This window comes from Balaenoptera acutorostrata, chromosome 9, assembly GCF_949987535.1.
Source record: "Balaenoptera acutorostrata chromosome 9, mBalAcu1.1, whole genome shotgun sequence".
Lineage (NCBI taxonomy): Eukaryota > Metazoa > Chordata > Mammalia > Artiodactyla > Balaenopteridae > Balaenoptera > Balaenoptera acutorostrata.
In genome coordinates, this window is record NC_080072.1 from 46,269,526 (window position 1) to 46,379,663 (window position 110,138).

At 43.9% G+C, this 110,138-nt stretch overlaps 1 long non-coding RNA gene across 1 annotated transcript; it reads left to right on the forward strand.

The window, feature by feature from the left end:
- Positions 1-22,819: 22,819 nt before the first annotated feature.
- Positions 22,820-89,684, forward strand: LOC130708824 (uncharacterized). Its single transcript, XR_009009217.1, has 4 exons — positions 22,820-22,954; positions 31,222-31,381; positions 50,615-50,667; positions 89,450-89,684. It is a non-coding gene; the product is annotated as an uncharacterized LOC130708824 (long non-coding RNA).
- Positions 89,685-110,138: the final 20,454 nt, after the last annotated feature.

Consider the following 110,138-nt stretch of genomic DNA (forward strand, 5'->3'; position numbering starts at 1 on the left):
CTGACTGGTGTGAGATGATACCTCATTGTAGTGTTGATTTGCATTTCTCTAGTGATTAATGATGTTGAGCATTCTTTCATGTGTTTGTTGGCAATCTGTACATCTTCTTTGGAGAAATGACCATTTAGGTCTTCTGCCCATTTTTGGATTGGGTAGTTCGTTTTTTTGATATTGAGCTGCATGAGCTGCTTATAAATTTTGGAGATTAATCCTTTGTCAGTTGCTTCATTTGCAAATATTTTCTCCCATTCTGAGGGTTGTCTTTTCATCTTGTTTATGGTTTCCTTTGCTGTGCAAAAGCTTTTAAGTTTCATTAGGTCCCATCTGTTTATTTTTGTCTTTATTTCCATTTCTCTAGGAGGTGGGTCAAAAAGGATCTTGCTGTGATTTATGTCATAGAGTGTTCTGCCTATGTTTTCCTCTAAGAGTTTGATAGCGTCTGGCCTTACATTTAGGTCTTTAATCCATTTTGAGTTTATTTTTGTGTATGGTGTTAGGGAGTGTTCTAACTTCTTACTTTTACATGTACCTGTCCAGTTTTCCCAGCACCACTTATTGAAGAGGCTGTCTTTTCTCCACTGTATATGCTTGCCTCCTTTATCAAAGATAAGGTGACCATAGAGATTCTGTTGTTTTTGGATGGAATGTCTTATAAATATCAATTAAGTCCATCTTGTTTAATATGTCATTTAAAGCTTGTGTTTCCTTACTTATTTTCATTTTGGATGAGCTGTCCATTGGTGAAAGTGGAGTGTTAAAGTCCCCTACTATGATTGTGTTGCTGTCAATTTCCCCTTTTATGGCTGTTAGCATTTGCCTTATGTACTGAGGTGCTCCTATGTTGGGTGCATAAATATTTACCATTGTTATATCTTCTTCCTGGATCAATCCCTTGATCATTATGTAGTGCCCTTCCTTGTCTCTTTTAATAGTCTTTATTTTAAAGTCTATTTTGTCTGATATGAGAATTGCTACTCCAGCTTTCTTCTGATTTCCATTTGCATGGAATATCTTTTTCCATCCCCTCACTTTCAGTCTGTATGTGTCCCTAGGGCTGAAGTGGGTCTCTTGTAGACAGCACATATACGGGTCTTGTTTTTGTATCCATTCAGCCAGTCTATGTCTCTTGCTTGGAGCATTTAATCCATTTACATTTAAGGTAATTATCGATATGTGTGTTCCTATGACTATTTTCTTAATTGTTTTGGGTTTGTTATTGTAGGCCTTTTCCTTCTCTTGTGTTTCCTGCCTGGAGAAGTTCCTATAGCATTTGTTGTAGAGCTGGTTTGGTGGTGCTGAATTCTGTTAGCTTTTGCTTGTCTGTAAAGGTTTTAATTTCTCCATCACATCTGAATGAGATCCTTGCTGGGTAGAGTAATCTTGGTTGTAGGTTTTTCTCCTTCATCACTTTAAATATGTCCTGCCACTCCTTTCTGGCTTGCAGAGTTTCTGCTGAAAGATCAGCTGTTAACCTTATGGGGATTCCCTAGTGTGTTATTTGTTGTTTTTCCCTTGCTGCTTTTAATATTTTTTCTTTGTATTTAATTTTTGATAGTTTGATTAATATGTGTCTTGGCGTGTTTCTCCTTGGATTTACCCTGTATGGGACTCTCTGTGCTTCCTGGACTTGAGTAACTATTTCCTTTCTCATATTAGGGAAGTTTTCAACTATAATCTTTTCAAATATTTTCTCAGTCCCTTTCTTTTTCTCTTATTCTTCTGGGACCCCTATAATTCGAATGTTGGTGTGTTTAATGTTGTCCCAGAGGTCTCTGAGACTGTCCTCATTTCTTTTCATTCTTTTTTCTTTATTCTGCTCTGCAGTAGTTATTTCCACTATTTTATCTTCCAGGTCACTTATCCGTTCTTCTGCCTCAGTTATTCTGCTATTGATTCCTTCTAGAGAATTTTTAATTTCATTTATTGTGTTGTTCATCACTGTTTGTTTGCTCTTTAGTTCTTCTAGATCCTTGTTAAACGTTTCTTGTATTTTCTCTATTCTATTTCCAAGATTTTGGATCATCCTTACTATCATTATTCGGAATTCTTTTTCAGGTAGACTATTTCCTCTTCATTTGTTAGGTCTGGTGTGTTTTTACCTTGCTTCTTCATCTGCTGTGTGTTTTTCTGTCTTCTCATTTTGCTTATCTTTTGTGTTTGGGGTCTCCTTTTTGCAGGCTGCAGGTTTGTAGTTCCCGTTGTTTTTGGTGTCTGTTCCCAGTGGCTAAGGTTGGTTTAGTGGGTTGTGTAGGCTTCCCGGTGGAGGGGACTAGTGCCTGTGTTCTGGTGGATGAGGCTGGATCTTGTCTTTCTGGTGGGCAGGTCCACGTCTGCTGGTGTGTTTTGGGGTGTCTGTGAACTTATTATGATTTTAGGCAGCCTCTCTGCTAATGGATGGGGCTGTGTTCCTGTCTTGCTAGTTGTTTGGCATAGGGTGTCCAGCACTGTAGCTTGCTGGTCGTTGAGTGAAGCTGGGTCTTGGCGTTGGGATGGAGATCTCTGGGAGATTTTCGCCGTTTGATATTACGTGGAGCTGGGAGGTCTCTTGTGGACCGGTGTCCTGAAGTTGGGTCTCCCACCTCAGAGGCACAGTGCTGATGCCTGGCTGGAGCACCAAGAGCCTTTAATCCACACAGCTCAGGATAAAAGGGAGAAAAAAAATAGAAAGAAAGAAAGAAGATAAAATAAAATAAAATAAAGTTAAATAAAATAAAATAAAGCTGTTAAAATAAAAAATAATTATTAAGAAAAAAATTTTTTTAATTAAAAAAAAAATGGACAGACAGAACCCTAGGACAAATGGTAAAAGCAAAGCTGTACAGACAAAATCACACACAGAAGCATACACATACACACTCACAAAAAGAGAAAAAGGGGAAAATATATATATATCTTTGCTCCCAAAGTCCACCTCCTCAATTTGGGATGATTCGTTGTCTATTCAGGTATTCCACAGATGCAGGGTACATCAAGTTGATTGTGGAGCTTTAATCCACTGCTTCTGAGGCTGCTGGGAGAAATTTCCCTTTCTCTTCTTTGTTTGCACAGCTCCCGGGGTTAAGCTTTGGATTTGGACCCGCCTCTGCATGTAGGTCGCTTGAGGGCATCTGTTCTTCGCTCACACAGGACGGGGTTAAAGGAGCAGCTGATTCGGGGGCTCTGGCTCACTCAGGCCAGCGGGAGGGAGGGGTACGGATGCAGGGCGAGCCTGCGGCGGCAGAGGCCGGCGTGACATTGCACCAGCCCGAGGCGCGCTGTGCATTCTCCCGGGGAAGTTGTCCCTGGATGACGGGACCCTGGCAGTGGCGGGCTGCACAGGCTCCCGGGAGGGGCGGTGTGGAGAGTGACCTGTGCTCGCACACAGGCTTCCTGGTGGCGGCAGCAGGAGCCTTAGCGTCTCCTGCCCGTCTCTGGGGTCCGCGCTGATAGCCTGCGGCTCGCGCCCGTGTCTGGAGCTCGTTTAGGCGGCGCTCTTAATCCCCTCTCCTCGCGCACCAGGAAACAAAGAGGCAAGAAAAAGTCTCTTGCCTCTTCGGCAGCTGCAGACTTTTTCCCGGACTCCCTCCCGGCTAGCTGTGGTGCGCTAACCCCTTCAGACTGTGTTCACACAGCCAACCCCGGTCCTCTCCCTGGGATCCGACCGAAGCCCGAGCCTCAGCTCCCAGCCCCGCCCGCCCAGGCGGGGGAGCAGACAAGCCTCTCGGGCTGGTGAGTGCTGCTCGGCGCCGAGCCTCTGTGCGGGAATCTCTCCGCTTTGCCCTCCTCACCCCTGTGGCTGCGCTCTCCTCTGTGGCTCTGAAGCTTCCCCCCTCTGCCACCCACAGTCTCCGCCCGCGAAGGGGCTTCCTAGTGTGTGGAAACCTTTCCTCCTTCACAGCTCCCTCCCACTGGTGCAGGTCCTGTCCCTATTCTTTGTCTCTGTTTTTTCTTTTGCCCTACCCAGGTAGGTGGGGAGTTTCTTGCCTTTTGGGAGGTCTGAGGTCTTCTGCCAGCGTTCAGTAGGTGTTCTGTAGGAGCAGTTCCACATGTAGATGTATTTCTGGTGTATTTGTGGGGCGGAAGGCGATCTCCGCATCTTACTCTTCCGCCCTCTTGAAGCTCCTCCTATTTACATAGTTTTAAAGTATCTTTCCACAAATTACTTAATTACAAACAGGAAAATGAGAACTTACAGTGGAGAAGCCTGGAAGACACCACCTCAATCAAGGGATGAATGTTACCAGCACCGATAATGGGAAAAAGCAACATCATGTCCCTTCCAATACAACGTTCGGAAAAGGACACAGCATCACTTCTGTGATATTCAAGCTAAAAATGCGTGATCTGAATCCTGTCCTGAGGAAACACTATCCAAACCCAAATTGACGGATAATTTACAAAATAACTGACCTGTACTCTTCAAAAATGTCAGGGCCATGAAAGACAAAAGCTGCGGAAATATTCCACATTAAAGAAGACTGGAGAGACATGACAACTAAATGCAATGTGTGAACCTGGATCAGATCCTGGACCAGGAAAAAAATAGCTATAAAGACAATTGGCAGAATTTGAATTTGGACTGTGGATTGGATGATAGCATTTGGTCCATGTTAAATTTCCCAATTTTGATAATTTTACTGTAGTACAAATGACAAATTACAAAATGCCCTCATTTTAAAAAAATACACACTGACATATTTAGGGGTAAAGGGATTATAATTAATGCCTACTTACCCTCAAATAGTTCAGATATGTTTGTATTTTGAAAAAGAGAGCAGTGATCATGTAAATGGGGCAAAAAGCTAACTCTCGGTGAATCTAGATGAAGGATATATGGGAGTCCTTTGTACTACTGCAATTTTCTGAACATTTAAAACTATATCAAAATTAAGAGTGTCAAAAAAAATTTTTTTCACCAGTGGAATATTTTCTTAAATGAAATCCAATCTGGAAAATCAATATGTTCAACATACAAACTCAAAGTTATTCTGAATGAAACAGGGATGTTGGATCCAGAGATCTGCACTCAGACCCCCTCCCACCCTCCACAGATTTTCCACCTGAAGTCAAGACCACAGAAGCTTGGCTGTTCACTGCCAGTCCCTCTGCACCAAAGCACTGGATGTGCCGAAGGTGGCACCTCTGGCCTCATCCCTGTGTGGATCCTCTTCCCTGAGCACCTCTGCTCTCCAACTACCTCTGACCTACGCTCTCTATACTTATCTGGCCTTTTCCTAATATTTATGCAAATATGTCAATTGCCGAGAATTCTCAGTCTCTGTGTCTACAGTTGCCTACTGTCCATGATGCTCAGAAATGTTCTTTCCCCACTGCACAGATCTTCACAGCTGCTGTTTCCACGTCTGCTTCCAGCTGCAGCAGACCATGCCTATAACAAGGAGGAACTTCCTGAGGAAGGGAATGCCCTATGCTGACCCCCTCCAGCTCTCCTTGCCCCTGGAAAATACTTCTGACTGCTGCAGTGGAACTCTTTGGCATCAGGCAAGGAAAAGATACTTGCATTCTTTTCCTATGGCTGCTGTAACAAATTACCACAAAGGTGGTGGCTTAGAACAACACAAACTTATTATTTTACAGTTCTGGTAGTCAGAAGTCTGAAATCAGTTTCACTAAAGTCAAGATACTAGCAGTGCTGGTTCCTTCTGTGAGAGGAGAATCCATTTCCTTGTCTTTTCAGCTGCGAGTGCCTGCCTGAATTCCTTGGCTTGTGGCTCCTTCATCCATTTTCAAAGGGCATCACTTCAGTCTCTGTTTCCATCACCACCTTGCCTTCTCTTCTTTCTAATCTCACTCTGCCTCTCTCCTATAAAGCCACTTGTGGCTACATTTAGGGCCCATCCAAAGAATCCAGGATACTCTCCCCTTCACAAGAGCCTTCACTTAATCACATCTCTAAGGTCACTTTTGCCCCGTAAAGTAACACTCACAGGTTCTGAGGATTGGGATGTGGATATCTTCAAGGACCAGCCTACCACAGATACCTAGATTGATTACTACTGTCCAACAGCCTTTCCCTGTTACTCAAACACCCCCAGTCTTTTTTCTTTCTGTTTTATTGAGATATAATTGACACACAGCCCTGCTCAAGTTGTACAACATGATGATTTGACTTACATTATGAGATGAGGACCACAATAAGTGTAGTGAACAGCCGTTATCTCATATAGATACATTAAAGAGTTCGAAAAATATGTATTTTTTCTTTGTGATGCGAACGCTTAGGATTTACTCTCTTAACAACTTTCCAATATAATGTACAGCAGTGTCAATTATATCTATCATGTGTGCATTATACCCCTAGGACCTATTTATCTTATAGGAAGTTTGTACCCTTTGACTATCTTCATCCAATTCCGCCTTCTCCCACTCCCCCAAATATCCCCAGCCTTTAGGATTATTTGCTGTCTATCACTTAATTGTTTCCCCCTAGTCCGCTGATTCAAGTTCGAAACTGCCGGTTTGCAAGAGTCTGCCTTACTTTTACTGCTCTGTTATGCCCCCTACCTGTAGATGAAGTTACAGAGCTTGTGTCTGCCCAGCTCTTCCTACCCCACCCTTTATCAACTGAATTGATAAATTGCCTTGGTCTTGTATAGCACTAGCCAGGGATGGAAGCCCCTGAAAGCAAGAGAGAAGGGGTTGAGCAAGAAGATCCTCTGCTAATTTTCCAAGGCTATGGCTGGGGTGGGCTGAGGTCTCCCCAGGAGCTCTCATCAGCAACAATCACACACATAAATCAAAAAGGAACTGAGCCACTGTGCTCCTTGAGAATGAAAGAGAAAAAAGAACATTGGTTCATGTTTGGGCTGATTCTAAATTATATGGGAATGAAAGCCTTTGGGGTGATGAATTTCCCTTTAATGCTGTCACATCTGTAGTCCTGGAGGTTTAACCTCTGATTTTTGGCTGTAAAACCAACATTATTTCTGCAAACTTGATACCATATGCTGCCAGGGAGATGTAGCTGAAGTGATAAAAATCTATTTAACAGATTTAGTGAAGCAAATACAGACTAATTAACGATTTTGGAATTGGGATTAAACACTAATTCTTTTAAACCATAAAAACTGAGATGAACAAAAGGGAAAATGTTCTACCTCTGAATAACTCAAAGGAGCCATCTGTTTGCCATTGAGAAAATGGCCCACCTGATAGATTTTGAACAAATTCTGACATATTTTTATCTGGATTGGAATGCATACAAACAGCCATCCCAGAAAGAAGACACATTACTTCCTGGCTAACATGTCAATCTGAGCTTCCCTGAAGCTCCAGAAAACAAGTTATTTGTGTACCGACTCACAAATGAGGAGACAAAGAATAAAGTGATATCTTCATAAATTCTGCCTGAGACATATGCTTCCAGCCATTAGGAAGGAAAGATGGCCTGAGGTTCCTTCTGACTTCATGGTGCGGCAGCCACTGGTGGGATGAAGCTCTCTGGCTGTGCCTTCAGTGTCATCTTTCAACAAGGGCGGAAGGGCCTCATCCGCTACTGTTCTGAGACTTTCCAAATTAAGTGAGGTCGGAGCTATGAGACTGTAGAAACTGAACTTGCTGTCCTCCCAACTCCCCACCTGGACACTCTCGGCATCAAAGAGCAGTCTAATTCTAGAACGTAAGCTCTCTGCTAATCCCACCCCCATCGGGGTTGGGTGATAGGGGAGAATTCTGTTTGCTCTGGCCCCAAAATCAGTGGATTGGGCATCAAATTAGTCCAACCGTTAACCCCACTCTGAGTGGCTCCTGAGAAGACCTCAGATCTGTTATGAGCTACCTGAGGATGGAGGATGGCAAGCACTCACTGCAGGAGAGGTCTGGCAGCAGACAGTCAGACAGAATGAGAGTCGAGGATCAGAACTCGTACGAGTAGTTAGGCTGCCTCTGGTTCCCCAGTAAATCTGAGAGCAGACCAGCTTTGAGGAGATATAGATTAAAGCAGATAGAAACTAATCTGGGCACCCTCTGACAGTTTAAGAAGTCCTTCGTTCTCCCCTCCATTTCCCACACCAGGGAGACATTCATGCCATTGGGCTTTTCACACTCGTGTTTCTCAAACTATTGGGACATTTTCTCTGGGTTCATGAGTTTTTGACATTTTATTTGAATTTTATGTTTTCATTTTGATGAAAATCTAAAAATAATCAATACAAGTATCTTGTGGATCAACTGGCTGACAAGCTCAACCACAGAATTTCCGTATCAGCGTGTAGGTTTGTGTTTATGACAGCATAGAGGACAAAGAGAACTGTTTGCTAACTCAGGCTAATGGAAGTTGAACAGGACGACTTCCACACAAATGATGTGGTCATTGTCAAGTGAAAAACAAATGCCCTCACTACATGCTGTAGAAAAAAGATATCATGATATTTATAATGGAGGCTATTTAGAATAGAGGAATATTGTTAGATTTGTGGATTTGTTTATACTTTATAAATTTGTAAAGGTTTATCTGAATGATAACATTTACACAATGTTGTTTTATTTAAATGTATACATTTGGTTTTTAAGGAGATTATACCTAGGTTAATGTCTACACATATTTAAGTTACTTATGATAATAAAATAACTAGTCAGCATTTTTTCCTTTAAAAGGGGTCCATACATCATTTAAGTTTGGAGCACTGTTATTTCCTGAACATTACATCATCAGTTTCTCTGATACAGTGGAGTTTCCCCTCTATTGGCCAGTGGGTATGGTAAATATTTTTGAGGGGTCAGACTGACTTCTTTACTCTTTTATGGCCTCCTTGTTCACAGTCCTTTCCCCTGAAGAATGCTGAATGGGCCAGCAGCTTGAATGGAGAAACAGTTCATCTGAGCACTTTAACTGTTCTAAATAGGAACAGAAAGTTCTGGAAGGTCCTCAAGGGCTAGCATTTGGTCAGAGGGACAAAGCAGAAGCCTCACAGCAGATCAGGTAAGAATTAGATCCAGATAGGCAGCAGGGCAGCCTTCACCCCCATCCCCACAGTATCTTTCCTCCCACCTGCCCCACTGAAGACAGGACCAGCTCCAGAGCCTGGAGGAAGGAGGCTGGGAGGACAGAGCCTGAAGCTGAGACTCCATTTACCCTGACTGTGGAGGGGGTGAGGGCTGGGAGGCAGGAGCCTGACTAGTAGACTCACAGATCATTGGCTGGCTGCAAAGAAAACAAATTATTTTAGACACAGTTGACTGTAGACAGTGAAACACCAAGGCCATCCCAATAAAACATCACATTGCTTTTGACTTAAGTTGAACTAAAGAAGGGAAGCAAGGATCCATTAGAAGAAATTGTTGAAATGTAAAGGCTTTGCCCCTAAGTCCCATCCATGGCCCTTTCAATGTGGGCAGCCTGCTCGTGGACAGTGCAGGGACCTGGGAAGGAGGTGCCACCAGGGAGGGGGGACAGTCAAGGCCAACAATGTCTGCTCTAGGACACTGCTCAGGGCTGCTCCTGCGTATCCTGAAGCAAATACCCAGAAAGCCCAAGAAAATACTGTGAGTGAAGGAGATGGCCAAGCTTTAAGACACAGATAAACTTGGTTTATACATAAAACACATATGAATGTTTTTTAATCCCACAAAGAGGGCTTCCCTGGTGGCGCAGGGGTTGAGAGTCTGCCTGCTAGTGCAGGGGACACGGGTTCGAGGCCTGGTCCGGGAAGATCCCACATGCCGCGGAGCAACTAGGCCCGTGAGCCACAATTACTGAGCCTGCGCGTCTGGAGCCTGTGCTCCGCAACAAGAAGAGGCCGCAATAGTGAGAGGCCTGCGCACCGCGATGAAGAGTGGCCCCCGCTTGCCGCAACTAGAGAAAGCCCTCGCACAGAAACGAAGACCCAACACAGCCATAAATAAATAAATTTTTTAAAAAAGAAAAAAATCCCACAAAGAAATATTCTTTCCACTGTGTTGCATAAAATACGCAACCCCTTTTTGGTCAATTTTTTCAATAGTGTTACTAAAGATGTGGGTGTAAGGAAATACTTCTCTGTCATAAGGAGAGCAATAGTGTAAAGGTGATGCAAAAGATAATGGATGCACAGTTTAAAGTCCAGAGACGATTGAGCATGGTGGGGACTGTGCTGAGCTGAAGAGCACTCGTTCTGTCTGAAGATAGCAGGCCCTGCTCACGTCTGCTGAGACTCCTGCTTGCTTTGCTAAGGCAAAAAGTTCTGCTCAGCATTAATTCCAGGATTCTGAAAAGGGATGGAGGATGATGACTAAAGGGCCATCCATCCTTCAAATGTGGGCCAAGCACTGGCCGATTTAACCAGTTTGGTGCTGAGCCTTTTTTCCATAATACATTTATCAGTTAACAACCTGTAACAGGTAATAGAGGTAGATTCCAGATGCAGAACATTATTATGTGTCCAGCCACATGTAATGAGGCCATTCCCACATCTTGACCAATGGCCCATAATAACACAGCTCTGCTGATGTGAGGATAACGAATTCTATTAAATGAAGAACTCAACATAATAGCAGCTATTAATACCTTCTAATATTAATAGGTGGCATTCATCTTATGTAACAGAATCTGTCCAACTTAGCAGGCACTTCATTTCGCAGCTCTTCCCCAGCTTCTTTAAGTGTCTTCTCACCAAACTAAACACTGTCTGCTGGACACACTCCAATTTGTCATCACTACTAAGGTGGGGACAGGAGGGCAGCACAGAAAAAGTAGCCCAATTTAGGACTCTAGGGCTCTCCTCTTCTCACCTAGAACCTCATCCTTCAGATGTCAGTTTAGGTGCCGCTTCCATCAGGAAGCCTGCCCTGCTTGTCTCCTGCACCTCAACGACAACAAGAACTGAATTAAGTGCCCTCCATTAAGGTTCCCAGAACTGTTGGTTTGCCCATATCTGCCATCACCCTCTGTAGGCTCCTTCCAAGCAGGGTCCTGGCATCCCCGGACCAAAGCATAGAAAGCATTCAAACAAATGAAAAAATAATTGAATGGATTATTGGGTGGATGAATGGATAGATGTGTGGGAAAGTGGATGGATGGGTGCTGTCTGCCTTTTTAGAGGTTCTACATAGAGGAAGTGATTCTCCAATACGATGTTTTAATAGAGATCTCTCCACAAGATGGCGCTCACAATTTTCTTATTGTTTTTTTATAGAAAATTTTCAAATCTCAAATTTTAAGCTGTCTTAGAATCACTAGGTTTCACAGTCAATTTAACTTGTTTGCCATACTGTCCATGTTTCTTGTTGCATCACATTTCACACAATTACAAACATGTTCTTTCCCCTGGACGTCAAGACACAACCTTGCATTTTGTTTTGACATTGGTTGGGCTGCTTTGTGGCTTGCCTGATGGCCGCAGGGTGTAAGGAACAATGTCAGTCACCAGATAGTACAGGAAATGAAGGCATAGGTTTTCCATGACTCCATCCCCAACAACAAAGAGTCAGCAGAAAAATGAAACCTTGGCTTGAAATAGCCACTAACCTTTGGATCCATGAATTTTGCCTCAATAAAATAATAACCTCTTACATTGTACAGTGCTATATGCTGTACAAAGCAATTTCACATCACAGTCATAGTTTCTGAGCTCCTAAAAACTATGCCAGGTACTTTAGATGTATTATCCCCTTTCAACCCTCATACCATGAGTTAGGACTTAATACCTCCCATTTTACAGATAATAAAATGAAGGTTCAGAGAAGGGATGTAATTTGCCAGAATGATACAGGTGGTAAGTGGCAGAGCTATAATTGGGACCCTGGTTTGTCTTTACTCCACATTAATTTGCCTCCCATTAAGGAAGGTATTAGACAATAAGGGGGAAAGGGAATTGCCATGTATACCTCCCTGTGAGGCACCTGTTATCCTCCTGTATTCACGTGTGTGCACACACACCTCGGAGCAGCCCTATAGGAGAGTAATAATTACTATTTTCATGTACCCACAACAGGCCAGGCACAATGCCAAGTGCTTTCCCATACATCATTTCATTTCATCTCTATCTGCCTCTGTGAGGAAGATATTATTATCCCATTTTAAAGAGGAGGAAATTATAGCTCAGAGAATGGTTTTCTCCTATATCACAGAGGACCCAAGTGCAAGGTCTGACTCAAACTCAGTTCCATCTGACTTCAAAGCTCCGTGGCACCATATGAGGTTGCCAAAGGCCACCTGTGTGGGGGTAACTTGGGAATTCTGGGCAGGATTCCTGGAGCTGCCTCTTTATCTGCTCTTGTCAGACTGCCCAGTTTCCCCAAACATTTCTCTGGACCTTTGCACATTCTCTTCCTCTGCCAAAAATGCCCTTCCCTACAGAGTCTGCCTGGAAAACTCCTACTCGCCTTTTGAGATCCAGCTCAAATGTCCTTTTTCCCATGGTGCCTCCTCCCGCTGGCCCCTTCGCTAAATATATACACATATCCTCATGCTGTGACCATTGTCCTTCCTCTGGGTCCCATCGTCCACCACACACTCCCACACACGCATGTGTGCGCGCACACACATCCTGTGGTTCCTTACAGAACAACACACATCCCCCTGCGTGGTGTCAAGAACTGTGAAGGATCTGAGCTTTCCCCTGCCTACAAGCTAACAAGCTGGCCTCCGCTTGCTCAGATGCTGGCAGAAGACCCAGATTCTGTCTTCACTCTCTCTCCAGGTCCTCTAACAGCGACCTGCTCATAGCAGGCGCTCCAGCAGTGATTGCCGAATGACTGAAAGAATGAGTTCAAAGGAAGGTTCAAGGTTCATATCTTTGATGGTACGTAGCTATGAGACACAGATTATTGGCGTATCCATGTGGAGGTGAAGAAGGAAAGGGCAGAAGGGCAGTGAAGAGAAAGACATACACAGCAACAGCAGATGGAGTCTGCGGAGACAGGAAAGTTCCCATCCATGGACCAGTTAGAGCATACGTGTCTATTTGTAAGCACTAAAATCCCCAGCTAGAAAATTCAGGAATCCCTGTGTATTCTTTTTTTTTTTTTTTTTTTTTTTAACCCACCTAGGACTTACTCTATGCCAAGCACCGGCTTGGAAAGCTTCAAGTACATTAACTGTGTTCATTTTCATAGTCTTTGTGACTGCCACAGGGAACTGAGTTGAATGTGGCAAGGCGTGACCCTCTGTGGCTTCAGAAGCCATGTGAGAAAAGGTCATGCACCTTTGCCAGTTTCTCTTGGGAAGCTTTGAAGCCTTTCACCAGTAAGAATTTCAGCTACCCTGAGGCCACCAGGCAAAGAGCACAGGGAAAGGGAGAGAGACGCCTGAAGAGCCCCTCTTGTTTTCAGGTCCAGCTGCTTGAATGTTTTCAGCCCCTACCTCAGACTGAGAAGAACTTTCCATGTGACCCCAGCCCTTACCACCACTGTGAGAGATGGAGAAAGGACTGCCTCACGGAACCCTGTCTAATCCCAGACTCCGCAGCAAAATAAATGACTGTTACTGTTTTTTTTTTTTAATTAATTAATTATTTATTTATTTATTTATTTATTTATTTATGGCTGTGTTGGGTCTTCGTTTCTGCGCGAGGGCTTTCTCCAGCTGCGGCAAGCGGGGACCACTCTTCATCGCGGTGCGCGGGCCTCTCACTATGGCGGCCTCTCTCGTTGCAGAGCACAGGTTCCAGACGCGCAGGCTCAGTAGTTGTGGCTCACGGGCCCAGTTGCTCCGCGGCATGTGGGATCCTCCTGGACCAGGGCTCGAACCCGTGTCGCCTGCATTGGCAGGCAGATTCTCAACCACTGCGCCACCAGGGAAGCCCACTGTTTATTTTGTTTGTTTGTTTGTTTTTTTAACTATTATCATTGACATAACAAAAAGCTGTAAATATTTAATGTATACAAGTTGATGAGTTTGGAAATAAGTATATATCCGTGAAACCATCACCACAATCGATGCATAAATATATCTGTCACTTCCAAAAGTACAGTGCTGTTGACTACAGGCTCATGCTACTCAGTAGCTCTCTAGGATTTATCCAACTTGCATAACTGAAACTTTGTGTCCTTTGACACAAATGTCCCTGTTTCCCTCAGCCTCCAGCCCCTGGCAACCATCATTCTACTCCCTGCTTCCATGAGTTTGACTATTTTAAATACCTCATATAGGTGGTATCATGAAGCCTTTGTCCTTCTGTGTCTTGCCTTATTTCATTTAGCATAATGTCCTCCAGGTTTATCCGTGTTGTCCCAAATCGCAAATCCACTCAATATTATCTTTTTGAGATTTACAGAATTGATACGTGTATCTCTAGTTCATCTATTTTAATTGCGGTATGACATTTCATCTTATGAATAAACCACAGTTTATACAACACAGTTATGTAACAACTTAATGGGGGACAATTTGGTTGTTTCCACTTTTCTCTAGTATTCTTTTTTTCATTTATTTTGTTTTGTTTTGTTTTGGCTGCATTAGGTCTTTGTTGAGGTGTGCGGAATCTTTTGTTGTGGCACACGGGCTTCTCTCTAGTCATGGTGCACGGGGTTCTAGGGCACTTGGGCTACGCAGTTTGCGGCACGCGGGCTCTCTAGGTGAGATGCGTGAATTCAGTAGTCGTGGTGCGCGGGCTTAGTTGCCCTGTGGCATGTGGGATCTTAGCTCCCTGACCAGGGATCAAACCCATGTCCCCTGCATTGGAAGGCGGATTCTTTACCACTGGACCACCAGGGAAGTCCCTCTAGTATTCTTCTTAACAGTGCTGTAACAGACAACTTGGCATACACCTCCTGTGCACAAGTGTATGAACTTGTCTCAGGTATGTTCCTAGGAGTGGAATAGCTGGTCAAAGGGCAGAAGTGTGATTAACGATCTTTTGTTCACCCTTCCAGATACTACCCTCCACCCTTTTCATTCCTTCTCTAGAGCCCAGGAAGCTGAATTATGTGGACTAATCACCAGGCTCCTTGCCTTCTGCCTCATGTTGTGTTTGGCCAATGGAGAGGACCAATGGGAGATTGGAGGGGGGAGGAAAGTGAGTCATGATTTTTATTTCCCTAGAGCCCTCCCTATGGGATTGCAGCTGGCTGGCTAGGTCCCTCCATTAGAGGTCGCAGGTTGACTTCTCCTCAAGGCCATCTCTGTCTCCAGATTCCAATAACAGCTCCCTCATCTTTCCCTTTCAGGCCTGGGTGTGGTAAGTTCCCACTAACACTAGTTCCTGGGGAGTGCACTATTCCTTGTGCTTTTCCAGCATCTTGTCCCTGACTTTCTAAATAGCCCCGTTATTAAACTCTCCTCAAATTATACACTGGAGTGTGCCACCTGTTTCCAGCCAGAACACTGGCTGATACAACATGCATCTTCAATTTTACAGTCTGTAAATTGCTCCCCAAAGGAGCTACATTCATCCGCACCCTCACAGATCTGTGTATGAGATCCCACTTCCCCACATTCTCTCTAAAACTTGATGTGATTTGCTTCAAAACTTTTGCCAGTGAGGATGAGCAGGAGCATCTTTCTTTTTTTTTTTAATTTTAATTTTTATTTATTTATTTATTTATTGGCTGTGTTGGGTCTTCGTTTCTGTGCGAGGGCTTTCTCCAGTTGCGGCAAGCGGGGGCCACTCTTCATCGCGGTGCGCGGGCCTCTCACTATCGCGGCCTCTCTTGTTGCGGAGCACAGGCTCCAGACGCGCAGGCTCAGTAATTGTGGCTCACGGGCTCAGTCAGGAACATCTTTCTACATGTTTATTGGTCTATAAGTTTCTTCATCTATAAGTTGCCTGCTCATATTCTTTTCCTGATTTTCTGGCTTTTTCTTTTTCTTACTGATTTAAACGAGTCTTTTTGGTATACTGAATGTTAATTCAACTTGGACTGAAGAAAATCTTCTCCCAGTCTAGGTCTTGTCATTTCATTTGATTTATGGTTCAGCTTTCAGTTTTAAGGTGGTCAACATCGTCGATCTTTTTCTGGTTTTGCTTTCTATAATTTACTTAAGATAGTCCTTCCTAACCAGAAAGCCTTAAAGATATTCTCTTTTATTTTCTTCCAAAAGTTTTACAGGTTTGCTTTTCAATTTATATCTTTAACCTATCTGGAATATATTTTTGCATTTGGTAAAAGGTATGGATATAATTTTATTTTTCCATATAAATAACTAATTTGTTTATTGATAGTCTCTCCTTCTTCACCAATTTATAATGCCACATCTGCCATGCTTCAAGACTCCATGTTTACATGGGTTGTTTCTGGGCTCTCCTATTGTCTATTTCTCTATTGCTCTCCCAATAACACACAGTTTTTATCAAAAGTCTGGATATTTGGTAGAGAATCATCCTACCACCTCCTGCCCAAACCTGCTTCTTCTCCAAAATTATCTTAGGCCTGCTTTTGCATGTGCATTTTGGGTTTTTGATACACTACGTCAGATCATGACAATTTTCTTCTAACTTTCTAATAATTTTAATAATAAATGACAACAATATATTAGTAATATATATTATAAATGATATGTACTCTATTATATATAATAATAAATTATATATAAACTTATACATAATGATTTTCTGTATTAAGAAAATCATATGAATTTTCTTTTAATTTGTTAATGAGGTATATTACATCAACTTATTCTCTCATATTGAACATTTGAATTCCAGAGATAAATCCTACTTGGCTGTATTATTTTTCTTACTACAACTGGTTTACCTAAAATTTTTGCATTTATGTTAATAAGATAGATTACTCCATAATTTGTTTCTTATTTTATCCATGTCTGTTTTTTGTTAAATAGCTCACAAATGGTAGCTTTCTTGCTTTTTGAATTATGTGAATTAGTTTAAGAGGGATTATCTGATTTTTGAAGGTTTCCTACAACTCTCCTGTAAAAACATCTAAACCTGGTAGCTTTTGAATTAGATTATTAAGTATTATTTCTAGTTCATTTCATAGTTATAGGTCTAGTCAAGTTTCCTGATTCTTGCTGAGTCACTTTTAGTATGACTAAGTATCTATTAGTATCTATTTCTAAGTATCTATTTCAGGAAAGTTTTCAAAAGCATTTTGTAAAGGAGCAGCTCTGCCATGGCAGCACAATGACCTTGAACATTTCCACATGGGCCACACAGCCAAGGCTTCTCCACGGTCTGACCTATATCTTTGCAGAACACCCTGGCATCCTCCCAAGAACATCGCCAAGATAGGCAGTCTTGTGAGGAACCGTCCTTCCGCTACCTTGCAGATTGTTCCCTACTTTGTGGGAGGTTGCCATGAGACAACAAAGTTTTGCTAAACAAATGAAACTCAGACCTTCCATCTCCAAATCCATTAGGCTCCCCTCTGTCCCATGCTACCTCCCAGTCATCACAGGAAGGACCAAGCCCACCTGGAGTAGCCTCACACCCAAGTGCTTCTGAATCCCTATTCCTCCTCTAAGGGTCTAGCTGGGGCTTTTGCCTTGGTGGGGGGGGGGGCAGGGACTAAAGCCGTATGTATGGCTGTGTCCCTCTCTAGGCTGGGCACGGTATCTGGCACAGGGTCAATGACATCCCAGAGGCTCAGAAAGCCTGGGTGATTGAGATGGATTGGCTTTTTGATTTGAGGAGCCTCAGGCACAGAATAGTGCTGACTCGAGGAACTATACTCCTGCAGTGACTCATACAGCAGGACCCTTTAATGGGGAATTATGGAAAGGTACTGCCTGGAGCTGTCTTAATTAAGAACAACCGGATCTTGGGCTTCCCTGGTGGCGCAGTGGTTGAGAATCTGCCTGCCAATGCAGGGGACACGGGTTCGAGCCCTGGTCTGGGAAGATCCCACATGCCGCGGAGCAACTAGGCCCGTGAGCCACAATTACTGAGCCTGCGCGTCTGGAGCCTGTGCTCCGCAACAAGAGAGCCCGCGACAGTGAGAGGCCCGCGCACCGTGATGAAGAGTGGCCCCCGGCCCCCGCTCGCCGCAACTAGAGAAAGCCCTCGCACAGAAATGAAGACCCAACACACCCAAAAATAAATTAATTAATTAAAAAAAAAAAAAAGAAATTGATAATAAAAAAAAAAAAAAAAAAAAAGAACAACCGGATCTTGATTGCAGCCTCTGAGAGGACTCTCCTCCTCATCCTCCTGTCTCCTTTTCTCCTTGACATCTAGAGGCAGAATCTGGCTTCTTTTGACAAGGCTTTCCTTCTCCCAATAACACTGCTGACAGGCTCAGTTTGGAAACAGTTGAGCTAGTTGGGGATGGCAGCCCTTCAGCCAGGCTCTCTAATGGGCAACCTAAATCAGTGGTTAAGAGAGATCTCACTGCACCTGTGTTGCCCTGGCTCTCAGGAAAGGCTGGGGCTGAGGTTAGAAATAGGCTGAAGATAAACAGGTTGGCTGCTCTTCCCAGCAGCCACTCTCCCTACCCCTGTCCAAAGCTAATTTATCCTGGAGACGATATTCTAACCAGAGAATAAAGATGGACTCCCTCTACCCCCACCACCTCTCATCTCCAGTCCCCAACATGAGGGCAGGCTGGGCCTGAGCCCCCAAAGGAGGGAAGGGTACCACCATTCTCTCTCCGTGTCCAAGGACATCTTATTAGGATGTTCGGGGGCCACAACAGAGGACTGGGCTCCAGGAAGTTCTGGCTTCCCAAGCCAAGTTCCAAACCCTAGCCCAGAACCAGATACCACCTGACAGCTTCCTGTCAGCCCAGATTCCCTCACTCAGCCTCTCCCAGGAGTCTCCATCACTGGGCTCCATCCACTCCATCTTTATTCAGTGCACATTTACTAATGTGTGTGAGGTCCTGACACATTGTGGTTCCATGTCCTTCCTTCCCTTACACCTTCTCCAAACACACACACACACACACACACACACACACACACACACACATTATACTTTTAAAGTCAAGTATTTATTGAACTAATAAGAGTTTCCAAAGAAGCTTTATCACCAGGTACGACTCATCTTTTAGTTGGTGGCTTTAGGTGTCTCTGGTGCCCAGCTTCTCCAGAGAGTAATTAATAAAGTGTAAACAAATATTTAAATCATTTGGGAGATCACTAAGTAAAAGCCCTAGGGGTGAGCTTCTTGTAATGATATGGCCACTCCTTAAATCATCTGTGGGCAAAAACTTCTTAAACAGGGAGCCCCTTGAATAGAAGTCCTACTTGAATGAACAGAGCCATTAAACTTCACCTGACAGGACAAGATGGGGAATACTGTATATCCACTGTCCTTGATATATTCAGCTGCCCTAACTGGTTCTCAAGGGATACCAGAACCCTAATCTCAGAAAACAGATCCCTCTTACCTGGAGCCCTGGCTCTGCTTCTGCTACCTAACCCTGTCCAGTGGCTTCCTATTACCCAAATCAGTAATTCCTGGAGTGTGGTTCCTGGACCAGCAGCATTAGCATCACTTGAAATATATAAGAAATGCATATTCACAGGCTTCACCCCAGACCTACTAAATCAGAAACCCTAAGGGTGGGGCCTCACTATCTCTGTCTTAACAAGCCCTCCAGGTGATTCCAACGAGCAAAGTTTGAAAACCACTGCCCCCAATAGAGGTGCACTCTTAGCAAGATCTGCAAGGCCCTCCACAGAGACACTGCTGGCCCATAGGAGCTTTTTTGTAAATTAGAAGTAGAGCCTCATCTGGGAGGATGTAGCTATAAGCACGTGCTTACCAGGTGGAGCCAGAGCTGTATTTCAGCCCCTCCGCGCCTTGGCAGGTGTCCTCATAAAGCGAACGGCCTGCAGTCACACACTGCGGCCCTGCCCCCAGGACCAGACCTTCCAGCCCTACATCCCACCACTTGCCTCCTCATCCCTATGTTCCAGCCACTCCAAACGTTTTACAATTCCCTGAACACATCCTGGTACTTCATGCTTCCTTCACAACTTTGCCCAAGCTATTCTCTGTACCTAGAATGCTTTTCCCCCATTTTTCCACCTAGAAAACTACCACAACCTTTAAGACTCGGCTTGGTCATCTCCTCGTCCAGGAAATATTTGCTGACTGCAGGAGAGTCAGATTCTACTCCTCTAGGCTCCCTTATCGCATTGTGTTCACCTCTCACATTGCCCTTGCCTGGCTGTATTTTAATTGCTGGTTTCCTTGTCTCCGTCCTCTATAAAGCAGGATCTATGTCGGATTCATCTTTGTATCCCAGTGTGAAATTAACAAACAGAAACCTCAACTAAATAGAGTCAAGAGACCAGAAGACCAGAAGGGGGAGCTCTCATGCCCTGCCATGACAGCCGAACCCAACAGGAAGAAGAAAGACTCTTCTATCCTAGCAACAATTCAGCCAATGAAAAGCCATGGACTCTCTGTTTACTCTAGCCCTCCCAACTTCCTTTTCCCCTCTATAAAAGCATTCTCCTTCCCTTGTTGTGTGGGGACTTGCAGGTGGCTCTCCATGGTTGCAGACCTCGAAGTACAATTCTCTGCTGATCTCAAACAAACCCATCTTTCCTGGAGATATATCTGGTAGTCTGTTTACTTGGAGTCAAGAACAGTATCAATGAGTATCTGGAATGTTCATACAATGACAAAATACTGAATATCAATCCTGTGCAAGGCTCTCAGTGCTAGAGATACAGTGAAGATCATGTCAGACAGCTCAACCTCATGGAGCTAATTCATAATTAAGGGCCTGGTACAAAGAGAAGAACAGAGGGAAGGAAGAAGCAAGGCCCTTGCAAAATGGTGGGAGGCAATTGCTTTTCTGAATGATTTAGAATGATTCAGAAGCTGCTTCAAAAGCAGGGTGACTTTCTACTGGTGTGGGAGGATGAAATCCTGTCCTTTCCAGATTCACCTGTGAAGTTGAAAAAGCCAAGACCAGTCCCATGCAGAAAAACATCTTTAATGGGGAGACCTGTCCTCCCACAGGGCTTGGTTCAGCCCCAGCCACTGAAGAGCCATCTTATAGTCCAGAATGTTCCCTGCCTTCCCCATGGCAGCTGCAGCCAGGAGTGTGAACAGGGATAAGACTAGATTAGGAAACATGATGCCTCTTCTCCTTGTAATTAAGGCTCTAATCACTGCATCAAGACTCAAATCAGGTTGGGCTGCCCCTCCTCAATTAGCAGCTTATCTAATTAAAAGACATGAATTGCAAGTTTCAGCTCACTGCAGTAATGCAATAGTGGGGTTCCTTGTGGAAGCCATTTGACTTCTGGACTCATTTCTACACCCAGTGAGGAATGGAGGAATAAAATAGGAGTTCAATTTATATGCAGAAAACATGAATTTTCTCAAGTAGAATGATTTGAAGGTAGAAGGGAGGAGACGCTGAAGAGGCTGTTGCCATGGTCATGAGCAGAAATGCACGAGGGCAAGGCAGTGGGGATGGGGAGATTATTGTAGACAGAGAGCTGTTTGAGATACAGAACTGGATGTGGGAGAGAGGGTGAGAGGAATCAGGAGGGAGAAGAAGGGGTCTAGTCTGGAATCTGAAGGCATTGCAGGAATAGTTAGGACAGATGTTCTGTTAGACTTTATTAGCATGGTCCCCAGCCTGAGCCCAGGTCTGTGTGCACGCATGACACACACACTCACATGCACATGCACAGAGCTCCACTCCTTTATTGACATGACTGTGCTATAAAACCTCCCCTTTGGAAAGCTCACCAAGCTCAATCAAAGACCCTCTCTGGGGACTTCCCTGGTGGTGCAGTGGTTAAGAATCTGTCTGCCAATGCAGGGCACATAGGTTTGATCTCTGGTCCAGGAAGATCCCATATGCCGTGGAGCAACTAAACCCATGGCTCAACGCCACAGCTACTGAGCCTGCCCTCTAGAGCCTGCGTGCACAACTACTGAAGCCCGCGTGCCTAGAGCCGGTGCTCCGCAACAAGAGAAGCCACTGCAGTGAGAAGCCCCCACTCACCGCAACTAGAGAAAGCCTGCACACAGCAACAAAGACCCAACGCAGCCAAAAAAAAAATAAATAAAATTAAAAAAATTTAAAAAGACCCTCTCTGTATTCTATTCCCAGCTTCTTCAGTTTCTCTCTGTAATGACAAATCGTAACCCTTTGCTCCCTGGTGCCAAAGAGCCGCTCCTGGGGCAAGAAAGCAGATCGTGTGGCTGTCAGAAAGGAGAGAAAAGAAGCTCAATTATGGTGCTTATCCATGTGCTGAGAAAGGCCAATTCTCACATCCTCACTAAAATTTGGAGTGGACTCAGACATGAACAGAGATTCATAAATACACACATATACACAGTATGTGTACACACATACATAGAGACAATCCAACATGCAACCCGCACACACACAGATTCACAAATACATGCATATACACTGTATATGTATACACACATATACAGAGACTCTCCAACATGCAAACACACACACACACGCACACACAGAGGCTTCCTCACTCAGATTCATACAAACACAGAGAAAACATAAAATTGCATACGCGAACCCATCACACAACAAACAGGCACTCTCTGACAAATGCACATAAATACATTCACTCACTTAAAACAAGAGTTTGGAAATAATTATTCAGAAAATTAAAACAAAAAATAATTGTGTCAATTACCTGGTTTTTTAAAAATAAAAACTGAATTGTTTCCTTGAAATGTCCTGCCCACGATTCTGAACCCTCTCCAGCAACACCTTATATTTGCATGGTACATTTTACTTGTCAAAGGAAATTCACAGATGTATTCTCCTTCATATCTCACGGGGCTCTTTGAGTTGTATGTTTTTTGTAATTTCCAAATGTATTTTGTGCTGGTTGCTGACTGTTAGCACTCAGCACCATCCCTGCCCCCTGAACTCTTCCTGTATCCACAGAAGCAGGAAACCTAAAGACTACATTTCCCAGATTCTCTTGCGGCAGGGTTCTAGTTTTGATTCCACGAATGAGAGCCATTCCCGCGAGATTTGAAAGGTGGAGGAGAAACGGAAGCCATGATCCTTACCCAGACACAGGCCAGCGAGCCAGCTTCTGCAGGTGCTGGAAGGAGGTTCTGCCGCGGCTTCCATTCGTCCCCCTATGAATCGCCTACATCAGGGCTCCAGGCAGCTGAGATCACAGGTGACGGGACTTTTGGTAATTTTAATAACGGATTTAAAGCTCTGATTTTATAGAGTTTTAAGCAAAAAATAAGGACACATTCCTGGAGTAGCTCACAGAATTAAAAAGATAAGTAAGCAGTTGCAGGAGCCGCAGGGGCTGGGTTCCCCAGGAAGCGGATCTTAGATGGATATTAGCATGGAGGAAGTTTGCTCAGGAGAGCTGTGGAGGGAAGGAGGCAGGACTGGGCGGAGGAAGAACCTGAGGTGTGAACCTGTCATACTTGACGGAAGCCCCAGGCCACCTGGGGAGCGTTCTGAAGCTGGGATGACCCTTCACTGCTGAGGAGAGGATGTCAAACCTTTATCCCTGCGTGTTTATCAGTGGTCCTGAGTTAAGGAAGCAAGACTTTGATGACCAGCAAGGCAGCTTTCTTTTTTTTTTTTTTTTTTCACACACACACACTGTATTTTATTTTTACAAGAGATAGACTGACACCAAGCATTGTACATGGATGACCACAACAAAAGCAACAATGATTGCAATTACCAAACATGAAACACACTCATACTATGTCATAATATTGACATTCAGTCCAGTAATCCTCCACTGTAACAGCTCCTTTACTTTGCAGTGAAAATTGATTTGTATATTCTTTAAGGCAGCTTTCTTTAGCTGAGGCAATCCCTGTAGTAGACGGGCAGCTCCCAGGCAGATGGAGGTAAGCAGTCCTTCATTCCCATTACAAACTGGAAGTGTGTGTCTCCCCCACTCCCCAAATTCAAACTTTGAAGCCCTAATGCCCAATGCGACTGTATTTGGAGATAGGGCCTGTGAGGATGTAATTAAGGTTAAATGAGGTCATAAGAGTGGAGCCCTAATCTAATAGGGCTGGTGCCCTAATATGAAGACGAGACACCAGAGCTCTCTCTCTGCCCTGTGAGGACACTGAGTAGGTGGCCAACTGCAAGCTGAAGAGAGAGCCCTCGCCAGCACCTGACCATGTTGGCACCTTGATCTTGGACTTTTCCTGTCTCCAGAACTGTGAGAGTATTAATTTCTGTTGTTTAAGCCACCCAGTCTATGGTACTGCGTCATGACAGATCAAGCGGATTAATACAATTCCTGAAGGAGAATATGGGCAGCACATAACAGGGTCCAGCACAGGAACTGAACCAGGGACCCAGTTACCGTCAGCTTTCTCTCTCTCTCTCTCCACTCTCCCCACCTCTGCCTTTTCCCCCGCCAAGTTGTGAGAGAGATCATGACTACCTCCAGCCCCGCCCCCTTCTGAAACCATAATCCAAGAAAGAAGAGAGCTCTCTCTCAGGCTCCAGTTTGTAAAATCAGAGGGAAGGGCTCTGTTTCACCCAGTCCACACCACATGCACCCTCCTGGACCAATCCTGGGCCCGTGACATGGGGTACTATGACTGACTTTGCCTTTGGCCAGATATGCCAGATTTGTTATCAAAAGGCAAAGGACAAGTAAAGATGTTGAGCAGGAAAATAAACTAGAAAGGACACCCTTTATTTTACCAATGATTTGCTCAGTCAGATTTCAGTAATGCACCGACCCTGTGACATCCAGCAAGTGACTTCGCCTCTGTGAGCTTTGCTGTCCTCATCCATCCGGGGAGATGGCAGCGGTTGTAGTAAGGAGGAAGGAGGGAACGCGTGTGACAGGCCTGCCTCGCGCAAGGCTGGCACACAGTAAATGTCCAGTAAAAGGTCACTTCCATGGTGGTCTAAACACTGCTGTAAGAAAGAAAATATCATTTTGCCTCTCCAACCTCTGAACCAGTTTTCAAAACATAGAGGAAAAGCAAAATTCTATCGAGGGCAATTATATTGCCCCAGGTCCAAAAACTCTTAAAGTTACCTGGAATATGCATTTCTCAGATAAGAAAACTGAAGCGGGCTTCCCTGGTGGCGCAGTGGTTGAGAATCTGCCTGCTAATGCAGGGGACACGGGTTCGAGCCCTGGTCTGGGAAGATCCCACATGCCACGGAGCAGCTGGGCCCGTGAGCCACAACTACTGAGCCTGCGCGTCTGGAGCCTGTGCCCCGCAACGGGAGGGGCCGCGATAGTGAAAGGCCCGCGCACCGCGATGAAGAGCGGTCCCTGCACCGCGATGAAGAGTGGCCCCCACTTGCCATAACTAGAGAAAGCCCTCGCACGAACCGAAGACCCAACACAGCCAAAAATAAATAAATAAATAAATAAATAAAGTAGCTATAAAATAAAAATGGTTTGAAAGTTAACCTTTAAAAAAAAAAAAAAGAAAAAAAGAAAACTGAAGCCACAAGAAGTTAATAACTAGCCCAAGATCTCACAAAGAGAAGAGATAGGGCCGGGTTCAAGAACCCTGAACTCTAGTAATATGCCCGGGTACCCCTCAACCAGCTGCCACTCCACCCTGCCATTGTCTCCACATACACCCTCAACCAGGCCCCTGATGCCTCCCAACCCGGGGCTGCAGCCTCTCTTTTCTTTCTCCCAGACACCCAGCCTGTACGTCAAGCCCAGGGCTGCTCAGCAAGCATCGCTGAGATGGAATTGAAACCCACGGAAGTATCTGGAAAGCAAGTGGGGTATCTGGAAGTAACAAACTTCCGACTGCTTGTTCATTGGGCACCCAGTGGGGGTGGCACAGATTTCTCTCATCGCTCTTTCTTAAGAATCAATAAAAAGTTAGTGATGCATTTAGCAGAGATCAAATAAATGACATTAGGTTTCTTTTTTAACCTTTTATGGGACTGATACTCTGATCTTACTCCTAAAAGTCACTCTAGGTCAGTCTGACTCATCTTTTGGTAATTGCATTGCAAATTTTAAAGACTGAGTCTCAGTGTGCTGAGAAGAAAAAGAAGTATTTGATTGGCCAGGGGAGGTGCAAGCAACAAGGAGAAAGTAGCATCTTTGGCTGAGGCTGAAGGATGGATGACTAAGTAGGTGGTGGGCATTGCAGGCAGGAAGAACCAGCAAAGATGTGAAAAGAAAGCAACATGGAATGTGTTTGGGACTGGCAGGACCAAGTGGGAGTTTGGGGATCCTTTTGGTGAGTGTCAGAGCGGACTGGGGTCGGAATAGGGCTGGTCACAGTGGCCAGCACTGCCCACAGGCTAAGGCAGAGGTAGTTGGGCTGCAGACAAGGGCATTTCAGAGTCAGAAACAATAGACTTGGAGGACAAACTTGTCTTCTCTGATCCTTAACAGGGGAGTCCTGGAGGAAGACAGACCTGAGTTCAAATTCCGCTGCTGCCATCAACTTGATGTGGGATTTTAAACACATGTTTTTTAGCCTCTCAAAGAACCTCTGTTTTCTCAGGGGCTGGAGGCAATAATAGTTCTCCCCTTAGAGTCTGCAATCTCAATGCCTACATATGCCAAGGCAGGAAAAATAAATGACTTTTCCTGGGTATAAAATAACAAGGGATTGCATTCAACTTCTAATGCTAGAAGTAGGCAAACACAAAATATTTTTTAAAACACTGTGCAAGCTAAACAAAACACACTTGGCCAACGTATAAACAGCATGTAAATTCTTGATTATCTCATAAGATTGTTGTGAGAATTAAGTGAGATAATGCATATAAAGTGCTTTGCAGAGTCGAGAAGCTAAACAAAAATAGGCATTCGTTTATACGAAGTTCAAGAACAGGCTAAACTAATCTATGGTGATAGGAATCAGAAGAGTGTTTATCTGGGAGGAGGAAGGGCATTGATTGGGTATGCAGGAACCTTTATGGTGTGTTGGAAGTTTTCTATTTCTAGTTCTAGGTTGAGTAAAGGTCTGTAAACATGTATAAAAATTCATTGAGCAGTACGCTTAAGCTTTGTGAACTTTGATGCTTAAAAGTCACACTTCAATCACAAAGGAAATTTTAAAAGAAGTCCTTCACAGAGTAGTAAGTAATTAATAAATGGTTGTGCTTTCTGGGCGGCGGGGAGGGAGGGCGGGCGGCCTGCTGGGTCCGCGCGGCCTCGGGGCCGGAGCCGGGGTCCCCGCCCGCCCCAGCGCCCCGCCGCCGGCCGAGCCCCGCCCCCCGTGTCTCCATCGTGGGTCGCGGTGGTCGGATGTGCGCCCGGGTTCGCGGGGCAGGCGGGCGCAGAGGTCCCTTGTGTTGGCGGGGGTGGGTGCGGCGAGGTTCCGGCGCCTCCGTGGAGCATCGTGGGTCTGGGGCTGTGGGCGCCGCGGATTGCTATCCTCTCCGCACTTTCCCGGCTCTGAAGCCTCGAGAACACGGCTAGGCAGCAGTATTTTAATGGGGAGTTTGCCTGCTGGGAACTAGGGGCCTGCTGGGGTCTCAGTTCTTGGCTGGCCCCGGAACACGAGGTTGCTAGGTGTGTGACGGCAGCAGGTAGGAGTGACCCGCTGGTGCAGTGATGAGCAGGAAAGGAAGGACAGCGGCTGTTGGCCTGTGAACCTAGGCAAGAATGACCAGCCGACACAGTCCAGAGCAAGGTCCGTGGGCCCAGCTCAGTCCTGTGCATCTGGTCAGTGGAATAGACCTGCAGGTGTGGCTCTTGTCACTCTAGGACTGGCTTCAGGACAGGTCCTGCTGATGCGCCCAGGGCACCGCCCTCAGTTCTGCAGGAGAGTGCGCCGGAGGGGAGCCGGGGGTGTGCCCGACTCAGCACGGTGGCCACGCACATCCAGTCTGCCGGCAAGGGCAGTGGGGAGCCGGGGAAGTCATGGCCTTGGGAATGTCCTCTGATGAAAAAGAACCTGCGGGCTTATGAAATAACTTGTGTGTGGAACGTTGGTGTGGATCAGCAGTGCTGAGGCTGCAGGCGGGATACAGAAGTGTGAGCAGAGACCGTCTGGAATCCCCACACTCCAGGGAAACTAGAGGTGACAGCCAGCCTAGTGAAGAGGACAGGAGCTGGGGGCTTTGGCAGCAGCCCAGCAGGCGCCCCTCGTCTCAGGGCCCTAATCCTGGCTCCAGCCGGCTGGTCAGGGGAGCTTCAAGGTCTTCTGGGCGAGCAGAGCCCACAGTCCTGTGCGGTTCTTCGCTGTGTTTGGGTCATCTCCCCCCATCCAAGGGGAGAAATCTAGATGAGGTTTAAGAATCAGTGCTTTAAGACTGTGTATCTCGGAGTTGAAACCTCGGAAGACATGTTTTCAGCACAGGGTGTTAAAGTGAATGGAAGGATTCAACCCCTTTTCAAGGAGGGTGTCTCCATGTGGGCAGAACTAGAGAATAAATGGGTCTTGAATAAAAAAAAAAAAAAAAAAAAAGGTTGTTATAGTTGTTATTATCATTACTACTTTTATTCTTAACATTATTATGATGATTATGCCACAAGGTCAGTAAACCAATTAAATGAGCAACAAACATTCGACAAAGACCCACTATGTGCTGGGTGCTTATGTCAGATCATATGTATGTAAGTATGTATCCCTCCCACATGCATTTGCTACAGTGTGGGAGGTAGGGTCTATGCCCCCTCGCACTGAATCTGCCAAGGGCTTGTGACTACTCTCATGCATAGAGTGCAGCGGACATGATGCTCTGTGACTTCCAAGACTGGGTCATAAAAAGCACACCGCTTCCGCCTGGCTCTCTGTTGGAACACGTGCCTTGGGAGCCCCTCTTGTAAAAAGCCCTTCGTGTAAAAAGTCTGGCTACCCTGAAGGCACCATGCTGGAGAAATCACATGGAGAAAGCACATAGAGAAAGACACGTGAGGAGTGCTGGCTGTTCAGCTCCTTGCTGTTCAAGTCTTCTTAGCCCAGGCCCCAGACACAGGCGTCAGGAAGCCTGTAAAATGACTGCAGACACCATCTGACGGCAACCTCCTGAGAGACCCTGAGACAGAACCACTCAGCCAAGCTGCTCCTGAATTCCTGACCCACAGAAACTAGGAGAGAGAATAAGTGACTATCACTGTTTTAGCCAATAAGTTTTGGGGCGTTTGACCTACATTAGCAGCAACAGGTAACTAATGTAGATTTTGGTACCTGGAAGGGGAATGATACTGTAATAAAAATACTAAAAACGGAACAGTGGCTTTGAGGGCAGAAGGTGGAAGTGTATTGAAGAAACTGTGGAATCTGATGGCCTTCAAGGATGCTACCCATGAGGACGTAAAGGAAAGTAAGGAAGATCACATTGGAAGATGGAGGAAAAGGGATCTTTGTTAGATAGTGTGTTGTTCTGCGTGGGCTGCCATAACAGAATACCACAGACTGAGTAGCTTAAACAACAGAAACTTATTTCTCACAATTCTGGAAGCTGGGAAGTCCAAGATCAAGGGGCCAGCCACTTCAGTTCCTGATAAGAGCTCTTCTGGCCTGCAGATGTCCACCTTCTCACCGTGTCCTCACATGGCAAAGAAAGAGCTCTCTGGTGTCTCTTCCTCCTCTTACAAGGGCATCAGCCCTAGAGATTAGGACCCCACCCTTACAACCTCATTTTACCTTTATCACCTCCACACAAGACTCATCTCCACACAAGGTCACATTGGGGGATAGGGCTTCAATATATAAATTTGGAGGGACATCAGCATTCACGCATAATACAGTCAGGGAAACTTTATTAACACTGTCTTCTGTGGTAGAAAGGAGAATACAAAATATACTAAATGAATTAGATAATCTAGCAATGGCGATTTCCAGGTGGAATATCAAAGGCGTCACCTGGCTTCTTCTGGCTGCTTATAATCAAATGTGAAAAGAGAGAAAACACGTTAAGGAAAGAACCATTGAGCACAAAGGAGTCAGGACTCGCTGGGTTTGAAAATTAAAATGTCTTCTAGAGACTGTCATACAGAGTGAAGTAAGTCAGAAAGAGAAAAACGAATACCGTATGCTAACACATATATATGGAATAAAAAAAAAAAAAGGTTCTGAAGAACCTAAGGGCAGGACAGAAATAAAGACACAGACATAGAGAATGGACTTGAGGGCACGGGGAGGGTGAAGGGTAAGCTGGGACAAAGTGAGAGAGTGGCATGGACTTATATATACTACCAAATGTAAAATAGATAGCTAGTGGGAAGCAGCCACATAGCACAGGGAGATCAGCTTGGTGCTTTGTGACCACCTAGAGGGGTAGGATAGGGAGGATGGGAGGGAGATGCAAGAGGGAGGAGATATGAGGATATATGTATATGTATAGCTGATTCACTTTGTTATACAGCAGAAACTAACACACCATTGTAAAGCAGTTATACTCCAATAAAGATGTTAAAAAAAAAAAAAGAAAGAAAATTAAAATGTCTTATTCTTGACTCTCCAGGCAGGAAATGATGCTAAAAATTTTAAATGACCTCTAGGCAAAGATCAAACCTAGGGTACTGTCAGGATGTTATGGTCTGAAGATGCCCCTGAGGAAATGAACATAAAACCCTTTATTAAGACCTTGGAAATATGTAAGGCAGTGATTCAAACAGAAAAAAAAAGTCCCTCATAGAGCCTCACCAATAAACAATAGGGCTTCTGATAATCTTTTTTTAAAATTTTATTGTAGTTGATTTACAATGTTGTGTTCATTTCTGCTGTACAGCAAAGTGATTCAGTTACATACATACATACATACATATATACTTTTTCATAATCTTTTCCATTATGGTTTATCACAGGATATTGAATATAGTTCCCAGTTCTATATGGTAGGACCTTGTTGTTTCTCCATCCTTTATATAATAGTTTGCATCTGCTAATCCCAAACTCCCAATCCTTACCTCCCTACCCCCACTGAGGGCTTCTGATAATCTTAAGTGCGGTGTCCCCTAGCAGCTTTACAGGGAACTCAAGGTAGAAAAGGGCTTATGTTATTGATATTTGTGGTTGTGAGTTTTATCTAATGGAGAGAACAGCAGTAAGATTCATAGAAAGCTCACAATGATTTTAAGGTGATTGCACTGTCTGAAACACTACCTGTTTGGACAAAAAGGTGCAGAGGCAGTACAGTACGAAAATTGGTCTTTGGCCCTGCAAACTATGATATAAAAGCAGGCTGAGAAAATGACTTAGCTGCAAACAATGACCATTTCTTATGGAAAAGAAAGGATGGCTCAGAGAACTTCCGCCCCTGAGCCCAGAGGGTGGAGCCAAGAGCCATGGAGAGCCATTCCCAAGCAGCAGGGCTGAGTTCTAATCCATAAACTACCCATGTGCCCAGCAGAATTTCAGAATTGTTAAGGATCCCTGTGTAACTCTCATTTTCCTTTTTCTGTTTTGTTTTGGTTTTGTTTTTTACAAGAGGACCTATAGTGGTCATCCTGTGCCTCTCCCACCGTTGTATATTAGGTGGAGTGAAGGCAACCTGTTTCTTTAGTTCACAGGCCTACAGATCAAGAGGAACTGTACAGGAGGAGCTGTATTTGAGAAAGTCATCCAAGGAGCCTCATCTGAGCCTGGACGTGATTAGATAACAAGACCCAGGACTTCAAGCTGAGGCTTCGATGGAATGAGACTTTGGGGGACCTTGGAAAGGGGTGAGTGTATTTTCATGTGCGACATGTCTGGATCACAGGAGCCGGAAGGTAGACTGAGGTAGCCAACCTCTAAGGGTCCCTGGCTCCTGGTATTCTTGCCCTTGTGTAATCCCCTCTCACACTGCATCAGGGCTGGCCCTGTGTGACTAATGCAATACAGAGAAGATGAGGCTAGGTCTTAAGGGCCTGGCAGCCTCTTCCTTGGGCTCAGATCTGCTCTGTGGGAAGCCTGCTGCCATGACGTGAGGACACTCACACTGCCCTGGCGAGAGGAACTGGGGCCCTGCCTATAGCAGCAGCAACTCGCCGGCCGTGCAAGTGAACTGGCTTGAGAGCAGATCCTCCAGGGCCAGTCAAACCATGGGATGAGGGCAGCCCCAACTGACATCTGCCCGTGGCCTCGGGAGAGGCCAAGCCAGAACCTTCCAGCCACACTGCTCCAGAATTTCTGTCCCAAAGAAAACATGAGAGAGAAAAAAAATGATGATTGTTGTTTTAAGCCACTAAGTTCTAGGGTGATTTGTTACACTCCCGTAGATGATGAACACAGCTCTGTAGGGTATGAAAAAGAGAATCCAGTGTAATCACTGGCGAGAGTAAAAAGAAAATGTGTAGGGCTTCCCTGGTGGCGCAGTGGTTGAGAGTCTGCCTGCTAATGCAGGGGACACAGGTTCGAGCCCTGGTCTGGGAAGATCCCACATGCCACGGAGCAGCTGGGCCCGTGAGCCACAACTACTGAGCCTGCGCGTCTGGAGCCTGTGCCCCGCGACGGGAGGGGCCGCGATAGAGAAAGGCCCGCGCACCGCGATGAAGAGCGGTCCCTGCACCGCGATGAAGAGTGGCCCCCACTTGCCGTAACTAGAGAAAGCCCTCGCACGAACCGAAGACCCAACACAGCCAAAAATAAATAAATAAATAAATAAAGTAGCTATAAAAAAAAAAAAAAAAAAAAGAAAATGTGTAGACACAGGAGAACACACAGTGTCGGGCAGCATGATAAATAGCAACTTCTCTCTCCTGGTGGGTGTTGGCATTGGGGATCAGGAGGTGAGGTGCTGGGGGAGGGTGAGACTTGGGGAGACAGTTTCAAGAGGGGAGCAGGCCTTTTAGATGGGAGCCTTTCCTTTCCTCACTAAACCCTCTCAGGTCCTGGCTTGTTGCTACGAAGGAGGCCTTTCCATTTACAGGGCTCTTTTACATCCATCTGTCACCGTCTGGCAGAAACAGGTCAGGGATTACCAGCCCCATGGCACAGAGGACAAAACTGAGGGTCCCACTGGGTAACTGACTTGTCCAGGCCCTGGGCACTTTCTGCTCCCGTAACACCTCTTAGCAGCTCAAAGCTGCCTTTGGCTGCCAAAGGAATCAAAAAATCCAAAGAGCCTCAAGGCTGAACCTGAAACACAGAGAATGCAGGCCATCTGCTCTGACGGGAACTCTCCATAAGTAATAACCAACTGTGGCTGCCTTAAAACAATCTTTCACACCTGCTAAAATCTGGGCCTCGGGATGCTGAAGCTGAACTAGTATCATTGCCCTGATTATGTCCTCTTCGCCATGTAGCCTCAGGCCTTTCTGGGTCTCTGAGGCTCTTCCCTGTTACGTTGGGTTCAACTGGCTGGTCTCAAGGCTCCGTGTGGCTCTGACATTGTAGGATTCATGAGCAATTGGTGGGACCTTCAACAGTGCTGTTGACATACTAATACCAGACTCCCACTTTGAGTCTCCAATCTACAAAATCAATGCCAAACAGGAAATTGCAGGCAGTAATTTATTCTGCATTTTCCCACCATGGGACTTGCTTTATATACATTGCTACATGGACTCTAATAAAATATTAGGTAGACAAAAAGGTTCTGCCAGCTTCCCCTGCCCCTGACATATCGCTCCCCTTTCTGTCAGACACTCCTGGAGAGGGGACCTCCCTGGGACTGCAGTTGTGATCAAGAATAACTGCAGAGACTTAGAGAGTGGACTTGAGGACACAGGGAGGGAGAAGGGTAAGCTGGGACAAAGTGAGAGAGTGACATGGATATATATACACTACCAAATGTAAAATAGATAGCCAGTGGGAAGCAGCTGCATAGCACAGGGAGATCAGCTTGGTGCTTTGTGACCATCTAGAGGGGTGGGATAGGGAGGGTGGGAGAGAGACGCAAGAGGGAGGAGCTATGGAGATATATGTGTATGTATAACTGATTCACTTTGTTATAAAGCAGAAACTAACACACCATTGTAAAGCAATTATACCCCAATAAAGATGTTAAAAAAAAGAATAACTGCAGAGAGCCAGGCAGGAGGTCGGTTGTGAAAACAACCAAGCTCATAAGGTAAAATGAAATGATATAGAATAAAACAATACAATAGAAAACAAAATAATAAGATGAACAACTTAGATGAATGTCAGAGGGCTGTCTGCCCAGCATCCACTCTTGGCGGGTCTGTGGGTCTTGGTGGTCTGTATATCTAAAAGGAGGGAGACAAGTTGGAGTACCTTCCTGTCCAGCCCTACCCAGTTGACTTGGCCTACCCAGGCCCTGGGGCAATGGGGTCACCTTAGCAAAACTGGAAGGTGAAGTGGGGTCTGCCTCGACCACAGTCCATGTTGGCACCTGGTCTGCTGGACTTGGCTCTGGGGACCCAAGCAAGCCCTGGGCTGACACCTTGCAGCAGCCAATATGCCTTCACATGGGAGAAGAGCAAACTTCCACTGCTTCCCTGTTACAGTAATCTTTGCAGTAGCACACAGGACCAGGAATAGCTAGAAACCCAGAAACACAGTCATGAAAACTCAGTCATTGGAAGGCTAAATTTTGATCCCCCGAAGCAGGAATGCCTGAGAACTCTGGGTGAGCGAGGCGTCTGCTCTGAAAGGAGAAATGACCAGGGTGGAGCCGTGCAGGTCGTGAACTGGCGTGGGAAGCAGAAATGGGCTGGCGGAATATGCAGAATCAGGACAAGGCAGGCGGCGGGGGAACCGGATGGTGCTTAAGTGGCCTGTGTCTAAAGAGGTCAATGTCACCTTGGGGAACCGGGGCTGGCAGTGAGCACGTGGCCCTCTCTGAAGTGGAGCCTCGTATTGTGTGTGGCTGACGTAAGTGTAGTCGTGACGAAGTTAACTGAGTCAGCGAAATGCAGGGGGCTCACTTCTTAGCTAAGCTGTTTGTGGTCTTTACAAATTCCTAAATAAAGGGTGCTTGTTTGTACCTTTGAGGGTGCAGGTGAGGTGTACAGTAGCCCCCCATGATGCTCAGCAGGGTCAGACTCAGGAAGCAGGTCCCCTGGCCCTCCCCCACAGAGGAAAGGGAACCAGCCTTTTCCTGCTCAAGTACACGAGCCTCTCCGTACCAACTTTAATTCCCCTTCTCACTCAGTGGGAGGCAGACCCAAGACGAGATCTCATGTCCAGTGCTCTTTCCGCTGGGCTGTGAAGAAGCAGATCTCAGAGCCTAGGCTCAGAAACTAACACCACATCTCTATCAAGTGAAAGTGGAACATTGAAACCAGTATCTCCATTTCCTGTCTCGGATCCACATGCCTCCCAATTCCTTCCCCTCTAGAGCATCACACACTTGGCGTGTGTACACACAAGCCTGCCCACTGCTAGGCGTCAGCACCCAGTGTGGATTGTGGGGTGAAGATGTGAGAACAGAGCTGTGGATTAGCCCAGTTCCCAGGAAACACAGAGGCGGGTTGCAGAGGATATGCAGCCTGGGACTTGGCCTGGCTGCAGGATGGCAGATTAAGTAGACACTTTGCCCCCTCCCAGAGATGCAGACAACACACCCATGCACACACCGTTCCCTGCCAGCCCAGAATCACTGTGTGGACATAACTGCCCTTACTTATCACTAACCTGCCTCCTCTCTGACCTCACCCCATTCACCATCCCCACCCCAATTCCAGCCCTGGAGATGTTGCTTTTGTACAAGGACCCTGACACCAGAACCTCACCTCTCCCATGTGAGCCATGACTTAGCTCATCCTGAAGACCTCAAGGCACCTAGTAGTCCCATCCAGCTGCACTCCTGAAGACATCAGCTCAAATCCCAGCCCCTTGGCCAGTGCCTCTGCAGTCCTAGCTGCCCCGGGCAATGTAAAGACAGACAACAGGACACTCCCTCTATTCCCTGCACCCAGGAGATTAGGAGGCTACAATCTAAATAGACATTTCTCCAAAGAAGACATACCTATGGCCAACAAGCACAATAAGATGCTCAACATCATTAGTCATTAGGGAGCCGCAAATCAGAATCACAAAGAGACACAACTTTATGCCCATTAGGATAGCTATTATCGACAAAACAGAAAATAACAAGCGTTGGGGAGGGTGTGGAGATGTTAGAACTGTCGTGCACGGCTGGTAGGAATGCAAAACAGCGCAGCCACTGTGGAGAACAGTTTGGCAGGTCCTCAGAAAGTTAGACGTAGAGTTACCTTATGATCTAGCAATTCCACTCCTAGGTGTATACCCTCCCCTGCCAAAAAAATTAGAGTAGGCTGCATTGAGGAGGTGTATTTGAGTGCTGAAGACTTGAAGGAGGTAAGATTTCCAGCCATAGAAATATCTAGATGAGGAACAATCAGGACAAAGGGAACAGAGCAAAGGCTCTGAGCAGAGGGTGCCCGCCACATTAGGGAAACAGCAAGAGGGCCAGCATGTGTGCATCAGAGTGAGAGGAAATCACAACGGGGGCGGGGAGTGGCCAGGCAGGTCACAAAGGGCCTGGTAAGCCACTGTAAGGTCTCTCCGTTCTATAAACTTGCTCCGAGGCCCCAAGGCTCCCAGCGCCTGGCAACCCCTCTTGACTTACTTGGGCCCCTGGTGGGAACGTCAGGGCAGGGATGCCTGCCCAGCCTGTTCTGCCAAATGGAGGCCATGGCGCTGTCTCAGGAATGGCTGCCATGTGTCTTGGCACTGAACTTGGCAGCCTAGACCCAGGCATGCAGTGTGGCCCTCACACAGGCTGTGTGCCCAGGGCCTCTCCTGCCCAGTCCCATCCCTCAGCAGGGATCACTCTCCCTCTAGCTCAGCCTATCTCCCCATTGCTGGGCACAAAGGAGGTAGGAAGGAAGGCACTGGCTGTGTCGTGGGTTGTTGATGCTTTTTTCCCAACCAATGCCATTACTGCTAATTGACCTTTATTGCACCCTCCATCACTTGGAAACCCATTATAGCCCCCATTGCTCTCCATGCATATGATTAGTAAAAAATCACTGGCTTCTAACTGAACAATAATTATCTTGGCATTGCGAGGCCAACCAGGTCCCTCACCCTCGCCCATTACCTCCCTCCTCTTTCCAACTTGGAAAAAAATATATGAATCAATGTAAGAAAGTCATTTATTCTCCACTTTCCAGGCTGCACACCAAATAGTTTGTCAAGGCCTTTTAAAAGCCACTCACCTCACGCACATTCTGCTCAGAAGGTTGCTTTTTCTTTTCCTCAGCCATTGATTTTTGCATCTTGTTAGGATTGTTCTGTGCTCCTAAATAATTAATAACAAATTAGCCAAAGTCTGTGAGCTGCAGCTTAGCCAGCTGGGCTCACCTGGACAGCCAGTCTGGGCTCTCTTCCTTTCTACTTGGCACCAGGAGAGCGGGGGTGTCCCCACGGATGGCACCTGGGCTGGAGTACAGCCTCGGGTGGCCTGATCTAACTCTGCATTGCCCAGGAGGAATGGGGGACTGCTCTAGGCTTGATCTTGTAGTCCTGAGGATGGAGTGTAGACCTCTGGAGATAATAGGGGAACCCACAGAATGGTGAAAGTATGTGGTTTTGGAGCCAGACAGATTTGAATCCAATTTAACTAGTTACTGGCTGTGTGGCCTGGGCAGTTGTCCTGGTGTTTCAGGGCTACAGGGGTCCCAAGGGTGTCATAACGATGGGCATCCAGCTGCCCCTCACACTGGGTCTCAGCAGTGGAAGGGCTAAGGAGGGTGATAAAGGATGCTAAGGAAGAGCGAGTCTGGAGTCGGGGGAGGAGGCTGACTACAGAGCAGAGCCCTGGATGGGAGTCCCAGGAATCCAGATCTCAGTGTCCAGACTGGGATCACTGAATAGTCAGGTCCAGTCCAGGCTGGCTTCAGCGTCCAAAAAGTTCTATGTGGGCCCTTGGGTTCAGAGAAGCACTCTAACTGGGACCTTATACTACGTACCAGAGAAGAAACAGCACAGCAGCTAAGAGCATGGACTGCGAGCCAGACTTCCTGGGTCCAAATCCTATGCTTAGGCAAGTCTCTTAACCCTTTGTGCCTCAGTTTCCTCATCTGTAAAATAGGTCTAATCATTGTACCCACCGTGGAGTTATTATTAAGATTAATGAGTTAATATATGTAAAGGGCTTAGAAAAGTGCCTGGGCCCTAGTAAGTGCAATAGAGAGTTAACTTAAAAAGAAGAGAAGGGACTTCCCTCGTGGCGCAGTGGTTAAGAATCCGCCTGCCAATGCAGGGGACACGGGTTCGAGCCCTGGTCTGGGAAGATCCCACATGCCGCGGAGCAACTAAGCCCGTGTGCCACAACTGCTGAGCCCGCGTGCCACAATTACTGAAGCCCACGTGCTTAGAGCCCGTGCTCCACAACAAGAGAAGCCACCGCAAAAAGAAGCCCGCGCACCGCAACGAAGAGTAGCCCCCGCTCGCCACAACTAGAGAAAGCACGCACGCAGCAATGAAGACCTAACGCAGACATAAATAAATAAATAAATTTATAAATTAAAAAAAAAAAAAGAAGAGAAAAAAAATAAGGGCTTGCCTATCACAAAAAATTTAATCCCAATTTCCCCTTCCTATCCACTTGTAGTGTGAGTAAAAATTATGGATGGCTTTACAAACCCAGGCTTCATCTCATGTGCCTCCTTCCCCACCACCAGCCCAACCAATCACCAGGTCTTTCTGCCCCTTCCACCACCGGCCCAGGCACACCACCCCCATCCCCCTCTGGACTATTGCACCACCTCCCGTCCTACTGCTCTCTGGTCTCCCTATCTCTGGTCTCACATTCCCCAATCCACTCATCACACTTCCTGCAAAGTGATCTTTAGAAATCACAAATCTGGTCCTATTGCCCACCTTAAGCCATTCTATGGTCTATAGGAGTCATTGTAACTCTTTGGAACATGAGGTCCTACATGGTCCTCAACAAAGTCCTGCAGCTTCATTTACTGCCCTCTGCCCCACTGTTTATAGTCCAGCAACACTGAATGGCCTGTTATTCACATCACACACACACACACACACACACACACACACACTCTCTCTCTCTCTCTCTCTCTCTCTCTCTCTCTCTCTCTCTCTCTCTCTCTCCATGCTCCATTTATTCTGATCTCTCTGCCTGAAGGATCCTCCCAGCTTCCCCCACCTCCCTCCACCCACCCCTCATCTCAACACGGCCACTGTCCCCACAAGTCAACCCAGCTAGCACCAAGGACCCGGGGTCACTTCTTCCTGGAATCCTTCCCTGAAGCCACCAGTTGGATTAGACATCTGTGTCCACTAGGATAATCCTAGATAACAAGTAAATTCCTAAATGTAAGTGACTTAACCCCTTCGAAGTTTATTTCTCATCCCAGTATAGTTGAATGTAGTGTCCCTGTTCAGCAAGAAGCTTTCCCTCACATGGAAATTTAGGGGTGAATCTTCTGGCTCCATAACCCTGGGATCTCAGAGTCTTCTGCATCCAGCAGATGGGAGGGGTGAGAGGAGATGGAAGGGGCATATCTGCTTCTTAAAATCCTGGCCAGAAATGGTACACCTCACTCCACTCATCCCATCGTGAGAACTAGCCACAAGGTCACTCCTGTATGGAATATGTTCCTGTGCCACCCGGTGGGCAGCTAGCCCTTGCCACCTCAGACTCTCCCCTGGCACCCTGTCCCTACATCCACCTCAGAGTTGTCAAAATGTATGGCTGTGATCTGTGTCCAGGCCCATCTTCCCCAGCGGACTGTGAGCTCCTGAGGGCAAGGGCCCCGTTCCTTTCACCTCTGTGTCACCAGCACCTGGCACTGGTGCTTGGTACTGTGTTGGATGAACGGATGAGCTGAATCAGAGCCAGCTCCACAACCGGGTGGGTCTGGCCCTGGAGGCAAAAGGTCCTCCCTGGAAGCAGCTGAGCCTGGGGAGGGCAGGGGCTACCAGGACAGAGACTGAAGGGAGATCTTCCCAGGAAAAATAAAAGACAGAGAGAATGATTTGGCCCTTTGGAGAGGTTTTCATCTTCATCTCCATGGCATCTCTTAGGCTGGAAAGGGCTCAAACTCTGAGAGGTCTGAAACACATACTCTTCATAGCTGACACTTACAGGCAGCCCACGTCATGTGTCAAGCACTGTTCTAAGTGCTATGCAAGCATTAATTCATAAATCCTCACAATTACTCCATTTTGCAGATGAGGAAATGGACTCCCAGCTCAGAAAGGTTCAATGACACATGATAGTCTCTCTACCCGTGGCCTTGTCTTCCTCCTCCGCAGCCCCTAGATGCCCTAGGACAAGGATGGTTTCAGCCTATCTTCCAGCATTTCTCTCGTGGGAATTAGATTTGGGGGGGACAGCAGAGATTTGACATCCTGGAGGCCAAAGCAGACCTTTTGGAGCTTTCTTACCCCCAATCTGATCCTCAGGGCTCAGGTAATAGGCCAGAGGCCCGAGAATAAATTTCCAAGATTATTCTTCACTTTGAATGCTAGGCATTTTGCAGACTAAGAAAGACTGGACTTTCCACTGATGTTTATGTCTCACAATTGTCCTTTGGTCAAATTAAAAAATAGTAGAGGTTGGAGCCAAATAATAAATTGCAAGTATCCAAGACCATCTCAATGTGACGCTTCTGCAGAATTAACAGTGATAATGTTACGACAGGAGGCTGATCTCTCTGCATACAATGCCAGCGCTGAATACCCAGAGGCCAGCAGTGCAGCAACATGGCCCCACTCAGCCAGGCTTCGCCTCCCCAACGCTGGGCATTTCCATGGTCTTAGGTGGATAACAGCCACGTCCCCTCCTGCGAAATCACTGCTTTGGAAATGCTTTACACCGATGACAAGAGAAGCAGTTATGATTTGTCATTATAGAAATACCCAATGATCAGGCCACTGAGTAATGACTGCAGCCTCCTGCCCTCGCTGTCATCAGTCTGGGCTCCGAGCTACACACCTGTCATGACTGGAGGCTACCAGGTGACAGCCACGGAAGAGCCGGCTTCCCGCCCCATCACCTTGGGAAGGTCCAACAGCCCCTGCCTCTGGCAGAAGCAGGTGCCTCCAAGGCCTCCTCCTGAGGTATGCGCAAGAGGAGTAGATTATGAGCAGCCACACCTGCTGGCCCACCAACCCCTAAAACGCAGCCGCAGAAGTCACTCTTCCTCCTCGCCTTTCCCACAGGTGGATGGAGTGACCTGTGACAAGTTAAGGCATTTGGACTTCGAAGCCAGGCAGGCCTGTGTTCCATCCATGTCTCTAGGACAGCCTAGCTATGCAACCTGCAAGGCACACTGGGGACAGAACCTTCCGTGGGTGGAATGTCCCAGGGAAAAAGCAAGTGAATGGAAAACAGCCAAATCGGTACAATAGCAATAAGCTAACATTTATGGTACTAACTGTTTTACATGCATTAACTCATCTTTACAACAACCCTACACAGCGAGTGCTTTTATTATGTCTGATTTATAGTTGAGGAAACTGTGGCAAAGAAAGGTTAAGGGACTTAACCAAGGGCACCTGGCTATGAATGGCAGACATGGGATTCACCCCCAGCAGTCTGGTTCATGGGTTGTGCTCCTAATGTTTGTTTTTTGTTTTTTTTTAAATTTATTTATTATTTATTTTTGGCTGTGTTGGGTCTTCGTTTCTGTGCGAGGGCTTTCTCTAGTTGTGGCAAGCGGGGGCCACTCTTCCATCGCGTTGCGCGGGCCTCTCACTATCGCGGCCTCTCTTGTTGTGGAGCACAGGCTCCAGACGTGCAGGCTCAGTAGTTGTGGCTCACGGGCCTAGTTGCTCCGCGACATGTGGGATCTTCCCAGACCAGGGCTTGAACCCGTGTCCCCTGCATTGGCAGGCAGATTCTCAACCAGTGCGCCACCAGGGAAGCCCGCTCTTAATGTTTTATACTCCTCTTAACAAGTGTGACTGTTATCTGTGTCCCAGGCGCTGTGTTAAGTTATTTATACATGTTACATCAATCCCCACAATACATTATCACCAGTGTACAGAGGAGTAAACTGAGGCATAGAAAACTTAAGTAACTTACCCACATTCACACACGTTCTAGTAGCAGAGGTAGGACTCAAATCCAGGGCTTCTGGCACAGTCTGTGTGCCCAGCCAATGTGTATACCTACTATGCTGTGATACCTTGATTACTTGTATGCACACTTGCATTTAATTAATCCTCCCAACAGCTCCTGAGAAAGGTACTACTATTAAATTCGTTATATAAATTGGGAAGGTGAGGATTATACTATCCACGCAACTTACAGTCAGTAATTGAGGATCCAGGATTCACATCCAGATGTTGTCTGGAACCCTCTATTTAAACCCCTATACTGCAGTAACTTCCTACCCTAACCCAGCACCTGCTCATACACAGAACATGTGAATTTGAATTCACTTGACCTAAAGTATGAATGATCCGCTCAACACCCAGTTCAAATGCCACCTCCTCTGAGACGACCTCCCTGGCTTTGGAGTGGAAACTGAAGAGAACAGGAGGGTGATTTCTGAAAGAACCCAAACCCTTTCATGCTTTGACAATGAAATAAATAGCTATAAGCAGACTGCTGTACTTTTGCACCACCTTAGAGTTTATTCATTTATTCAACAAATATTGATCAAGGTCCCACTGTGTGAAAGCAGTTTCACATCCATTACCTCTGATGATCTGGCTTTAGAAATTAGAGGGAAGTAGTGTGGGCCTGTGACTCCCTCTTTCGCCAAGTTTACACAGAGGCCACCGACTCCCCTGGGAGGGAGAGAGTTGTTTCTGGTCCTGTGATGCCAGGGGGGTAGAAGAAACAGAGGCAGGTCGGCCCCTCTGAGCTGCAGTGGATGCTCCTCTGGTGTGTCTAAAATGAGACATCTCACCACCCAAGGGTCAGTTTCCTTCCAAACTAATTCTTGCCCACAAGATAAACTCATATTTGCCATATTAATAGGGTGCGTGAGAGAATGGGGTAGGATGTGGAAAGAGGTGTCTGTTCTCCCTTTTGTGGAATATTTGTGACCTAGAAAAGGGATGTCGTTGAAGTTCTACACCATCCCTGATGAGTAGAGGGGAATCTGCGTGGAGTACGGTTTGGTCCTATGAAATATGCCCTTCCTGAGCATGCTCTGCTCACTGTAAGTCAGCAGAAATTCTGGACAGCTCTCCTGTCCCCTCCACAGGGAGCCTGTATCACCTCCTCTACTTGGGAGGCAGTTGTGACTTTCTTGGCGATGTCCTCTTCCACAGGAGAGGTGTCTGAGCTATTTGCCAAGATGTGACTGAGATTGCCTTAGGATCAAGGTTCACAGAGGCAAGACCAATGACTCCTCGTGTGAGGAAGAGTCACCAGGCACCTATCTCCTCATCAGTGTAGCTACTGTAGCATGGAGGAAGAGAGGAAAGGAGGAAGGGAGAGAGGTAAGTTCAAAGTGAAGATGATTCGGAGCTCTGCCTCTGCAGCCTATTTAATATCACACTTGGCTATCAGTCACTCCTTTCATTACAGACTCCCCGAATCACAGTCAAGACAGAGGGGGGACTAGTGAGCACTGAGATTGTTTGTTGCACTTGCCCGTTGTGCAAGTGCACAAGCTACATTTCAGAGCCAAAAGATGAGCTAATATTCTACTTCAGTGTCAGTAGTAGAAAGCAAATAACTTAGGGCATGAGAACCAAGAAATAAGAAGGGAGCTTTAATGCTTCCATAGAGAAGCAAATATTTGCACTTACTAATATCCTGAAACCCATGTTGCCATGAATAGTTCCTTCTCCTTTTATCCCACGCCTTTTGTCTAACACAGTGATATATTGCCACCCTTTCAAAATCCTGACACAGATGACATTGAAGCAAATTATGTACCTCAGCCAGATTTCTCAGTTGAAATGGAGATAGCTGGTGTGTACATTTTTCCATCTAATTAACATTCCACAGTTTGAATAGCTGTTATCATGCCCTGGGTCCCATGTGAATGGGTGAATAGATAGAAAGATCCATAACAGCTTGGCTTGCACAGAATGAGATTTCTCTTCAGACAAAGAGAAAATGGAATGTATCATTGTCATCTGGATGGTAGCAGTCATCAGAGACTAGCACACAAGCCCTCTCTCCCCTGTGTGCAGAGCGCAAGTGTGTTGCCTAGCACCAGCAGCCATCTCTGGAGGATCTTTGCCCACTCCCCATCTCTGCATTTGGCCACGTAATTTTTTTCACCCAGGTTATTGTTTGCACAGTGTGGTGGTCTCCAAAATATGTCCCACGTTTTTTGATACTCCTCCACTCAAGAGGTGTAGATTATTTCTCCTCCTCTTAGACTTAGTGATTCACTTCCAACAAATAAAATATGGCAGAAGTGATGGTATGGAACTTCTGAGACTAGGTCAAAAAGTGCATTGCCCTCTCCCTCTCTTCAAACACTCACGCTGGGGAAAACCAGTTGTCATTACGAGAGGCAGTCCTATATAAGACTCATGCAGTCCTATAGAGAGAAACTGAGGCCTCTTGCCAACACCCACGTGAATAAACCATCCTGGAAGTGGATCCCCAACCCCAGACAAGCTTTCAGATGAGACCACAGCCCTAGCTGACATCGTGACTGTAGCTTCATGAGAGATCCTGAGCCAGAACCACCCAGCTAAACTTCTCCTGAATTCCTGACTCTCAGAAACTGTATGAGATTTGCCGTATTAATGGGGTGCATGAGAGAATGGGGTAGAAGGTGGTGATCTACCAGGCAGCAAAAGCTAACTAATACACATTGTGACTTCTCTTGACTCTCATCACCATATTTATGGGAAAAATTTTTTCTCATATATTTTCTCAAATATTCAAGGCCAGAATGACTACAGCCTCCACAGCAAGACTCCAAAGCCACTGCAAAGTGAGTGTGAGGGCATCAGAAGCTTGCTCAGGTCTTCAACAAGCTAGCCAAATCTCTGGGAACTACACAGCTTGCTGGAGAATGAAAAACAGAGATCGAAGGAAAGAGGGCGTGCCTCGGGCCACTCATTACTCACTCCCTCCTTCCTCTGTGCATCCTCCAAGCACTGTCTCATCTCTCACAGAACTCACCATGTTCTGCAGCCTCTTTCACCAGCAGTATGCATGCTCTTGGCCCCTACCTCGCTCCTTGTACACTGGTCTTCCCCCAGAAACCTGCAGCTGGCCACACTGGTGTTCACACCTGCAGACCCCAGCCCATGGCAGGTCCTGAGCCAAGCCTGGCCAGGACAGGCAGTGTCAGAGGTAGCTCAGTGCTTTTAAAGCAAGCTGGACATGGAGATTCCCATGAGTAGAGTAACTACAAACTAGCAGGGTGGTTAAAGGTCTCTGTTTTGGAGCTAGAGAGAAATGGGTTTGATTCCAGAATCCAGTGTTAACTGATTGACCTTGGACAAGAAGAGTAATCCTTGGGTTCCTCCTCTGTAAAATGGGAGCATAATACTGCATACCTTCAATACAATTATATTAAATCTATGCAACCTCTTAATACAGGGCCTGACACTTTGCTCAGTAAATGTTTCTGTTAAGACCAGAAGTGGAAGGGTTGATATCACAGCTTAGAATCCCTTCCTAGCCCTGTTCAGTAACTTCATTCCATCTCATTGTAAATTCTGGTGATTCCTCATACCTGATGTGGGTGGCTAGTTTGGGGGGTTTTCCCCTGCTGTTTTGCCCATTCTTCTCTGGTTTCTATCAGCTCTGGTCCTGGCTTCTGGCTCTTGCCCTTACTCCCAGCCTATCCCTAGGCCCCCATCATGCTCTGCCCTTGCTAGTATCTGCCCACACGCACCTTGGAACACCCCTGTCTCACCTGGCCAGCCCAGCTAGTCTGGGGGAGATGAAGAGGAGCTCACCACCCGGACCACAACGTGTTCCTACACATCTTCTAAAGGTTTCCTGTCTGTTTTGTCTTTGGGAGGAAAGATGGAACTTAGTCACCTCCCTTCATGCAGGCAACTGCCTATTCTGGGGAGAATCAGCTGAGGTAATTTAAATACCCTGCTTAATTACTTCACTACCGGACTCCCAGCTAAGCTGCCCTAGCAACACCTAGCAACCGGCTGCTGTCACCAGCAGCTTCTGTAAGAGAGTTCTTCTAACTGCTTTTGTGTTTTTTTTAACATCTTTATTGGAGTATAATTGCTTTACAATGATGTGTTAGTTTCTGCTTTATAACAAAGTGAATCAGCTATACATATACATATATCCCCATATCTCCTCCCTCTTGCCTCTCCCTCCCACCCTCCCTATCCCACCCCTTTAGGTTATTTATAGTGAGGTGGATGGACCTAGAGTCTGTCATACAGAGTGAAGTAAGTCAGAAAGAGAAAAACAAATACCATATGCTAACACATATATATGGAGTCTAAAAAAAAAAAAAACGATTCTGAAGAACCTAGAGGCAGGACAGGAATAAAGACAGAGACGTAGAGAATGGACTTGAGGACACGGGGAGGGGGAAGGGTAAGCTGGGACGAAGTGAGAGAGTGGCATTGACATATATACACTACCAAATGTAAAATAGATAGCTAGTGGGAAGCAGCTGCATAGCACAGGGAGATCAGCTCAGTGCTTTCTGTTTTATAAACAGTCTTTATTGGTGGCCTTGGTGCAGAAATGAGTAAGTTGAATAAGACTCGGAATGATATGTAAGCCAGTTCCCTGCCATCCCCACTGCTTTGCCTCCATTCTCCTGTGTAGGCCCAGTGGCCTTCCTCCAGGGCTGAGCACTCCCATTCAGAGATGGGCGGAGGCAGTCATCAGCAGTGTTCCAGAGCACATCTTTAGAGTCAGATGGACATTCCAGCTGTGTGACATTGGGACTATTATTTAACCATGCCGTGCCTCAGTTTCTTCATCTGTAAAATGGGAGTGATAATGCACAGTGCCTGGCATACAGTATGCATTCAGTGTTGGCTGCTATGATTATGAATAACCTAAGATGAAAAAACAACGGTCATCTTTCCAAATGACTGGAGCAGGGCCAGCCAGTCTGGTTATCTATGTGATTGTGAAATGCAGACAGTCTGCCCCTGGGGTTATACAAACTGTGCCCCTCACCCTCCTGCCTGGTCCCCTAGCTGCCCCCCACCCCTTGTGTCCTATCCCCGCTCCCACCATGACATAAGCTCCGTGAGAGCAAGAATTTTTGTCTATTTTGTTCACTACTGTATGCCAACACAGTGTTTGACATGTAACAGGTGTTCAATAAATATTTGTTTGATGAATGAATATTTGCAGAATACAGGTTCCCTTAGGAATTTCAAGTGCTAGGATATGGGAATTCCTGGATCCCTAACTTTATACATCGTAGAAACATACCAACCCCTAACAGCTGCCATGCTTTGTCTTTGTATATAGCCAGGTCTAAGCAAAACCCCAAATGTAATATCTAAGACCATCCTAAGTGGTCATTTCATTACCAAGACTATGCTATGTGGATATAGATCACAAACTTTTTCCTAAAATTAAAGTTATGAACACAAGGGGAAAACCAAATTGAAATCCAGATTCTCAAGACCTGGTGTGAACTATACGGCAGAGGCAGAAGGGGGTGTTCCCAGTGTGCCATTCTCAGGTTGTTTCTCTAACCCAATAGATCTGTCCTAAGCAGAGAGTCTAGCGGGAGAGGGAGAAGGAATGTCCAAACCAAGAAGAGAGAGCTTGTCTACGGTATGAAGAGGATGCAGGACCAGAGCCAGGGCCTGCCAGCACCTGGAGTCAAGAAACCAGAGTTTTAAAGGAGGCCAGAGGATCTAAGCTATGTATTTGGAGGAAGCAGAGGAAAAAGCCACAAGTGGGGGTAACAACAGATTCATTGCCGAAGTGATCTGGGAAGTGAGAGAGGCTACCTCCTACAGATTACAAGGATCTTCCCAACTAGGCATCTTTGAAAGGCCCAAGCTTCACCTCCCCATTGGGTCTTCTGTTATAAATCAGAAGAGTTTTGTGAATCCAGAGGTAGCTTATGCTCCCACCAGGGCCAGTCTCTTGTGATCTAACCCATGTCCTTCCAAATTTTCATTTTGGAAGCAAAGTTGAGAGGATCCCAGAGTGGAACAGTTAGCAGGGCTGCCAGGGTTCCTGCATAGCCTGAAGATGACCCTCCCCGACCTCTGCTAAGGGTCACCAATAGAGGGGAAGTTTGCTCTGTTGTTCCCAGTGCCTGGTTCCCCTGAATGTGGTCCAGGAAGCAGCCTCTCCCTGCTGAAGGCAGAATGAAGACCCTGCCACTAGGGTTCCAAAGCAGATGTGGATCAAGCTGGGCCAAATACCAAAGACTCAGCAGCCAACTGCACCCTGGCATCCATGCCCATCTCTCCAGCCAACCTCTTTAGAACTCAGCCTTTGCCTTCTATAGTCACAGCCTGTGAGACCATCCAATGAAAACCCTTATTTATAAAATTGTGAAACTGAGATTTAGAAAGGAGGCGTGACTTCCATGTCACAGATCAAATCCACGGGCAAGCTGGGACTGGGACCCAGGGCTCCTGGCTCCTGGTTCCGGGTTTTCTTCCCACGGCTTCCAGACTCCCCACTAAGTCTCCTGGGACCTAACAATGCATTCCCTGCTCTGAGTTATCAGGAATATATTAGGTACACTTCACCTCTCATCTCCAGCCCCTCCAGGGGCAACTAGTATAGTGGGGAAAGCATGAGATTAAGTGTTAAAAAAGACCTGATGTAGTGCCCAGCCCACCTCTCACTAGCTGTGTGATGTAGGCAACTCCCTTAACCTCTCTGATCTGCATTGGGAATAACTGCAAGGTGGGGGCAACACTAAAGGCTGTACTTCATGAATTTGTTTGGAGGACTCAATGAAAAATGTGTGAAAGTGCTCTGTATTTTCAAGAGTAATATACTTATTTTCTTCCCCATGTTTTTCAGTGTTTTCCAAATTATCTACAATATTGATTTTAAAAGAAAGATTATACAGAACTTTTAAAGAAATGGTACCTTTTACCTATCAAATTGGCAAAGCTTTCATTTCTTACTCCAACATTGAAGGGTACACGGAGATGAGCATTGTCATGCACTGCTAGTGGGAGGATAAATTGGAACTAACTTCCCGGAAAATTATTTGGCAACAGGCATCAAGAGACTTAAAAATAGTTTATATCTCCTGACCCAGTAAATCCACTTCTCAGAATCTATGTAAAGAAAATTATTAGCTATTCAGTTAAGAATAATTATAATTAATAAAGCAGTTTGTACCAGAATTTTTCTTAAATATACCTGAAAACTAGAAACAACCTAAATGTTGCCCAATGAGAAATGGTTAAATAACTTATGGTACTCCTTACAATAAAATATTATAAAGTCCCTTAAAATCAACTTTTCAAAGAATATTTAATGAACTGAGCAAATATTCATAACATATTATAAAGTGAATCGAATAGAATATTACACTGCATAAGTAATAAAATTCCATTTTTTAAACACAGAGAGACACACAGAGAAAGAAAAACTCACAAAAACAGCATTAACAGCATTCCCTCTGGATGATGGGATATAAATATTCTTTATAATTTTTTCTGCATTTTAAAATTAATTACAGTGAGCTTATTTTCTTTTACCACCTGAAAATGCTGTTACAAATAAATAGGTAAATAAATATTTAAAGTTGTAGGATTTTACATTCCATTTTGTCGCCGTGGTAGCAATTATTTACAAATATCTGTATCAAACCCTCTCTCATTAGCAGTTAGAAGTTATTATTAACTTTTTGTTTCTTTAACCGGTTTTTGTGCTTGCTGCTGCTTCTTTCCAATCCCAAATTTCCCATCTTGCATTTTTGTTTTGATTCATTTTCATGTAATTTGGAAAAAATATTTGAGTCATTTTATAGAAAGGGTGCTTGGGTGGTACCTTTTCTTAGCCTTGGAGATCAGAGGATGTTGTCATGGATTGATGACAACATGGCTAGGTGTCTTAGTTCATTCGGGCTGCTATAACAAAATACCATAGACTGGGTGGCTTATAAACAATGGAAATTTTATTTCTCACAGTTCTGAAGACTGGGAAGTCCAAGATTCCATGTCTGGTGAGGGTTCACTTCCTGGTTCATACAACCTCACATGGTGGAGGGCAGGAGGGAACTTTCTGGAATCGCCTTCTAAGGGCATTAATCTCATTCCTGAGGGCTCCACACTCATGACCTAATTACCTTCCAGAGGCCCCACCTCCAGATGCCATCACATTGGGCATTAGGTCTCAATATATGAATTGGGGGTGGGGGACACACAGACATTCAATTTATAGCATTAGGTAAGAGTTCTCTATTTCTGTAGGCATTGTACCACTGACTTCTCAAATTTATTGTTTTAGAGAAGAAATCTAACATTAGGCAGATTCCTCTAAAGGTATCCTAAGTTTTTCAGCTTATTTGCTTCTGGGACTACTACGTCCTTGAAATTAAATTTTACTATGACTGTTATTGACCCTGGAACCCAAGTGTCAGAAATGAAAGCAACAGCCAAAGCCCAGCTCAAATGAGTAAGCTTTCACTAAAGGTTTCTCCATTGTGCAATCATCCGCATTCCATTCAGAGTTCAGACTCACCTCTTCTCACCAAAACAACCTCCATCCTATCCTCCCATTTACCTTCCTCCTTCTCAACTCCCAGCAAAATCAAGGATCAAAAACTGATGTGTCTTCACACTTTTCTCTACTATCACACATTCATGAAATTATACACACACACACAATTTGGGGGATTAGGCATTATTTTGCAAACACAAAATGTGATTTTACTGTATACCCTTCTCTATATCCTGCTTTTCCCTCCTAACTGAATCTCTCTGTGTCAACTGGTATAGATAGAACTCATTTTTTTCTAGGCTACACAATGATTCAATTATGAATATATTACAATTTGGTCAACAATCCTTATGTTGATGGATATTTAGTTTACTTTTTGTTATTCTTAATTGTAGCTTTGTTTTGTTATTGTTGTTTCTTGCCACAACAAAAAGTATTGCAATAAACACATTTGTGGACACAACCTTATTTCTTGGTCTCTTAACTTCTGCAGGACGAATCCCCAGAAATGAAACTGTTGCATCATGAGCATGTGTATTCCCCTTGGTAAGTGCTTTTAACAATTCACGTTTCTACCAGTTATATGAGAGTGCCCTTTCCGCAGCAAAAACCTCTACTAATTATTACCTCTGTTTAATTTTTCCCAGTATGGTGTGTGAGAGGTATTATCTCATTGTCCCTCTGATTTGCACTTTCCTAACATCTTTCACATTGTATCTGGATTTTTTTCTCTTAGACGAATTGTCTATTCATATTCTTTGTTTATTTTCCAACCGGGATGTTTTTCTTTATCAGTTTGTAGAGGTGTTTACATATTTTAAACATTAATCCTTTATCTGTTTCATATGCTACAGCTTTTTCCCAGTCTATCATTTGTCAAGTAAATGTGACTGTCTTTTCCATTATAGCATCTGCGTTTATTGTCTTGGTTTAAAGATCTCCCAAGCCACCAAGTTATAAGTGTGTTCTCCTAAATTTTGCCCTTGTATTATTTTGCCCATCCTTTACACTTAAATGCTTAATCCATCTGAAATTTATTTTAATATGTAGAAGGAGTTAAAGTTCTCTTCATTTTCTTCTGGACGGATAGGGTCAGTTGGAGAACATGGTATAATACATAAGCCAATCTTTTTTCTCCCACCAGGGCTGGCTTCATAGATGTGTTACATGTGCAGTCACACGGGGTTTCACACTCATGGCCCTGTGTGCCTGGTTTAATGCTCTGACTTTGAAATTCTTAATAATTGGATCTTTCAGCTTGTGTTTTGTAAGTGAATTCCAATGGGGCACTGAGCCGGGGGCTTGGATCCTCAGCACAGTTCCATCTCTCACTGCCTGTCTGCCTCCCTGGGATGGTTCTGGGCCTCCAGCCCTCCACGGGCCTGGTGCTCTGGCCCTGCTCAGCTTCCCCCCACCACCTTTGCTCTTCTTCAGACCTTTTCAGACACACACGGTCTCAAGGAATTTAGCTACATGCACCCTTTCTGAAAAAGAAACTGGAGGATATACTCCAGCAAAGCGAGAGTAAAACAAGACAGAGGAAAATACTGAGTTCTAGAAACAAGGACCCAACATGGTAATGAGAAAGGGGGGTTCAATAAAGTTCAGCTATTCCTGAGGCTAGAGAACAACCAGTCCAAACCACATCAAGAGGACAGAGGGCTGTGGGAGGGATGTACCAAGGGAAAGAAAGGGAACTGCTAGATTCCCTCATGTGCTTGCTTGACTTACTCCAACGAGTTTTACAGCTCTGTGGAAGAGTTTGGGGGGAATGGGGAATATGTTCACCAAAATATCCCTGGAAACTGAGAAAATAAGACAGTTTTTAACTCCAAGAAAAACAAAATGCCATGAAAGAAAGGAAATGTATTCATAGGTTACCTATTGGCTATCTGTGGTTTAATTAAATGGTCATAAGCAGGTAAATATTGAATGTTGATCTAACTAAGAATAATGGTGTAACTCTCTGGAGAGGATGATGGAGAGAAGTTTGAGCGGGAAGGAGAAAAGGAGGAAGAGAACTGGTAGATGTCTTCATCTCCCATCTTGGGAAGTTAATAGGAAGCATCTAAAATTGGAAGCGTAAGAAATAACAGTATAAGCCTGTTATTTATAAATAAGGATATAAATGCCTATAGAAATAACCAGAGTTAAATGTGTCTCTAGGAAGCAGAAATCAGGCATGGGTTTCTGGGGACAGGCATAAAACAGCTGCTTTTTATTAAAATCTGTAGAGTACTCTTTGCCATTTTAAACTATATAGTCATATTACTTTTTCAAAATAAAAATTAAATTTTTAAAAAGTAACAGGCATGGAAATTCAGGATGTGCCTCCCTTCACATAGGTGAGACCAGTTCTAGTCGTTCAAGGCAGGTTTTTAATGACCAGGCCAGTCTATGTCTAGTTTGAATGCCAACACTTAGGTGTGGATTCAAGCTGATCAGTTTTTCTGACTTCAACTCTGTGAAACCATCTAAGATCTGCATGATCCGAAGATGGTTAATCTTTAATTTCAGCATTTTTTAAAATTACTCAATTGTTTTTCATGTAATTTTCTTACCAGTTTCTGACCCGCTTCTTAGTCTTTGAGTTTTCATATCTGTTTTCAGCTTTTGCATCTCTTTCAACTCATATTTTCTTTAAATTCTGGGAGTGGTTTTCAAATTTGACCTCTACTCCAGAGATGGAACTTTCCTCTCAGCTTTTAGCACTTGATCCGTTTCTCATAAATGGCCTAGGACTTTTTAGCACCAAGAATAAGTGAGAGAAAGTTCAGGGCTTTTCCTTAAAGGAGAATAAAGAAAACCAGAATTACAGAGAGCAATAATCGATAGCAATTGAAATCTAGCATGAGAATCTCTATGTTGTACTTAACGTAGTTATATTTATTTCACTATTAATTCTGAATTATCATTTTATGTATATTTAGTAACAATTCAATTATTTTTAATTTTTTTTTTTTTATAGCTACTTTACTTATTTATTTCTTTATTTTTTTTGGCTGTGTTGGGTCTTCGGTTCGTGCGAGGGCTTTCTCCAGTTACGGCAAGTGGGGGCCACTCTTCATCGCGGTGTAGGGACCGCTCTTCATCGCGGTGCGCGGGCCTCTCACTATCGCGGCCCCTCCCGTTGCGGGGCACAGGCTCCAGACGCGCAGGCTCAGTAGTTGTGGCTCACGGGCCCAGCCGCTCCGCGGCACGTGGGATCCTCCCAGACCAGGGCTCGAACCCGTGTCCCCCGCATTAGCAGGCAGACTCTCAACCACTGCGCCACCAGGGAAGCCCCAATTCAATTATTTTAATACAGGATTTTGATGGGAAAAGTGTAAGTGACTAGACAGTGGCTCTCAGTCACCTGGGAAGCTTTTAAAAACACTAATGCCAGAGAGGGTTTCACCCTGAGAGATGCTGATTTAATTGATCTGGGTGCAGCATGGTCATAGGAATTTTAAACTCCCCTTGTTATTCTGACATGCAAAAAAGTGGGGTACCACTGCGTTGGATCATGTGTTCTCTCTCAGTTAAAACATCCAAGAAAAATCTAATTCAGTAACCATAATTCAGGCACTAAGTTCACCTGGTAGCAAGTGCCCATATGGCATATGAATTCCTGGAGGAAATAACCAGTGGCTCTTGCACAATTAAACCTTAAAGTGGCAGGAACTGTCAAACAGCCATCCCTGTACCTCCTCCTCATTTGCAATTGGTTTCCAAAATGGTGGGCCAAGGAGAGCATGGATGACTGGTAACACCCCCTCATTGTGGTTTCCCTCTGCACAGACAGTGCTCATTCCTTGTCAAGCAGTTTATTCGAATTATAATACAACATTGCCCATTTTAGAGCCACCCTGATTGCCCAGACAACCAGCTTCCCTGCACTTTTTAATCAAAGAATTGGATGGTCCAATTCTAATCAGTTCTGGTTAATTCTAAGTCCTTTTGTTGTGGTCCCTGAAACATTTAATGAACAAAGGTTTTATGGAGCCCATTTCCTATGTGGAATTGGAGGACGTTCTGTGAGCATATGTGAAATGGCTCTTCAGCAACTACAATGGTGTCTGCCCCCCCTTGGAGGGCATGTGTTTGGAGAGGATGAATCGAGTCCCGCAGCTGAGACCCGAGATTGGTGATTGCAGTCAGCGGTTGGTGCCTATTAGTGAAGCAGGCGAGGAGCTGTTGAAAGGGGGGCTTGCTGAACCGAAAGCCACAATTCAGACTAGGCCAGGGAGAGCATTTCTGAACTGCAGCAGGCAAGGTGTAGGTGCCATTGGGCTGATCTGGAGCCCAGGTAGAAGGAATCGGGCTGACATGAGGCCATACTGGCCTGACTCTCAGGACAGAATCACTGCCGGACCTCCTAGGAATGCAGGGCTGGGCTCAGGGAACAGAAGAAGGGGCTGGAGAGGAAAGAATGTCATGATCATCTTCTTACAGATGATCAGCTGTCCTGTCTAATTGCTGGAGGAGTAGGGGAAGGAATGAGGACCCAGGGAGCATCTCTGGGGTCATCACATCTCAGAGCCAGAGGCCTCCAAGAGCAGAAAGGGAGCCCTTATGAAATACCTCAGCCCTAAGCAAAGCCATCTACCCAAGCCACAGCCTGCAGCCCTTGATGCTGCACATATCCGGGTGGCATGTCCCCAGCTGCTCCATAACTAGTTTGAGTGTAGTCAGGCCATTGTGCAGGAGCTCAGCTCAGACCTGAGCGAAGGGGAACACTCTCAGAATAGCCCCCTGAGTCTGGGCCTGGCAGAGGCAGAAAACCATCACTGAGTAATGACTGCAGCAGAACTTAAGTGGAAACAGAAGGGCACGCCTAGTCAGCCCTTGGAAGGCTGGACCAGTTTCTAACTTTCCTTCTTATACTAAAGAACCAACATCTTTCAGCTAATGGGTGAGATGGAACATGGATGCAAACTCCATCCCAGTTATTAATGAAAAATGCAAATTGTTATCCTCCTCCATACATGTTTAAAATAATCTTGGTCTCTAAATATTGGAAAGTCAGATCCAGTCATCCTAAACCAGTCCTGTTAGTTCCAAAACCCTTTGAAGGCCAAAAGTTCCAGAAAAATACTGGCCTTTCTTCCTAGGTTCTAAGTGTTGAGAAATTGCTATAGATTTGCAAAAGATATTAAACAGAATCACAGAGCTATGGTCTGTAATATCTCAGGTCATCAAATGTTCACTGAGCACCTATTTTATACTAGGAACTGAGGATACAGAAGTAAATCAGACTCAGTGCCTGCCTCTAGAGGCTCTCAGAGAGGGAACGATGCAGAAACAGGTCATCTTAGTACAATATAATGCATGTAAACCACAGACATAGGAATAAGTGATGGGGAGTTTGGCCCTGCATGAGGAAAGGCTTCATGGAGGAAGTAGCCCTTGAGCCTAACAATGAAGAAAGAGCAAAGTAAAAGTTGAAATGCTAGCTGTGTTATTTTATAAAATAAGAATAAGGTCATTCTTCCTGTACTCAGAAAACTATAAGACACTGATGAAAGAAATCAAAGATGACACAAACAGATGGAGAGATATACCATGTTCTTGGATTGGAAGAATCAAGATTGTGAAAATGACTATACTACCCAAAGCAATCTACAGATTCAACGCAATCCCTATCAAATTACCAGTTGCATTTTTCACAGAACTAGAACAAAAAAATCTTAAAATTTGTATGGAGACACAAAAGACCCCAAATAGCCAAAGCTATCTGGAGGAAAAAAACGGAGCTGGAGGAATCAGACTCCCTGGCTTCAGACTATACTACAAAGCTACAGTAATCAAGACAATATGGTACTGGCACAAAAACAGAAATATAGATCAATGGAACAGGATAGAAAGCCCGGAGATAAACCCACGCACCTATGGTCAACTGATCTATGACAAAGGAGGCAAGGATATACAATGGAGAAAAGACAGTCTCTTCAATAAGTGGTGCTGGGAAAACTGGACAGCTACATGTAAAAGAATGAAATTAGAACACTCCCTAACACCATACACAAAAATAAACTCAAAATGGATTAAAGACCTAAATGTAAGACCGGACACTATAAAACTCCTAGAGGAAAACATGGGAAGAGCACTCTTTGACATAAATCACAGCAAGATCTTTTTTGACCGACCTCCTAGAGTCATGAAAATAAAAACAAAAATAAACAAATGAGACCTAATGAAACTTAAATCTTTTTCACAGCAAAGGAAACCATAAACAAGATGAAAAGACAACTCTTAAAATGGGAGAAAATGTTTGCAAATGAATCAATTGACAAAGGATTAATCTCCAGAATATATAAACAGCTCATGCAGCTCAATATCAAAAAACAAACAACCCAATCAAAAAATGGGCAGAAGACCTAAATAGACATTTCTCCAAAGAAGACATACAGATGGCCAAGAGGCACATGAAATGATGCTCAACATCACTAATAATTAGAGAAATGCAAATCAAAACTACAATGAGGTATCACCTCACACCAGTTAGAATGGGCATCATCAAAAAATCTACAAACAATAAATGCTGGAGAGGGTGTGGAGAAAAGGGAACCCTCTTGCACTGTTGGTAGGAATGTAAATTGATACAGCCACTATGGACAACAGTCTGGAGGTTCCTTAAAAAACTAAAAATAAAATTACCATATGACCCAGCAACTGCACTCCTGGGCATATACCCAGAGAAAACCATAATTCAAAAAGACACATGCACCCCAATGTTCATTGCAGCACTATTTACAATAGCCAGGTCATGGAAGCAACCTAAATGTCCATCGACAGATGAATGGATAAAGAAGATGTGGTACATATATACAATGGAATATTACTCAGCCATAAAAAGGAATGAAATTGGTCATTTGTAGAGATGTGGATGGACCTAGAGACTGTCATACAGAGTGAAGTAAGTCAGAAAGAGAAAAACAAATATGGTATATTAATGCATATATGTGGAATCTAGAAAAATGGTACAGATGAACCGGTTTGCAAGGCAGAAATAGAGACACAGATGTAGAGAACAAACGTATGGACACCAAGGGGGAATGGGGGGGGGGTGGGATGAATTGGGAGACTGGGATTGACATATATACACTAATATGTATAAAATAGATAACTAATGAGAACCTGCTGTATAGCACAGGGAACTCCACTTCATTTTGCTGTGCAGTAGAAACTTACACAACATTGTAAAACAACTATACCCCAATTTAAAAAAATAAATAAAATAAAGAATAAGGTCATTCTTTTTAGAGCATATTAGAAAAATAATGATAATATTTGGGGAAGGAAACTTCTCCCATCCTAGAATCAACATCCTATAATCCTATCCTATAATCCTTCTCCCATCCTATAATCAACAATTATTTGAGCAGAGAAACAAGATGGCATGAGGTTAAGGGGAAAGGTAGCAACATCAGAAACCATGCAAAAATAACTAGCTCATCACCAGTGATGGCAGGAAGGGTTAAGTCAGCATGGAGGACAGATTTTTATGGGCCAAACAGGCTAGCTCATGTGTGAGGAACTACAGTAAAACAGCCGCTGTGAAGGCTTGGGGGTGGGAATGTAGAACAGCATTGGAAGTAGGAGGATATAGGCTACAGAGGAACTCACATGAGTCTCTAGGACCCACAAGGGAGGGGAGCTCCTTGGGGAAGAAGCCCTGAGACATAGTCATTTCACTGTGCATATGTTGTGGGGCAGGGGAGGAAGAAGCATTCTAGCAACAAGCAAATTGTATTACAAGTGTGGTGGCTATGAATCGAAGGTCACAACTCAAGCACACAAGAAATATGACTTCACTTTTCCATAACTCATTTTCTTTTTAAGCCTCATTCCACTGAGTTTCCTTTCTTTTTTTCCCAGAATTATAGAGCACCAGGGCACTGAAGTGGAAGTGCTATTCTGGTCTTCTGCTATTATCTACCCTCACTGATAAAAGCTCAGATGTTCTTTTATCACCTGTTATTCCCAGCTGTACACCCCATTCAGGTTCATCTTGTCCAGCCACTTCCATACCCCTCTCCAGTGCCTAGGAATTCTGCTCTCCCACACTGTGCTGGCCATGTGCTCCTCCCACACCAGGCTGGACCTCCACAACTGTGGAGCTGTGTAAGACCCTGTGGATATCCACAACAGGCTGGCCAAAGGGAACTTATGACCAAGACACACGACCCAGTTGTGTATTCTCTGTCATCTTCTCACTTCCCTGGGACCCTAGAATGAAATGAATATGGTGGCCCCAGTAAAATAAACAGTTTTAGATTCACTCCTGGGCTTCAGTAATTATAACTAGCACAGTGCATTGGTTAGCATGCCTTCAGATATAAGTGTAATATTATCTATTGCCGCATAACAAATTATCCCAAAACTTATTGCCTTAAAATAATAAACATTTATTATCACACAGCTTCTGCAAGTCAGGAATTTAGGAGTGGCTCAGCTTGGCGGTTGTGGCTCAGATTCTTTCATGAGGTTGCAGTCAAGATGTCAGCTGGGGCCACTGTCATATGAAGGCTTGACTGGGGCTAGAGAACTCACTTCCAGGATGGCTCACTCACATATCTGGTGACTTAATGCTGGTTGATGGCAGAAGGCCTCAGTTCCTGAGCACATGAACCTCTTCATAGGGCTGCTTGAGTGTCCTCTCACAACATGGCTGCTGACTTCCCCCAGAGTGAGTAACTCAATAGAAAAAGCAAGGAGGGAGTTACAGTGTCTTTATGTCCTAATCTCAGAAGTCACTCACTGTCACTTCTGCCACAATCTCTATTCATCAGAAACAAATCACAAAGTCAGTCCCACACTTAAGGGTAGGGGATTTAGGCTTTATCTTTTGAAAGGAGGAATACGAAAAAATTTGTGGTTACATTTTAAAAACCACCACTATAAGCAACAGATAAAAACCAATTCAAATTAGCTTGAAAAATAAATGAGATGTATTGATTCACGCTAGAATCCAGAGATAGGGCAGATTTCAGGATGGTGATTCATCCAGTAGCTCATTGAAGTCATCAAGGACCCAGAATCTTTCTGACTCTTCTGTTATCCAACGTATCATTCTAAAACTGGCTCTCCTCATGGTCACAGAATGGCTGCTAACAGCACTAAGGGGTATATGCTTCCTTGTTCATATCTAGCCAGAGAAAGAAAACTGGGCTCCTTCAATTATAAAACAAAAGTTCCCTGTGGTCAGAGGAGACTCATGTGCTGATTGGCTTAGACCTGGTCTACATGAGCCGATCATTGTGGCTAAAGGGTGGGACTACCTGACAGGTTTAGACCTGGATCGTGGGATTGGACATTCCCTCCCAAACCACAAAGTTCACACAAGGAGTGAGGGAGGTTGTGGATGTTGGGGAAGTTCACAACAGAAGGGCTAAGCAGGGGGTGGGCTGGCAGGCCAAGTGCTGGCTCCAGGAGAGCTAATGTTAATAGCCAGGGCTCAACCCCCTGAAGTTGCAGAGAAACTGGAAGTCCCCACTCTCACTCAGCCTCCCCACCCGCCCCACTCAAGACCCAAACAGCCCACTGCATGGAGATGCTGGTGGTTCAACAAGCTTTTCCTTTGGGAGGCAAATAGTCCATAAGTGTGAATCTATCAGCCACCTTGAGTTCCATCACTTCCATCCCAAGATTCCAAGAGCTCAGGCTCCAAGGGTTAGAGCTCAGACTGGGAGGGAGATGGGGAAAGGAAAGGGAAGGGAAGGGGGACATTCACACAGGCCATTCTCATCACCTCCTCCCCCGAGCCCTCACACACAGCCTCCCTCTCTAATTGCATCAAGGCCACGATGGGCTTTCCCAACTTACAAGAGCCCTAAGCCTCAGTGTCAGGCACATACAGAGCAGGGACTCACTATGTAGAGCCCTGCCTTGGTTGCCTAGGGCGGCTGTAACAAAGGATCACAAACTGGGTGGCTTAAAATAAGAGAAATTTATTCTCTCACAGTTCTGGAGGCTAGAAGTCCAAAATGAAGGTGTTGGTAGGGCTACACTTCCTCTGAGACTCTGGGTAGAATCCCTCCTCGCCTCTTCCAGTTTCGGGTGGTGCTCAGCAATCCTTGGCATGACTTGGCTTGCAAGTGCATCCCTGAAGTCTCTGCCTCTGTCATCACGTGGCGTTCTCTGTGTCTCCAGCTTCACGCGGGATTTTCCTTTTCTTGTAAGGACACCAGTCACATTGGATGAGAGCCTACCCTCATGATCTCATCTGAACTTGATTACCTCTGCAAAGACTCTATTTCCATATAAGGTCACATTCCCAAGTACCAGGGGACTGTGGACTTCAACATATCTTTTGGGGGGACACCGATTCAACCCATAGCAGCCCCCTTTATTAGTTCTTCCTCCAGTGCTTGTGGCAATAACTAAGGAGCAACTGCACTTCTTTCCCATAAAAGATAAGCATGTAATTCCCCGTCTACTCATCCTCAGTAGATTTGGAAGGCAAAGCAAGGGGATATCCTGTCTGCCGGTCCTTCAGAAATATAACATGATGGCTCACCCGTGGCTGTGGGGTTGGCGATTTCTCTGTTAAATCTTCCCGTGTGCTGACTGTTCACCCTGCTTAACAGCTTCCCGACCCAGGGAGTCCTACGGCAGCTGCAGTCAGGCCCTGGTTACATCAACCCTCTCCCCTCAGGGCCTTGGTTTCCTCATCTGTAAAGTCTAAAGAGACTTCTAGTATTTGACGGTTACTATAAAGGGAGCACATCTGACCCACATCAGCTCCACATCCAAATTCCCAATTACTATATGGCCATTCAGTGGGTGTCCCTTGAGATCTGCAGGAAGGCTCATTAGAGTGACTAAAGCACCTCCCTGGGGACAGCGTGTATCTTCATATGCAGATTCTGAATACAGGTAATAAAGAAGCTCCTGCTCTTCTGTTCCCAGGAGCCTATGCTTTGCATTCACACCGAATATCTGGACACCCACGCAGACACCACTTACATACATACCTATGAGAAATTGTGGAGGGTGAGAGCCAAATGCAGGGCAGAATGTCTGAATTACAGAAGAGGTGGAATCACCCAGCAGCCAGTGTCCTCTTGACTTCAGTCTGGCAACTGCATAAAAGCTAAAGAGCTTCCCCTACAGAAGGAAGGGAAAGAATCGGTGGCCCAGCAGGACAGAAACTAGAACAACACACAGCTAGAGGGCCACGAGGGTCGGCAGGGCCATCCAATAACCACAGCCAAAGCCACAGGTCCCTTGGGCGGCCAGAGCAAATCCAGCAGTCAGCCGTGAGCCCATCCAGCACGGCCCTGCTGAGTGAGGGCTGGGGATTGAGAGGACAGGTCCAAACTCTCCAAGGAGGGGGCCCCGCAGAGAGGACCAGGCAGAGAATCAGGACCCAACCACACGGCTCATTCATGCCAGGGCAGGGCTCCCAGCCCAGCCTGGAAGCCCACACTCAGCAAAGGATCTGATGGGGTGGATGTCGATTGAATGGGGGTCGGGGGGGAGTGGAGGGCTGGAGAGGACAGATAGGAAGGGAGAGGAGCAGGAATTCAGTGATCAAGGACAAGCCATGTAATGGGAGAGAGAGCCTTTGACTTGGTGGGCTCTGGAGATTCAGGGCTCCCCCAGTCATGTGAACCATCAGGCTCCTGAGTAGCAATTCCAGACCCACCCACTGCCATTCCTTGCCCTGGATCAAATGGGCTGAGCCAGGCATGGCTGGAGGGCAGAGGCAGACTATACTGTGCACGTGTGACCTGTTCCTCCGGGTCCCCTGCTCCACTCTCCTCCACCCATCTTCCCCATACCCATCTGTTGGTAAAAGGCATTGTGGTCAGAGAACAAGATCTGGGCTCAGGCTTCACCAATAATGCTGGGCAAATTATTTAACCAAACTAAGTCACTGCATCTTCATCTGTAAAATGAGAAAGTAATAGTATCTGTTTCCCAGGATTGTTGTGAGGAAAATAAGTGAGATAATGCATGTAAGTAGCATAAGTGGTGAACATGCAATAAGCCCTAAATATATACATATTCCCTTGCTCTTATAGAAAAATGAGCTTGTGAGTGAACCGAGCATTGTCTGCGGGACAGAACCCAGAGTCAGTCTTAAAATCCCTCAATGTGGCAGATTCCATGCACCTATGGCACTTGGGGCCCCCAAAGGCACTGCTTCATGTCTAGAAACAAGACAATCAGCAAACAGAAGGCCTCTTTTTCCAGATCAAAGAAGGCTGCTCATCCTAGTACCAGTAGTTCTGGAAAAGGTGCCCTCTCACTGCCTCACTCACTTGTCCCCAACTAATTAACAGTCTGGCTGCTGCCCCAGGTGACTGATTGCTGCCCCTCCTCCTCCCTGGGAGGCTGGGGGTGGGGCATGTCTCAGGGAGGTTTCTGCTTGCACTCCCTCCACCACCTGTTCCTCTCACTGAAAACAGGAGATACTGAAGGATGTGCATCCCCCTTGCAGAGCCCAGACAGCTCAGAGGCATGGCCTGGCCTCACTGTGGCCTGAGGAAAGAGGATCTGTTGGTAGAGAGCAAACCCTCGTGACTATCCTGATACACTCAGAGCCCCTCCGCTGGCTCCCCCAAGACAATTTTTCTGGGTTAGTACTGGGGCCAGAGAGCAGAGCAGCAGGGAGAGGTAACAGCTTGTCTTCTTAAATGAAGACGCCTAACTAAAACCTTTGCCTTTGCCATCGGCCCATCGCAGCCTTCCACACCAGCTGGAATCTTTCCCCAGGTTCCCCACGTGTTGGTCTAGATCAGTGGTTCCAGTGTATCAAAATCATTTGGGGAGCTTTGGCAACACAAGATGCTTGGGTTTCACCCTGGACTAATGGAACCACCACTTCTGGTGGATGCAACTCAGGGAATCTATGCTTTTTAGAAGCTCATGAGGTGATCCTGATGCACAGTGAGGGTTACAAGTGACTGTTCTAGACATTTGTGCATAGGTTTGCTGGGTCTTTCTGAATGAGAGGAGCTGCTGAATACAAAACTGTACCCACTCTAGGCCCTATGTTCACGCAGGCAAACGCAGGTACACGCGCACATACACACAGCATGAGGAACTTAGGGTGATACAGCTGAGTCATGAGTTCAAGTGCCTCTTCCCAACCTACCCACCCAGGTGAGTTGGGTCATAAGAGCAATAACTACCAGCTGTCCCCGTCCTTACTGTTTACCAAGCTCTGTTCAGAAAGACTAGTGCCTTTGATCTTCTCAGCTGCCTGTGAAATCTTGATTATTACAGGAGATTATGACATAATATCTAATGAAAAACCAGGATTTCAAATTGTATCAGCAGTATGATTATAACTATGTAAAAACGTCACTTAAAAAAAGATGGAAGCATGTTCCTTGTGTTTATCTTTCAGTACTTGAACCATGAGTTATATTTTTCTTCTTTCTATTTATCTGAACGGTATTTTATTAATGCTTTATTAATGAATATTATGGAGGGCTGAACAGTATAAACGAATATTATGATAGACCGCCCCCAAAAGGTGTCCATGCCCTAATCCCCAGAATCTATGTTCTTACATGATTAAAGGGGTTTGGCAGGTTAAGATCTAAATGAGTGTATTGTGGGTTATCCAGGTGGGCCCAATGTAATTAGAAGGGTCCTTATAAGAGAGAGGTAGGCGAGTTAGAGTCAGAAAAGGAGATGGAAGCAGAGATCAGGGTGATGTGCTCCGGAACCAAGGAATGCGAGCAGTCTCTAAAAGCTGGAAACGGCAAGAAGTCGATTCTCCCCTAGAGCCTCCAGAAGGTACACAGCCTTTGATTTTAACCTTGTAAGACCCATTTTCAGACTTCTGACCTCCAAAACTATAAAATAGTGAGCTTGTGTTGTTTTAAGCCATGGGGTTTGTGGAAATTTGTTACAGCAGTAATAGGAAACTCCTACAAGACCCAGAGAGGTAAAAAAACAAAAAAAACCCCGAAGTTACACAGCTAGTACCTGGAAGAGATGAGACCAGAGCTCATTCTCCTGCTCGAACACTCCAGGGGTACCCGGAAGCCGGGCGCAGCATACAAGGGGAGAAGGGACAGCTCTGCTATGTGCACGCACCCCTCCAGGGCTGTGGACTTCTTGGTTATACCTCTGTCAGTCCTGCTGCTGACCTGCCTCCCTTCCTCCACAGCCCCCTTCGTAGGGATTGCAGGGTGCTATACAGGGAAGAGCAGAGGGACCGACTTGAATATAAGCGCATTTTCCTTTGGGAGCCTCTGCTCCCCAGCCACCAATATCTTTATAGTAAATGACTCTCCATAGCAACAAGGTCTGAAATCCTAAAACAGATGAAAAGCTGACAATACTTAAAGGCAGAGTGGGAGTCCTACCATTTTTAAAACTGCCTGCAATTGCTAAAAGGGCTGAATCCTTTCTTTTTTTTAAGAGACACATTAGTCATGGAATTGTAGCGTTCTTAGGGCTGCAAACTTTGAGTGCCTACTGCTTGGTTTTATTTATGTATTTGGATGCCCTCCCATATTTCAGAAAAGTTTAATACACTCATTCTGCAAATGCCTTTCTAAGCAGGGCTCTTTTGTGGGTCAGAGGTGGAAGCTGTAGATGTAGAGGGGAGAGCCCTCGCCTGGGAGAGAGAAATTCAAGACTCCAGTTCTTAGCTCTGCTGCTAACTTGAATGCCATCCGAGTTCACTCAGTTCCCTCCATGCTGCTGTAGTGGGAGACAGTACAGAGGAGAGGCTGAGTCAGAGATCTTGGATGCAAGCAACAGAGAGGACTCTGGCTAAGTCAAGAAGAAGGGAATTTACTACTCCTACTGCAGGAATAGAATCAGGGGAGATTGGAACACCTGGCTTGGACTAGCCAAGCCACCAAAACCCTGGGCAACACACAATACTGATGGCCCAATCAGCAGGAGGCTGCTGTTGCCCCTAACAACCTCCCACCAATCCAACTTAGCCTTGCAACATTTGCTCCAGTCTCCCTGAAAAAATAGCCCCACTGGCTGAGCAAAGGTCGCAGCCCACCCACTCTAAAGGTGGGCACCCAGTGAAAGAATTTAAGCTCTTTGACTTTTGGCTTTAAAATGAGAGTACAATGGCAGACCGTGTGAGGAAAGTAATTCCTTTACAGTCGTGGTTCTCAAAGCGTGGTCTTGGGACCAGCGATATCAGCATCATCTGAGAACTTTTTAGAAAAGTACATACTCAGGGCCCACCCCAGATCTACTGAATCAGAAACTCTGGGGTGTGGCCCAGCAATCTGCTTCCACAAGCCCTCCAGCTGATAGTAATACACACCAGTTTGAGAACCACTGTCCTACAAGAAATCCGAATGCCACTGAAAAGGTTGAATGTCTGACATCATACCAAAAAATAACGATTGCCCGGTTTGATAGGTTAAAAGCCAGAGTTTAGAACCAACTGGCAATAAAACGAAACTAAAATATGGGGTGAAAGCCTTCTTTAGACAACGTTTTTTTTTCTTACTGATGTGTGACATAGCGTGCTTGCTGTGCAAACACAGCTTCAAAACAAATCCCCAACCCTTCCTTCCAACTACACTGCCGCACCTTCACCCTCCTACAAAAACTCTGGACCCTCCTGTTTCTCAGCCCCCACTCCAACCTCCTTCCTGCCCTCCCTCAAATTATTTGACCCAGGAAGCAGCCCTCCTATTCTGCAAATCTAAAACCTTCCTGTTTCCTTTCTTCAGACAAGTATAATGAACTTTCAATGTCAGAACATTGGGACACTCAGAAGCAAACAAACTGCCATCCTCTGGCCTTCTGTCCCCTCTGCCCTTCAGGCCATAGTGCCTTTCCTGCTCCAGCAGTTAGAAGCTGGCTCGATGGATTACGGTCCTCTCAGCTCCGACTAGCCCTTGCCTCTCAGCCAGGCGGAGACTGGAAGTCCGTAGTCTGAAAGGTTTAGACTGAGCTGGAGGGACACCATGTGGCCATACCCGGTATGACACACCAAGCCAGGGGTCTTCTGCTCTTTTTTGTTTTTTGGCCCTCTGCAAGGCTTTGGGATCTTAGTTCCCTGACCAGAGATTGAACCCAGGCCCTCTGCAGTGAGAATGTGGAGTCCTAACCACTGGACTGCTAGGGAATTCCCGGGGCTTCTGTTCTTTATGTTATGTTTTTGTAAAGACTATGACACAATGACCTAAGGATATTTTCTGAAAGTAAAAAAACTAAAGTTCACCCACAATCATGCTAACAGGATTATTTTTATTTGTTCCTACTCTTAATTATTTTCTGACAATTAACAACCACAACACCCACTCCATGAAGCATCCCTTTCTTTTCCATGGATCTCTGATCATCAGTATTTTCCATGCTCATTAGAGGTTTTTGCAGTTGTTCTCTTCTTTGACAGTCAATAGCATGTTAGTGCAATGAAATGGAATGAAAAGGCATTAAACTATTCGTCAGGCATGTCGTTAAGCGCCCCATTTCTGGAATGACACAGGCAGGGGTTCAAAACCCAGCTCTGCTACTTACTAGCTGGGTGATCTTTGGTGTGTTTCTTAACCCTTCTGTATCTCAATTTCCTCATCTGTGAAATGGGGCAAGGGAAGAATATGATCTACTGTATAGGACTGTTATGAGGACGAAATAACAATATGTGAGGTGACCCTTAACACAGGGCCAGGCCATAGCCCTGACATCAGCATCATTATCATTTTTAAATGCATCCCCATGGGAACCATCACAACTGATGCCAGCTGAAGACCTCTCTTGGATGGGAGCCCTGAAACTGCAAATCTAAGAGTTGACTCATAGCTGGAAAAACATAAAATGAAGCAGCCTAGATTTTAGAGACTAGGACCCTGGGAGAGGCAAATGGGATTCCCAGTCAGGTCCCTCTGTTCCCACTCCTCCGCATCACTACCAAGCAGTATGTCCCTTGTCCTGGCTCTTCCCAGTTGCTGCAGGCCCCAGGTTCCCCACCTACAAAGAAAAAAGGAGTTTACCTACCACCGCCTTCATCTAAGACACAGTGTGCTCAGAAATATGGGAACAAGCTTAGGATTCTCTCCAGGACACATTACCCCATGAGGTCCTTGAGATTCAGTCAAGGTCAACTTGACTTATAACTGCCTAAAATCTGCCGTGTACTCTGACCAGAAATTTCTCTACAGGAAATCATCTTGCTGCCAAATGAGGCCCAATGAACAAAAGAAAACAAAGGGAAGAAAAACCCAGAGACCCCCTAGAAGAGGATGTAAGGGGATTCCCTCTCACTGGCATCCTCTAGAGAGCCAGACACCCATTTGGTGAACAAGTCTTCATAAGATTCTCTACTATGTGTCAGGCCAGGGGGTAGAAGATAAATTTGGCCCTGCCTCTGTCCTCAAGGCCTCATCATTTTGTAAGAGACAGGCATAGGGAGAGACATAGACACACATAGCAACGACTCTGATAGTTTCATAAGTTATAATACAGGGCCGTCCAAGGTGCAGTGGAAACGGAAGTGAGCCATTACTTCTGCCCTGAGCAGTCAGGGAAGTCTTCACAGAGAAGACCTCTTTTAAAGGAGGATCAGATTACAGGTGAGACTAAAGCAGGGCTGGATCCATTAGAAAGCTGTTTATTATACTGCACACAATAAGGCCTGAACTAGGACAGAGCCTTGGGCTAGCATGGAGGGAAGGGATGCAACAGAACTGCCTTGGGGAGCAAGTTAAAATACAGATTTCCAAGCCCTGCCCAAAGACCCAGATCTAGTAGGTTTGAAGAAGGGCCCAAGAATCTGAACATTTAGCAAGCCCCTCCCCCAGGGTGATGCTATTGCAGGTAATCCACATTCCCACCGCTCTCATTAGCCCCACAGCCATCAGAGTCAGCCCTCCTTCTTACGGCTTCTGTGGCCTCTGCCTGGGAGGTTCCTCCCCTTCTGCTCCCACTTGGCAAATGTCTTCTCCTTCAAGACCCAACAGCTCAAAAACACTGACAGGTAAACCCTTTTGGAGTATCACTTTGTGCCAGGCACCAAGTTAGTACTTTATATAGATTATTTCATTTAATCCTCAAAACAACCCTATAGAGTAGGTCTCCTAATAAACCCCATTTTCCAGATGAGAAAACTGAGGCACAGAGCAGTTAAGTAACTGGCCCCCGGTTGTACTGCTGGGATGTGTGTTTCATCTGTAACCCCCACTAGACCGCTCACAATATGTGGCTGAGGCTATGTCTCTGTGGTCCTAGAGTCTGGGGCAGTGCTCAGCACAGTTGCTCACTTAATGTTTGTTGAACAAATAAAAGAATAAATAAACACCACCTCCTTCCATCTGTGACCCTCAGCCAACACGCAGGCAACGAATCTGCCCTCTCCTTCTGCTCTCCTCCCTGCCCTCCCCACTACCACCTCCAGGAAGTACTCAGCAGCCCCGGCACAGCCCGCCCTGCTGTTGACTAAGTGACCCAAGGACCAAGGAACATGCTTCCCTGTTTGTTGAGCCTTTTTATTTGGTCATATCAGAGAGGGAGCTCTCTCTCTCTCAACTGCCAGACTGGCCTCCTCAAAGTCTCCTCCTCCTCCAGGCTGCCTGCCAAGCCTCTCCCTCGCAGCTGCCTCCCCTCCCTCTCCCTCTGGCTCAGGCTCTTCAGCTCACCCGCCTTTTTGCTCCCTTCCCTGCATTCTTCCACCTTCCCTTCCCCCTTTATCCCCCTCCCACTTCTCTCTAGGTTTTCCCCCTCTTTCTTTCTCTCCCCTCCCCTTGTCTCTCCACCCCCCATCTCCTTCCTTCTCTCTCCCCTCCCCTCCCCACTCCCTCTCTGCCACTGGCTCTCTTTCTGTTGATGTGTGTGTGTGTGTCTCTGTATGTGTCTCTCTCTGTTTCTCTCTCCTCTGTCTCTCTGCCTCTCTCCTCTTTTCTCCTGTCTTCCCTTCCTCTACTTCTCCCCTCACTTCAGCTCCTTTCCTCTCTCCCCCCACTGAATCCAGCACCACTTCCTCCCTGGCCTCTGCCCCACTCCCCGATGGATGGAGGTCATCTGGCTGCCCTGGCTCCTTCCTTTCTGTGTCAGAGCATCCAGGCTGGGGGCCTCTGGCCCCTTCCCTCCAGCTTCCCCACTCGTATCCCTCAGGCTTCTTTCTCCGCTGAGTCCTCATTAAGGCCTTCTCCCCTCAAACCCTGCCCCACGTCCCTCCCGAGGGCGCCCCGGTCTGCTGGGGACTGTTCTCCCCAAGCTGCACCGCAGCTCTGCCTCCCGGGGCCCCTGCAGTGCTGGTGGGGGGAATGTTATTCCTCCGGCTGGGCCTCGGGTCCTGCCAGCCTAGGCCCTGGGCCTGGGGGCCTCCACCGGCCCCCTCTGCTGCCTTCAAACAAACTGCAGAAATCCTGGAGTGGAGCTGAAGGGGCCAGTCCCTGCTTGGAAGCCACCCAAGTGAGAGGCGGAGGGGCCCTGCACAACAGCCCTCAACACCGGCTTCTTTGAGCCGCAGCCTTAGGCCCTCCTGGGGCCTCTGGGGCCTAACTGGCTCGCGGGGGGCCGGGGGGTGTCCTGCCACCTCAGAGGGGCATTCGGTACCCTGACGCGACTTGGGCCGCAGGGCCTGGGCTCTCCGAGAAGGCCCAGAGTTGCAGGGAGTTCAGGACTGTTTTGCCCTCGCTTGAAGCCTTTCTTCCTGCGGCAGAAGCTGTCAGGAAGACTCCAAATACGCTTAGAGGTGATGGTGGAGCCCAGAGGGGGCTTAGCCAGTGAGCATAAAGCACGGGCTGCAGGGGAAGAGGAGAGCTCATGGAGCCGGTACCCCAGACCTCCAAGCAGCTCACTCTGTTCCCTTCTTCAATAAACCCTTAACCGAGAGCCCAGTGTGTGCCAGGTACTGGGTACCAGAGATTAGCAGAATTTTGTCCCTGCCCTTTAAGGGCTGGTGAGAGAGAAGAACAAGTAAGCAGCAAATACAATGTGATAAATGCAATCATAAAAACAGATAATTATGAAAGGAAACATTGAGCACATGTTAAATGCTGTAAACTGGCCTAAGCGTTTTATGCTACTTTATTTCAATCCTCATCTGCTCAAAGGTTTTATCTCCATTTTACAGATGAGGAAACTGAGGCTCAGTTATGTAACAATTGCACAGCTAACAAATAGTGGAGCTATGATTCTTAAACTGCCTAAATGACCCCAAATTACTGCTTCCTACTGATATAAGGTAGAATGGACAAACAGAGTTACCAGCAGGGGGTGGTGGGGGTTGGAGTATAAATGGGCAGAGTGGGTGGAAGGCTTCAAAGAGAAGGGAAAGCCTGCTGGGTTTTTGAAGGATGAATAGGAGTTCCCCTGGCTGCCAAAGAGCACAAAGGCAATCCAGGCCAACAAATGGTATGTAAAATCTCCTTTGATTTGTTGCAGATTTTTTCTCTAATGAATTTTTTTTCCCAAGCTATTCAAACTCCAACAACATTTATTTACTAAGTACCTACTAAGTAGCAAGCACTTTTTAAAATTTAAGTATAGTTGACTTACAGTATTATATTAGTTTCAGGTGTACAACATAGTGATTTAATATTTTTATAGATTATACTCCATTTAAAGTTATTATAAAATAGTGGTTATATTCCCTGTGTTGTACAATATATCCTTGTAGCTTATTTATTATATACATAGTAGTTTGCACCTTTTCATCCCCTACCCTTATCTTGCCCCTCCCCCCTCCCCTCCCCTCTCCCCATTGGTAACCACTAGTTTTTCCTCTATATCTGTGAGTCTGTTTCTGTTTTGTTATATTCGTTTATTTTTTTTTAGATTCCACATATAAGTGATAACATACAGTATGTCTTTCAGCATAATACTCTCTAGGCAGAATTTTTTTTATGGCTGAGCAATATTGCATTGTATATACACACCACATCTTTATTCATTCATCTGTTGATGGACACTTAGGTTGCTTCCATATCTTTGCTGCTGTAAATAATACTGGTATGAACATTGGGGTGCATGTACCTTTTCAAATTAGTGTTTTTGTTTTCTTCAGATAAATACCCAGCAGTGAATTGCTGGATCATACGGCAGTTCTATTTTTAGTTTTTTGAAGAACCTCCATACTGTTTTCCATAGTGGCTGCAGCAATTTGCATTCCCACCAATAGTGTACAAGGGTTCCCATTCCTCCACATCCTCACTAACCTTTGTTATTTGTAAGCTTTTTAATGATAGCCCATTCTGACCAATGTGAAGTGATATCTCATTATGGTTTTGAGTTGCATTTCTCTGGTGATTGGTGATGTTGAGCATCTTTTCATGTGCCTATTGGCCATCTGTAATATCTTCTTTGGAAAAATGTCTATTCACGTCTTCTCATTTTTAAATTGGGTTGTTTTTTTTGATATTGAGTTGTATGAACTGTTTATATATTTTAGAAATTAGCTCCTTATCAGTCATATCATTTGCAAATATTTTCTTCCATTCAGTAGGTTGTCTTTTTATTTTGTTGATGATTTGCTCTGCTGTGCAAAAGCTTTTAAGCTTAATCAAGTCCCATTTGTTTATTTTTGCTTTTGTTTCCTTTGCCTTAGGAGACAGATCCAAAAATAATAGTGCTACGATTTATGTCAGAGAGTGTTCTGCCTATCTTTTCTTGTAGGATTTTTATGGTTTCCAGTCTTATATTTAGATCTTTAATTCATTTTAAGTTTATTTTTGTATATGGTGTGAGAAAATGTTCTCATTTTATTCTTTTACATGTAGTTATCCAGGTTTCCCAGCACGATTTATTAAAGAGACAGTCTTTTCTCCAATGTATATTCTTTCCTCCTTTGTTGAAGATTAATTGACCATAAGTGTGTAGGTTTATTTCTGGGCTCTCTATTCTGTTCCACAGATCTCTGTGTCTGTTTTTGTGCTATTACCATACTGTTTTGATGACTGTAGCTTTGTAGTATAGTCAGAAGTCAGGGCGTGTGATACTTCCAGCTTTGTTTTTTTTTCTGAAGATTGTTTGGCTACTCAGGGTCTTCTGTGAGTCCATATAAATTTTAGGATTATTCATTTGTTCTAGTTCTGTGAAAACTGTCATGGATATTTTGATAGGGATAGCATAAAATCTGTATACTGCTTTGGGTAGTATGGCCATTTTAACAATATTAATTCTTCCAATCCATCTATTTTTAAAATCGGAATTTCTGGTCACTAAAAATTGCAAATAACTTAGCTAATATTCAATTCAGAAATTTCCTTAGGATGCCAACATGACTGGGCTCATTGAAAAAAAAAAGTCAGTATTTAACAGTAATCTTAAAGTCAAGTTTAAAGAGGAAAAGAAAATCACCCATAATGCCACCATCCTAACACAGCTTTTTTAGTCATTCTGTTTGCTTCCAATTCCTGTCAATAAATGCATAAGCATTTAACATGAGCAGTATGGAAGACAGCTTATTAATTTGCTTCATTAGTGTAACCAAGCAACTGTTAGAGTCTTGGATGAGATTTACAAATATCCTCTAAGTGGGTGCTTGTTCATTAGCAAAATTTCTCTAACTATCTGAGTCAGTATATTTATGTAGGAGAAACAATCTAATATCTCTATAGAAGTCATTCATTTCTTGCTTTACAAAGAAGACACACCCAGTATATGTGCACCTGCTTAGGGGAACTGTCTTCACAGAGGAGATTGAGTCCTTACTTGGTGACCAAGCTTCCTTCTTGCTCCCCAAAGCTTATGCTAGTGTCAGGTAGCCACACCTACCCAATGTTCTTAGAACTTACCAAGTACATTCCCATCTCTAGGTCTTTGCTCTTACCCTTCCACCTGCCTCCAGTATCTTTCTTCTCTCTGCTTTCCCCAGGTATTTTCAGCCTCCATTCTTTAGGATCCAAATGAAGTCCCAGTTTGTCAATAAAGGTTTTTCAGAATCCTCAGGGACTTTTCCTGCCTCTGAGCCCTTCCAGTTTTAACAATCAATACCACTCATTGCCTTATACTGTTGTATCATTTACAGACATGCTCCATCTCCTAGATTTGAAGATCTTAAAGGCAAGGACTAAATTTGATTTCTCCTCCCCTGCCTTCTGCCCACAGCTGACAGTTTGCAAATGCGTGTTGATTATAATGATGCTGTTCATATGTGATACAAAACTCTAGATTTCTAGCCATAAAAAAAAAAAAAAAAAGAGTGTGGACTTGAAGTCAGAATGAGCCAGATTCAAATCCTACTGCATCCATTTACTAATGATGGGAACTTGGAAAAGCCTCTGAACCTCTCTGGGCCTTAGTTTTCTCATCTGTAAAATGGGGGCAATAATAGAGTTATTGGGAAGATCTAATGAGGTAATGCTTAGCACAGTGTAAAAAGTGCTTAATATATCATAAGCACTGAATACATAGTTGATGCTGTTTTCTTCCTACTAATAATAATGAAAAATAACAAGCAACTAGAGTTTGCAAATAGATTTCGAAGAGCATTAATTTAATCAAAGTCATTATCCACCAATATCATGGAAGTGTCCATTAAAGAATTTCACATTAAAAACTTGTGACAATTGAGTGGTTCTAGGGACTTTGCACTTGAGTTGAGTTCCATAGCTCTGAGATTTCGCTATCCAGTGCCAAATGTCTGTGACCTCTGCTCAGAGTTACCATGGATACCCTAATTTGAACTGTTGTTACGTTGTTTCCCTATTTCTAAATGACCCTCCAAGCTAGCTCAGTCTCCTAGAATGTTGGAACTGGGAGTAACTCTAAGGACTGCCCCCTTGTTCTGCAGACAAGGAAGCAGCAGCTTTCACAGAGTCACTTGGCAGGTATGTGACAGAGCCAGAATTTTGAACCCCAGTATCCCATCTTCCAGGTCAGAACGCAGCATTCACCATATCATGCTGAATCCTTGGAGAAAGAGTGACTCTGAGAGACTTATGTACCGTACACAGGGGCACTGGGATTTGATCTCAAAGTGTATTTATTACCATGAGCTCCGCTGAGTGGTCATAGCTACCGTGGCTGCTATTTAATTATTCCATTATCTGACAATGAGAATAGTTCATGCACAAAGATGCTAAACAATAGCTACAATATGCATCTTCTCTCAAGTGTTCCTGCTCAGCATTTGAATCCAGCCTCTATGCTGGAATTCGAGTAACCTCACTCTTTAAAAGGTAGGTCTGGCAATATTAAAGAGCCACCAAACCTCCTGGGATTCATATGTAGAGTCACTTTTGTGTATGGAAGCCAGCAGGAGGAAAAAGCCTGCATAGAAGCGTGCCATGCTCCTGGCACATTGTGGGCCCAAATAAGTGATCTTTCACTGCTACGGTTTCACCTAAGGGGAAAGCAAAGACGGAAAATGGTGTTTGTTGTGTGAACGACTGATTACCAAAGGTGTAATTCAGTAATCACTCACAGCACCATCAGTCATGCCTGAGCAATTAAAATTTCACAAACACAATCATCACTCCGACAGGGCAAAACTTGGCTCTTATCTCAATGTTCTGGGGCTTTCTCAGATGACAGATTGTATGAGTTCCTGGCATGGAGATCTCACAATAAAATTTACCCAGTGGTGCCTCTTGCCTGAATCAAATTTAACAGTCATGATGGCCCTATAAATGCGCTGGACAGGGAGGGTCCATCCCTGCTGAGCAGACACATGCCTTGATTGATGAGGAAGCTCCATCAAATTTCAGACCCAGGCTAAACCCAGCTGAAGCTCCCTTCCGTCTCTCATCTTCTATGAAATCAGTTATAACTCTTATCCAGAGAATCAAACAGATCTGCTTCTGGCTCAGTGTGACTCTATCAAGTCTAGCCCTGACCTCATCCCCACACATGTGGCCTCAGAGCCTTTCACTCATGATTCGTGGCCCACACACATGACAATAACCTTGAGTGCCAGTACTGTACACTGGCTGACACCACAGGGTCCAGAACCCACCATGCCACACCCTCTAGAAAGAGTGACGTGTGCCGTGCCCCCCAGGCTAACTCTCTGGGTTTATAGCATTGCATCTACAGATGCAAAGAATCCCAGATGGGCCCATTGAGCATTTACTGTGTGTCAGGGACTGAGCTAAATGTTTTAAAGGCATTATCTTATTTTATTCTCCTGCTAGCCAAATGAGGAAGATTTTATTATATCCATTTTCTATGTGTGGAAACGAAAAGTCAAAGATCAAGTAACTGGTCTGAGGTCACACAGTGAACAAGTGGCAGAGCTAGGATTAGGGCCCAGATGTGTCTGACCCCAAATCCCAAGCTCATCACCTCTGTGCTCTACCGCGGCCTCTGTCACGTCGTCCTTCATTGCTAAGGTACAGCGCTGCGCACGCATGCATGAAGACCGGGCAGGCAGGACCAGAGGCGGTTGGAACTGCTCTTGCCTAGCCTCCCTCACCCATCCGTTCATCCTTCCAGCAGATGTTGATAACTGCTGCAGGCCAGGTGCTACGGCAGGAATAAACAGCACAGAGGTCCCCTCCTTAGCATGAGGACCTCAAAGACAAACAAGGACTTATTTTGCAGGCTGCTCAGTCTGCAGCCCATGTGTGTTCACTTTTCTCTCCAGGGGTCATCTTTACCAGGAACTTTAGGGCTGGACCTCGTTGGCTCTTGAGAGATTCCACAAAGTCCAGAACACAAGGCTGGTGCCACTACTGTTGGTCTCAGGCTAGATATTTATCCCAGGGGAACTTCAAACCATGGAGTATTCCAAAGTCTCTCCTTCCCACCAGTCTGGAATTGCTTTTTGACTACACCTTTGCATGACTCACTAGCAGCAATATTTCTGGAGTGCTTCCAATTCAAGTGAAAGTATTTGGTGTTTCTTCAGTTACTGGCTTAACCTGATGTAAAAGGGCTGGAAGGTCCTGAACAAGTTCTGCTTGATGGACCCAACACCCCCTAACACTCCTCATGCAGTTAATGATAGTTTCTTCCTTCTCGTGGGAAACCATTGGGATTAGACAGTTGTAATTGACCCTCGTGCTTAAGTCACACCAAGTCTGTGGGCACCCCTCCAGAAGACTATGCTTCTTGTAACCAGTGGAACATGAAATGGATGCAAATTTTCTGTAATAATTTCTCTGTGTCCAAAAATTATGTTCACTTGTCCTTTAAATATTCTTGCTAAGGGTAGAGAAAGCCTCCCCGCTGGGACTGCCTACATCAAACAGAGGAACACTCCATTTTGTTCCCCAGGGGTAGTAGCCAAAGGAGCTTGATAGTGTTCAGAGGACTTGGCCAAGAGCTGCAGGCAAATGACTTCTGTCTTCACTCCCTAAGACCAAGTGGACCATTCCAGCCAGGGGGTCCTAGACTACTCAAACTTCCAGAACAACCCCACTTTGGGTAAAGAGCTGCAAAACAACACAGGTCATATCTGAATGTTGCTCAGCAATGCTTTCTATAGAGAATGAAAGTAAACAAAGAATATCCCTTTCACTAGTCTCCAGCTCTTAAATGTCCTAAAATCGTCATCTCATTCCTTAATAAAAAGAATGCAGGTCAGCCTAGCCCATAGAAGGTACATAGCTGATACTGGCAACACTCTAAACAGGCTTCTTAGGAGGATAAACTGTTGGTCAAAAAAGCATGTTGTTCACTGATGGGAAAATGGCATAGGTTTTCAGTTTTATTCCTTTTGTGTACCAGTGGTTTTATATTATGCTGGTTTATGGCAAGGCGCTCCAAACGGTCTTTGTCCCTACGAAGTAGATACAATCTGCTCCTCCTGTGCCTACTTGATGCTACCCAAATACAGTTCCCCACTGAAGACTTGCCTCCTCCAGGAAGTCTGCTCTGACTTGTATCCTGAGAATTTTCGCAGCCTTTGTAGGGTGCTCCCTCTAAACGGTGGTCATAAAGCACTAATGGCCTCATATGACTTCAAAACAGGATAGCAATAGTCATCTGGGAAAAAATGCCTTTTGCCCACTAAATGAGAAAGCAGATGGAAAATTAGAACTGCCAAATGACTTTTCAAGAACAGCTCAAGAGTCAATCAGGTGACCTTTCCCGGGAAACTACTAAATGGATACAGCTTAGTGTTCTTGTGCAAAGTAGCAATAAACTACTGATATTTCTTTTACTTCTCTGCCAGCTATGGAAAAAAAAATTGTCTATGAAAATTGTATATGGCGGTACAGCTTTTCTGGGGAACAAATCCACTTCTAAAATTTATCCTAAGGAATTAACTGCAGCTGTACACAGCGCCAGATGTCCATTGCTATATTATATAACAGGGGAAAAAATGTTGGGACACATTTGTAAGTAAATTGTGGTACATCCGTTGGGAGAATACTAAGCAATCGTTAAAAATCACATATAATAATATCTTAAAATATGGCAAAATATTCACAATATATTGTTAAATGAAAAAAGTTATGTTGTATGCATGGCATTATCCCAATTTTGCACATGAAAAGAATTTATGGCATAAACGCAAGGAAAAAAGATAGAAAAATGATTATCCCTGTTTTTTTCTGTATTCTCCAATTTTTCTGCAAGAATATGTTTTTTTCTTTTCGTTTTAAGTAAAAAGAAGTTACTTTTTAAAAAGATAAGCTAAATAACTGTAGCAAGAATTTGGGAAGAGAAAGTCTCTGTAATTGAACACTAACACAGCTTTAAGCTTTCTGATAGCTGAGGAAAAATATAAAGTTTTCATGTTTCATAGTGATTATTAGATAAATGTGTATCTTCTAAAGAACACTTTTCTTTATCCTCAAAGTAAACTTGTGAGCTAAGCTTGTATAACATGAAAACCTTTTTATACTGTAAATTATTCTAAGGGGTCGAAAAGGGGGTGGACAATTTTAAAGCACTGTTTGTACTGGGTATCAGCTGTTTTCACTATGCAGCACGCATATAACTTTCTTCTGGCAACTGCTCCCTGATTTTCCTCTCTGGAACCCACCCTCACTCTCATGAAGTCCCTGTGCAAAGGGCAAGGTGACTAATCCCTAATTTCAGGGACGGACATAAACTCAGACCTGATCAATTACAGTATCACAGTCCCCACCCCATAGTAATTGCTTAAGGGATAAACTTCGACCTAAACATAGCCAGTGAAATGCAATAAAACTTCTGTGGGACTCCTGAGAGAGAAACACATGCTCTTTTCTACTGGACTTAAATCTAGGAGGACAAAAGGCTACCAAAAACCTTCTTTTCCACCACTTAGAGTCTGAAGATGAAGCCAATATAAGGAGAACCAGTACCAAGAAACAGAGTGAGATTTGGACCTAGTATCAAGCCTCTGGGTCAAACTATACCTGAAGCTCTGTCTATCCTTGTGCTTTTTAGTTGCATAAGCCAATAAATTCCCCTTTTATTGCTTAAGCCAGGATAGGTTGAGTTCTTTTATTTGCAACCTTAATACCCATTTCCAATCCTACAGGGATGGTCAAACACACCTTTTAGAAATTATAAATATACTGCAGAAGCTGAAAAACTCCCCATGAGAGTAATTAAAGGAAGCCATGATAAAGAAAGTGTTATTATCCCTATTCAGAAATCCGAGACCAGATGCCTTTTTTTTACTTTAATCATCCTCTTTGATTGGATAGTTATATTCCTGAATAATAATACCTCCCTCAGAGTGTTGTTATGAAGAATAAATGAGGATAAAAATATATGAAAATGCTTAGAACAGTGCCTGGCACCCAATAGGTTCCCAAGAAATTTTAGTTTCCTTCCCCCAGAATATTATTGTCAAAACACAAAATGCAGGGACTCCCCTGGTGGTGCAGTGATTAAGAATCTGCCTGCCAAAGCAGGGGACACAGGTCCGATCCCTGGTCCGGGAAGATCCCACATGCCGCAGAGCAACTAAACCCGTGCGCCATAACTACTGAGCCTGCGCTCTAGAGCCTGTGAGCCACAACTGCTGAGGCCACATGCCACAACTACTGAACCTGCGTGCTGCAACTACTGAAGCCCACGTGCCTAGAGCCTGTGCTCCACAACAAGAGAAGCCACCGAAATGAGAAGCCCGCACACCACAGAGAAGAGTAGCCCCTGCTTGCCACAACTAGAGAAAACCTGCACATAGCAACAAAGACCCAACGCAGCCAAGAAATAAAAGAAAATGTGCACAGACAAGACACTTGTAAATTATCAAGACTTGCACAGTTGTCCAAAACAATGTTCTTTGGACCTCTTTTGAACTGAAACATGATCAGAGCATAGGGTATTTGCAAGAAAACATCCCCAAAGCAATGATACTGTTATATTTACAAATGATGGACCAAAGTGTATGCCTTAGGAGAAGGACATCACAGTGGGCACTTTTGCGGAACTATGGCCACACAGGAGAACTGACCCTGAGCAGAGTTTGTCAGATGGGAAGCAGGAAGGCCTACGAAGGACTAGGCACAGTGACATGTTTGGTGTGCCAACTGAGAAAGCAAGGAGCATGAAAACAGCTCCAGGGATGACTCCAAAGAGATGTATGTCCCGAAAGCTGGACTTCTTTTTGGAAATGTTGCAGGTGCTCCTAAGAGGTTAATGTGGTACCAAGAGCGTGTGTTTTAAGTTATACACACCTAAACTACAGTCTCAGCACTGCCACTTACCTGCTAAGTGATCTTGAGCTATTTCTTAAACTAACTCTCAGGTTTTTTATCTGTGACATTTGAATAAGAGTATGTACTGGCAGTAGCTCCTTTCCTCCAAGATGTGCCAAGCATTAGGGAAGGTCACAGATAGCCCTGTTCTCCTGTTGGGTATATGATGGGTTTGTGCTTCCCTATCGCCTTGGAAGTGGGGTGTATTCTTGTAGTTTGCTTTGGGAAATGAAATGTGAGGTGAAGTGCCTTGTATCTGGTGAGGTGGAAGCTTCAAGAGCCAGAGCGTGATTTGTTAGGTCCCCTTCTACCTGACGAGGTGATTCTAGACACAAGATTGGGTCTCTTGTCAGCCTGAATTGCCTGGTGTCTATAATGAAAAAAACTCCCCTGGTGAACTGCACTGAATATGGATCATGAACGAGAAACAGGTTTTGAGTTGCTCCTTACTTCAGCACAACCAAGCCCACCCTGTTTGATGCACCAAGGTAGCCCCTCTTACTTACATGAAGTCATTTAGAGACATTCAGCATGTAATTTAATTCTCTCAAAACTTTGAACCTCTCCATATGTTACAATCAATGTCAAAGTACTTCTAGAACTTTACAAGCAAAATTAGGAAGATTCAAAGTAAAATGGATGTGATTAGAAAGGATTGCTAACACCCAGTGCCAGTGAAGATACAGGATGACAAATATTCTCACACTCTGTTATAAAAATGTAAATTGCATAAGCTTTCTGAAGGACAATCTAACCCTTTCCCTGGATAGGGAAGTGCAAACCTATCATTTACCCAGCAGGAGAACAGGACTATCTGTGGCTTCTCTCATGACTGGCACGTCTTGGAGGCAAGGAGCTACTACCAGGTACATATTATCATTCAAATTATCAAAATTTAACCCAATTTAGAAATGTCTTCTTAGAAAATTATGAAACACTTATGCAAAGAGATACGTATAAGTATGTTCTCTGATGTACTAGTTGCAAGAGTGAAAAGTTGGAAATGACCCAAATGTCTAACACTAGGAGGTCAGTTACATAAACATGGTAAATACATGTATGGAACGCTGCTGTGCAGCCATGAAGAACAATGAGGTCAACCCATATTTCTGAACACAAGTATATCCGTGATGTATTATTTGTAAAGGGCAAAGTAAAATAGCATATGCTGTATGATTCTGTTGTCATAAATGTATATTTGCAATACTGAAAAAAGAGCTACCTAAATGCAATTAATGGGTTATCTTTCTGTAATAAGCTAAAATTGATTTCCACTTTCTTTGTTTTTCCTTCTGAGTGCCTGATTCTTTTCTTTTTTACAATAAACATAATTATTACTTTTTTAATCAGAAAAAAGTAATAAAGCTATTTTTATTCTGAAAATGGAGGGGGATGAGTGGGAGGTAAGAGGCTGAAGGAGAAAGAGTCAGAGAGATGGAAAGAGTGACCAAGAGGTTGTCTATAAACCAGGGCTGCAGAGATTGGGAAACACCCAAGTTCTTTCGAGAAGAGTTATGTTCTTTTTCTTTTCCATTATGGTTTATGACAGGATATTGAATATAGTTCCCTGTGTTATACAGTAGGACCTTGTTGTTTATCCATTCTATATATAATAGTTTGCATCTGCTAATCCCAAAATCCCAATCCACCCCTCCCCCTTGGCAACCACACGTCTGTTCTCTATGCCTGTGAGTCTGTTTCTGTTTCATAGAAAAGTTCATTCATGTCATATTTTAGAATCCACATATAAGGGATATCATATGGTATTTGTCTTTCTCTTTCTGACTTACTTCACTTAGTATGATAATCCCTAGGTCCATCCATGTTGCTACAAATGGCATTATTTCATTCTTTTTTATGGCTAAGTAGTATCCTGTTGCGTACATATACCACATCTTCTTTATCCATTCATCTGTCCTTGGACATTTAGGTTGTTTCCAAGTCTTGGCTATTGTAAATAGTGCTGCTATGAACATAGGAGTGCATGTATCTTTTTGGATTATAGTTTTTTCCAGATATATGCACAGGAGTGGAATTGCTATGGCAGCACCAATTTACATTCCCACCAACAATGTAGGAGGATTCCCTTTTCTCCACACCCTCTCCAGCAATTTTTTGTTTGTTTGTTTGTTTGTTTGTTTGTTTTTTGGCTATGCTGCGTGGCATATGAGATCCTAGCTCCCCAACCAGGGATTGAACCCACACCCTCAGCAGTGAAAGCACAGAGTCCTAACCACTGGACCACCAGGGAATTCCCTATTTGTAGACTTTTTAGTGATGGCCGTTCTGACCGTTGTGCGGTGGTACCTCATTGTAGTTTTGATTTGCATTTCTCTAATAATTAGCGATGATGAGCATCTTTTCAAGTGCCTATTGACCATCTGTATGTGAGAAGGGTTATGTTTAAAATAGTTGTAACCAAATGATACCAAAGGCTAATCAACTATATTCGGCCCTGAAAAAAGACATTTTTTAAAGGTTGTTCAGCATGGAGTGTAGGAAAAATGTCCAGCAGCCAAAATGTGTCATTGTGTCCAGAGCTGCTCTATCCAAGAGAACGGCCCCTAGCCCCACAGCTAATGAGCATCTGGAATTAGTTTAATCCAAATTGAGATGTACCATAAGTGGAACATAAACACTGGACTTTAAAGACTTAGTATGAAAAAAAAGAATATAAACTATCTCAAGAATTTTAACATAGATTGTGTGTTGAAATGATATCATTTCAGATATATTGGTTTAGATAAAAGACATTATTTAGATTAACCTCACCTGCTACTTTTTACTTTTCTAATGTTGCTACTAGAAAACTTAAAATTCCATGTGTGGCCCACATTTTATTTCCACTGGACAGTGCTGGTCTAATTATTGTCCAGAAGAAAGATTGTCAGCTCTTGCTTAACTTACCTAAACCCATTCATCCAGAATTTATATTTATCAAATATACAATATTTTATGTCTGATAGAATGGTTTCCATTGCTTTTTAAAAGTTTGACTTTTTTTTTCTATTTGCCCACTTTTGAGTACTTTCAATATGTTTAAGCCAATTTATCTAAAGCTACTTGTTTCAGTTTTAAGCTTAAATACTAATCAGAAGGTGAGAATATTTGGAGAAGGTTGGACATATTCAGAAAAGGGGGAGATTATTCCCTATGACTAGGAAAACAACATAGCATTTCACACCTTTCTGTCACCACTTTTCTTTCTTTTCAGTGAAGAGGGAAAAGGCAGCTCAGTGCAAAGAACTCAGAAGTGCAAATCAGGCCCCCTCCTCTGGGTAAAATTTTAGCAGGTACAGTAAGTCCCCTACATACGAAAGAGTTCCGTTCCAAGAGCGCGTTCGTATGTTCAATTTGTAAGTCCAGCAAAGTTAGCCTAGGTACCGAACTAACACAATTGGCTACATAGTGCTGTACTGTAATAGGTTTATAATACTTTTCACACAAATAATACATAAAAAACAAACAAATACAAAAAATAAAACATTTTTAATCTTACATACAGTACCTTGAAAAGTACAGTAGTACAATACAACAGCTGGCATACAGGGGCTGGCATCGAGTGAACAGGCAAGAAGAGTTACTGACTGGAGGAGGGAGAGGAAGTGGGAGATGGTAGAGCTGAAGGAACGTCAGCAATAGGAAACGGGGGCAAGCTGCAATTTCACTCACGCCTGACGTTGATGGAACGCATGTTTGCATCTTTGAAAGTTCGCAACTTGAAGGTTCGTATGTAGGGGACTTACGTAGTGATATCCTCTCCATAGATTTCATACCAACATAAATTCCAGATGGATTAAAGAGACACTTTTAAACCATAAGAAAAACTAGAAGAATATTAAATGTACTGTGTATTTAACCATTGGGACAGGAGGATTTTTTGCAAACAATAAAAGTATCTTTTAATTCACTGAAATAAAAATAACAACATTTAATTTTAAAGTAAGGCTTGACTCTTTGTCTTCACATGCTCAGCCCAGGACACATTTTGTGCTCCTTCCTTCATGTATACAGTTAGGCCACCAACTTATAGATTGGCATTTAGGCTCAAATTAGAGGTTGTCCTGACTGACCCTTGCCAGTCTCTTAGAATAAACTAGCCTAGCTTTTTTTTAAATTGAAGTATAGCTGATTTACAACATCGTGTTAATTTCAGTGTATAGCACAGTGATTCAGTATATATACAGTAGTGTGTATCTGTTAATCCCATACTCCTAATCCATCCCTCCCCCACCTTTCCCCTTTGGTAACCATAAATTTGTTTTCTATGTCTATGAGTCTCTTTCTGTTTTGTAAATAAGTTCATTTGTATCTTTTTTTTTTTTTAATTCTACATATAAGTGATATCCTATGGTATTTGTCTTTCTGTGGCTTACTACACTTAGTATGAGAATCTCTAGGTCCTTCCATGTTGCTGCAGGGACAGGAGGACTTTTAAAGAAGCAAAGAAAAAGGTGGAAAAAAGGATGGATAGGTTAGACTATGTACAAATTTAAAACTTACAAAGTATAGAAATGAGACAAGAGAAAATAATTATAGCAGATATCACAAACATTAAATAAACTTTTAAAATGTATAGATATTAGACAAGTTAATTTTAAAAATACTTTGAGGGCTTCCCTGGTGGCGCAGTAGATAAGAATCTGCCTGCCAGTGCTGGGGACACGAGTTCGAGCCCTGGTCCAGGAAGATCCCACATGCTGCGGAGCAACTAAGCCAGTGAGCCACAACTACTGAGCCTGAACTCTAGAGCCCACAAGCCACAACTACTGAAGCCCGCGTGCCTAGAGCCCGTGCTCCGCAACAAGAGAAGCCACCGCAATGAGAATCCCGTGCACTGCAACGAAGAGTAGCCCCCGCTTGCCGCAACTAGAGAAAGCCTGCGTGCAGCAACGAAGACCCAACACAGCCAAAAATAAATAAATAAAATTTAAAAAAAATACTTTGACCCCCAAATGTAAAAGGACTGAATCAATAATTCATCAAAGAAGAATAATAACTGTCAAATAACACCATGAGAAAATGTTCACTCTCCCTTGTAAACAAATGAATGCAAATTAAAACAAAAGTAAGTTATCTATTCTACCTACCTGATTGGCAAAGTTATTATTGTGATTGTTGTTTTGTTTGGTGCTGGTGAGAATATAGTAAAATGGGTACTAATATATATCTTGATGGCTCTGAAATTTTATATAAACTCTTTGAAAAACATTTGCTGTAAAAAGACTTTGATAAAGTAATTCCATGTCTGGAATCTATCCCCAAGGAAAAACATAAACACAAAAATCTTTATGAGCAAAAATACTTGTCACAGAGTTATTTATAATATTTAAAAATTAAAAACAACTTCTAATTTCCAAACAATAAGAAAAGGCTTAAGTAAAATATGGTATATTCACTCAATGGAATACTATGTAGTCGATAAAACTGTTTGCCCAGGCTATGTACTAACATGGAAAATGGACTATGATATAATATTTAGTGAAGAAACAGAGTTTCAAATTGTATACATACATATACATTGCATGATCATAACTATGTAAAACTGTTCATTTAAAAAAAGATGGAAGGAAATATTATGTTTACCTTTCAGTAGTCGAGCCATGAATTATATTTTTCTATTTTTCTGAAATGTATTTTATTAATGCCTATGAGTGATTATTATGGTAGGCCAAATAGTATAAATGAGTATTTCTATAGACTCCCCAAAGATGTCCATATCCTTATCCCCAGAACCAGTGAATATGTTACCTTACCCAGTAAAAGGGGCATTGTAGATGTGATTAAATTAAGGATCTCAAGATAGGGAGCTTATCCTGGATTATGTGGTCCAATGTAATCACATAGCTCTTGTAAGAGGAAGGCAGTAGTGTTAGAGAAAGAAGGCAATATGATAACAGTAGCAGAGGTTGTAGTCAGGGAGAGATTTGAAGATGCTTCACTGATGGCTTTGGAGATAGAGGAAGGGACTGTGAGCCAAAGAATGCAGGCCACCTCTAGAAGCTGGAAAAGGCAAAGAAACAGATTTTCCCCTAGAGCCTCCAGAAGAAGCACAGCCCTGCTAACACCTTGATTTTAGGATTTCTGATCTCTAGATCTGTAAGATAATAAATTGGCGTTATCTCAACTAATAAGGACATACTCTATAGCACAGGGAACTCTGCTCAATACTTTGTAATGACCTATATGGGAAAAGAATCTAAAAAAGAGTGAATATATGTATATGTGTAACTGATACACATTGCTATACAGCAGAAACTAACACAACATTGTAAATCAACTATACTATAATAAAAATTTTTTTAACGTTTTTATTGGAGTATAATTGCTTTACAATGGTGTGTTAGTTTCTGCTTTATAACAAAGTGAATCAGTTATACATATACATATATCCCCATATCTCTTCCCTCTTCCATCTCCCTCCCTCCCACCCTCCCTATCCCACCCTTCTAGCTGGTCACAAAGCATGGAGCTGATCTCCCTGTGCTATGTGGCTGCTTCCCACTAGCTATCTACTTTACATTTGGTAGTGTATATATGTCCATATATACACTACCACTCTCTCACTTTGTCCCAGTTTACCCTTCCCCCTCCCCGTGTCCTCAAGTCCATTTTCTAATAGATCTGCATCTTTATTCCCATCTTGCCCCTAGGTTCTTCATGACCATTTTTTTTTTTTTTAGATTCCATATATATGTGTTAGCATATGATATTTGTTTTTCTCTTTCTGACTTGCTTCACTCTGTATGACAGACTCTAGGTCCATCCACCTCACTACAAATAACTCAATTTCGTTCCTTTATATGGCTGAGTAATATTCCATTGTATATATGTGCCACATCTTCTTTATCCATTCATCTGTTGATGGACACTTAGGTTGCTTCCATGTCCTGGCTATTGTAAATAGAGCTGCAGTGAACATTGTGGTACATAACTCTTTTTGAATTATGGTTTTCTCAGGGTATATGCCCAGTAGTGGGTTTGCTGGGTCGTATGGTAGTTCTATTTTTAGTTTTTTAAGGAACCTCCATACTGTTCTCCATAGTGGCTGTATCAATTTACATTCCCACCAACAGTGCAAGAGTGTTCCCTTTTCTCCACACCCTCTCCAGCATTTATTGTTTGTAGATTTTTTGATGATGGCCATTCTGACCAGTGTGAGGTGATATCTCATTGTAGTTTTGATTTGCATTTCTCTAATGATTAATGATGTTGAGCATTCTTTCATGTGTTTGTTGGCAATCTGTATATCTTCTTTGGAGAAATGTCTGTTTAGGTCTTCTGCCCATTTTTGGATGGGGTTGTTTGTATTTTTGATATTGAGCTGCATGAGCTGCTTGTAAATTTTGGAGATTAATCTTTTGTCAGTTGCTTCGCTTGCAAATATTTTCTCCCATTCTGAGGGTTGTCTTTTCGTCTTGTTTATGGTTTCCTTTGCTGTGCAAAAGCTTTTAAGTTTCATTAGGTCCCATTTGTTTATTTTTGTTTTTATTTCCATTTCTCTAGGAGGTGGGTCAAAAAGGATCTTGCTGTGATTTATGTCATAGAGTGTTCTGCCTATGTTTTCCTCTAAGAGTTCGATAGTGTCTGGCCATACATTTAGGTCTTTAATCCATTTTGAGTTTATTTTTGTGTATGGTGTTAGGGAGTGTTCTAATTTCATTATTTTACATGTACCTGTCCAGTTTTCCCAGCACCACTTATTGAAGAGGCTATCTTTTCTCCATTGTATATTCTTGCCTCCTTTATCAAAGATAAGGTGACCATATGTGCATGGGTTTATCTCTGGGCTTTCTATCCTGTTCCATTGATCTATATTTCTGTTTTTGTGCCAGTACCATACTGTCTTGATTACTGTAGCTTTGTAGTATAGTCTGAAGTCCAGGAGCCTGATTCCTCCAACTCCTTTTTTCTTTCTCAAGATTGCTTTGGCTATTCGGGGTCTTTTGTGTTTCCATACAAATTTTTTAAAAAAGAAAATCACACAATCTCAAAAAAAAAAAAAAGAAATTTACATTATCTTAAGCCACTAAGTTATGGTAATTAGTTACAGCAGCAACAGGAAGCAGATACAAATATATACCATTTTTATGGTGGAAACAAAGTTTTTTTGGTTAAAACTCACTTTATTTGATTTTAAAAAGCTTTAAAAATAATATGTGGGTTAATATTTGTAGTCCAATAGTGTTACTTCATCGTTTAGATGTCACAAAATATAAAGTGCCATAGAGCTTAATATGTTTCTGATGAAATTGTCTCTTCTTGCCACTCTCCCTGTCAACACAGAAATGCCTCACTACACAGCAATAAACACTGGATTTGGGGTAATTTGCTTAATAATGAGATCTAGTACACAAATGTCTGAGAAGCAGACAACAAGCAGCAGGAAGGAGAAGTTTTAAAAAGGGGATAAAGTCTATGAATCATAAGTAAAAACACTCCCTGAGCTGAGCAACTCCAGATTTATGTAAATTCAACACTGCACAAAAATTTCCAAAAGACACATAATATGATTTTAAAGAAACAGAGAAGTCTGAGATAGTTAATGGAATGGAAATACAGAACAACTGTTATTATTTCCTCACTTGCTTTCTGCCTGTTCTCCCTTCAGTCCAGTGTCTTGTCCCATCCTGGACTCCAGGTTTGATTTCCTGTTGACAGATCCTGCTCCTGCTGCTTTGATCTTGGTGTTTCAAGTCACCTGGAGGGTCTGGTTCCTGACCTTCAGCTCCCCCTCCAACATCCCCACCCCACAGTCTAGTTTAGATTCACTCCACCCATTTTCTCTCTTGGACACTATTTCTGGTCTTCATTAGCTCACCTCTGAAGACTCTACCTCCAGTCTTGGGCTCTAGGAGATGAAGGGCAGGGGGGAGGTGGGAGGGAGCATGGATAAAGGTGAGAAGGTGGACAACCTTCAACCAATGGGCAAAATTATCTTTGAAATAGGGGTAGAAGAGAAAGGAAGGAGGGAGAGGGGGAAGGAGGAAGGGAGGAAGGAAGGAAAGGAAGGAAAGGAGGAGGGGAGGAAGGAAGGAAAGGAGGAAGGTAGGGGAAGTGGGAGGGGAAGAGAAAGGAAAAAGAAAAGGAAAAAAGATGGAAAAGAACTATATAACATAAAACAGTTACCGGTCGCCTTAGGGGAAAAATACTCAGAAAGCTGTGGAAACCATTCCATCACACATGAAATGTTTTAACAAATACTCATTTAAGGTAAATGGCTCATTAGCTGACCTGGCTGTTGGGTGAACTGGTTTTCGTGAGGTGGCCTGTTTTCCAAGTGTGCCCTAGCACGTGCACACTTGTACACCACACGGCAGGTTCGGCACATCCTGGACCTGGGGAAAAGTGCCTGTGGCCATCCTCACATGCAGACAGTCTGCTCAGATCCCCTAATTATCTGGTTCGTCTGCACTCATCAAGCTGCCTTCTCATTATAATGTGGCTTCCCATGTAGATTTTCCCACTGGGAAAGAAAAGGCTGACCTGTAAGTGGGAGTATTCTGGTCCCACTGGCAGTTACTCTGCACGGAAATTAATAAATCAGTCTTCTCTTGGGAATTTGATTTGTATGTCCATTCTCAGAGTCTAAACATTTTTTTCCTGCACTAAAAATAGTTATGTTATTGTCTTAGTTAAGGCAATTCAATGAAACCCACTTTAGGTAGTATTAACACAATGTAGGAATTTATTACAAGACGGTGGTGGTGTGTCACAGAACTCAAGGGCAGAAAGGGCAATTAGGACTAGAACCAGAAACCAGAAAGCAGTCAGGATTGAAGCTGCTGCCCCTGCTGTTGGTCTGCATCTCGCATTCCCAAGGCTGCCCCTCGTTTCTGTCTCACACATGCTTCATTTTTTTCTCTCTACAGATTAGCTTTCTCTGCTTCTCAGACATGCAGCTGAAGAAGGCTACCTCTCACCTGCCTCAGCGCCAGCAACCAAAGGAGACAAGCACCTGTGAGTCCCAATTCTAAATTCCCACAGATAGAATCTGATTGGCCCGATTTGGGTCAGATATCCACCCTAATCAAATTCTCTGTGACTGGTTGGGGGAGCTGGGAGCCGGAGGACAGGTTCAGGCCCAGCTCCATGAAATTGAGAACAATTCCCAGAAGAAGAAGGAAGATTATGGAATGGATGGGGCCAGCATCCCCCAGATTGCCACAAACTCTGAGTCAGAAATGTTTCAGAGTTTGGAACATTTTTTTCTTTTTGGAACTTTCTGGAATTTTTTTTTGAAGTATAGTTTATTTACAATGTTACTACAGGTGTACAGCAAAGTGATTCAGTTATGCATATATATATATATATATATTCTTTTTCATATTCTTTTCCATTATGGTTTATTACAGGATGTTGAATATAGTTCCCTGAGCTATACAGTAAGACCTTGTTGTTTATTTTATATATAGTACTTTGTATCCACTAATCCCAAACTCCTAATTTATCCCTGCCCCCTCCCCCCGTTTCCCCTTTGGTAACCATAAGTTTGTTTTCTATGTCTGTGAGTCTGTTTCTGTTTTGTAAATAAGTTCATTTATATCATATTTTAGATTCCACATATAGGTGATATTTTATGATATGTCTTTCTCTGACTTACTTCACTTAGTATGATAATCTCTAGGTTCATCCATGTTGCTACAAATGGCATTATTTCATCTTTTTATGGCTTAGTATTCCACTGTGTACATATTCCACATCTTTATCCATTCATCTGTCGATGGACACTTAGGTTGCTTCCATGTCTTGGCTATTGTGAATACTGCTGCTACGAACATTGGGGTGCATGTATCTTTTTGAATTAGAGGTTTCTCCGGATAGATACCCAGGAATACTATTGCTGGATCATACAGCAATTCTATTTTTAGTTTTTTAAAGAACCTCCATCCTGTTTTCCATAGTGGCTGCACCAATTTACATTCCCAAGAATTTGGAATTTTTTATATTCTAGGATATGATCAGGTACCTCACATTAACATCACCCCCCCAGCAGAGTCTAAAGCAGCTTCCCATAATCAAACACATCAATATTTTTAGAATGAAAACATGAATATTCATACAAAATAGGAAATAGGATTATAAATAGCCTCACGTGAGTTCATGTTTTGCCTCCAAAGGAGTTACAAAAGTGCTTTTGGTTTTCAGATCATTAGAATTTCAAAATTGCAGATGAGAGGTTTAGATTACACTACTCTGGGCTTGCAAAGCTGAAGACAGACCATAATAGTATCAAGGCACTTCCTCCTAGGGACTCCCTAGAACCTTACTCCTCCAAGTGTGGTCTCTGGACCAGCAACGTCAACGTCACCAGGGACCTTGTTGGAAGTGCTGAATCTCAGGTCCCATCCTAGCTCTACTGAATCAGAATTTGCATTTTAAAAAGGTGCATAGTATCTTAGTCCATTCAGGCTGCTATAACAAAGTACCATAGACTGGTTGGCTTATAAACAACAGAAATTCATTGCTCGTAGTTTAGGAGGCTGGGAAGTCCAAGATCAAGTTACTAGCAGATTCATTGTCTGGTGGAGCCCTCTTCCTGGTTCATAGACAACTGTCTTTTTGCTGTGTCCTGACATGCTGGAAGGGGTTAGGGAGCTCTGTGGGATCTCTTTTATAAGGGCATTAACCCCATTCATGAGGGCTTCACCCTCATGGCCTAAGCAACTCCAAAGGTCACCTAATATCATCATCTTGGGGGTTAAGATTTCAACACAGGAGTTTTAGGGGGACACTAACATTCAGTCCATAGCACCCCAGTGCTTTGTATGCATGTTAAAGTTTGAGAAGCAGTGCTCTAAGTGGCCCTGGACATACTATTTTTGTTCTCACCTCCCTGGTTCTCAGATTCCTGGCTCCCTAGCCCAGCCTCCGATGTTATCTCCCTTAAACCCACCCTTCGTGATGCATCCAAAGTAAATCTTCAGTTTTGTCATTCCCTAGTTTACAACAAAACAAAATAAAACAAATATATGTTTTTAAAAACCTCAATGCTCCTAATTCCCTACCACAGAGATTCTTTTTTTGTTTGTTTCTTTTCTTTTTCTACAGCAGAGATTCTTAATATGGATGGGGTTAGAGAATATCTATATCTTCTAAAATTATCTGTAAAATTTTGAATGTATATTTATTTTACTAGGGAGTAGGTCCATGGCTTCCATTAATTTTTCAAAGGGGTCTGTGACCCTATAAAGGGTAAGGATTCATCTTCTGGTAACTCTGATCTATTTATAGTTTCCCATGCCTTTGTGTGTGTGTGTGTGTGTGCGCACGCATGCTTATAACATTTCCTCTGCTGAGATTTCTTTTATAAATGCACTGGATTGAATGTCTACCATGTGCTAGATGCTAGAAATACCACAGTGAACAAGCCAAGAAGGCTCCTCTCACCATTTGGCATCTGACTTTTGCTCATCCTTCAAGGCTTAGCTCAGCCTCATCTCCTCCAGGAAGGCTGAGATAAGCCCTTCATATTTTTTTTTGATGTTTTCAAACCATCATACAAATTATTATTGTTTGTTTATTTATTTATTTATTATTTATTTATTTATTTTTGGCTGCGTTGGGTCTTCGTTGCTGTGCGCAGGCTTTCTCTAGTTGTGGCGAGCGGGGACTACTCTTCATCATGGTGCGTGGGCTTCTCATTGCAGTGGCTTCTCTTGTAGCGGAGCATGGGCTGTAGGCGCCCGGGCTTCAGTAGTTGTGGCACGTGAGCTCAGTAGTTGTGGCTCGAGGGCTCTAGAGCACAGTCTCAGTAGTTGTGGCGCATGGGCTTAGTTGCTCTGCAGCATGTGGGATCTTCCCGGACCAGAGATCGAACCCGTGTCCCCTGCATTGGCAGGCGGATTCTTAACCACTGCACCACCAGGGAAGTCCCAAGCCCTTCATTTTTGACTCCTTGACACCTTATCTCTGACATTTACAAGGAAGATATTTGTTTATGTGTCTTCTTCCCCACTATTAGCAACATGTGGGCTCAAGCTAACTTTATGTACAACTCCTTTGTACAATAATGGTTCAATAAACATTTGTTGTACTGGAAAAAAAAAAGTTCAAAATTGATTCTTTTTCCTCTGGAATGGAAATAAATGGTCTATTCCCTACTGATTTCACAAGACTATTGGAAAAGTCACAACAGGATAGAGACTATTATAAGACTCTATTCAGAATCAAGGTGAATTTCACAGTTAATTTATCCTTCTACTAATATCTGAGATCCGAGTCAACAGAAAAAATGCTAAGGATGATGGTGCTGTGAAAAAAATATGAGTGGCTACAAAATGAGCCTTATCCTTGGGACCTGCTGTTGAAAAAGATCCCATATTTCAACATGATAGAGACCCAAGAATGGAGTCTGGGATTCTGCAGTGTGCCCCTCCAGCTCCGTGGAGCAAGACCTTTGGGGGCAAGACCTCTGCTTCCTCTGACTTCTCACCTGCTCCAGAAGCTTCGTCCGCCACAACTTTTTTAAAGGCATGGCACAGTTGCATCCTCCAGGAAGTCTTCTCTGGCCCCACCATCCAGGCTAGGTCCTCCTAGGATTGCTTTCTTAGAATTGTTCTCCTTTCCTTCTAAGCCCTTGCCTTGGTTTTAATTAATCACTCATTTGTGTGACTATTTGACTAGTATCTGCCCCCACTTTCGCATTAGACTGTAAGTTTCATGAGAAAAAAAAAAAAAGGCATGGCACAGTAATTCTTAAACTGTAATCAAGGTGCTTTTCTCATTTACATTTCCTTGTACTCCATTTCTCCCCATGAGACGTGTGTATTGCCACAGGGCAGATTAAGATTGTTGTACTGGAATACAAAGAAAAAGACTCCAAAATGGGTTGATGAAATCATTCAGTAGTCATAGCTGTAGGAACAACAACCAAAAAAAAGCACTTTGCCAGAACTAAGCTATTTGATAGAAAAAGGGAGAAAGAGGAATTGTTGAAATTCAAAGGACAAACCGTTAAGGAATAAGGAATGATATTTGTCCATTAACAAAAAAAAAGTGAGCATTCTACCAAAATTGTTAACCAAATATAATCAAGCCTTTAAAATTAATTTCCAACTTACAGGGAAAAAAAACTATATTTAAAAAAAAAGTTAAATGACACCACAAGGAAATGATCAGGCAAATCAGAAGATGAGACTCTACATGACAACTCAAATGTCAATGTAACTTAAAAGAAAAAGGTGAGGGGATTCTTTTAGAATAAGAGAGATTAAAAACCATAACAACAAGATGCAATTCATTAACTCTGATTGGATTCTGGTTCTAAAGTATTAATTTCAAAAATTTATGTTGGGGACAACTGGGGAAATTTGAATATGTAATTTAAATTAGATGATATTAGCAAGTTATTATTCATTTTCTTAGGTGTGATAATGGTATTATTATGTAGAAGAATAACCTTATTCTTAGGAGATGCATACTGAATACTGAAGTATTTAGGAGAGAAAAGTCTACAATTTGAAGTGTTTCATATATAAAACTTTCTCTTAAAGTAAATATGGCAAAATGTTAACAAGAGTTTAATCAAGATAATGTACATGCAAATGTCATGGTTCTGCTCTATATCTTCCGTATACTTGAAGATTTCTGGAACAGTCTATTGAAAACATAACTTGAAAACAGAACAGAGATTGGCTTAAGATGGCGGAGTAGAAGGATGTGCCCTCACTCCCTCTTGCAAGAGCACCAGAATCACAACTAACTGCTGAACAATCATCGACAGGAAGACACTGGAACTCACCAAAAAAGACACCCCGCGTCCAAACACAAAGGAGAAGCCACAATGAGATGGTAGAAGGGGCGCAATCACAATAAGATCAAATCCCATAACTGCTGGGTGGGTGACTCACAAACTGGAGAACACTTATACCACAGAAGTCCACTCACTGGAGTGAAGGTTCTGAGCCTCACATCAGGCTTCCCAACCTGGGGGCCCGGCAATGGGAAGAGGAATTCCTAGAGAATCAGACTGAAAGCTAGCAGGATTTGATTGCAGGATTTCTACAGGACTTGGGGAAACAGAGACTCCTCTCTTGGAGGGCACACACAAAGTAGTGTGTGCATCAGGACCCAGGGGAAGGAGCAGTGACCCCATAGGAGACTGAACCAGACCTACCTGCTAATGGTCGAGGGTCTCCTGCAGAGGCGGGGGGTGGCTGTGTCTGACCGTGAGGACAAGGACACTGGCAGCAGAAGTTCTGGGAAGTACTCCTTGGCGTGAGCCCTCCCAGAGTCCGCCATTAGCCCCACCAAAGAGCCCGGGTAGGCTCCAGTGTTGGGTCGCCTCAGGCCAAACAACCAACAGGGAGGGAACCCAGTCCCACCCATCAGCAGAGAAGTGGATTAAAGTTTTACTGAGCTCTGCCCACCAGAGCAACAGCCAGCTCTACCCACCACCAGTTCCTCCCATCCGGAAACTTGCACAAGCCTCTTAGATAGCCTCATCCACCAGAGGGCAGACAGCAGAAGCAAGAAGAACTACAATCCTGCAGCCTGTGGAACTAAAACCACATTCACAGGAAGATAGATGATATGAAAAGGCAGAGGGCTATGTACTAGATAAAGGAACAAGATAAAACCCCAGAAAAACAACTAAATGAAGTGGAGATAGGCAACCTTCCAGAAAAAGAATTCAGAATAATGATAGTGAAGGTGATCCAGGACCTCGGAAAAAGAATGGAGGCAAAGATCGAGAAGATGCAAGAAATGATTAACAAAGACCTAGAAGAATTAAAGAACAAACAAACAGAGATGACCAATACAATAAATGAAATGAAAACTACACTAGAAGGAATCAATAGCAGAATAACTGAGGCAGAAGAACGGATAAGTGACCTGGAAGACAGAATAGTGGAATTCACTGCTGCAGAACAGAATAAAGAAAAAGGAATGAAAAGAAATGAAGACAGCCTAAGAGACCTCTGGGACAACATTAAACACAACAATGTTTGTATTATAGGGGTCCCAGAAGGAGAAGAGAGAGAGAAAAGACCCGAGAAAATATATGAAGAGATGATAGTCGAAAACTTCCCTAACATGGGAAAGAAAATAGCCACCCAAGTCCAGGAAGCACAGAGAGTACCATACAGGATAAACCCAAGCAGAAACACGCTGAGACACATAGTAATCAAAGTGGCAAAAATTAAAGACAAAGAAAAATTATTGAAAGCAGCAAGGGAAAAACGACAAATAACATACAAGGGAACTCCCATAAGGTTAACAGCTGATTTCTCAGCAGAAAATCTACAATCCAGAAGGGAGTGGCATGACATATTTAAAGTGATGAAAGGGAACAACCTACAACCAAGATTACTCTAACCAGCAAGGATCTCATTCAGATTTGATGGAGAAATCAAAAGCTTTACAGACAAGCAAAAGCTAAGAGAATTCAGCACCAACAAACCAGCTCTACAACAAATGCTAAAGGAACTTCTCTAAGTGGGAAACACAAAAGAAAAGGACTTACAAAAACAAACCCAAAACAATTAAGAAAATGGTCGTAGGAACATACATATCGATAATTACCTTAAACGTGAATGGATTAAATGCCCCAACCAAAAGACACAGGCTCGCTGAATGGATACAAAGACAAGACCCATATATATGCTGTCTACAAGAGACCCACTTCAGACCTAGTGACACAAACAGACTGAAAGTGAGGGGATAGAAAAAGATATTCCATGCAAATGGAAATCAAAAGAAAGCTGGAGTAGCAATACTCATATCAGGTAAAATAGACTTTAAAATAAAGAATGTTTCAAGACACAAGGGAGGACACTACATAATGATCAAGGGATCAATCCAAGAAGAAGATATAACAATTATAAATATATAAGCATCCAACATAGGAGCACCTCAATACATAAGGCAACTGCTAACAGCTGTAAAAGAGGAAATCGACAGTAACACAATAATAGTGGGGGACTTTAACACCTCACTAACACCAATGGACAGATCATCCAAACAGAAAATTAATAAGGAAACACAAGCTTTAAATGACACAATAGACCAGATAGATTTAATTGATACTTATAGGACATTCCATCCAAAAACAGCAGATTACACTTTCTTCTCAGGTATGCATGGAACATTCTCCAGGATAGATCATATCTTGGGTCACAAATCAAGCCTCAGTAAATTCAAGAAAATTGAAGTCATATCAAGCATCTTTTCTGACCACAACACTATGAGATTAGAAATGAATTACAGGGAAAAAAACATAAAAAACACAAACGCATGGAGGTTAAACAATACGTTACTAAATAACCAAGAGATCATTGAAGAAATCAAAGAGGAAATCAAAAAATACCTAGAGAAAAATGACAATGAAAACACGACAATACAAAACCTATGGGATTCAGCAAAAGCAGTTCTAAGAGGGAAGTTTATAGCAATACAATCCTACCTCAAAAAACAACAAACATCTCAAATAAACAATCTAACCTTACAACTAAAGGAACTAGAGAAATAAGAACAAACAAAACCAAAAGTTAGTAGAGGGAAAGAAATCATAAAGATCAGAGCAGAAATAAATGAAATAGAAACAAAGAAAACAATAGCAAAGATCAATAAAACTAAAAGCTGGTTCTTTGAGAAGACAAACAAAATTGATAAGCCATTAGCCAGACTCATCAAGAAAAAGAGGGAGAGGACTCAAATCAATAAAGTTAGAAATGAAAAAGGAGACGTTACAACAGACACCACAGAAATACAAAGCATCCTAAGAGACTACTACAAGCAACTCTATGCCAATAAAATGGACAACCTGGAAGAAATGGACAAATTCTTAGAAAGGTATAACCTCCCAAGACTGAACCAGGAAGAAATAGAAAATATGAACAGACCAATCACAAGTAATGAAATTGAAACTGTGATTAAAAATCTTCCAACAAACAAAAGTCCAGGACCAGATGGCTTCACAGGTGAATTCTATCAAACATTTAGAGAAGAGCTAACACCCAGCTTTCTCAAACTCTTCCAAAAAATTGCAGAGGAAGGAACACTCCCAAACTCATTCTATGAGGCCACCATCACTCTGATACCAAAACCAGACAAAGGTACTACCAAAAAAGAAAATTACAGACCAATATCACTGATGAATATAGATGCAAAACTCCTCAACAAAATACTAGCAAACAGAATCCAAGAACACATTAAAAGGATCATACACCATGATCAAGTGGGATTTATCCCAGTGATGCAAGGATTCTTCAATATATGCAAATCAATCAATGTGATACACCATATTAACAAATTGAAGCAGAAAAACCATATGATCATCTCAATAGATGCAGAAAAAGCTTTTGACAAAATTCAACACCCATTTATGATAAAAACTCTCCAGAAAGTGGTCATAGAGGAAACCTACCTCAACATAATAAAGGCCATATATGACAAACCCACAGCAAACATCATTCTCAATGGTGAAAAACTGAATGCATTTCCTCTAAGATCAGGAACAAGACAAGGATGTCCACTCTCGCCACTATTATTCAACATAGTTTTGGAAGTCCTAGCCACAGTAATCAGAGAAGGAAAAGAAATAGAAAGAATACAAATTGGAAAAGAAGAAGTAAAACTATCACTGTTTGCAGATGACATGATACTATACCTAGAAAATCCTAAAGATGCCACCAGAAAACTACTAGAGCTAACCAATGAATTTGGTAAAGTTGCAGGATACAAAACTAATGCACAGAAATCTCTTGCATTCCTGTACACTAATGATGAAAAATCTGAAAGAGAAATTCAGGAAACATTCCCATTTACCACTGCAACAAAGAGAATAAAATACCTAGGAATAGACCTACCTAGGGAGACAGAAGACCTGTATGCAGAAAACTATAAGACACTGATGAAAGAAATTAAAGATGATACCAGCAGATGGAGAGTTGTACCATGTTCTTCATTTGGAAGAATCAATATTGTGAAAATGACTATACTACCCAAAGCAATCTACAGATTCAATGCAATCCCTATCAAATTACCAATGGCATTTTTTACAGAACTAGAACAAAAAGTCTTAAAATTTGTATGGAGATACAAAAGACCCCGAATAGCCAAAGTGGTTTTGAGGGGAAAAAACGGAGCTGAAGGAATCAGACTCCCTGACTTCAGACTATACTACAAAGCTACAGTAATCAAGACCATATGGTACTGACACACAAACGGAAATATAGATCAATGGAACAGGATAGAAAGCCCAGAGATAAACCCACGCACCTATGGTCAACTGATCTATGACAAAGGAGGCAAGGATATACAATGGAGAAAAGACAGTCTCTTCAATAAGTGGTGCTGGGAAAACTGGACAGCTACATGTGAAAGAATGAAATTAGAGCACTCCCTAACACCATACACAAAAATAAACTCAAAATGGATTAGAGAGCTAAATGTAAGAATGGACACTATAAAACTCTTGGAGGAAAACATAGGAAGAGCACTCTTTGACATAAATCACAGCAAGATCTTTTTTGATCCATCTCCTAGAGTAATGGAAATAAAAACAAAAATAAACAAATGGGACCTAATGAAACTTAAAGGCTTTTGCACAGCAAAGGAAACCACAAACAAGATGAAAAGACAACCCTCAGATTGGGAGAAAATATTTGCAAACGAATCAATGGACAAAGGATTAATCTCCAGAATATATAAACAGCTCATGCAGCTCAATATTTAAAAAGCAAACAACCCAATCCAAAAATGGGCAGGCGACCTAAATAGACATTTTTCCAAAGAAGACATACAGATGGCCAAGAAACACATGAAAAGCTGCTCAACATCACTAATTATTAGAGAAATTCAAATCAAAACTACAATGAGGTATCAGCTCACACCAGTTAGAATGGACATCATCAGAACATCTACGAACAACAAATGCTGGAGAGAGTGTGGAGAAAAGGGAACCCTCTTGCACTGTTGGTGGGAATGTAAATTGATACAGCCACTATGGAGAACAGTATGGAGGTTCCTTAAAAAACTAAAAATAGAATTACCATATGACCCAGCAACTGCACTCCTGGGCATATACCCAGAGAAAACCATAATTCAAAAAGACACATGCACCCCAATGTTCATTGCAGCACTATTTACAATAGCCAGGACATGGAAGCAACCTAAATGCCCATCGACAGACGAATGGATAAAGAAGAAGTGGTACATATATACAATGGAATATTACTCAACCATCAAAAGGAACGAAATTGGGTCATTTGTACAGATGTGGATGGATCTAGAGACTGTTATACAGAGTGAAGTAAGTCAGAAATAGAAAAAGAAATATCGTATATTAACGCATATATGTGGAACCTAGAAAAATGGTACAAATGAACCAGTTTGCAGGGCAGAAGTTGAGACACAGATGTAGAGAACAAACGTATGGACCCCAAGGGGGGAAAGCGGTGGGGGCGTGGGGGTGGTGTGATGAATTGGGAGATTGGGATTGACATCTATACACTAATACGTATAAAATAGATAACTAATAAGAACCTGCTGTATTAAAAAAAAAAAGAGAGAGAGAGAGAGAAAAGAGAACAGATGAAGACCTAGACTATCCAACCTCAAGAGGTGGAATTGGAGTTGCCGTGGGTGAGTGGGTGGGGGCGCCAGAAGGGAAGTCAGTGGAGCCTCCAAGACCAGAGGGGCCACTCAAAGATGAGAGTCAGCACCACCTGGGCCCAAGTAAGCACTGTCACTGGGCAGTGCAACGTGCCACATGGGAGCTCGGCCAATGACCAGAATTCAGCCAACACTTGTGGCCTGTGCCAATGAGCCCCTTTTGCTGCACTCATTGTCCCCAAGGGAGGGCATCCCACCAGGAGTTGCCTCTGTGAAGCAACTATTCATGGTCCAACAGGGACAATGCCCACCCATGCCTTGATATTTTCTTAGTCCAAGAGACCTATTTAATGAGAAAGATCCTATTTTCAATGGCTCAGGACACTTATAAACCCCACCGAGGGGAGGATGGGGATTTAATAGGTCCTACCCTCTAGTGCCTGTACTTGTGTAGGACTGAATGGAACCATTTGGAGAATTCTTCTTGGGATCAAGAGTTGTTAAAACCCACCCACATGACATGTAGAAATCCCCAAACACATTCCGGAAGGAAACTAGCATAGAATGGCTCAAAAAAAAAAAAAAAAAAAAACCTGTCACTTCTGAGCAAGCACCCTCCAGATCCCAGCGGTCTAGGACAACGATGAATGGAACATTGGAAGAAGCAGAAACCACTGATGGTGTGGCCACTCAGAAGTGGAGAATGATTTGACAAACTTCCACATAGTAAAACTATATTCCATAGGTTTCAAGACTCGTTTGCCTCCTGTTTTCTCAATGTCTTTTTGTTTTCTGAAAATGTGACTAAATCCAAAAAGCAGACTATAATAATGATGATTTCATCTGTTCCCAAAGTCCCTGTTTCATAAATGAGCCAAAAGTTAAGAGGCGTAGTCCGTCTGTATCAGCAATTTGTAGCTCTGCTGGAAACAAAACATTTTAAATTAAATGAGATTATTAAATTGATAATTTGTTGGAATAAACCACATCATCATTATGTTATTAACAAATCAAAACATACGTAACCTGAAGGTTCCTGAGCCTCACCAGCCAGGAGGTACAGCTAGGGTTACATTCACATTAATATCTGAATCCATTGGCCTGGACCCCCATCCAGTCAGTCAAGAATTGCAGTGTCGGGCTTCCCTGGTGGCGCAGTGGTTGAGAATCTGCCTGCCAATGCAGGGGACACGGGTTCGAGCCCTGGTCTGGGAAGATCCCACATGCCGCAGAGCAACTAGGCCCGTGAGCCACAATTACTGAGCCTGCACGTCTGGAGCCTGTGCTCCGCAACAAGAGAGGCCGCCATAGTGAGAGGCCCGCGCACCGCGATGAAGAGTGGCCCCCACTTGCCGCAACTAGAGAAAGCCCTAGCACAGAAATGAAGACCCAACACAGCCATAAATAAATAAATAAATAAATAAATAAAAATTAGGAAAAAAAAAAAAGAATTGCAGTGTCTTACAAAGTTCTCCCCAGGACTTTCCAGAGTCTCTAAGGGGGCTTGCATATGAACATGAATCAGCTCAGCCTCCCCACGCTGCAGGCCTCTGTCCATGCAAAACGCAGCTGCTAACATGCCCTCCACCAGGCCCGACATCTGGGATTCCTGCCTGGATCACATCATCACAGACCTAGCCCACCACTGTCACTGCGCTGACTCTGCTGAGCTGGATGGAGACCCTCTCTCTGACCCCAGATTGCTGAGCCACTGAGGGCCATGATGTGCTTCTCTGTTCGTCATGGGGAACATCCTGCTGTAACTTCCCCCAGCAGGTTTGCTTTGGGTCCCAAAGCATTACAGAGTTTAGTCAAAGAGGTCTTCTAATTTTCACATCTGTCTCCTCCTTCCAGGGTACTCGGGGGTCTCGAAGCTGCTCCCCTCAGGTGCTCATGCCCCACTGCTGGATCCGGCTCACCATGCCAGCCTGCATTTTTCCCTTTCAGTGAATTCTCCCTCAAAGGGTCAAATTGCCTTCCTGAAACATGGCTTCAGTCAGAACCCCACAAACTCTCAGCTGTGACACCATATGCCTGAAGCCCTTTAGTGGACATGGTTTAAGTGTTCTTTCTAAGGGGTTCTTCCCTCCCCAGGTGAATCATCAGGTATAAATTAACACTTGGAAGGAAGGGCATTGCCCAGCAACACATGCCAGATGCTGGCCTCTCAGCTCCTCCCCAGCTGAGACTCAGATACAGATACACAATGTATTTTATTCCTTATTTAAGAAAGTAACTTTACAGCTACAAACCACACAAACAAAGAAGTAGGTATGTCCATTTAGCCTTTCCCTCCTAATTGACCGTAGTTTCTAGAGGAAAATGTTGGGTTTTTTTTTTAAATCTATTGCTTAAAAGTTTCTGAAAATTTTATCTCTCTGAAAAGAAGCAGATGTGAAAGAACCTGGAGGACATTATGCTAAGTGAAAGAAGTCAGACACAAAAGGACAAATATTGTCTGAGTCCACTCGTACGAGGTCGCTAGAGTAGTCAGACTCAGAGAGACAGAAAGGAGAATGGTGGTTGCCAGGGGCTGGGGAGGGGGAATGAGAGATATTGCTTAATGAGTTTCAGTTTGGGAAGATGAAAAAAGTTCTGGAGGTGAATGATGATGATGGCTGTACAACAGTGTGAATATACTTAATGCCACTGAACTCTACACCTAAAAATGGTTACAATGGTAAATTTTATGTTATGTCTATTTCACCACAATACAAATAAAAGAACTTATAGATCGGTCTTAAAACAAAACAAAAATTATCCGAAGTTGCTAGAAATGGAGTTAAGGGGTTGGTCCGGACTCAGGAGGCCAAAGTGAAGTGATTTGCCTGAGATGCTGAGGACTGAAGAGAAGAGAAACTCTTTTTTTTTTTTTTTTTTTTTAACATGGTGTATAGTCATAATTATCGCTCTCAGGAATGCAGGATTTTCGTTTTCCAAGCACTTCCAGGAGTGATCTAACTTGCTGTCATAACAAGCTGGGAGGTAAAGGATGAAGGGCAGGGGTTCAGATTCCAGGGCTACAGAGACAGGGAACTGGCCCTGCCCAAGGGATGCTCACAGCTTCCTGGGGGAACTGACACCCCATGTTGCCAACAAGGGAACTGAAGCTCAGGGAGGCGGACTGACTTGCCCCAAATCCCAGTGATTGGGATTGAAGAGAAGAGAGAAGAGAAGAGAAGAGACTTGATTGAAGTCTCTAGAGTCACTACCTAGTGCTCTTTCTGCAACCAAGTGTGAATAAAAACAGAATGCAAGTGAGAAAGTCAAAAATAATTCCTGACTGCATCAAAGAATGAAAGAATCCCGATTCTGCCTTAAAACCCAAAAGACAAAAGGAGATAGCTGGGGGGTATATTTTAAGCTTTATCTAATCCTCCCACCCCGCCTCTGAGTAGGAAAGTGGGTAAAAACAGAATCTGGGGTGAGAAATCATCTGACTCACCCATGACGTTGTGGAGAAGAATCTGTAAGCAAACACCCTGTGTTTATTTCCAGCGCTGCCTCTCCTTCTGTCAGCCTTGGCAGCCGGCCTGCCGCGTTTGCTTCGGGGACCCTCCTTCGGAGACATGGTCAGAGCCCTATTTGAAAACAACAGAAGTAGCCTAAAACCTGTGACCATTAAGTTAGGATTTAAAAGGACACGAAATATTGCCATTTGCAGCAACATGGATGGATCTAGAGAGTATCATACTGAGTGAAGTGTCAGAGAAAGACAAATATTATATGATATCACCTATATGTAAAATCTAAAAAATAATACAAATGAATTTATTTACAAAACAGAAACAGACTCACAGACATAGAAAACAAACTTATGGTTACCAAAGGGGAAACGGGGACGAGGGATAAACTAGGAGTATGGGATTAACAGATACACACCATTATATATAAAATAGATGAACAACAAGGATTTACTCTACAGCACAGGGAACTGTATTCAGTATCTTGTAATAACTTATAATGGAAAAGAATCTGAAAAAAAAAAAATATATATATATAGCTGAATCCTTTTGCTATGCACCTGAAAGTAACACAATGTTGTAAATCAACTATACTTCAATTTTAAAAAGAAAGTGAACTAAAAAATAATAATAATAATAAAATAACAAAAGGACAGACACAAGCAGAGGACGGATTAACACTGAAAGTAACACAATGTTGTAAATCAACTATACTTCAATTTTAAAAAGAAAGTGAACTAAAAAATAATAATAATAATAAAATAACAAAAGGACAGACACAAGCAGAGGACGGATTAAGCCATCTGGCTGCCATGGTATGCTAGGGGTTAAGCATCCAGATGTGTATTCTGGGCCTCGCCTGACACAGCACAGCCTTATCCACAGAACACCATCCCTGTGTCCCGGCCTGTTCCAGGAAGCAGCCGGCAAAGTTGCCTGCAAGAGAAAGCACGTGGTCTCAGAGGTGAACCAGGGACATCCTGTGAGGTGCCAAGGATTTATCTGAGCAGCCAAATGTACACTGACAGACAGGTCTGTGTGTGCTGGAGAAGTTCGTTCCACAGCTCAGATGAACGACTCGTTGTGGAATTCATCCACAAGGGGAAGTGAGTTAATGACTGGGGCGTTTCGCCCTCTGCCTAGATGCGTCATAAAATCAACTTGTAAAGTCTGGCTCTGAGAATACACTTGCTCACCCGAGTGGGGCTTCGAAACATTTCAAAGCGGGAACACTCACAGAGGAGAAAGTTCTTAGGCTCTCTGTGCTAGGAACGGGGCCAGTGGCCTGAGCCTGACAGCTGGTCCAGGCGTGGTCAGATCCACTGACAAGCAGTCCAGAGCTGTCCGTAGCATCTGCTCCACATCTGGGACTTGTGACTCATCAGCCACTTTCTCCCGCAGCCCTACATCCTCCTGCAGGCCTAAGCGTGCAGGCCCCAGGGTGCTGAGGGTCCAGCCCATCAAGATTCGTCCTTATCTCCAAGGCTGCCTTCCTCTGCCCCAGAGACTCAGCCTGGTCTGCCAGCTCCAGGTCCAGGGCAAACTGTGCCTAGACCATCTCAGACCCAGGCTGAGCTATTATAAGAGGCTCTCAGGCTGAGATGGGTTCCGGGTCTCCTGGACACTGGTGTCCGTTCTGGCGCTTTAAATTTAGCAGCCCACACTCCCACCATGCCCAGCTGACCCACCAGAGTGCGCTACCAGCAGCACCTGTTCTAAGCCAATCCTGTTTACCCTGGACATACTATTTTTGTTCTCACCTCCCTGGTTCTCAGATTCCTGGCTCCCTAGCCCAGCTGCCATAGCTGCTTCTGGCCCCTTCACTTCGGTGACCCTTTGGATTTCCCTTTTTAGACCACAGCTTCTCACATGTTTCTGACTCAACTTGCTTCTGCAGTGCCGGCTTCTCTCTTGGTCTCAGGTGAGGAGCCATGATTCAGCTCCAGCCTCTGGGTACCCGCTCAGTGGGGATGGCTCCCGGGAAAGGCAGAGGGTCAGGATTTTTTCCTAAGGCCCCTGCCTGCTTCTGACTCCTCGGCCTTGCTTTGCCCTCCAATTCCAGCACCTGTGGGAGCTCCCTAATCACGCCTCTGGCTTCTGGCCCCAACTTAGGTCCTGATCCCTGGAATCCATCCCTCACCCAGGACAGCTCTGCCCTGGGCTCAGCGTCTGATTTCATCCTGGCCTTGCCTGGGTTACACCAGGCCCACCCACCCCTACCCCCTACTCACTATCTCATTGAGATCGGAGTGGGGAAGGGTCTCAGCGGGAGTGGGGGTCTGAGAGGAGAGGGAACGCTGCCTCAAGCGGAGCCCAGACAGGGCGCAGAGACTGGGGAGAGCTTCACCTCTGTCTCCTCTGTCTGGGAACATTTCCGTCTACGGATTGAGGGTTACTGATAGAAGCCTAATGGGCCAGTAGAAGACAGGGCACTTGCCATCTCAGGCCCTTGCGTCCTGCTCTCGTGTACATGGGGTGGAGGTGGGGTTGGGCGGGTATGTTGCTCCAGATGATATCTCAGACAGCCTTCTGGGCGTAAGACTCTGGAAGTTAAGAGTGGCCCCGTATGGTTCAGTCCCTTTTCCTCATCTGCCAGATCCCATGTCTGACTTTAGGGACATGTCTGTCCCTCCCGCCCCCTCCACCAAAGAACAAATGAGTCCACCCAGGGTTCCGCCATTCCCAACCTCTCCATTCCCTCCCCTCCAGAAGGTGCAGAAACCAGGGCCAGGACCAGCCCCTGCGCCCCTCTTCCTCCTCTCCAGCCTTCGTCATCCCCTTCCCTAGAGGCCCAGGGACCCAAAGACCATCTTCCCCTAAAAGTTCTGCTAGCCACTCGATTTTCTTTTCCATGAGCCCCACAGGGAGCAGCTTTGCTAAATGGCCATTCACATGGGTGGAATGCTGAGGAGCAAGACTGGTGCCTGGGCCCCAGGGTGACTCCAGCTCTGCCACCTACTGGTGATGTGACCCCAGACAAGTGATGTAACTTCTCTGTGCCTGTTTTCCCACCTCCAAAATTGGGATACTAATAGTCCCTCCCTCACTGCATTGTTGTGAGGATTCTATAAGTTTATTCATGCAGGAATGGTGCCTCTCATGTCATAAATGTTGATGCTACAAGCTCACATTTATTGATTACTCACTCTATGTCAGGACTTATTCTAAATACTTTACACCCAATCATTCATTTTTCCTTAGCAAAGTAAAACAAGGACAGAGGATCATTCCATAATTCTAATTTAAATTATCACTAATGTTTATTTTGCCCATCAACAGGAGTTGAAATGCACAATTCCTATTTCTCCAAAGAATCAAACTGTTTTTAGTTTTTAGTGCCCTCTCTACTGGCCTTGGTAAGGTTTATGTGTCATAAATACTCACACCTGGTCAAAAAATAAACTAAGTTGTAAAAGCTTAGAGAATTTCCCCCATCTGAACATAAACCCCGTGTGTGAAGATGACAAAAACGAAGCACCTAGGGGACCCCCAATGGCGCCCCTCCTATGTACACAAGCCTGTGCCATGGTGCGTCATAGTATAGACACAATTTTGTATGTATCTTTTGATTTAACATTAAATCATAAATAGTTTCCTTGTTGTTTCCAGCGGGCACGGGGTGGAGGGCGGGGGAGCAGGAAGAAAGAGAAAAGAACTAGCATATGCTGTCAAGTGTCAGGCATCATGCTGGCTTCAAATTGAATCTTTGATGTGCTGCAATCCGGCCTCTCCAATTTTGTTGTCATTAATGTTGTTTTGGCCATTTATGAAAACATTCACCAAGCAGCACATTAGGAGCTTTGTTCACTTGATCTCATTTAATCCTCACAGCCATGCTCTGAGGAAGATATTATTATCCCCATCTTACAAAGGAAGAAGCAGGAACTCAAAGAGATTAATCCAAGGTCGCACAGTTAATGAATGGAAGAAACTGGGTCCAAACTTACGCTCTGTCTGCTCTGCCACACTGTGCTCCAGCCCTTCCCCCAGCCCTGAAATTACAGATGGGATTTTCACCCTCTGCTCGGTATGGTTGGAGGGAATGCTAGAGATGGGAGCTTGGGGGAAGGGTGAGCTGCAGGGCTGCTCTGAAGAGGACTGAACCCTCCTGGCCCTCTGCCCACAAACTCTTTCCCTTTTCTTTCTTGCTGGTGAAAAACATAATATTATAGGTGCCTTTGTTTTATACACACACATACACACACACACACACTCCAAGGAGAGGGCTCCCTATAAATAGAGGATCCACCACCTACCAAGATGCTGACCAAGGACTTATCAAATGTCCTTTGAGGCTAAGTATCTCTCAGAACAGGTATTAATGAACCTGAGCACGTGGACTGAGCCCAGCCTTATGTTAAAATAGCTCTCCCATGGAACTGCATGATCTGCCCCAACATTTACCAACTTTGCCTACATTTTAATATCTCAATTAAATATCTAACTGCAGAATATATTCACTCTAGCCTTTTTTCCTTCATTATTTTCCCTTCATATTTTGAAACACTGTGTCTCCCAAACACACTGATTCGATAACTATCTTTAGTGTTGTGTTTGGATTCCTTTTTCTTTCTTGTGTGTATATCTATTTTAGATTTTTGGTTTGTGGTTGCCATGAGGTTTTGATGTAGCAGTCTATATATATACATGATTGTTTTAAGTTGCTGAGCTCTTAATTTCAAATGCATTTCCAATATCCTGCATTTGTACTCTCCTCCTCTCCCGATTACTGGTTTTGATATCATATTTGTGTGGGGGTGATTTCCTACGTTTATTGTATATTTGCCTTTACTGGTGAGCTTTCCCATTTCGTTATTTTCTTGTTTCTAGTTGTGACCTTTTCTTTTCCACCTAGAGAAGTTCCTTTAGCATTTGTTGTAAAGTTGGTTTGGTGGTGCCGAATTCTCTTAGCTTTTGCTTATCTGTAAAGCTTTTTATTTCTCTGTCAAATCTGAAAGAGAGCCGTGCTGTGTAGAGTATTCTTGGTTGTAGGTTCTTCCCTTTCATCACTTTAAATATATCATGCCACTCCCTTCTGGCTTGCAGAGTTTCTGCTGAAAAATCAGCTGATAACCTTGTGGGGATTTCTTTGTATGTTTTTTGTTGCTTTTCATATTTTCTCTTTCTCTTTATTTTTGTCAGTTTGATAACTATGTGTCTCAGTGTATTCCTCCTTGGGTTAATCCTGTGTGAGACCCAAACACATCAAATTCATAAAATTCCAGATGTTGCTTAATGATGCCTCTGGGCCATTGTTACCTGGCTCTCATGGTTAGAACTACCTACAAACAGGCTGCAGCTGGATATGGTTATGGAGAGACAGGGGTTGGCACCCACACAGAGCAGGGAGCCCACATTTAGTGAAATGAATGGGTTAGGTGCCACTGCTTCGGGTGGCAGGAGATCGTCTTGATGACTCCATGAATTGAGTTCTGCAGCACACTGAACTGTGCACACCATGCATTCCTTAGGCCTCTTTCAGATGCAAGTGACAGAAACCTGACTGGCTGAAGCAAAGGGAATTTATTGGCTCCTAGCTGAAAATTCTGAGGGTAGTCTTCAAGTGTAACTGGATCCAAGTGCTTAAATGTCATTAGGAATTCGTCCCCATCTCTTTGCTCTGCTTGCCTCTCTTCAGAGGGATGACAAGATGACCACCAGTAGCTCCAAGCTTATTTTCCACAGAAATCCCAGTGGATGGAGAATATGTATTACTCAACTGTCCCATTAAAAGTCCCAGGACAGACTCTCAGTTGGCCGGAATTGGCTCACATCTTCAGCTTGACCTTCAAATCTGCTCTCCATCCTTCTTCCTGCTCTGTAGCTGGGAGGCTGGCCTGGGCAGGTGCTCCAATGGCTCCTTCCTTTGGGTGTTGTCAGTGGGAAGACCAACAGGAGACCGAAGGAAGACAGAAGAATGACATCAGAAGGTTCATTTTCCTCAAATCCTTTTGCAAGGCTCTGCATGGGGTATTTGTGTCTCTTGGCCAATAGTCAGAGGTCCTGCCTCAGCTCTCTCCACACATCTTTCCCTCTTTGAGTTCCCATAATGGCTCCTCAGTCTTGCCTCTACAAGCTGTGGGTGGTACCAATGACCCACTATGAGTAACCCCAGGAACTGCACTACCTCTTATGGTTTTCCTATACTCTGCCTACTCTTATATGGGAAGGTTATTTGAGAGTTTCATCTGTTCCCAGGATCCTGATTGATAGAGCTAACATACCCATCTCTAAATCAAATCCATGGCTCTTGTTGGACAGGCCTGAGTCACATGTCTACCACTGAAACAAAGGTCTGAAATCAGCTCCATCCAAACCACAGGTATTGAGAGTGGAGGGGGCAGTTGACTCACAAAGGGACAGACAAAAAACAACCTCTGATCATTGTATTTAGCAAAGTAGATAAGACAGAGTTTTAATCCATTTTAATAATCAGTAAGTGTTAGATTACCAAGCATTCTTCAGAAGCAGCATTTAACATATAAAGAAGGATGAGTTTCTTCATCCTTTGCTGAAACAGCAGTAAGACTGCCTTTCA